The sequence below is a fragment of the Bubalus bubalis genome, chromosome 6, assembly GCF_019923935.1.
Source record: "Bubalus bubalis isolate 160015118507 breed Murrah chromosome 6, NDDB_SH_1, whole genome shotgun sequence".
Classification (NCBI taxonomy): domain Eukaryota; kingdom Metazoa; phylum Chordata; class Mammalia; order Artiodactyla; family Bovidae; genus Bubalus; species Bubalus bubalis.
In genome coordinates this window covers 16,790,161-16,928,240 of record NC_059162.1, presented here as the reverse complement: position 1 = coordinate 16,928,240, position 138,080 = coordinate 16,790,161, and the positions used below count along the sequence as shown (strand labels likewise).

The window sequence follows — 138,080 nt, the reverse complement described above, 5'->3', positions numbered from 1 at the left end:
GACACCCCAGCCCCAGTGTGGGTGAAGCACCCCTCACATCAAATGCACAGCCCACAGTTATGCTCTGGACCCCAACACATAGGCCGTCTTTAACCTCAAAAGCCCTCCTCCTCTTCCTCCTGCAAGGCCCCAGGAGTTGGTCTTCGTGCCTCTCTTCTGCAGCAACTCCATCCCCCTTCATCCTTTGGGTTTGCAGCAATCACTGTTGGTCACCAACCATCTATCGGGCCCCTCCCCATCCTTCCTCTTTTCTGGCAAACTCCACCTGCCATGAGGAAAGTTGAAAATGCCAAAGACATCTCAAAAGTTCCTTTGCTCCTAGAAGTGGCCAACTTCAGATCTGGTTCTGAAGTACTGTGAAGGAGAAAGACTTCTCCTGGAAAATTTAGGAGAAACATTTTCTGCCTTGGTAAGAAAAAGATTTGGTGGGGGAGGGGAAATATCTCCTTCTTATGTTAATTGTTGTTGCTGAGGGAACTATACTTAAGGCTGCTGGAGAGGGGAGCAAAAAGAATTACAAAGAAATTGGCATGGTTGAGCTGCAGAATTACCCAGACCAGGAACCCCTGACATCCAGGTTTCTTGTTATGAGAGAATAGGCTCCACTTGTAATCCAATTGAAATCAGTTTTTCTGGGTTTTTTGTTTGTTTGTTTGTTTGTTTTCAGCCTAAAGGATCCCAACTGGTACAAATTTCCTCTTCCCAAGACTAATCATAGAGACACTCAATCTCCAGCTCCCCTCCTTGTACCTGCCCAGAAATCAGACTTCAGAAATCAGAAGTCCCAACCAGACACTGTCCAGCCACAAGGCCCACTTGGGCTGAACTCCTGCTTCCCATCTATATCACTAAGAGAAAAAGAGGTAGAGCAAATATTAATATCTGGAAACCTGAGCATCTGGAAATCAGATCATCAGATCCCAAAGGGAGGTCAAGAGGATAAGGTAGAGAGAAATGAGGTCCGGTTATCCAGTTGGCTTTTTCACTGATGCAGCTTGGTATGCTATTTCTGCTATCTTCGAAGTAATGTAAAGATATTTCTACTGTCTTCTAGATGTGACCTCCTGGGACTTCCCTGGTGGTCCAGTGGTTAAGCACCCACCTTCCAAAGCAGCTGGCGCAGGTTCAATCCCTGGTTGGGGAACTAAGACACCGCGTTGCAACTAGAAAGCCCATGCCTCACAACTAAGATCCTGTGTGCCACAACTAAGACCCAAAGCAGCCAAGTTATTAAATAAATAAATAAAAATTAATTTTTTTTAAATGTGACTTCCTCCTTCTGTAATTTCCTCTTTCATACTAGATCAGTGCTTTTCACCATATCAGTTCAACTCCTCCCACCTTTGCACTCAAGGCCTCCTTGTATTCAAAGCCCACAGCTCTTCTCTGGTGGGACAGGTCTCACAGTCCCCACTGCACACCCTCCTTCAGGCTGCACCTGCCTCCTTTTCTCACCCACCCATGGGCCTCCACCTGCCAAGCTCAGATCAAGTCTCCCTTGCTGCACAAAGCCTCCCAAACTACAGTAAACCTTCTGACCTCTTCCTTCCACAAAGGCTTGAGATTTTATTTCTTTCAACACATCATTCAGCCTGTAATGTCACAGGCGTAACCATTTAACTGCCATGTACATTACTGCCTGTCACAAAAACCAAGACCCTACTCCCTAAGTCATGGCCCCAGAGGGCAGGCAACATAAAAGGTCACCCTGGCTTGTAGATTCTCCAATTGGTGGGAGCCGGTGGCCTTGGAGTACAGAATGAAGCAGGGCAAAGGCTAATAGAGTTTTGCCAACAGAACACACTGGTCATAGCAAACACCCTCTTCCAACAACACAATAGAAGACTCTACACATGGACATCACCAAATGGTCAACACTGAAATCAGATTGATTATATTCTTTGCAGCCAAAGATGGAGAAGCTCTATACAGTCAGCAAAAACAAGACCAGAAACTGACTGTGGCTCAGACCATGAACTCCTTATTGCCAAATTCAGACTTCAGTTCAAGAAAGTGGGGAAAACCACTAAACCATTCAGGTATGACCTAAATCAAATCCCTTATGACTATACAGTGGAAATGAGAAATAGATTTAAGGGACTAGACCTGATAGACAGAGTGCCTGATGAACTATGGATGGAGGTTCGTGACATTGTACAGGAGACAGGGATCAAGACCATCCCCATGGAAAAGAAATGTAAAAAAGCAAAATGGCTGTCTGAGGAGGCCTTACAAATAGCTGTGAAAACAAGAGAAGCGAAAAGCAAAGGAGAAAAGAAACGATTCCCATTTGAATGCAGAGTTCCAAAGAAAAGCAAGGAGAGATAAGAAAGCCTTCCTCAGCAATCAATGCAAAGAAATAGAGGAAAACAACAGAATAGGAAAGACTAGAGATCTCTTCAAGAAAATTAGAGATACCAAGGGAACATTTCATGCAAAGATGGGCTTGATAAATGAGAGAAATGGTATGGACCTAACAGAAGCAGAAGATATTAAGAAGAGGTGGCAAGAATACACAGAAGAACTGTACAAAAAAGATCTTCATGACCCACATAATCATGATGGTGTGATCACTTACCTAGAGCCAGACATCCTGGAATGTGAAGTCAAGTGGGCCTTAGAAAGCATCACTACAAACAAAGCTAGTGGAGGTGATGGAATTCCAGTTGAGCTATTTCAAATCCTGAAAGATGATGCTATGAAAGTGCTGCACTCAATATGCCAGCAAATTTGGAAAACTCAGCAGTGGCCACAGGACTGGAAAAGGGCAGTTTTCATTCCAATCCCAAAGAAAGGGAATGCCAAAGAATGTTCAACCTACCACACAATTGCACTCATCTCACACGCTAATAAAGTAATGCTCAAAATTCTCCAAGCCAGGCTTCAGAAATACATGAACCATGGAATTCCAGATATTCAAGCTGGTTTTAGAAAAGGCAGAGGAACCAGAGATCAAATTGCCAACATCCACTGGATCATCGAAAAAGCAAGGGAGTTCCAGAAAAACATCTATTTCTGCTTTATTGGCTATGCCAAAGCATTAGACTGTGTGGATCACAAGAAACTGTGGAAAATTCTGAAAGAGATGGGAATACCAGACCACCTGATCTGCCTCTTGAGAAACCTGTATGCAGGTCAGGAAGCAACAGTTAGAACTGGACATGGAACAACAGACTGGTTCCAAATACGAAAAGGAGTTCGTCAAGGCTGTATACTGTCACCCTGCTTATGTTAACTTCTATGCAGAGTACATCATGAGAAACGCTGGGCTGGAGGAAGCACAAGCTGGAATCAAGATTGCTGGGAGAAATATCAATCACCTCAGATATGCAGATGACACCACCCTTATGGCAGAAAGTGAAGAGGAACTAAAAAAGCCTCTTGATGAAAGTGAAAGAAGAGAGTGAAAAAGTTGGCTTAAAGCTCAACATTCAGAAAAAGAAGATCATGGCATCTGGTCCCATCACTTTATGGGAAATAGATGGGGAAACAGTGGAAACAGTGTCAGACTTTATTTTTTGGGGCTCCAAAGTCACTGCAGATGGTGACTGCAGCCATGAAATTAAAAGACACTTGCTCCTTGGAAGGAAAGTTATGACCAACCTAGACAGCATATTCAAAAGCAGAGATATTACTTTGTCAACAAAGGTCCGTCTAGTCAAGGCTATGGTTTTTCCTGTGGTCATGTATGGATGTGAGAGTTGGACTGTGAAGAAAGCTGAGTGCCGAAGAATTGATGCTTTTGAACTGTGGTGTTGGAGAAGACTCTTGAGAGTCCCTTGGACTGCAAGGAGATCCAACCAGTCCATTCTGAAGGAGATCAGCCCTGGGATTTCTTTGGAAGGAATGATGCTGAGGCTGAAACTCCAATACTTTGGCCACCTCATGCGAAGAGTTGACTCATTGGAAAAGACCCTGATGCTGGGAGGGATTGGGGGCAGGAGGAGAAGGGGACGACAGAGGATGAGATGGCTGCATGGCATCACCGACTTGATGCACATGAGTTTGGGTAAACTCCGGGAGTTGGTGATGGACAGGGAGGCCTGGCATGTTGCAATTCATGAGGTCGCAAAGAGTCGGACACGACTGAACGACTGAACTGAACTGAACTGGCTCTGCCTGCCTCAATTCTGACTCCAAGAAGGACAAGTTCACAGTGGCTTTATTTGTGAACAACATGTTCTCCAGAAGCATCCCAACGCAGGTCCAGCCTGCCATCACCAAAGAGCACATCCCATGTCAACAAAGAGGGGCAACTTCTCGTGTTTGCTAGTCACAGGTCTCACAATATCACCCAAAACACCACAAACACCGACTCTGACCATTTCACATTTTTCCAGCACTTATCTCCAAAATATTTTAGGCCTTTATATATTTCTCTCAACCAGAATCTATAAATCAAAATACCTGGCAGTCCAGCAATTAAGACTCCGGGCTTCCACTGCACAGGACTCAAATTCGATCCCTGATCAGGGAATTAAGATCCCACGTGCCATTCAGGACAGCCAAAAAATTAAATTAAAAAAAAAATACAAGAAAGTTGTTCATTAAAAATAAAATTTTTAAAAATAAATAGACTGGGACTTCCTTGGCAGTGTAGGGCAGTGGCTAAGACTGCGGGTTTGCTCCCTGGTTGGGGAGCTAAGATCCCACATGCCTGGCAGCCAAATATCCCAAACATAAAAGCAGAAGAAATATTGTAACAAATTCAGTAAAGACTTTAACATACTAAAACCACCTTAAAATAAATGAATAAATAAGTAAAACATCTAACTTGCTTTTGTTGCCTACATGTGAACAGGGGCCTCCCTGTCCATTGCTACCACCGCCCCTGCCCTGCCTGCCCTGCCTCTGTTTCCCCAGTTCCACATCTGTCCAAAGCCCTCCCCAAGATGCCTGCAAATTACAGGAGTCTTTACATTTTCTCGCTTCTCTCTGCTCTGGAGAGTGTTTTCTGAAATACCTCTATGAGTAACCTGTAACAATGAGTTACATGTGAAATTTAATCTTTTCCTCAATTTCCACCTAAAAACAAAGGAAAGACATACAAAGGACCCACGTCTGCCTCCACCAGCTTCCAGCAAACCACTCCTCACCCTCTTTCCTGCGTGTGTTTGTGTTTGTATACACACACGTGCACACGTGTGCTAAGTCACTTCAGTCGTGTCCGACTCTTTTCAAGCCCCTGGACAGTAGCCCACCAGGCTCCTCTGTCCATGGGATTCTGCAGGCAAGAATCCTGACGTGGGTTGCCACGCCCTCCTGCCCCACCCCTCTCTCTGAGTCCCCTAAATGGGGATGACTTCCCTCCTTTTTCCCCTCGCCCCACTCCTCTTATTAGAGTAACGCTGCTGCCCTCTCCTGGCCATTTCGGCAAAGGCCCTAGGCAGCTCTGCAGTCCGTCCCCTTTGTCCTGCCTGCTTCTCTGAACTGAGAGGGCTGATGTCCCCAATCCTCACATATACCATTCCCCACAGCTACTGCTCCCAGGAGTCAAGGACACATCCTTACCTTCTTGGCATCAGGCTGGAAGGGCAAGGAAGAGACCCACAGGCCTACTTTAACCCACCCAGAGAGAAGCCTTATCCTTACCATTAGACCAGCAATTCGCATTCAGGGGCTGTCTCCTGCTCAGAGCAGGACTTGGGTCTCCCCTCCTTAAATTGGGAGCTTCCTGGGGGTCATTCTATGATTGGGGCTAGCCCCTACTTCTCCTGGCTTCCTCAGGCGGATGAGAGCAAGCTCAAGGAACAGAGCGGCCGCAGGCCAGATATCCAGCCGCAAACCAGGGTAAACATAGCAGCTGAGCTTCCAGATGGTGAGGACAGGCCAGCATCACCTTGCTCTGAACTTTGCTGAGACAAAGAGGATCAAGGTATATTGATTTTTTTTCCCTCAGATATTAATCACATTATTAAAGCCCTATTTTAACTTTTTAAAATATAGGTGCTTGCATGAGCTGGATGAATATATAAAAAAGGAGGAAACACTAGAAAATCAACACACCCTGGGAGTGGATCATGATGTAAGCTCCTCCCTGACCACTGCTGTGGTTCTCACAGCCGTCTCCCGTGAAAGCAAGCAATGAGCTCACCTCTCCCCAGGGCCCAGGGCCTTTATTACCCGCACAGCCGGTGCTTCACCCCTACCTACCTTCCATCACCCCCTCCTGTATCCTTCTACATTCCCCAGACAACATCATGGACTGGCCACACAGGCCACGGCAGACGCAGATACTGGGAATCTTAGAGGGCCCTCAGCAAGAAAAATGAAGGTGTTAGTCACTCAGTCGTGTCCTGCTCTTTGTGACCCCATGGGCTATACATAGCCTGCCAGGCTCCTCTGTCCATGGAATTTTCCAGGCAAGAGGACTGGAGTGGGATGCTATTTCCTTCTCCAGGGGATCTCCCTGACCCAGGGATCGATCCCCTATCTCCTGCATTGGCAAGCAGGTTCTTAGCCACTAGCACCACCTGGGAAGCCCTTTATTTTCCAGAGCTACCTCCTTTTTTATATATTCACCCAACTCATGCAAGCACCTAGATTTTTAAGAGTTAAATGGTTCAGAAAAACTTTTAATAATAAAAAAAAAGAGCATTCCCTGCCACCTGCAGGTCCTCTCTCCAAATACACATCATTTTAACTGTTTCTCTTTTGCTTATTCTGTACTCACTGTTCATCACCATGCCATGCTCGTGGCTTATGCTTCTTTTACTCCAGGCACTGACTTTAGACATTATCTGCTGAATGCCTACAATAAACAATAAAGATTAACTTGCCTTTTTTTTAATTTAAAAAAAAATTTTTTTGTCAGGGACATAACGTGGCACACCCTTGCAGTGGAAGCCTGGAGTCTTAACCACTGACTTGGCAGCGAAGTCTCTAACTTGCCTGTTTTCTACTTCCTAACTCTTCTCCCTGTCTTCCTCCCCAGTGTTGATAAACTATTATTCCAGCTCTTCTCTTGACTACTTGTGCAACTTCTAATAAGAAATGGAGGCCCCCTTTGTTTGTGTTCAGCCAGTGCCTCTTAGGAGAAGGCGATGGCACCCCACTCCAGTACTCTTGCCTGGAAAATCCCATGGATGGAGGGCCTGGTGGGCTGCAGGCAATGGGGTCGCTAAGAGTCGGACACAACTGAGCAACTTCACTTTCACTTTTCACTTTCATGCATTGGAGAAGGAAATGGCAACCCACTCCAGTGTTCTTGCCTGGAGAATCCCAGGGCCGTCTATGGGGTTGCACAGAGTCAGACATGAGTGAAGCGACTTAGCAGCAGCAGCAGTGCCTCTTAACCTGTCCCTCTTTAAAATGAACTTGTCAGCACTTCAGCCTCCCCACCAGTCACCTCCCCGTTCCTTCTCCTCCCACCTTCTGTCTTATAAACTGTTGTGCAAAAGATTCATGTTCTGCTCTGGGACCGTAATTAAACCTTCAGGCTCTGTTTATAGGTTTAGTATAAATAACCGAAACCAAAGCACAGGGCTTACATTGCTATGGCAACATAATTATTGTTTACTCCACAGCCGGAAGTTGCTAAGATGACTGTTTTATCTAATGGTCCAGGGTCACTCTCCTGGTTTCTTACAGGACAGGCCTAGCATCAAAGTTGAATAAAGCCTTCTTTTCTTTCATCCTGTCCATTGCTCAAAATCATGCCACATTCTGGTTGCTTTGTTTCTGAACCATGACTTTCTTATTATTTTCTATTTTATCTCAAGTCACTCATTGCTTTGGATTTTTTGTTGTTGTTGTTGTTTTCCTCTGGTTAAGAAAAGGCAACTATGGGACTTCCAGGGTAGCGAAGTGAAGTAAAAGTCGCTCTGTCCCGTTGTGTCTGACTCTTTGTGACCCCGTGGACTGAAGCCTGCCAGGTTCCCCTGCCCATGGAATTCTCCAGGCCAGAATACTGGAGTGAGTAGCCATTGCCCTCTCCAGGGGATCTTCCCGACCCAGGGATCGAACTGGGGTCTCCTGCATCACAGGCTAGTTCTTTACCAGCTGAACTTGTAGTCGTCCAGTGCTTAAGAATCCACCTGCCAATGCAGGGGACGTGGGTTCTATCCCTGGTCCGGGAAGATGCCACATGCCGCAGGGCAACGAAGTCAGTGTACAACTACCGCTGAGGCCCACGTGCCGAGAGACGGTGCCGTGCAACACGGGAAGCCACAGCAATAAGAAGCCTGCACACCGCAACAAGGAGTTGTCCCCACTCTCTGCAACGAGAGAAAGTCCACGTAGCAGTGAAGATCCAGCACAGCCAGAAAGAAACAGATACGATTTTTAAAAAAAGAAGAAGAAGAAGTTCCAGGGAGCTTGTTCATTTTCTTTAGGGAAATGCTGGGTCCAGACAGCTACTGCTCCGCAAGCAGGTAAAGGAAGAGAGGAGAGGGGTGTGGCTGCTCTGGATGCCCACAGACTTTCAGCCAACTCTAGCAATGCCAGCCCCCAATCATTCCCATCCTCCATGGCCAACTCATCCTGAAGTCTCCCTGGTACTCCAAAATGCACATGAGTTTCCAGTTTCACTCCATTCCCTTCCTGGCATCATATTCTGTCTGAGGCTTCCTTCACTCAACCAACATACCTCCTTCAATTTTCCGTCTGTTGTAAACCTTTGAATCTCTGACTCACTATCTGATGCATCTCACATCACCTTTCCTGCTATGAGCTTCCATCCCCTTTCCAGTGGAATCTCTGGAGAGAGACACAAACACAAATCCTCAACCCATTATTTGGAGCCAAATATCCATTATGATTCATTTACTATGTTCTCTTCCAGGTTTTTTTCTAACCATAAGTTTCCAGTTCATGTTCCACAGCATATTAATTTCACAGGAGATTAAGTTTTCTGCAAAGAAAAGAAAAACATGTAGGCAGATCACTTTGGGAAAAAATTCCCTTTTAGAAATGTACAGTTACACATTAACATAATGTCAGTGTTCAGAATTGCAAGCAATGGGAACTGCCTCAAACTGATTTGAACAGGAAAAGATTTTAGTCAAATGATGGTAGACATTTGACAGGTTCACCGAGAAGACTAGGGAATGAGAGCTTACAGGCTAGCGAAAATGGGCAAGAATAACAAAAGTTACACAAACAGAAGCGTAGACATAACTGTGCCACTGTAGCTTCTGGCAAGGACCTGCGTGGTCACGCTGGGCACTGGGCTGCACAGGCATCATGGCCCTGGCAAAGCTGCTGCCAAGGCCAGGAAGGAGTCTCCATAACCCCTGATTCTTGGGGTACCCGGCCCCCCTCCAAACTTCCAGGCAGGTGCATCTGTGATTGGTGCAGTTGTCAAGGAAGAGAGAAATTAAGTATATAACCGGAATTTTGAGCTTCTACAATGGGAGATGGATTCCACTTCATCAGATGAGATCTTCCCCACACATGAAATGGAAATCCAGGAGCTGGGCAGCCAAAATGAAAAATTACCCACTTCCCATATCCAACAAGGCTCTGAGAAGACTCGCAAAAAATAAATCCTGTCTGATAAGGTTTCACTTAGGCTTTCCCCACCTTGCAGTACCACATCTCCTTTTCTAGAACAATTATTAACATCTCACAGAAAGTAATGCTCTACAGAAAGCAATATGGGAGATGCTGTTACATCTTACATATACTTAAGAATATATGTTACCTCTTACATATACTTAGAGTAATATCAAAATTGGAAACATACTGTACACATAATTTTGTATTATTTAATGTGCAATATTATATAACAATATATACGTTAACAGGGCATGGTTAATATACTTCCCTTGTTTCTGCTTTCTTAATGCTCTCCTTTTTTATACTTTCTTGCTCTTCCTTTGATTACTGCTTTTGTTACATGGGTCACGCTTTATTTCATCATAGTTTCTCCAGTTACTTGGAAAACATGTATTTCACTCTCTATTTTTCCTGTGGATACTTTAAAAAAATTGTTTTTAACTTTCTACAAATATTATTCTAATCCTGAAAGTCAAGAATAAAATTGTATCCCTTCATTTTCCTCATATATTATAAAGAAATGTATACACTTTTGCTTTTTCTAAACCCACTTCCTGTTTAATGTTAATATGGTTTACAATTTAAACTGCAATTGTTGCCAATAAATTATTGTTTACATTGTATTTTTTCTTGAAATAATTATTTTTAAGCTTACTTTTAAAGTTTAGTGGAACAGTAAATTAATAATATATTTGGTTATTATATTGTGGACCTAACTATAAGTTAAGTGTCTTTATTGGTTTATTATTAAGAATTCTAAGCCACTATGCCTCAAGTTCTTCATTTGGATTCATCTTTTGATTGGGGTCATACTTCCAGTAACTTATTGCAAGAAGAGAATATAATCAGTATATTTACTTCCAGAAGAGAATATAATTAGATCACTTTGACCTTGGCAGGTCTGAGAATATTTTTCTGATGCCTTCACAGATGGCCAATAACTTAGTTATAAAATTCTGAGTCAAAAACTTTTTCCCCACAAAACTGAAGATTTTGCTCACTTGTGATCCTTATGAGTAGATTCTAAGAAGTATGAGTCACTTGAATCATTTCTTTCTAGATAACATTTTCCCTCTTATAATCCAATAACTTGTTCCAGAGCATGTCTAGGCATTTCTGCCTTTATAAATTTTGCATGGATTGCAGTAAGTCCTCCTCCTACACATTCTTGTATCTTTTTATCTCAAGGAGATTTTCTTTCTTTGTGTTGTACATAATTACTTCGGCTCTCTTTATTCTGCCCTCTTGCTCAGGAACAATCATCATCACACGGGCTGGTGCTGAGATTAAATATCCAGGTGTGGAATCAGGGCCACCTGGACTCACACAAGCTCTGTGATCTTGGGCATGTTTATTAATCTTCCTAAAGCTGTTTCTTCAATGGTGACAATCCTCAGCAAGGATTAAATATGATGCTTATAAATGGATTAGCATAATGACCTGAGAAGTATCAGGTTGCAAGGTAACCAGGGTTTTGTCTTCTTGTTCAAACTCAAGTAGAAAGAAAGGAAGAACAAGGAAAACACTTTTTTATGATTATAACCTCACGTTTGCTTCATCTTAATTTTGCACTGGATACTTAATCCACCGTGCTTGGAATAATTGTGTTTTTAATTTTTCCCTCTGTTAAGAGTGTTAAGATGTTTTAAGCCTTTTATATAACCCAAATAATTTTATTTATAATGTGAATAATTTCTAATTTATCTGTGTGCAATGAAGATATTCAGGCATTAGTATGAATTTTTAAACAAGTATTCTTTTTAATATTTGTTTATGTATTTATTTGTCTGTGCCAGGTCTTAGTTGAGGCATGTGGGATCTAGTTCCCTGACCAGGGATCAAACTTGGGCCCCCTGCACTGCGAGCTCTGAGTCTTAGCCACTGGACCACATTATGGAAACTCCTAAGGTGAATTATGTTTAATAATATAAAAAGCTAATCCATGTGCTAGATGCTACAGCTCTAGAGTAAGTTTGGGATTTGTTGTTGTTGATTTGTTGTTTGTTCTGTCCCCCTATACCTACCTCACCCATGTTAATGGCCAGGTCTTCCACGAGTGACAACTCACAATCCTATTAGACTACTTAGCAGCTGCTATTACTGTTACAATAATGTCACAGACCACTTCCAGGCTCCTCTTTCTGCTCTCTTACACCTTCTTCCTGCCCTCTGCTTCTTTGGGAATTGCATTCTCAAAGAGTCAAAAACGACTGAGTGACTGAACTGAACTGAACTGATGAGATACCATAAGATTGGGAAGAACAGGAAAGATCTCGGGGCTCTGGCTACCTCCGATGGATAGAGAGAAAAACAGGATTGCAAATATACGCTTAAAATAAAATAAACCTTTCAAGAGACTTGTCCAGTTAATGATAACCCTGTGTAGCCAGGAGCTTCCCTCCTTGCCCATATTAGGAGAGAGAGAAGGGGACTACCCTTTCTAAGAACCGCATTCTGGGACTTCCCTGGTGATCCAGTGGTTAAGACTGTGCTTCCAAGGCTGGGAATGCGGGTTTGATCCCTTGTTGGGGAACTAAGATTCCATGCCAGCGGTCAAGAAAAACAGTACCATTCTTCTAGGTATCCAGGCCCCCACACACATCCATGTGGCTGTTCGAGAATGAGATGGAAGTTTCAGCCAAGTCTTCAGGCCCAGGGCCACCTTCCTGCTGAACCAGCAGATGCTAGCCCTGATCAGCTGCAAGAGGCACCATCTTAGGGCCAGACCTTGTTCTGTAACCTCAGTGACCTCTGTCTGCTCCTGCACTCCAACCCCACCCAGTCATTGCCCTGGCTCCTTGGGGGTTGGGAGGTGCAGGGTTTGAGGTTTGGAGGAGGGGTCTTAGGGAAGGATTACATATGTATCCAAATCTTTATTTTCTTTTTTATCTCTAGCCCAACTCTTTAAAATGCAAGCACCAAAAATGTGACACCGATGTCCTTTCAGGTTCTGCACTAACTTAAAGCCACCAAGTGACTCTGGTCCAGCAGCCTAAGTAGTGGGAGGGCTTGGGGTATCACTCAGTGGAACCAGAAGAGGGAAGACCACCAAGGGCCCCCAGCTCCAGCTCCGACCCCTTGCAGAGAAGACCCTTGAGGACAGTGGTTCTCAAAGTGCAGTCCACCAAACAGCAGAACCAGCAGCTCTCGGGAACCTGCAATAAACGCGAATTCTCAGCCCCACCAGACCTACTGTTAGAAACTCAGATGGTCCTGCGATTTGTGTATTAACAAGCCTTTCGGACGATTCTGATGCATGCTACAGTTTGGGACCCATGGCTCAGATAACAAATGTCTCTCTTGTTTTCACAAGCAGAAGAAACTCTCCTGAGAGAAGACAGAGGAGAGTGCTGCCAGATTTCCTCAGCCCTCGTTCTTCCTCATATTTCATACTTGTTGTCCGTAGAGATTTTGTCTTTCTCTCTACTTCCATGAAGGGTTTCCCAGGTGACATAGTGGTAAAGAATCCATGTCCCAGTGCAGGAGACTCAGATTCAATCCCTGGGTCTGGAAGATTCCCTGGAGGAAGAAATGACAACTCTCTCCAGTGTTCTTGCCAGGAAAATTCCATGGACAGAGGAGTCTGGCAGGCTACAATCCACGGGGTTGCAAAGAGTCAGACATGACTGAGCAACTGAGCGTGCACACACACCTAACCATCATGAATCATTCTATAAGAACATGATGGTATCAGGGGATGCAGCCCAGACCCCTTTTCACCAGAAGCTCTCTTTGCAATCTCATGGCAACTTTGTGGGATGGATCATGTTATCCCCACTTTTCAGCTGAAGAAACTAAGTTTCAAAGAAGTTAACTGCCCTTTGAAAATCCACCTCCCTCCCTTCTGCAATGCCATTCAGCACCAGAACACCTGGGCATGTGTCTCAGCCCCGCCACCAGCCCTGAGCCACGGGCCCCGAACTTCACTTGTCACAGCCTCTGTCTCCTCATCCGTAAGGTAGGAGCACAGCTGACCTGGCCAGCCCATCTGCCTCACAGAGTCATTTGCAGAGCCAACTGGGAGGAGAAGACATTAATACAGTAGTTATCTCTTAATTATCCTCGACTGTATGTGCATGTGGGGAGGGGGGAGGTGGACAAAAGACAGTGGCCCAAGGAGTTTGGGGTTGGGGCGGGGGCAGAACCACCAAGGATATAAGTTGCTGTGATAGAGTATGAATGCAGGGGTTCTGAAGGGACGTCTTATGAGGACTCTTCTGACTGAAAAGAACAAAACTAAAAGTAGCTTCAGAGGGAAAAAAACCTCATATCACTAGAGGATACAGAGAAATGCCAAGACTCAAATGATATCACCTGTTTTCTAGGTGATGGATCCACTGATGCCCTGTCTCTCTTAGAAGATCCCATTCTCCCCTGCCTAGGAGGACTTCCTCCATGAGAAGACAGACGGCTTTTATCACATATGTGTGGCAATCACAGGGAAAGAGAGCTTTCTTCCTCTAGCATCCTTCCCCCAGGAAAGGACCCCGATTGGCCCAGTTTGGGTCCCATGACTTAAAAGACTTGCTCCTTGGAAGAAAAGCCATAACAAACCTAGACAGCGTATTAAAAAGCAGAGACATCACTTTGTCAACAAAGGCCCGTCTAGTCAAGCTATGGTTTTTTCAGTGGTCATGTATGGATGTGAGAGTTGACCACAAAGACTGAGCACCAAGGAATTGATGCTTTTGAACTGTGGTGTTCGAGGGGATCAAACCATTCAATCCTAAAGGGAATCAACCCTGAATATTCACTGGAAGGATTAATGCTAAAGCTGAAGCTGAAGCTCCAATACTTAGGCCACCTGATGGGAAGCCCCAACTCATTGAAAAAAGACCCTGATGCAGGGAAAGATTGAAGGCAGGAGAGAAGGGGTGACAGAGGAGATCATTTGATGGCATCACCAACTCAATGGACATGCATTTGAGCAAGCTCCAGGAGATAGTGAGGGACAGGGAAGCCTGGTGTCCTGCAGTCCACGGGGTGGCAAAGAGTCAGACACACAAAAAAATAATAATAATAAATTTAACAAAAAAGAAGAGTCGGACACAACAGAGCAACTGAACGACAAGGTCACGTGACCGCCCTTCAATAATCTTGTGGCCAGGCTGACATCGTGCACAAGAGCTGGATTTGAGGCTTGAAGAAAAGAGCATTCTGACACCTCATTTGTGTAGTTTGTTTTTATTGCAAAAGACCCCAAAAATTCCATCCCACAAGACATTCCAGAGGATCTCAGGCTGGAAGTTGTTCTCTGAAGTTTTCCAATTCCCCCTCATGTTTTCGACTTTGTCACAATGAAACTGCAGAGTGACAAGATCAAAAGCTGACCTTCAGGAAACTGCATCACCTGGACCTGACCCCTAGTTTCAGGCACAATGTCCTCTTGGCTCTGAGCCCCCTCTTGCTGTATCACTCCTGTAGCAAAGCCACACTGCATCCAGGTCAGCGTGGTCGTCGACCCTCATCCACCACGTGTCTCCTCCGTCCCAGGGCCAGGAGGGACTGAGCACAGCAGGCCAGCCAGGGCCCGCAGCGCCAGGGGACAAGGCTGTCGGACCAGCCAGCCTGCATTCACACACCCACTGCAGCTTGTAGGAGTAAAGCGGTATAACTGGGAGCACAGCCTGAATGAAGTGAGTGGGGAAGGAAAGTTCCTCAGAAGGGGAAGAGAGAGTGGTCAGACCTGCGTGCATGAAAATGAAAGCAGCAAGCACACCAAGAGCCAACTGGCCTCCACGGGCCTTCATGGGGCATCTGACCTTACTGAGCCCTTCTCACCCGTCATGTGGTCCAGTTTGACTCGCCAGCTCTGCGCAGCTGGCTTCCTACACCAGCTCCATGAAGAAGAGTTTCCATTTCCAAGACCAGAGAGGGGAGGCTGTGGAATTTTTTGGCCAGAGAACCCCAAGAGCGCATGAGTCAGCCATGAGGGCCCAGGTCCTGGGGCAGGGAGGAGGGGCTGACCCAGCAGAGAGGAAGGGGGAGGGGAGGACCTGGACTGGGGCTCGGAGGGAACAGGAACCTCTCTCCTGCCCACCAAGGCCACTCTCCAGGGACCCAGCTCAGGGCTGAGTCGGTCAACCCCACACAGGGAGGGAGTGCAGATTGCCTGCAACCAGGCTGAGTGAGTTGGGGAGAGGGGGAGGGTGGCTAGCAAGGTGGGGATTCATCTCTGACTTTCTCCTCCAACAGCTGCCCAATCCAGGAGCTGGAAACTGGCTTCCCCTCTGGACTGAATTCCTCACTTCCTGTCTCTTCTCCTCCTGCTGCTTCCAGCCAAGCCTGAGCCCCAACCCCACCCTTAGCCTGCTGACAAAGCCACCCCTGGCCTCTGAGGAACAATAATCCCAACAAATGTATTACTACCAGAGTGAAGACTCTCCTGCAGGCTTCATCATCTATTAATCTATGTGCTAAGTGGCTCAGTCATGTCCAACTCTTTGCAACCCTATGGACTGTTGCCTGCCAGGCTCCTCTGTCCATGGGACTCTTCAGGCAAGAGTACTGGAGCGGGTTGCCATTTCCTCCTTCAGGGGATCTTCCTGACCCAGGGATTGAACCCACATCTCCTGCATTGGCAGGTAGATTCTTTACCACAGCACCACTTGGGTTCTCGTTAATCTACATCATCTCATTAATCCTAACCCTGTATGGTGGCTTCTATAATTATCCCTATTTAGAGATGAGCCAATTGTAGAGAGAATATGCAGCTGTCCCCAAAACACACAACCAAGAAATGAGAGAGCCAGCGTTCAGGTCCCAGTCTGTTCTGGGGATCCAAGCTGGGCCCCCCTCGCTGCTCTCCTGCCACCTCATGGCTGACCCAGGAAGCTTCCTGGTCATCCCTTTATTCATTCCACAAACCCTAGAGTCAGTGTTGCTAAGAGAGCGCCCTAAAATGGAGCCAAGAGGCCACTGAGGGACTGAGACCTATGCCCGTCTCAGCCCATATGGAAACTGACCTTTTAACCTTTCATTGTCTTCACAAAGACATCCAGAGCATCTGCTCGATGTTCCAAGATACTTATCGGGACACTTACCCTAAAATAACTCACGACAGCCTATCCCTTAAGGACAATACTTCCTTCCTGTGTCAGAGGACAGATTTGTGGCTTTTGTCTTTGTGAACCCCTGACTGTCTCTTCCTCAGAACACTCTTTCTGGTTTACCCCAATCTGTGCCTCCAGACTGCAGGTGTTAAGAGCCCAAATGAAGTTCTTTGTTCTTTGAGGCCTTGATACTGATTGTTGTCGACAAACTTGACGTAACAGGATGTTAAAAAAAACAATGGAACTTTTTCAACTGCCTTCTTTTTGACTGAGGCTGCAGGCTGAGGTCAAAGGGTTAAGTTTCTGCACATTCTAAAGAGAGGCTCTTAACCAACTATGGAGAACTTCCTAGGAAGGAGGTGAAGCAAAAAGGCAATGTCTTTACCTATCCCTCGACTCGGGGGAAGGAAAGGCTGGGGTCAGTCAGAGACAGGAGGGAGGCAGGGTGGTGCGGCAAGGCTATTATCTGTTCCCTCCCGACACCCGAAAGAGGTGGAGGGGAAGGCGCTTCTCCTTCCCCTTAAGCCGAGTGAGAGCCACTCAGGGCACGGGCTGTGTCCTGTGGACACCTGAACCCTCCAGGCGAGAGGCTGGCTGCTCCAACAGCAGGTGTGGAGAGATGCCTGCAAAGGGGTGAGATTGCCCTCCCGCAATTGTGGGACAATTACTGGGGTCCTATGGCCAGACCCTCACCAAAGGGGGCCTGCCTCCAGGATGGAGGGACCCCAAATGAGGGCCTGCGTGGAGACTTCTGCTGGAAGTCAGAGCAGAGTAGAGGTGAGATGCTGTAAAGGATCAATGTAGAGGGGTTCTGACAAACCCATAAAAGTTACCCTCGCCCTGAGAGAGTCAGCATTTGAGCCCCCACCCATGAGGACTCCAAGGCCTTTTGATGCGTGCCCTGGTCACTAAGACCTCTGTGACCCCTTGTCTCTCCTGTCTCTGTCCCCCTAGAAGGGCCAGAGGTGACGTGGTGAGCAGGGAATGAGGGTGAAAGGGCGGGTGAGAGCAGTGAAGAGGCCACCTCCCTACCCCACAACCCCCACCTCCACCCCTCTTCAGCCCCCACCAGGCAGGCCAAGGGCTTTTACTGGGATGAGAGATGGAAGTCTGGACTCAACTTTTCACTTCCTGAAAATTAAGAGCTGCAAGATTTCCTCCACAGATAGAGAAGAATGAGAAATCAGGTTTAACGGAGAGCATTTGGAGGAAATAGAGATTCGTTTTCATCAATACTTCACTGAGTGCGAGCATTCAATAAGCTGGTTATGTTTCGTGAATCACCTGCTCTGCACCCCATACGGTGCTGGGAATGAGGGACACAGCAGTGAATATATCCCAGGTTCCTTGTGGTCCTTCTGGCATTTCCATGAGAGTGGAATTCCAGGTCTATGCCCACCCATAGCTGTGTTTCCCCGCCACCCCTCAGCCATGTTTCTGAAAGGGTAACTCGTGGATACCCTCTGCTTGGTATGTGCAGACTCAGGACCCACGTGTTGAGCCTGATCTTGACTAATCAATTCCTCCCTCCCCCTGCCTCAGAGCTGAACTTGTTCTCCAGCTTCAAGTTGCGTGGCTCCGAGTTCTGTGTAAAAATTCTTGTGCGGTCCCCCATTCCTAGCCCTTTATCCCACATCCTTCCTGAGTGTGGAAGTGTGTCCATCCATCCAACAAAGATGTATGGGACGCTTATTAGGTGGCAGGCTCTGTGCTAAAATAAAGATAAGGATGACACGGTCCCTCACTCCGAGTAGCTCCAAGTGTGAGTATCAGGAGAGGAGATGGAAGGAAGGGGAAATGAAGGAGAAGAGGCTTATAGGCAGGTGTTTCCACTAAGGCATGAAAGTGAAGTCGCTCAGTCGTGTCCGACTCTTTGCGACCCCTTGGACTGTAGCCTACCAAGCTCCTCTGTCCATGGGATTTTCCAGGCAATAGCACTGGAGTGGATTGCCATTTCCTTCTCCAGATCCACTAAGGCGTACCAGGACTAATATAGACAGGTATAAGAGGTGCTATGGGAGTTAAGAGCAGAGACCCAACATGTCACAAAGCAGGTGACACTTGAGCCTGGAGTGGGTTTCCCGAGAGAAAGAAGAAATTGCCTGGACAAATCATGGGATGGACACGGCAAGATCTAGGGACCAGGGCAAGTGTCCAGCGTGTGTGCAGTGCTCCTTTCTACCAGCAGAGGGTACTTATAAGGGCACCAATCCCATCCTGAGGGCTCCACCCCCATGACCTCATCCAAACCCAATTATTTCCCAAAGGCCCCAGCCTCCAAATATCATCATGTTGGGGATTAACATATGAATTTGGAGGAAAGCAACATTCAGTCCATAGCAGAAGTCAATACAGGATTTTAAGCTGCAGAATCAGCTTTATTAGCCAGAAAGACAAATTTGACAGCAATGTGGAAGACAAACCAGGTCTAACTCAATTTTTCCCTATGCTGTAGGACTGCCCATCAGCAGAGCGGTGCGACTCAGCACTAAAGAGGGAGGGTCTGACTTCTGATCGAGACATCTGGCCATCGGGTTCTCCCAGGCAAACTGTTGGCAAAATCTCACCACCCCAGACCTCTCAGGCTTCCCTGTATACAGGACCACGCTGAGTGGAGACTGAATGGCCAGCAGGGGGCACCAGAGGACTGGTGATTGGACTGTCACAAGTCTGGTCAGAGCCTTCCCACCACGTGGTGAAAAGGAAAATCTTCCAGGTACCAGACCCTGGCACAGCCTGATCCCTTGGGTTCCATCATTGCCAGCCTCTCCCACCCCTCACCCCAACCCCACTCTGACCTCAAATAAGAGATCAGAAAAGGAAGGAGGTGGAATTTTTTTTTTCCTCCAAATTCAGGGCAAACATGCATACATACTTTTTTTTTTTTTAAGGCTTTTCTCAGTTTCTTAGGAAGGTTTTTACTTACCAAACTCAGCAACTTCCTGATCAAGTTTTGGGTCATACTTTTGTGTGTTCCTAAACTAATGCTCTGAGCTGTGAGCAAGGACCCTTCTCAGAACATAAAATCACAAGCTAGAGCTGAGTGTGAGCCTCAGAACTAATTACTATCTGGTAATAATTCATACGACTGAAGGGACTTAGCAGCAGCAGGAGCAGCAATAATTCACACTCGAGAGTAACTCACAATTTAAATCTATATTTATTAATATATTTACCATAGATATCTGTAACTGGGAGGAGGAAAGGACCATCTAAATGTCCAAAATTAAGGGACACCAGCAAATGTGGAACACCAACAGGAAGGAACTGTGTCACCAGTAAAATGGAAATGATGTACTTGTAGGAAAATTTGGTAAGAGAGTAGAAATGCTTGTCTCTTCTTTTTGTAGGGGAAGGGGGAGGCACTAAAAGAGTTTAACTCAAATGGCTATCATCAAAAAAAATCCACACATAATAAATGATGGAGAGGGAATGGAGAGAAGGGAGCCCTTCTACACTGTTCATGGAAATGTAAATTGGTACAGCCACTATGGAGAACAGTATGGAGGTTCCTTAAAAAACTAAAAATACAACTACCCTGTGATTCTGCAATTCCACTCCTGGACATATATCCAGAAAAAAACATGATCTTGAAGGATACATGCACCCCACTGTTCATTGCAGCTCTGTTTACCAAAACATGAAAGCAACCTAAATATTCAGCAACAGAGGAATGGGCAAAGAAGACACGGTACAGATATACAATGGTACATTACTCAGCAGCCATTAAAAATAGTGAAATAATGCATATGCAGCAATATGGATAGCTCTAGAGATTATCATGTTGAGTGAAGTCAGACAGAGGAAGAGAACTATCCTATGAGCAGAATCTGGAAAGAAATAATACAAACGAAGTTATTTACAAAGCAGAAATAGACTCAGACTTAAAGAAGGAATTTATGGTTACCAGGGGGTAGGGATAGTTAGGGAACTGGGGGCTGACGTGTATACACTGCTGTATTTAAAATGGATAACCAACAAGAACCTACTGAGCTCTGCTCAGAATTATGTAACAACCTAAATGGGAAAAGAATTTGAAAAAGAATAGATGCATGTAAATGAGTAACTGAATCACTTGGCTGTCCACACGAAACTACCACAGCATTCTTAATCAACTATACTCCAATATAAAATTAAAAGAATTTTTTTCTTAAGTTTTTACTCATTCCTGGAGGCAAATGTAGTCTTCCTTCCCAGAGAGAGTGAGGGCAAGCAGAGGAGTATCCTGCTTGGTTGGGAATTTGATTGTTTGCTCATTTATTTTAAAGAATAAGTGATTATAACGCCTGTTTTATATATTTCTGTATTCTGGTACATTGTGTAATTCTTAGGTACAAAACTATTAGCATTTTGTCAATATGGCAACATTAATTCAATATTTTTTAAAACCTGAAACCCTAACCATTTTCATATTGAGGTGTACCTAAGAATTATAGGTTACATTAAAATTTCAACTCAAACAAAGGTTAACTCTATTAGAAAACATTTTTCTATACTTCCATAATCTGCAAAAGGTGACAGAAAATGGCAATCAACATAGTAAAAAATAATTCTTCTTATCCCTGAGCAAAGGATGATGGACATTTTAGTAGTGGTTGAGAATCTACCTGCCAACGCAGGGGACACGGGTCTGATCCCTGGTCCGGGAAAATTCCACATGCCTTGGGACAGCTAAGTCTGTTTGCCCCAACTACTGAGCTCCGGAGCCCCCTCCTACCTCCCCAAGCCACAGCTACTGAAGCCTGCGTGCCTAGAGGCTGTTCTCCATGACGAGAGAGGCCACGGCCACGAGAAGCCTGCGCATGGCAACAAAGCATGGCGCCCTCCCCCACCACAGCAACCTGAGAGAGCCCACACAAAGCAATGAAAACTCAGTACAGACAAAAAATAAATTTAAAAAAATTTTTTAAGAAATGAGGTCATTAGGAGATGGAGCCAGCTGCCCCTCACCCCTCTCAGTCTAGATGAAGATGACAGAACCTTCAGTAACTGTCAAACTGTCCACAAAGTTACATTCACAGCTCAAGGATGCACCACTGATGATGATTGCTCTTTTAAATTGTGTTCTTTTTTAAATTAAAGTATAACTGGTTTACAATATCATATTAGTTTCAGGTGTATAACATAGTAATTCAATGTTACATATTATAAAACGATTACCACAATTAGTCTAATTATCATCTATCACCATACAGAATTATTACAATAGTCTTGACTGTGTCCCCTATACGTGTATATATCCCCGTGGGGATATAATTTCACATTTACTTTTCACATTTATTTTCACATTATTCCATTCACATTTATTTTACTTATAATTTTCACATTTTATTTCACAACTAGAAGTTTCCACCTCTGAATCTCCCTTACCTATTTCATTCATCCTCCCCTGATCTCCATCCCCTGGCAATCACCAGTTTATTCTGCCAGAGAGGAAGAAAATGTTCCCTGCCCTTTTTGGTTCTTCTGGCTGGTATGAGAATTAAATTGACATGAGGCAGATTAAAGGGAAAACATCAAACAGAAGTTTAATAACATACATACACAGGAAAGTCCAGCCTCGTGGTGTGGCCAAAATTAATTAATTAATTAAAATCTACAAGTATTTACTATAGTTTCTACTGAAACAATTTTTTTCTAAAATCATCCTCATTTCTAAACAAGATAGCCAAATTAAGACTAAAAATAAATTCAGTTTCATTAAACTTGGTCTGATTATTTAACATAAATCCAACAAGAATAGCTATTGACCAATAGGCTCTTTTAAATCAGCGTGTTGAGAACTTTTCATAAGAAATCTCCAGAGTGAACTTTTAAACGCCTCGGAGGTCAGGAAACCATGCCAACAACCTGCCATCAGACTTGCCTGTGATCCCTACAAATTTGGGTGAATTCCTCTCTGTCTGAGGTCCCCCAAATATCCTGAGGTTCTTGTGCCTGCCAGGAAGTGACCATTCTTACTCACCTGGTAAGACTGCTGGGAACCCTGTAGGAAGGTTCCAGACTATTTTTCCAAGGGGCTTTAAGACTCAATAACATCAATCTTAGCTCCTTAAAGCTGTCACATCTAATTCTATGCATGTCTCCTTCAAATATGATATTCCAGTCAAAGTCTTCATAATTGTGTTTCCAATTGTGTCCTATTAGAAGGAGAACAGATTCTTAGCAAATATATTAAGTAATTATATTGCCAGGGCATCCCAAGTGGCGCTAGTGGTAAAGAACCCGCCGGCCAGTGAGGAGGGGAGACATAAGAGACACGGTCCACGGATCCCTGGCTCAGGAAGATCTCCTGGAGAAGGCCATGGCAACCCACTCCAGTATTCTTGCCTAGAGAATCCCATGGACAGAGGAGTCTGCAGGCTACAGTCCATAGGGTCTCACAGAGTTGGACACGACTAAGGCAACTTATCTCACACACACGTATTACTGTGAAAATAAGAACACCCACTAAGAGGTGCCAACTTCTGAAAGGACCAGGGAAAGAGAAAAAAAATAAATGTTTCAACTGTCCTTACAAAGGTATAATTTACCACATAGCTGTTAAGTCATAGTTAGCTTAAAAGGAAAGGTGTCCTTATAACTGGAAAACAAAGATTAAAAAGTCAGTAATATCCCAGCTATGGTTTTTCCAGTCGTCATGTATAGATGTGAGAGTTGGACTATAAAGAAAGCTGAGCACCGAAGAATTGATGCTTTTGAACTCTGGTGTTGGAGAAGACTCTTGAAAGTCCCTTGGACTGCAAGGAGATCCAACTAGTCCATTCTAAAGGAAATCAATCCTGGGTGTTCACTGGAAGGACTGATGCTGAGGCTGAAAATCCAATACCTTGGCCACTGAATGCAAAGAACTGACTCATTGGAAAGGCCCTGATGCTGGGAAAGATTGAGGGCGGAAGGAGAAGGGGACGACAGAGGATGAGATGGTTGGATGGCATCACTGACTCAATGGACATGAGCTGGAGTAAGTTTCCGGAGTTGGTGATGGACAGGTAAGCTGCAGTCCATGGGGTCAAAAAGGGTCGGACACGATTGAGCGACTGAACTGAAACTGAACTGAATATTCCAGACAAAAAGTTATACAAATTAGAATTGTACTCATCAGTTCATTTTAGTCCCATATAATTAATTCTTGTTGATCTCGATCTTTTGTTAGTATTTTTAGTATATTCAGAAAGCCATCAGCGTTTTCATTAGAGTTCTGTAATTTCTTACCTAGTTTCACTGGTATTATCTAAAAGTCATCAGAAACTTGTCTGTTTTTTAAAAAAATGTCCTATCTATGAAGCTTAAAGCATTTCCCTCAAAACATCAGAGTAAGATAACTGTCTTTAAATGCCAAAAGACTTTAAATGCCACATTAAAGATTTGATTACAATGCAATTGAAAAAGATATTTGGTCATTTCTGTGACATACAACATTTGAACATAATAACTAGAAATATAACTGATGACATAACAGGATATATCCAACTTTTAGGAATTTTATACAATTTCTAGCATATTTATGTTAATGACATTTATCCATACAATATAACCTAAGAAGATTTATCATTATTTATTTGATAATGTGTTGCATGTAATTTAACATGATGAATGAGACTAATTAGTTTAATATCTCTTTTGGAGATGTTTCAGGGGCCCTTTGATTGTCGAAGTTAGCTAGTGGTCAAAAGGGCTTTATTTAGCATTTGATGTGGGGAATTTTATCAAAGATTTTTTACACACTTGGTCAAATAGGATCATAAGTCACTGTGAAACAATACTTATCCATTTAACCAAAGTTTCAATAAAAGATTTCAAAGACAAATACAGGAAGTTACAACATATTATTAATACTTAAAAGGTAAAGAAATTTGTACAATTTGTTACCAAAAAAAAAATCAATAGGGAATTCCCTGGTGTTCCAATGGTTAGGACTCAGCACTTTAACTGCCATGGCCCAAGTTCAAAATAGATCAATATTCCAAGAAAATGCTCTCCTGTTATTAGAGAGAGAAAGCCAGATTCTAATTTTGTATCAGCTTACTTCTATATTAAAACTCATTCACTTAATTAAATTCATTTTAATCTTAGCCACCTTGACCATATATAAAACTCTTTTTTCCAAGGTTCCTTTTCCACAAATCTTCTATAATTTAATTCTTTACATTCAGAATTTTGTCCCACTATCCTCTCTCTCTCAACCTCTCTTTAGTATAAAATTACTTTCTTTTCCCTTAACAAGATGCATTTCCATAACTTTATACTTCTAAAATTTCTTTGCATATGAGAATGTTTTCCTTCTTAATTTTAGTAACTTTAATTACATATGTTAATTAGAATTATTAACACTTAGAAACCTTAATTTCTATTTAAAAGTAGGAAGCAACCAATTGAAGACTGTTATACCAGTATTTTTTCTTTGGCAAACTTATACATTTTATAATTTCTAAAAATATACATTTCCTCATAGCATAACTTTTTTTCCAGTGGTACATGACATTTTTCTAATAGACCCAAACATCTTTAGTTTTTCAATAATAAGAAAAAAGTAAGTAAATTCAGGCTTATTTAGCAATTAATGTTTCAGCATTTTATCTTATTTGGAAATAATCTAGGCAACTAATGAATTTCCATCATTTAACTTAGCAGAACTAAAGCGTTAGATGTTCCTGAAAGATCTTGGAAACTATCTTTAGACCGTTAGATAGATTTACATCTTTCTAAGTCAATAAACTGTGGAAAATTCTGAAAGAGATGGGAATACCAGATCACCTGACCTGCCTCTTAAGAAACCTGTATGCAGGTCAGGAAGCAACAGTTAGAACTGGACATGGAACAACAGACTGGTTCCAAATAGGAAAATGAGTGCATCAAGGCTGTATATTGTCACCCTGCTTCTTTAACTTCTATGCAGAGTACATCATGAGAAACGCTGGGCTGGAGGAAGCACAAGCTGGAGTCAAGATTGCCGGGAGAAATATCAATAACCTCAGATATGCAGATGACACCACGCTTATGGCAGAAAGTGAAGAGGAACTAAAAAGCCTCTTGATGAAAGTGAAAGAGGAAAGTGAAAAAGTTGGCTTAAAGCTCAACATTCAGAAAACAAAGATCATGGCATCTGGTCCCATCATTTCATGGCAAATAGATGGGGAAACAGTGGAAACAGTGACAGACTTCATTTTTTTGGGCTCCAAAATCACTGCAGATGGTGACTGCAGCCATGAAATTAAAAGACACTTAACACTTAGAAGGAAAGTTATGACCAACCTAGACAGCATATTCAAAAGCAGAAACATTACTTTGCCAACAAAGGTCCATCTAGTCAAGGCTATGGTTTTTCCAGTAGTCATGTATGGATGTGAGAGTTGAACTCTTAAGAAAGCTGAGCGCAGAGGAATTGATGCTTCTGAACTGTGGTGTTGGAGAAGACTCTTGAGAGTCCCTTGGACTGCAAGGAGATCCAACCAGTCCATTCTGAGGGAGATCAGCCCTGGGATTTCTCTGGAAGGAATGATGCTAAAGCTGAAACTCCAGTACTTTGGCCACCTCATGTGAAGAGTTGACTCATTGGAAAAGACTCTGATGCTGGGAGGGATTGGGGGCAGGAGGAGAAGGGGACGACAGAGGATGAGATGGCTGGATGGCATCACTGACTCGATGGACATGAGTTTGAGTGAACTCCAGGAGTTGGTGATGGACAGGGAGGCCTGGCATGCTGCAATTCATGGGGTCGCAAAGAGTCGGACACGACTGAGGTACTGAACTGAACTGAATATATTATAAAATTTTACATTTAATGCTAATAACTCTAAAGACACTCTTATTTTAATTAAACCAATACCTTTAAACTTGCTTTTATTTACTTACCAATGATTAATCCTATATCATGAGAACTTGAAAACATTTGAGTTAGTTTCTATTATACTTTTGAGCTTTGGAAATATTTAATCTGTAAGTGGTTGCATTTATTTATTTAGGCCATGCCACATGGCTTGCCGGATCTCAGTTGCCTGACCAGAGATTGAACCCGGGCCACAGCACTGAAAGCCCAAGATCCTAACAATTAGGTCACCAGGAAACTCCTGTGACTACTTACTTTTTAGAGTACTTTTTCAAGTTAATTTTGGCGATATGATTCTGAGATAGAAAAATACCATATCTATCATGTACATACCCTCTACCTGCCTAACATTTTTCTGTCTGGTCTAAGAATTAAATTGACTTGAGACAGACTAAAAGGAGAAAATCAAAAGTTTGATAACATGGATACATGGGAGAGACCCAGAAAAACTGAGTAACTCACCAAAATGGCCAGAACACTCATCTTAAATACCATCTTCAGTGAAAGATAAAATAAGATGTTGGAGGTAGTGGTTTTGGACTTCAAAGGGGAAGAAGGTAATTCCCATGGAGATAGAAAAGCAAATGTTTGGTAAACAAATATTTGCTGGGTCATTTAAAGATTAAGAGACACAGAGAGAAATTTTATCAGAGTGTGTTAGGTTCCTCCCTATCTACACACCTAGTCCAGTGTTCCCAGCAGCATTTATTAAAAAGGCTGTCTTTTCCCTTTTGTATATTCCTGCTTCCTTTGTTGTCGATTAACTGACCACAGAAGTGTGAATTTATTTCTGGACTCTATTCTGTTCCATTGATGTATGTGTTAACGCCCTCAAGGTCCATCCATGTAGTCGCAAATGGCAGGGTCTCCTTTCCTCTCATAGCAGAATAATACTCCATTGTGTATATGTATACACCACATCTTTATCCACTGAAATTCACTTAAATAGTTCCCAGATGTTGACTATTGTGGGTAATGCTGCAAAGAACATGGGAGCACAGATGTCTCTGAGAGATTCTAATTTCAAGTCCTCAATAAACCTGTTTAAAAAAAGAGAGAGAGACAGCTAATTTTTCTTGTAATGAAAACAGTCCCTGGGTGAGGTGCTAGCCTCTGGATAGAGGGCACCTATTAGATACAGAAGTCACTGTGCCGAGAGCTTTGAAAACAAATTCATTTATTTTAAAAGTATGAGAAATCTGAATTTGCAAATAATGCATATATAATAATGAATCCATTTTGGTTCACATTTGTCTTTATGCCAATAGAGTAGTAAAAGACGATTTTTATTACGCTCCTATGGGGGAAAGAGTTCACAGAGGCAAAAGTACTTAGAGCTCATGAAGTCAAAAGCAGTCCCGCTTCGAGGTAATTTGTGAGGAAATTGGTCACAGCCCTCAAGCGCTGCAGGGAAAGAACCAGGATTGGCGACCCTACTCCTCAGTCTGAAACTCTACCGCCTCCCCTCAACCCTGAACCCTCCAGAGAGGGCAGAGCCTGGGCAAAAGCTCTGTTAGCTCCCAAAGCACCAAGGGCCTGAATACTGGGACACCCTTAAATAAGGAGAGCAGAGGCGTGTGCTGAAGGAGGGTCTGGAGGCTTAAAGAACTGTGCGAGGAGGAGAGCTCCAGGGAGGGAGCTTCCATATAGGACTCTCCACCTGAGAGCCCTACCGTTGACCTGGAAAGTGAAAGTGTTAGTCGCCCAGTCGTGTCAGACTCTGTGCAACCCCACGGACTCTGCCAGGCTCCTCTGTCCATGGAATTCTCCAGGCAATAATACTGGAGTGGGTTGCCATTCTGTTCTCAGGGGATCTTCCCATCTGAGCCACGAGGGAAGCCTGGAGGCAGGAGAATAGCCTCCTGAGGCTGTGAGTGTAGCCTTCCCAAGGAGAGATGTGAGGGGGTGCCTCCGGACCTTCCCCACCTTTCCCCCTCCCTCTGAACAGGGGCCTGGGGTGCTTTCCCCTGGACTCTGGGAGGACACAGGCAGGGCAAGGGTCTGCTTGGACATCCCATTGAGCAATGACCGGTGGCTGACTAGAGTTTCCCTTTCTCCCCTTCTCCCCTCCGGCTCTCCCACCACACCCTTCCTACAAGAAGCCAGAAGATCCGCAATCAGCCCCACCTCTGACCCTACACACCCCCCACCGCCCCTTACCCAGCTCCTTTTTCAGGCTCCTCTGGGTCTGTCCCTGCTAACCACCTCGGCTAGGTTTATAAATTAATTCCCAAAGTGCCAGGAAGACTGGCATGCTCACTCCAGGAGTGTCATCACAGGCCTCCTAGCCAACCACTGGGTGCCAACCTGGGGCATCCTAGCTTGTCTACAAGTCCATCCTCACCACATATCCAGGAGATCCTACAGGTTCATCTTTGGGTAACTGCCTGCTCTCTTCCTGCCACCCCACCGCACTCCAGGTCAGATCTTCATTGTCCCACTCACAGGGGTCACCAGCTTCCAGGCCTCTTCCACGGGCTCCAGATCTCTTTGAAGTCCAGGCTTTCATCAGATCACCACCTCATTCAAAACCTTCAATACCAATTGCATACCCATAGTTTAGAGGCAGGGCTTTCAAACATTCCTATCCCTGGAAAGTGTTAGTGGCTCAGTCGTGTCTGACTCTTTGTGACCCTATGGACTGTAGCCCTCTGTCCATGGGATTTTCCAAGCAAGAATACTAGCCATTATCTTCCAGAGGATCTTCCCAACCCAAGGATCAAACCCAAGTCTCCTGTATTGCAGGCAAATTCTTTACTGTCTGATCCCACCAGGGGAGCCCTTTATTCCTGGAACCCTTTCTTAAAAGGAAACACTATGGAGGAGGCTGGTCTATGAAAAATACCAAAAATAGGGCTTCCCAGGTGGCTCAGTGGGTAAAGAATCTGCCTGCAATGCAGGAGACACAGGACATGTGGATTCAATCCCTGGGTTGGGAAGATCCCCTAGAGAAGAAAATGGCAACCCACTCCAGTATTCTTGCCTGGAGAATCCCATGGACAGAGGAGCCTGGCGGGCTACAGTCCATATGACTGCAAAGAGTCGGACACGACTGAGCAACTGAGCACACAGCACTGGCTGAAATGGTAAGTGGTCAGAGCTGCACCAAATGAGAATCACCCCACCATGGGCCAGCCCCTAAACCACCTTTGAGAACCCACAAGAGCTCTTGTAGTTCCAAATCCACTAGATCCAACAGACTAGCTAAAACTTTTTAAAATGATACTGCCTAAGGCTGTCCAGGATGCTGAATCGTTTACCACTAGCGGGAAGTGGGAACTGTGACTGTCATTTTGAAAAGTAATATAGTAATAGCTATTTAAATTAAATCTGTATAACCCCTTTAGCCCAGCAATTTAACTCCTGAGATTCAGTACTAAATAAATAAAACCATCAGTTCTTGAAAATGTGTATACAGAGATGTTTATTCATCAATATTATTATTGTTTATAGTGAAAAAAATTGGGGGTAGGAAATGCCCACCACTAGGGAAATAGGAAATAGGAAACAGCAAGCACCACGTGGTGCCTCTGTACTATGGAATAATATACAGCCATTAAAAAGAAGGATTTAGACCTCTACAGGTTGACTTGAAAGGATTTTCATGATATATTGATAAATGGAGAAAAATAAAATGAGAAAAACATATACAGATCATGATGCTATTTTTATAATACAATTATACAAAACATCTCTTATATGTGGGACTGCGTTTATATATAGTAACACAGTCATAAACAAGGTATGGAATAATGCATTCTAGTTTGTTAACATTAGTTGTTTGCGAGAAAATAAAACTTCAGTGAACATCTCAGTTCCCCAGCACAAGCCCTAGTCTCCTGGTGTTGCAGGAAACAGGACCCCTTCCAGGGCCTAAAAGTGGGCTCTTGTCTAACACTCAGAAATGAACTGTCCAAGGAGACACATGTGCTGACAAAGCAAGAGATTTTATTGGGAAGGGGTGCCCAGGCAGAGAGCAGTAGGGCCAGGGAACCCAGAAGGACTGCTCTGCCATGTGGCTCTCAGTCTCGGGCTTTATAGTGTTGGGATTCGTTTGGGGGTTGTCTTTAGCCAATCGTTCTGACTCAGAGTCCTTGCTGGTGGTGCACGCCTTGTTCAGCCAAGACGGATGCCAGCAAGGATTCTGGCAGGTGGTCGGACACGTGGTGTATCCTTCTGGCCTTTCCTGAACTCTTCCGGTTGGTGATGGCTTATTAGTGTTGTGTTCCTTACCAGGACCTACTGTGGAAAGCAACTCATGCGGTGGTCCCTATGGCGCCTGGCTGGGTGGGCTCCAGTCAGCGTGCTTCCCCCAACACTGGGACTCTTCACATACCTTGAGAATTACATTTGCAGGCGTTCTGTACTGAATTGTTTTGCTCCAGAGCTTCCCTGGTGGCCCAGATGGTAAAGAATCTGCCCACAATGCAGGAGACCTGGGTTCGATCCCTGGGCTGGGAAGATCCGCTGCAGTAGGAAATAGCAACCCATTCCAGTATACTTGCCTGGAGAATTCCATGGACAGAGGAGCCTAGCCAGGCTACAGTCCATGGGGTCACAAAGAGTCGGACGCGACTGAGCAACTAACGCTTTCACTTTTCTCTCCCTTGTCTCCCGAGTCAAATGCTTACTGTCTGTGGTAGGTCCCAAGGTTAAGCTCCAAGGAGCTCAAGAAAACAAAGCTATCTATCTAGGTATTTATACTTCAAAAGAGATGAAGACTCAGAATTTAGAGATCTCTAGGATCTAAAAACTGGAGACTCCTGGAGCTATCTTCTTCCTAGAGAAATTTTATTTACATTCCAAAGGGTGGTGTTAGGATTCAGGCCAGTGACATTCCCAAGGAGACCATTCCAGAAGAAGAGAAAAGGTTCCCTTTCCCTCCTTACAAGTAGTGAAAAATCATCTTTCCTTGTCACTAGTCTTTGAATGTCTGGTCCTTGAATGGGACCCAGCCCAGGATAAGATCCAGGCCAAGGCAACTCACTGATTATTTCTATAAATCATTTTGTACACTCTCAATACGTAATGAAACCATTTAAGAGAACAACATGAAAAAGAAATAGCCAAAATATGTCATGATGCGATAAGCACTGATGAACTGGCAAAGAGATTGGAGAGGTCCCAGTTCTGAACTGAAGCTTGCCCAGGGTGGAGGCACTTACTCCTTTACTGGTCTTTTCACTTGTCAAACGAGGTTAATAATTCATACCACCCATGACTCTTCTGAGCACCACAAAAGACAATGGATAAGAAAGTGCCTTGTAAAACTAAAAGCGCTATACAAATGTACAGCGGCTTTATTCTCCACTGTACTGGGTACGCTTGGCAGAGAACAAAGAGTTACAGACTGTGACTCAGTCCTAAAACTCCTTTGACTGGGGCCCGCCCCAGCTTACAGACATGGGCTGTGATGTTGCTGTTTCAGCTTCCTGGGAGTCAGGCTGACTAGGCTGTAGGATTAATGCCTGTTTATACACCGCAAGGGAAAAGGGAGCCTCATCAAGGGCCATGGGGGAACACATGGCCACTTCCACCAGAGGCCTGTATCAGCCTCAGCAAAGGGACAAGGTGTGAAGCCCCCAGATTACATCTGAACATTTCCTTCTGCTCTAAGCCCAGACCCCTGTTCCACAGCGTGAGCTAAAGACTTCACATCCAACCTTACATCAGTTAGAAGCAAATGCAATAAAACATGACCAGTCTGTACCTCCCCTCCACACCCAATCCCCTTCACACCCAGTCTGTGCCTCCCCTCCACACCCAATCCCACCCTCTGAGCAGACCACCCGCCAAATTTCATTGTAAATGCTGCCGCCTCCCACTGCACCCCACAAAAAAAAACTTAAAAACCCTAACTTCAAAGCAAACAGAAGATTTACTATTTGTTTGCGGTTTTATTTTTAAATCTGTGTTCCTGTTCCCCACCACTACTATGGAAAGACAGCTGATAAAGGACACATCTGTTAAGACGCAGGTGAACCGTGCCTGTTTCATGATTTCCTTCGGCCTCACGGCCTGCCCACCCACCGGAGCTCCCTGAAGATGCAGGGCTGAAGGCCTTGTCTGAGTAGCCCCTCCCCCTGCAGTGGGTCTTCACCCGCTGAAATGACCCCTCCTCCCTCTTTGTATGAAGGTCTTCTTGGCCCCGAAATTGAGGGAGGGGAAGGGAAGGGTTCAGATCCTATTTGTCTTTGCAAACCGCCTTCCTTTCTTTGACTTGCTGGTGGCAGGCGTGTCTTAGCTGAAGCTGAATTGCTTTATTTGAGGGCTAAGTTAGGTTTGTGTTTGTTCAATCTCTAAGCCATGCCCGACTCTTTGCAACGTCATGGACTGCAGCACACCAGGCTCCTCTGTCCTCCACTATCTCCCAGACTTTGCTCAAACTCGCCTGTTGAGTTGGTGACACTATCTAACCATCTTATCCTCTGCCACCCCCTTCTCCTTTTGCCTTCAGTCTTTCCCAGCATCATGGTCTTTTTCAAGGAGTCCGCTCTTCGTGTCAGGTGGCCAAAGTACTGAAGCTTCAGCTTCAGCAACTGTCCTTCCAGTGAACATTCAGGGTGGATTTCCTTTAAGACTGACTGGTCTGATCTTGCTGTCCAAAGGTTAGGTGCCAGGAGCCAAAAGATCACCCGGCTGACATTCCCTGAGCACCAAGTGGCGTGTCCTTCTTCACTGGAAGGGCTCCACCACCATCGGCCCCTCCCCAGGGGCTGGAGAAAGCCAACCCCGCCGGTCTGCAGCGTCCTGCTCTCTGCCCACAAGAGGGCGCTTGCTCCACGCCCCAATATGCTGGGCTCTGGGGTTCTGGGAAGGTACCTTTCCAGGTGGTGTTGGGTGCAACCAAGGCCCTGCAGCCTGGGACCTCAGGCCCTGGGTCCCTTCCTGGTTCCCAACTGTGCCAGTCACTATACCCTGCGGGGAAGGAGAGGCCACTAGAGAAGGAAGGACACCAAAAGATAAGGCTTCCAGCCCTCTTGAGACTGTCCACTCATCTCCACCCCAAGGAGGAAGAAGACAATGCTGCATACCTGGGCCCCAGGAAAGAGCAGAGGTAAGAGGAAAAGCAGGATATGGTCTCCCTTTGAGGTCCCAGAGCCTACAGAGGAACTTGCCTGGGCCCACCAGGCCTGGAGGGGACAGACTATGACAACTGCCCCATCACCCTGAGACACAATTTACCCCCTTACCCCACCCTCACCCCCCACGTGAAAGTGAAGTCACTCAGTCGTGTCCGACTCTTTGCAACCCCGTGGACTGTAGCCCACCAGGCTCCTCCGTCCATGGGATTCTCCAGGCAAGAATACTGGAGTGGGTTGCCATTTCCTTCTCCAGGGGATCTTCCTGACCCAGGGATCAAACCCAGATCTCCTGCATTGCAGGCAGATGCTTTACCCTCTGAGCTACCGGGGAAGCCTAATGCAAACAATGAACTCAGGCAATAATTCAGACAGTTACTCACCTTCCCTGATGGGGGCTGAGAATGAGGCTTGGCTCTAATGGAATAACTGGGGTGATTCAGTTTGCTAAGGCTGTAGGGATTGGCTGGATCAATATTGACAGAAAAGCTTGAAGCCGTGGTTGCCCAGCCCTGGGATCCCCACCCAATCCTGGGGACCCCCCAACCCCACCCCTTTCACGAACACCCCATGATTCACATATTTACACAGCTCCCAGCTTCTCAGACCACCACCCCTAGTACAAATTACCCTGCCCCCTGAATGCATGGACAGACTCCTAAAGCGTGCTTCCCAACTTCAACCACCCAGGGCATAGGCAGCAGAACGGAACTCAAGCATCCAGTGTCCTGTCCGTCTGTGGTGGTCTCAACAGAATGACAGAACACTCCCTGACCAGGCGCTGGGCATGTCAGTGGCGCCTTCGCTGCCCCCACTTCACTGTGGTGAGACGTGGGCCAGCCCCGCCCCCCAGCGCTTCTGGCCCTTCCACTCTGGCCATACCCAGAGCAAAACTAAGTCTTCATCATCAGGGACCTTGCTAGGACTATCTCTGCTCCACTCTGGGCTCAACACAGCCTTACTCAAGCACCATTTCCTCCAAGCCCATCCCAGAACCCACTCTACTGGGGACCACTTGTGTGTGTGTGCATGCTAAGTCACTTCAGTTGTGTTCAACTGTTTGCAATTCCATGGACTGTAGCCCACCAGGCTCCTCTGTCCATGGGATTCTCCAGGCAAGAGTACTAGAGTGGGTTGTCATGCCCTCCTCCAGAGGATCTTCCTGACGCAGGGATCAAACCCCCATCTCTCATGTCTCCTGCATTGGCAGGCAGTTCTTTACCACTAGTACCACCTGGGAAGCCTGGGGACCACTTGAGCCTTTCCTTAAGATGGCTTCACCCAGAGTGGACATCTTTTCTAATTCACATAAAAGCCAACTTGTGAGCTCACAGCCACTCTGTTAGGGTACATCCACCATCTTGTGAGCCTTCCCACCAGTTTTCCTGGCCTGGTGAGTCACTGAGTCACTCCCAGAGGTAACTGTGAGAAAACCTTCTGATGGTTGATGCAGCATCAAGCGGAGGAGGAGACAGAAATCACTGGGAAGCCAGGACACAGGGGTAGATTTAACCAAAAGATAATAATAAATTTATTGTACAATTACCACCATTAGACAGGCAGACCAAATAGAGGGCGTCTCCACCTCCCAATTTATTTTCAGTCCTGGAGAAGTTCATTGTAGATCATAGCCAAGGCCCCAGGAAGGTGACATATTCTTGGAAGTTCACCACCTGGTCCTTGTTCTGGTCCAGTTCGTCCATTAGCTCTGCGATTTCCGCATCCTGCATCTTTTAATGTGTCAGAATGGGAAAGCCAGACTCAATGGTGATGAGACCTTGAGTTCTCTGCATTTCCCCCTCCCAGGCAGCCCTCTCTCATACAAGTGTCTCTGTTCTCACTCATCACCAAAGACCCAGTTCCACCTTGGGTTCACTTGGCTTTACCCCTCCTCTGTTCCTCACTCAAGGGGAGGGAATTCCAGGCTGAGAGTAGCCCCAGCCCCACAGAGTGTGAACCAATGGTAAGGCATGTGGTCTAGGGCCCTGGAATGTGGACAGGGTGAGTCAGATGCGCCTGGCACCCCGCCCTCTCCCAGTCCTGCTGCTAAAGAGTGGGAGGTGGGGAGAGGGGGCCTGGGAGGCTCACTCATCTCCCCAAGGCTGAGCTCCTTCTGGACAAGCTCTTTCAGCTCCTTCGTGCTCAGGGTGTTCTTGACACCCTCATGGCCGGAGTACTTGTGGCAGATGGCCACCAGGAGGCTAATGGCCTGATCTGGGGGGTCCCCATAGCTGAAGACTGGGCTCAGAGCTGCAGGCAGCGGGACAGGTCAGCAGCCTGGGCAGCAAGGCTTCTCACTCACCCACACGCCTCAAGACCACTGTCAAGCAACCCCTTCAACTCCCTTTGACTAGGGTGAGGTGAACCTTGGTGGAGAAAGAAGAAAGCCTGGGGCTGGAAGGGGAGGGGGAGGGCAGACTCTAGGGCCAAGAGATGCGTGCCCTGCAGAGAAGGGAACCAGAGCAGAGGTGGTTCGAGGATCCTAAGGAATAAACAGGACCACAGTTGAGAACTCTCCTCTAGGGGTTCCAAGAAAGTTGGGGAGTATGTTGGGAGTGTGGGATGGAGGCTGCACACCCAACACACACACACACACATCCTCACAGGACCACATACCGTGCCACTGACACACCCCACGCCCGGGACACACCCTCCTGCAGCCTCCCAGGCCCGCTGTGGGGAGCTGCCCCATAGGACGCCTTAGCCCGGGGCCAGCCTGACAGGGCCCGCCTCTCCCCGCCACCGGCCTACTCTGAATGCGAGCGGACCAACCCAGGAGCGCCGCCCCAGAAGGACCGGGGCCGCCCTGGTGAGAGAACTCACCGCCGGTTGCAGCGAAAGGAGAAGGGAGAGACTGAGCGGAAGGCTGAGCGGTCGGCCAGCCCGCCTTGTAGTGGCCCGGCCGAGAAGCCGGTCAGCGAAGGCGCCCGCGCCGCGCACGTCCCGCCCCACGCCCCACCCTGCCGGCTCTTTACACAGCACCCCGGCCGAGCTTTGCACGTCCCCTGCCCCGGGGGCTTTTCGGGGCTCCGTGGGGTGGGTGTGAGGGGCTTAAGGAAGACCTGCACTCCCTCCTAATCTCCAAAATTCAGTTTGTCCCCCGTGTCGTGATGTGACAGGGCAAGGGGAGTAGACGGAGAACCGGGCAGGGACTGTGTGTGTGTCTGTGTGTCTGTCTGTCTGTCTTTCTGTGTAGAAGTAAGGGGGTAGCGATGCAGGGAAAACCCTCAATGAAGGATAGAATTGACAGGGCATCTGGAACAGCCATCCCACTAGGGAAAATAAATTCCTGCCACCACCACCCCCTCTCTTCCCGCACCCCACCTCCTCCCTTCCCACACCCCACCCCCCTCTCGAATTCCACTCGGAACCTCTTGGCCTTTAAAGTGCACGCACACCCGGGCGAGCGGAGCCCTGTGTCATCAGTTATTTACCCTCCACTGCAAAGTTTTTCAGATCCTCTCCTAAGGATTTTGATATGGAGAAGTAGGGAGAGCAGAAATCTCTGGACCCCAGAGATGATGGGGCTGGGGCTCATTGCAAAGGGGGAAATGGAGGAGAAGGGGGCTGGCATGGAGGTCAAGGCCAGACTCTTGTTTTCTTAGTGTGTTGGGGGTGGGGACGGGGGGGGGGGGGGGGGGGTGACGGGGGGGGGGGGGATGGCGGGGGGGGGGGGTGAGGGGCAAGCGGAGGGAGAGCCTCCTGTGAGCCAGGGACAAGTCGTTCTGGCCTGCCCACCACTGCCCTCAGGAACCACATCCCAGCTGCCCCCAGTGATAGGGACAGAACAAAGGGGCCAAGTAGTGGGTAAGTTAATCCCACTGGGGGATTATAAGTAGAAAAAGTTTGAGAGACCCCTATGAATTGATGATTACTCAAGAAAGTGTGTTTGCTTAGCCACAAAATCAAGCAGGCTTGCTTAGCAACGAAACCATGCATCAGAACATAAGACATACCCCCAAACAACAAAACAATGATGGCCTGAGCCCCACATCCTGCCCAGTGAGCTCAGTAAGTTAATGATCCCTAGGTTGTGCTCTCTGTACACATAAAAAACAGTGATTTGTGGACCTAACTTGACCATGTAGAGATAAGAAAACTCCCCTGCTCAACCCAGAGGAGGAGCTAATGATGGAAGGATGATGTCTACTCAAGAAAGACAAAGGTCTTCTCCCCCTCCCCACCTTTCCTCTGATTGTAAAATTGTAACCCAGTAAGTTCTTAGGGCCCGGCATCTCTCACTCACCCACTTGTTAGCCTCACAATCGTCCTCTTCCAGTAAATCACTTCTTATCTACCACTTAGCCTCTTGCTGAATTCTTTGCTGTGCTGAGATTTAAAGGGCTATGGTACCAGAGCTCTTTGGAGCTCCTGAAACAGCACCTAAGGATTTCACCCATGTCCTCATTCCCCAAGCCACTTTCCCCCAGCAACTTTCTCTGCATACTTGCAGCATTCCCTCGAGGCAAGCAAAAGCCTGGCCCCACTTCCCTGTTTTGTTTTTTTTTTTTTTTTGGAGGGCAAGACTATGCCTGGATAAGATTAGTCACATCCACTCTGAAAGACTCAGAACCCTAACTCCCAGAGGCTGTCCACTTACTCAAGGAGAAGCTCTGCCTGGCCCCACCCCACCCCCAGCCAAGATGGAAAAGAATTCTACCAAACCAGCCCTGGACACCTGAAATGGAAAACCTTTATTCCTCTGCTGGAGGGGAAGGCTGAAGCAGAGTCTATCTGGGAGGGAGGGGAAGGCGAGGGGCCATGCAGGGTTTGTGAGCAGAGCTGCAGGGGCCAGGGACCAGGTCCCGGTCACTGGTTCTCCTCCAGAAAGAAGTCATTGTAGGCCATGCACAGCGTGGTCAGGAACACCGAGTACTCCTTGAAGTCAATCTCCTGGTCGCTGTTCTTGTCCAAGCTCTTCATCAGGTCATCAATGCTGCTCTCCCTCATCTTCTTCAAGGGCCCAGATAGAGAGACAGGTCAGCCAGTCACTTCTCCCAGCCCTGCCGTGCCCCCCTGGAAAGGTGGCCTCGGGCTGATCCCCAGCTGAGTCAGCAACACGGAGCATCTCAACCCCCAGAGCCTCCCCCCAGGCCACAGCCAGCATGGGATCTGACACCAAACAGAGCCTCCATGCCCTGACTCCTCAACCTGAATAAATGACTAGAGTGCAGGCTACTGCAGGCACCCCTCTTCCTCTCAACAATTTCTACCATTCAAAGAAACAGCTAGATTTTCCTACAACACCTCATAGAAACAGCTTGGTGACTATACTGGCGCTGAGCAGGATCCAAGTCTTGCTCTGTCCCTGTTGGGGATCATTCAGAACGCAAGCAGATCACACATCCCTCCACGAGAGCAGTGGTTAGAGCTGTGTTCCCTAGCTAGGAGAGCCTGCAGGACAGCTGTATGGCACGAGTGCATGGCACCCAGGTCTGCTCTCTGTCTGGTCCCCTGCCCTCCCAGCCCAGCTGTACAAGAGGAGGGAGACAGGGCACTTGGGGGGGAACAGGAAGAAAATACAGGCACATCCTGCCTGCTCCTCTCCACTGCCCTCCACTCCAGCTTTGCCACAGGAGACAGGACGTCGGGACATACAGAGATGGAAACAGCCTCTCTGTGACGCCATGCTTGTCCCCAATCTGGGCTCCTGTTATAGTCAGGCCCTCCCCAGGGCCTCTGTCTCCCTGTAATTAACCCTGCCGGACCCATGGCCCCTCCCTCTGCCCTCATTAACTCCAGGATGCAGAGAAGTAGGCAGGAAGGCCAGAGGGAAGGCCTGGTGACACCCACACCTGCTTTGGTCCCCTGTCCACAGAGACACATTCCCACTTTTCTCTAGGGAGGTCCACTAAGGTTCAGGATGCCACAGGAGAGCCCCCCGCCCCAGGCTGATTTTAAAGGAAAGAGGGAGAGTGATACATGGAGCTGGCCTGGAATTCCAACCTCTCACTAGCTGGAGATTATATAATGCATCTGAGCCTCAATTTTTTTTTAACTGTAACAATAATATGATGACTACCTCACAGGCCTCTCCCTCTTCAGTTGCCTCCCTCCCACCATCTCCATCTGGTAAGAATCAGTTCTGCTTCCTTCCAACCTGTGTTCACAAACTAGCAGAATGGTCCTTTTGGGTCCCATGTCAGCATTGGCTGAAAGCCCCAGCAGTGGTGGATGCACAGAGCAGGGCCAGGTGGGAGCCCTGGACCTCCGAACCCCCTCACCCACCACCCACCCCATTCCTCTCACAGATTCCACAGCTGCAGGAACCCAGCCTCAACCTGGAAGTCTCCTCGATCTCTCTCTCTGAACCCCTCACCCGAGCTGAGGTCCTCCCTGCAAACACTGCTCTCCTCTGTTCCCAGTGATACCTGATTCATCCCTCAGCGCTAGGTCTAGAGTTGTACACGCCCAGGATGTTCACCGTCTTCCTTGGGTCTCCGCCCCTACTTTGGGCCGTCCTGTCCTGGCTGAGACTAGTGTACCTTGCAGACACAGGTGTGTCCCCTCTGGAGGGGCCTCCCCACCTCATGCTGGGGAGCCCCTGACAGTGGCATCCCCTTCTTTTCCCTCCCCTCCCCCACCTGCCCAGGGAGCACTGGGACTCTGGGGTGCAGGGGAGGGACCGGAACCTACCTCACCAAGACACAGCTCCGTCTTGATCAGTTCCTTCAGCTCCTTTCTGCTCAGAGTCAGTTTGCTGCCCTCTCTCCCAGAATATTTATGGAAAGTGGTGACCATAGTGGTCAGTGCCTTCTCCAGAGGGGTCTCCATCACGGTGTGCAGTTCCAGAGGCTGAAGGAAGAGGGAAAGATCACATTCCCCAGGAAGCCGGACCCCATCACTAGCCCCTCTCCAAGCTTCTCCTTCAAGGACCAGTGACTGGAACTCATAAGACCAAAGTCTGGCACGTGGACCCCAATGTCTCAGGATAGGCTGTAGTGAGACCCACAGCAAACTTGGAACAGCCAGAGCCTGACCAGCCCTGGAAGGAGACTGCACACTCTCCTGCTTAGAAGATGTTGAAAAAAAGGTCTAGGTGCAAGTTGACCTCCCCAGAAGAACTGGTGGCAGATGGTGGAGCCAGTGAAGGGTCAGGATTTTCTTCCGGCCTGACCCAGCTTGGGCACTCACTTTCCAGAGGTCATTCTCCTTACCCTAGTCGCCCTCCTTGGCCCAGGAGCCTGAACCGCCCGCTATCAGGGAGTGTCCCATTACAGAAGTGGGGGACAGGGCAAAGAGAGAGTCCGGGGGTTGGAGGAACCTGGGGCTGAAACTGGAAGATAAGATCTCAACAGGAAGCCTGGAGGGGTGACAGGACTTGTCCGGCTGGTCCCCAGGCTCCAGCCCAGAGAACTGTACACACAGACCAGTCATGAGTCAGGGAAGGAAGTGGGCCTCCTCTCCGGGGTCATTGTGAAGGCTGGATGCAGAGACTGGGTCTGATGGGGCCCTCCAGTCCACCAGCACAGCCACACACCCCTCCAAAGGAAGAGGCTCTTGGAGCTCCTGTGACTCAAACTTGGAAACCACTTCCCCCTTAGGCAGGAAGAAGCCAACACCCAAGGAACTTGGGGTTTGCAGGTTAATCTGTGTAGGGTCCTGAGCCAGGAAAGGAGGAAGAAGCTGCTGTCTCCTAACCTCAGCCGGAAGCCCACCTGGCTATTCCTGCCTCCTACCTCCCCAAACCCTCAGGAGACTCCCCACCACCGGGAGATTCCCCACCACCGGGAGACTCAGCCAAGACCACAGTGGAAGGCAGGGGTCTTGGCAGTTGCAGCAGCCTCCTGGCTGGTTCTGATCCCCACCTCCACCTCCAGAGCCACTTCTCGGGAAATTCTCATAGCCATGATGCCAAATACCTGGCCCTCTCCTCCCTGAGCACATGCCCACTCATCGGACCCAGCCTTTCTTGGGGGAGGTCACCAGAGCTTGTCAGCTTCTGGCCTCATCGCCCAGCTTGCCCTACCGTATAAATGAGCAGGGAGATCAGAAGGAAGGACTCACCAAGGAAGGAGAGAGCCAGAGAACTCACGCGGCAGACACAGGCTGCCTGCCACTGCGCTCTGCCTTTATTCCCTTGTTCCAGTCCCCAGGAAACCAGGGGAAAGAAAGGGCCAATAAGAAGGGGCCAGGGACAAAGAGGCCTAGGTCAGAGCCTCCTGGGACATGGCTGCAAAGAAACCCCCTTTTGCAAATCTCACCTCCCTTGTTTCTAAACAGAGGGGATGGGAGCATATGGAGTTTACTATGGTACATACATTTTCAATCCCAGAAGCTTTGTCTTTCCAACCAAAACCCAGAACTCACAGTCTGATGGGACGACAGCCAGGCTCCCTGGAAAGAAGAATCAGGAGGTATGCAGGGTATCCACCCATACCCTAGGCTGCTTTTTTTTTTTTTTTTTATACCACAGCCACCCAAGAGCAGAACAGATGCATCTCAAGATGGGAATCAGCAGGGGAAGATGTTTCCTGCCAAGGGCATGGTCAAGGTCATTAGCGAGTATGGAGACTAAAATTTTAAAGGACTTTTCAATGATGATTCCTTCAACACCTCACTGGTCACCATGGGAAAGAATTGTCAGAGACTCTTGGGGAACTGAGAATCAGGGAGACCAAGGCAGAAATCAGGGAATGGTAGGGCTGGATGATGGGGTAGAGGCTGTGGACTCTGGGGAGCAGGTTCAAGGTGCAGTAATGACCAGGGTGTGGGTCAAGGAGATTTGCCTATATCCCAGGAGAGACTCAGACATTGTTCTGTGATTAGTTGCTCAATCGTGTCTGACTCTTTGCAACCCCATGGACTGTAGCCCACCAGGCTCCTCTGTCCATGAGATTCTCCAGGCAAGAATACTGGAGTGGGTTGCCATGCCCTCCTCCAGGCGATCTTCCCAAACCAGGGATTGAAACCAGGTCTCCCACATTGCACACAGACTCTTTACCATCTGAGCCACCAGAGAAGCCCAAGAATACTGGAGTGAGTTGCCTATCCCTTCTCCAGGGGATCTTCCCAACCCAGGAGCCGTGTCAGGGTCTCCTGCATTGCAGGCAGATTTTTAATCAGCTGAGCTACCAGGGAAGCCCGGACATTGTTCTACCACCAACCAGTTCAAGAATGAGAAGAGAACAGAGTTAGGGGCTTAGCACCTGTGGCTGATGCCGCCTCACCCTAGCCTGTCTAGATGCTCCCTGCTGCCCCCAATTCCACTCCCACCCTCAGCTGCCAAAGGTAAAGAGGCAGCAGGGACTGGTCGCTAAGCAACAGGAGTTTCCAAAGTAGAGAGTGATGCAGAAGGGAGACTCAGGGGAGGGCACTCCAATGGAAGATGGGCAGACCCGGGGCGGGCGATGAGGGGGAGAAGGAAGAAGTGGCAAACTTTTTCCTGGATCAAAATTCTATCTGAGTCTCTGTAGTCACACTCTGAAGGAACATCTGAGTCACCTACCCCACTCCTCTGCAACTTGAGAGAAAAACAACACGATGAGAAAAAAAGGGGAAAGCTTGAAAGATCACGGGAACCAGACCTTCTCTGTCTCTGGACCTGCCTTCTACTCACCTCTTCATTGAAGGTCCCTGTACCACCCAAGCAAGGCCTGAAAATCTAACGCCCACCCATTGCAGGCTGGAGCTGCTGGTCTTTAACCTAAAGAGAAGCACTATCGTGCCTGATATTTTCGGGAGGGGTGGGGAGGAGGGGAGGAGAGTCTCAATTCACTTATCAGATTTTATGCCTAGAATTTTGTCTCCAAAACTCTGGTCGCCTCCCACTATCTCCCTCCCTCCCAGCCCAGTTACTGTCCACTCTTCAGTTCCAAGGTCCTTTGTCCTCCTCTGATGGAACATGACTGTTAACTGGTAACAAATCTCATCCCAGGGCCTCCGGAGAGATAGGCTTAGAGAAGGATGATATTCTCATGCTGTGGCCATCAACCTGCCCTTCCTCCATGTCACCTCCCTGATCTGACCCTGGACAGGAAGGATTCATCTTTCCTGGGGCCGGAAGCCAGGGCACTGGAACAGATGGCAGGCAGGGTCCGAGCTGTAAGTGTCAGGACTGAGCCTTCCTCCCCATTCCACTCTGGCCTCACTACTTCCTCCCCATGACTCAGCCCTTTCCCCACCATCCCAGGGCACCCACACTCCATTCCAGGCCCCAGCCAGGAGCAGATGTGACCTCCGAATCCATCCCAGCCTCAGTCAGAGGTCCTGCCAGAGGCAAGGCTGGGGAGGTGGGATGGGTGAGAACACTGTCTAAGATCCTACAGCTAGGACATTCCAAGCCTCTGGGGTCCCTTTCCCTGCCTTTGACCCCATCCGGAGTCGCCTCTGTCTTCCACACACATGCACAGTCCCCCACATCGGTCTCCCACCCTCACTAGTCGGCTCTCCACTCTCCACAAGACGGCAACTCAGCTCCCAGCATCCTCCATTACCCCCACCCCACTGCCCCCGCAACGCATCCCTCAGGCCCCACCCCCACACCCCCGGAGTTTCTCAGACCATCAGCCTCATAGCTTTCAAGAATCTTTATTGAACTTGTTCAGTATGGTGCTCACGTCTGGAGGAGCCAGGGTGAGGTGATGTGCCCACCGCCAACAGGAAAGACCCCAGCTGGCAGCCCCCCACTACCCACACCTGAGGAGCCTTCACTTTTTCCGGGGTTGCTTATCAGGGAAACCTTCGAAGAACTCATTGCACATCATGGCGATGCAGGACAGGAAGACGCAGTACTCCTGGAAGTCCACCTCGTTGTCCTTGTTGCAGTCCAGGTTGCTCATCAGTTTCTGGAACGCAGCTTCATCCGTCCTTTTCTGCAGGAGGAAGAGGCTACGGGTGGAAACCGGAAGCGAGGTCGGGGTGGGGGAGTGGGGCAGAGCTAGGACTGGGTGAGGCTTGAGCTCCAGATGGGAGCTCAGGAAGCCACAGGCACCCCTTTGGGGCCTGGCTTTGGACCTCCAGCCCTAGGGGCTAAGCTACCCCTCAGATGAAGTCTGAGGACCTGGGTACAACTGCATAACGGAGACCACAGCCTCTTCTACCAAGGTCATTTTAAGAGTCCAATTATACAATGGTCATGAAAGCGTAAAGACTGATACAGACGGCAACTGGGATTGCTCAGGAGAATTCTGTAGGTGTGTGAGTGTCTCCAGAGAACTATATCTTCACCTCCACAACCCAAATAGAAACTCAAAAATGGTTTATGGGGCGGGCGGATGGTGATAAAATAGGAATATGAGATTAACAGATATACACTACTATATATAAAAGAGATAAGCAACAAGGATTTACTGTATAACACAGGGAACTGTATTCAATATTGTGTAATAACTTATAATGGAAAAGAATCTGAAAAAATAGATGTGTATATATAGCTAAATCACTTTGCTGTACACCTGAAATGAACACACTGTAAATCAACGATATTTCAACTAGGAAAAAAAAAAAGAATAAGAAGGCATATAACTTTCACAGAATCTTAAAAAAAAAAAAAAAAAAAAGAGGTTCATTGCTGGAGTGATGGCAAGAGTTTCACCATCGCAGTTCATGATCTCAGCTTTAAACACTGACTTCCTTGGGAAGTTACTTAGCCTCTCTGAGCATCAGTTTCCCTCCAGGGAAGTTGTACAGAGCACCATACCCTATCTGCTCACTCTGCCCTCTTTCTGAGGGTGCTAGGAAGTGAGCAGCAGGTGCTCACCGTGCTTTGGCCACAGGCACCCAGGGTAAGCTCTCTGCCCGGAAATTGCCCATGTCGGCAGCAGATGCCAGCTGTAGGTAATGCTGAACAGAGGACGGGTGCCTCCCAGGCAGTATCACTCACCCCCAAGAAGCTGGGCAGCTCCCGGGTCAGCAGCTCCTTTAGCTCAGACTTGTTGAGCTTGAACTTGTCACCCTCCTTGCCCGAGTACTTGTGGAAGGTGGACACCATCACATCGAGGGCCTTCTCCAGGGGGTATGCCATGGCAGCAGTCAGGAGCTGGGGGCAGGGTCACAGAGACAACCTTATTTTCCCCACCCCACCCCCAGCTATATATTTGTAAATGCCCCCGACTCCCATCCCTCAGGGAGCACATTGGTGATACTGTTCCCATCCAGAAAGGGGTTCAGCTCCTAGCGAGAGAGGGAAATGTATGCTTGGAGCAGCAAAACCCTGCAGGGCCTGGTGCTCAGGCTCCGGGTTCCAGGCAGCCAGCTCCCCAGGAGCACTTCCTCCACCCTCACTTGGTCCCTTCACCCACTCCTGAGCTCAGCCCACAGCAGCCCCACCCCATCCCATTCTTTCCCCCTCCCAGCACTGGGCTGGGCGAGGCTGCTGGAGGCTTGCCCAGGGGCCTAGCGGAAAAAACCAGTGCATAGGGAGGGGCAGGGTGAGGTGGCAGAGGCACGGATGCAGGGGAGGGACGGGGAGGCCACCCTCCCTTGGGCCGGGCTGCTGGTGCAGGACCGAGGCTCCTAGGACATAACCAGCCAGAGCCCACAGGCGCCTTCTGCCTTCACTATGCTTTCCACACCCAAGTGTGCCACCCAGCAGACACCAGCCAACGTGCACACCCACCAGTCACATACAGCAGCAACGCCACACACAAGCCCCGGCATCACAGAACCCCTCAGACAGTTCCCACCAGCCACCTGCACACTTGTTGTTCTTTCCTGAATGCACACACACACCACCCACCCCAGAGCCTCCACATCGGAATCTCACATCTGGACCTGTTTAGCGCCTCTGGCCCCCACCCACCCCCCTTTCTCCTGCCCCCCGCCTCGGCCTGACACCCCTTGCGTGCCAGTCAGGCGACCACAACTCACCAAGAGAGAGGAAGTGCTGGGGAGAGATGATGGGGAGAGAGGAAGAATGGGGAGAACCCAGCAGTCTGACCTATTTATACCCGGGCCAGGCCCTGCCCATGGCAGGGGATGGGGGAGAACAGGACCCAGCCCTCCTATCGTGGGCTGATGTGGTGAACACAGTGGCCCCCCTCCAACCCTCTCCACCCGCCCAGCCTGGAAAGCCAGCTTCCTGCCCCAGCAGGCACAGACGAACATGGGAGAGCCCCAGGGGCACAGGCAGGGGCCTGGAGGGTGGGTGTGCACAGCTGTGCTTGAGTTTTAGGGAGCTGGGGGAAGGGACAGGCTGTGCCTGGGGCATGAGGGACAAGGAGGACGTGTCCCACCAGGCAGTCGGCATAGAGGGGTGGAAGGTGGCAGGTGGGAAACTGCCCTGGGATGTGGCAGCCCGAGAACACAGGGAGGGCCCCTCAGGTTCGGTGCTGGGGATGGCTCATGCTGCCCTGTGCCCCTCCCCAAAGAGCTTCCTACTATGTTGAGTGAGCCCCAGGATGGGAGCTGGGGATCTGGGAGGAGGAACAGGCTAACACCCAAAGGAGGCTTGGGGACCCCCACAGGTACATCCTTGGAGAAAGGCACTGGTTGCAGGAGTGATGGAATGGGGAAGGAGAGGCATGCCTTGGGGCTCAGGGATGGACTGAAGAGACCGAGAGTGGTGGGGTGGCAGAGGGCGTTGAGAGGGGGCTTAGATTTGGGCTGGGTGTCAGGCATGAAGAGGACAGGGAGCAGAGGAAAGTTAGAGGTGATACAGCACAAAATGAGGGGAGGCAGGGATCAGGGGAACCTCCCAGCGTAAGGTATGAGCTCAGGGGTTATGGGAGGGTCAGGAGTCAGGGGTTAAACCCCTCAGGTGGCTGTGACTTCAAGCAGAGGGGTCTGCCTGAAGGTCCCTCTCCTTCCCCCTTCAACAGCAGAGCACCCCTCCCCAGATGATCAGGGAGCAGCACCCTAGTCCAACCCCTAATCCCATTAGTGCTGCGCTCTGGGCTCTCATAGCCCAGGGCGGGGAACAGACCCGCCCTCTCCCCTACGGCCCCACCCTCCTCCCAGAACATCCGGTCTGGGGGATTGAGTTTGACCCCCCTCTCACCTCCTTCACAGCCCAAGGGAGCTTCTTCTTCAGAGACCCGCCGTATACAGACAGACAGAGAGCCCCCCCACCAACTGTCCTCCCATGGACTTTGTCCCCGAGTTGCCCCCATGCCTTCCTGCTGGACATTGGGACCATTTCATTTCCGCAGGGTCTGAAACTGCCCTCAACCTCCTGTCCTCCCGTGGAAAAGTCCAGGGAGGGGTGATGCCCCAGTGCCGTCGTCTCAGAAGAACCAAACGAAGCCAAGTGATGCCAGTTCTTTATTAGAAACAAAAGAGGCCTTTGCCGCCACAATCTGTCTCCCAGACATGCTCTTCTGAGCCTTGACAGCCACCACCGCTGTGGCTGGTGGGGGGAGGCAGCGGCTGGCTGCTCTTCAGATCACTAGCTGTGGTTCTGGGGATGGTCCCCTCGTGTTTCCTGGACTCATGGGTTGACACACCAGGGGCAAACCTGGGAGAGTCTAGAAGGAGGGGCCCCGGGGGCTGGGAAGGGGAGAGCTGCCGTGCCCAGGATGACCTCGGGGCAGAGCCAGAGCGGCTCGGTTACTGGGCGCAGGAGGGCTTCAGGGGGCTGTCCTTGAAGTACTCATGGCAGTAGATACAGAGGCAGGCGAGCAAGCGCATGTACTCCACAAAATCCACCTGGCAATCCTTGTTGGTGTCCAGGACGCTGATGAACTGCTTGTAGTCACACTCCCGGAGCGTCGTCTGTGCGGGGTGGGGCGGGGAAGGATGAGGAGGCAGGCTGAGGAGGGCAGAGCAGCCTGGTGCACACATCCCTCCCCTCGACACCTCCTCCCCGCCATCAGCAACCCACGCCCCTCCGGGGTCAACCTCAGCCTCCCTGTTCTGAGGATTCACCGTGTCAGTTCCCCTCCCAAACCCTCTTTCTCAGCCCTAATTTACGGAACGCCGGCTGCGTGTCAGGCGTTCTTCACAGAGCTCTCCCTCAGTCTTCCCAACTGCCCTGCCAGTCTGGGAGGTGATTTTCTTCCACTTTACAGATGAAGAAACTGAGATTCCGGTTGTGCCCATTTCCCTCCCAGCACCCCTCCCCACAGTCTAACCTCCACCCCCTTGTGCCCCAGACTCTGAGCAGGGTCTCTTCGTAGAATTCAAGCAGTGCTTCCCTTGGGGGCTCAGCCCAGGTGCTCACCGGGGCCCAGGTAGGCAGCTCCTTCTCCAGGAGTTCCTTGAACTTCGCCTGGCAGAGCGGGTTTCCAGAGAACTGTGAATACTCCTGAAAGGTGCACACGAGAGTAGCCAACGCCTGCTCCAGAAGACTGGCCATATTGCCTGTCATGGAACAAAGGTGGGACTCATGGCAGAAGCCAAGTCAACCCCTCTCTCACCGCTGCACTCCAAGTGTCCCAGGGACTGAGCCCAGACATGGATTAACCCCCTACACGCTTCCAACCCCACAAGCTCCTCCTCCTCTGAGCAGCCCTCCTTGACTACACCAGCTCCTCGTTTATTTTCCGACCGCCCCCACCGTCTCCCACCACCACCCCTTGTTCTATTTCTGGACACAGGCCTTAATTGCCCAACATCACTGCAAACCCATCAGGGAGAGCGGCCCACTCATCACCTCACTCTCCCACAGTGGTGGTAGTTCAGTCACCAAGTCATGTTGGACTCTTTTGTGGCCCCATGAACCATAGCCAGCCAGGCTCCTCTGTCCAGGGGATTCTCCAGGTTCTTACTGGAGTAGTTTGCCACTTCCTTCTCCAGAGGATCTTCCTGATCCAGGGATCAAACCCTGGGTCTCCTGCCTTGTAGGGGTTCTTTACCATCTGAGCCACCAGGGAAATCCCCTCTAATTGTCTCCATCTTTTCTCATCTGACACCCAACCATGGCTCAGTCTGGCTCTGCATCACCCTCTGAGACACAGCCCCCTGAACCTAGAATCTTCCTCCCCTACAGGACCCCAGAGCCCCTTCCATAGGAACCTGCACGGAGATCCTTGCTCTGGGCTCCCGGCCTCAGGTCCTTGGCAAAGCTGAGCATCCTTAGAGAGAGTCAGGTCTCAGAGGAACCCCTACAGTCTCACCACCACCCTCTCACCATCCCTTCTGCCCTGAACTCAGGAAAGCTGCATCCAAAGATCCGCTATGCCTCTGACTAGCTGTGCAGGCGAGGATGAGCCATTTAAGGTCTCAGGTGCCTTATCTGTGAAATGGGGTTAATCCCACCTCACAGACCTAATCGGGGACCTGAATCAGATGGTCTCTGGAGACAACCAGCTCCGGTAGGGACCAGTCTGTGATCTACCCCAACTATAGCCATCACCCTGACCCCTGAGGGTCTTGAGACAGAAGGCTCTGCAGACAGGTACCCCGTTCTGTTAGACGGGAAGCCCTCCCCAGAATTGCCCACCCACCCCCATTGCATTGGCCCCTCCCACCGCCCTCCTGGGAGATGCCTCTAGCCTGGGGAAACCCTAAGGCAGCCAGGAAGGCATGTGTTGTTTCCACGTGAGCTGAGTGACTCACTCCTGGTTCCCCCAGGGGACAGGAGTCCTGCAGCATGTGGCAGCCTGGGCCAAGGCTCTCTCCCTCCCTAAAGATTTGTCCTCTGCTGGGCGCTGTGGATGGTCAAGAGTAGGGAGAGACAATGAGGTTAAGTGCTGCCTGGGGTTTAACGCTTTGTGACAGCCCAGGATTGGAGCAGAGTTCCGGGTTCCCAGGAGAGGAAAGGGCCATGATGGCAGGGAATAGGAAAATGCAGAGAGGCTGAACTGCCCTTCTGGGTTCCTGCCAGCCTGCCTGGTGCCACCACTGTGGCTTTTTCAGGAGCTCGGTGCCTGGAGACTAGAGCGAATCCTCTCTTGCCCGCCTCCCTGGCCCATCTCACCCCCCTGGCAGGAATGAAGGGAGTGGGTGAGGGGGGAATTAGCTGCGGGCAACAGCAGTGCCTTAAGCCCACATCCCCATCCCTTGGCCAGACCTCAGCTCTGCAAACCCCCTAAACCCAAGCTCCCCAGCATCCCCTTACCGTGCCATGGAATACCTGAGTCCATCACCAGACTCCCTTCACCTCATTAGTCCCTGCTGTGGTCATCCCTCTGCCCTCAAGCTCAGACTCTGAGCCAGGAGAAAGAACTCGGGCTGACCAACACCCAACCCACGGCAGGACCCAAGCAGCTGGTACTCACCACTGATGTTGGCGTTTCAAGTGGAGGAACCCAGACACAGGACATCCCTATTTGTAGCCTCCCGATGAAGGAAGGGAGTAATTATGGGGCGATCCAAGTAGGTCAAGCTCAGGATGCCCCCCAGGGGCTCCCCTGCCTCCCTCCCTGGCAACCCCTACTACAAACGCCACTCACATACCTAGCCATGCATACATCAAAGGCTGAAGACACCACCACCTCTTCATTTTCCCTCTGGCCTCCCCCAGCATTGGGAACAGGGCATGGCCTCCTGTCCATCTCCTTCCTGCATGGTTAGAGGAGACAGGTCGTTCATCACAGCCACCCCCCATCTCTTCATGCTGAAGAGGCATCCCAGAAGAAGGATGGACACATTTTTGCCTCACCCCAAGAGAATCCCCGTGCCAGAGAGGATCTTGGTGAGCCTCTGGTTCAGCACCCCCATTTATGGTGAGACCACTGAGCCCATCAGACACTCTCCCGGCTAGATCCCCAGACCGACAGTCTTTGTGATGGGGGCATAGCCCTGGTGGCTCAGATGGTCAAGAATCTACTTGCAATGCAGGAGACTGGGGTTCGATCCCTGGATCGGGAAGATCCCCTGGAGTAGGGAATGGCTACCCACTGCAGTATTCTTGGCCTGGAGAATTCCATAGACAGAGGAGCCTGGGGGGGCTACAGTCCATGGGCTCACAAAGAGTCAGCTACAACTGAGCTACTAACATTTTCACTTTCAAAGGGACAAAATAGGTGATTAAATAGGTAATCCCACTAGGGGATGGTAAGTAGAAAAATATGGAAGACTCCTGAATGTTAATGATTACTCAAGAAAGCAGGTCTGTTGTTGTTTAGTCGCTCAGTCGTGTCCGACTCTTTGCAACCCCGTGGACTGCACCCCGCCAGGCTCCTCTGTCCATAGGATTTCCCGGGCAAGGATACTGGAGTGGGTTGCCAATTCCTTCTCCAGGAGATCTTCCTGACCCAGAGATCAAACCCACATCGTTGGCAGGTGTATTTTTTACCACTGAGTCACCAGGGAAGCCTTAAAGCAGGTTTGCTTAACCACGAAACCGAGCAGGCTTCCTTAGCAACAAAACCACACAAGAGAAGCACAAGACATCCCCCAAAACAAGGAAACAGTGGCAGCATGAGACCCACATCCTGCGCAGCGAGCTCAGTCAGCTGAAGATCCCTAGGACATGCTGTCTGTACACATGAATAAAACAATCATTTGTGAACCTAGCTTAACTATGTAGAGACAAGTGCCCTGCTCAACCTGGAGGAGGAGCTAACGATAGAAGCATTGATGTCTACTCAAGAAAGACAAAGAAGTTCTTCTCCCCCTCCCCATTTTCCTCTGATTATAAAACTGTAGCCCAGTAAGGTCTCACGGTGTGGCATCTCTCGTCCTCCCACTTGTAAGTCTCACAAGCGTCCTGTTCCAGTAAATCATTTCTTCACTATATCACTTCACCTCTCCCTGAATTCTTTTCTGTGCTGAGACGTAAAGAACTACGGTACTGGAGCTCTTGGGAGCCCCTGAAACAGCACTTAAGGGTTTCGCTTGGACACATTGGGAGGAAAACTGCTTGCTTCCCTAGGGGATCATCAGCAGAATGCCTTGAGACCTGGGAGGAAGGCGTGCTGCTCCTAGGGGCCCTTCTGGAAGGCTAGGCTGTGTTTTCCTGGTGCCCCCTCACCCCACCCCACCAAGCACAGACTCTCGCCAGGGCAGCCTGGAGCTAGAGCTCTTGTGTCCTGTCCTCCTGGCTCCACATGGCACCAAGGCCGAGCTCCCTGCACTCCCTTGGGGTGGGGGTAGGTTTCCTCTGGTTTGGGGCTTAACAGTATAGCCCTTTGGGGTCCCAGCATTATGTGGGATGTCCCCTTTGCCTCCGCTCCTCAAATGAACCCTTCCTCTTTCCACAAACAAAGCCAAAGGTCACTTTGGCTCAGTTTAGTGATGTCCTCAGGATATGAGGGGCCTGGTACCGGGCTCTCTTCCTGGAATCTGCTTTCACTTAGATTTTGATCTCATTCCTTACAGCCTTGTGAGCTCTTTAATGCTTTGAAAAGCTGTTTTTATTCTCTCCAGCACTTTTTGTTGTTTTTAGCTGGAACCGGCACAGATCACCATATTACCAGAAATGGAAATCCCTTTATATCACTTCTCTTCTCCCGCACCTCATCCCTGGGCCCAAGAGACCCCTCCTCATTTCTCAGAAAGAGAACTCAAGATCCAGAAGAGTATGGAATGGGGAAGAAACCCTAATGCTTATGGGGCAGCCAGAGAGTTCACGACACCTTGGCCTCCCTTGAGTCCCCCTGCACCTGAAGCTCAACCTTGCCATCAGCTCCCTGAAGACTCAGCCCCTTTAGATGAGGGAACCAAGCAGTGGGAGGGCCGGGAAGGGAGGGCTGTGATTATCTCTGTTTTATAGGCAAGGAATTATGGGGAGTAGGGGACAGAAGCAGGGGGCCAGTGTGGACCAGTGATTAACTCAGTTCTGGGTCAAGCACTTGTTCCCACCTGTGCCACCCCAGGAATGCCATGAGCAGCCACCTTCCTTAAGCAGATCACCTCACCTCTCCGGGCCTCATTTTCGTCATCTGTGGATGACCAAGGAAAATAATGGTCACCGTTTCATAGGACTGCTGTGAGGCATAAATGAGTTAGTATGTACACAGCTCATAGACAAATACGCTGGCACCTGCTGAGCGTGTGAATGTTAGCTGAGAGGCAGGTAACTTGCCCAAGTCACACAGCTAATTAGTGACGGAGTAAGAGCCGTTCATGACTCATGTCAGTATTTATTTTATTTTTTTAAGGTATACTTATTTTTGGGCGTGCTGGGTCTTCGTTGCTGCACAATGGGCTTTCTCTAGTTGTGAGGACCGAGGGCTGCTCTTCACTGCAGTGTGAGGGCTTCTCATTGCCGTGGCTTTTCTTGTTGCAGAAAAAGAACAGGCTCTAGGTACACGCGGGCTGGGTTGCTCCATAGCATGTGGAATCTTCCCAGACCAGGGATCAAACCTGTGTCCCCTGCATTGGCAGGTGGATTCCTAGCCACTGCACCACCAAGAAGTCCTCATGTGAATATTTAGAAGCACCTCTCCTAGGCATTGGAGGTACAGCCATAAACAAAACAGACAAAATCCAAGTTCTGTGGAAAGGAGCCTCTAACACAGGCAACAAATGGTAACAAATAAACGTATGAGAGATGGGTAACATAAATGCAAGGGAGAGCAGGAAAGCAGGGCTACAGTGGTGGGCCTGGGGTACTCTATGTGAGTGGTCAGGGAAGAGCCGGGCCACCTGCTCCCCATCTCAGTCCTTATCCCCCAGCCCTTCCTGTTTCTCAGCCTGGCTGCACCTCCCGGGGACTCCTCCCCTTTGTTTGCCCAGACTGAGGCAGGAAGGCACTCACCCTAGGAGGTGACCGCTGAGGGGAGGGTGGGTGGACTGGAGGGTCTGGGAGGAGGTGCTTTGGGACTGGAGGACCGTCATGAGAAGCCCCCTTCACTGAGCCCTCACTCTGAGTTCCGCCACCCTCCTCTCTCCACCTTGAGGTCCTTTACCTTGTTTGGGTCTTGATTTTTTTTTTTTTTTGATCTGGAAGATTCCTGCCCTGAGACTTCAGTGTGAAAGTTCTTCATATCATTTGACGGTCCTGTGGAGCGTGTGAGAGCGGAGGGCCCCGCGTCTAACTCAGCAACCCCACGCGAAATCCCCCACTCAGTGGGGGCGGCAGGAAGAGAAGCAGATGCTCTCTGACCTGGCAGGACTGTCCCTCCTCTCCGTCTCCCCTCCCTCCTCGCCTCGGTCCCCCACTATCACCACCCTCACCTTACAAAGGCCTCTGGGAAACCCCCTGGCCCCCGGAAGGTCCGTGTCCGGTTCTGCATCTCAGGGAGAAATAAGAGGAAATGTCCTGGAGCGTCCGAACATTCCTGTGCTTGTGCCACAAGGACCTGGGCCCAAGGGACAGGGTGGCCCCACCCCCAGTCTCATAGCCCTGTGGGGGTCAGTGAACCTCCTCAAACTGGCTCATCCCCTCTCTCTCATTATCTGAGCCCAGTGTGGAGAGAGTGTGGGAAGGGGTATTTGACTTACCAAGGCTGGAGCCAGGGAGGCCTTTGCTACAGAATTAGGGAATGGGGGTGGGGAGAGAATCTGAACTGGGATAAAAGAGAACCTGTAGAGCTTAGACCTACTACCTCTTTTGAGTGCCTAGTCAATGCCTGACTCTGCCCATTTCCTGGATGGGAGCCCTGAGTTGCTGAGGAGTTCAAATGACCTAAAGGTGGGAGCATGGGGAGCCTCATTTGGGTCGCTCCTATTGAAGGCAGGAGAAGGGGACAACAGAAGATGAGTGGTTGGTTGGCATCACCGACTCGATGGACATGAGTCTGAGCAAGCTCTGGGAACTGGTGATGGACAGACAGGGAAGCCTGGAGCACTGCAGTCCATGGGGTCGCAAAGAGTCAGACACAACTAAGAGACTGAACTGAACTGAACTGTCTCAGAATCCACCTTTGCCTTCTGTCCCTCTTTTCTCGCAGGACAGACCTTGAAGAGCAAAGAGCGGAGTCGCAATGGGACACAATGGAAGGGGAGATATATTTCCCTGAGGTTCTGCTCCCTGCCCTAATTCCAGGAGAAAGTGAGAGAGAATCTGGCCAGCAGGCCCCTGAGCTGCAAGCACCGTTTTCCAGACCCTCCTGCTCTCCGCCTTGGGACGGAGATTTACAGGGAGTGGTGGGATGAGGGAAAATTACTGAGACCAGCTAGGAAACTCATGTGTGTGTTAGTTTGTCAAATACACAGAAAGAAATTTGTCCCATTAGGTGCCTAGCCAGTCCGGGAACAGTTCCAGAGGCAGCCAACCGTGGCCAGTCTCCACCAGCCCAAACAGCCCCAGAATCTGGGACAGAGTGCCAGCAGAAGCCAGGATCCACTGCAAGCAGTCACACTACAGCCATGCGATCACCAACATGTGGACCCACTTCCCCATGTCTTCAGGATCAAGAGACCAAGGGCATCTGGACCCTGCCCAGCCAGGTCCCCTTCATCTCACACAATGCCCAAGGGGAAGGAGAGGAAGGCCCAGGCTGTCGCCTGCATGTCCCTTAAGCAGGAGCCCCTTTCTCACAGACCTGGGGCAAATTCCAGTACCACTCCCTGTATAACTTTTGTTGCTGCTATTCAGTCGCTAAGTCATGCCAGACTCTTTTGCAATCCCAAGGACTGTAGCTCCTCTGTCCATGAGATTTCCCAGGCAAGAATACTGGAGTGGGTAGCCATTCCCTACTCCTGGGAATCTTCCTGACACAGGGATCAAACCCATGTCTCCTGAACTGCAGGCAGATCCTTTACCACTGGGCCACCGGGGAAGCCCGTATTTAACCTCTCCCAGCCCCTATGTCCTCCTCTGTGAAATGTAGAGGGACAGAGCTGCAGGCTGTTCACCGTGGGGGCGGACTCAGGGTGGGGGAACCTGAAGCAGCGGGTAGCACCCGACTCCATGTTCCCACAGAGAACACTGAGCTCCGAGGCCCGGCCAGCAGCCAGAGACAACCTGTCCTGACTTTACAACCGGTGCTAGAAGTGATACAGCCCTCACACAACTGCTGTGAAGAGTCAGTGGGATGTTGCTCGAACAGGCTCAGAGAGCCTGGCCAAAACGAGAGCGCCTTGAATGGCAGACGCTTCCTCCTCTTGATTTCCTTATCTGTAAAAGGGGCCTAATGATAGTTTTCTGGGGGGTTACCATGGGGCTGAAGAAACAGTGTTCCTGAAAGCAGCTTTGGGAACTGCTGTAGAAATGTTAATTACCATTATCATACATCCCTGACCTGTATTCACTGGTTCCTTTCCCTACAGGGTATTATATTAGGAAATAGGCTCCTCTCTTTTCATTGCTCAGCCTGCCCAACCTCGCCCAGCACCAGCCCCAGATGTGCAGTTAAAGCGGAACATGAGAACAATCAGGGTGTCTCACTCCTTATTTGGGGAGAGCTTTTGTCTGAGCTACTCTGTAAGCAGTTCCCAAGCAGCAGAGCTTGCCAGGGAAGTGAGAAAAGTAAGAAAGTAATTCACAAAAATATTGTCTATTACTTGTCTGCTATCCATCCCCCCTTTCCTTTTCGTTAAAACTCTTTTTCACTCCTCGCTTCCACTGCAGGGGGCATGGGTTGGATCCCTGGTGGAGGAACTAAAATCCTGCATGCTTCATGGTTCAGCCAAAAAAAAGGAGCTCTTCAATTCGAGTAGAATTTAGAGAAAATATAGAGCGCCCAGGACAGCCGTAGTACAAGGTCATGTTAGTTGCTCAGTTGTGTCTGACTCTTTGCAACCGCATGGACTATATAACCCACCAGGCTCCCCTGTCTGTAGGATTCTCCAGGCAAGAATACTGCAGTGGGTGTCCATTCCTTTCTTCCAGGGATCTTCCTGACCCAGGGATTGAACCCAGGTCTCCCACACTACAGGCAGATTCTTTACTGTCTGAGCCACCAGGGGAACCCCAGACAGTCTTCCCAGACAACAGATGGCTCTCAAAGTAATAAATGGCCTTGGGGCCAAGATCAAATCCTTGGCCCTGCCAAGGAAAAGGGCCTCAGGGTAAGATAAAGTCAAAGAGGAGAAATTTCATGTGGACTTCAAAAAGATTTAAGGGCAAGTCTCAGATTTCACATACATACTATGTCTTCTATTAATTTTAACAGTGTGTCTTCTTGAGCCTTTCAGACAAGAGGGTTTTTAAGAATCATAAGGATATTTTCTCCCAGCACCCTAACTCTAAGGTGGAAAGGGCCAGTTTCAAAGAGATTTATGAATGTGGCTTTTGTCTAACTGAATTTGTAAGTTGATAGACAGGAAGCCCACAACATTTTTAAAGGAATTTTATCATCTTGCACTGAAAGGAATAAAGACAGCTCACAGCAAAAAGCAGCCTTGGGTCTTTCACTTTCAGCACAGCAACTGGGCCAGCCAGATGACAGGGCAACACTGAGCAATGAAAATACTGTCAACCAGCAAAAAAAGTTTTATTGAGTAAAACTAAAAAAGATAGAGAGTCCTCCTGGGCCAAAGAGACCCATAGCAGGGAGCCACAAGCTCTGCATCAGGACCGCGCTGGGGAGCCCTGGAAGAAATCATTGCACATGATCGTGATGAGGGCCAGGAAGACGGCATACTCCTGGAAGTCCACCTGCTGGTCACTGTTCTCATCCAGATCACCCATCAGCTTCTTCAGGCCCTCCTCATCCACCTTCTCCTGAAAGCAAGAGAGTCAGGCCATCAGCTCTTGGGGCAGAACCCAGCTTTCCCCTCTTCCCTGGGCAGCAGGTAAGTGGTGAGCAGGGAGCACCTGGAGTGATGGGGAGCAGGGAGGTCCTAGGAGCACTAGGGTGCCCTGTGGGTGGGGACACAGGGGAGTGCATGAGCCAGAGCCTCCAGCTCTCCCTGCTGGGGGATCCCAGACCCTCCCTTCAGAGGATCAGCTCTGCTCCCCACAAGGGCCCAGCAAGATGGGCATTACCCACATCCTGCTGATGAGGAAACTCAAGCTTTCTGAAGCCACCACCACGCCTCATCACCAGAAAAATGAATTCCAAAAAGGCAGACTCTTTCCCATCCCAGATAAAATGAAACCAAATTAGAAAAGTATGATCAAAAATATTTTTTTAAGAAAAAAGCACATGCCTCGTATGTTCAAAGTCACTTTGGGATTTGTTCCAGCAGCTAAGACTCCACTGGGATTTGGTCCAATGGCTAAGACTCCACACTCCCAGTGCAGGGGCCCTGGATTCGATCCCTGTCGGGAAACTAGATCCCACATGCCGCAACTAAGACTCCCTCCCATGCGCTCTCAAGGACCTCGTACCCCTGGACTGTACCAAGGCCGCTGCCAGAGCCCAGTGAGCCCCACTGACCAGCCCCGGGAGATGCTCATCTCCGCAGCCCTGGCATCAAGCCCACTGGCCTGTGGAAGGGGGTGGCGAGCCGGAGCTTCCTGCCCATGTACCTCCCTCTGTCCTCACTCCAGTGCAGCCAAATAAATAAATATTTTTTTGGTGGGGCGAAGGGGGAGTGGTGCACTTCTCAGGTGGCACTTGTGGTAAGCAATCCGTGTGCCAGTGCAGGAGACATGAGACACTCAGGTGTGATCCCTGGGTCAGGAAGATGCCCTGGATTAGGAAATGGCAACCCGCTCCAGTATTCTGGCCTGGACAGTTCCATGGGCAGAGGAGCCTGGCAGACTATAGTCCACGCGGTTGCGAAGAGCTGGACACGATTGACCAGCTGAGCGTGTGAACACACGTAAGGGAGGAGCTGATTAAAGGGAGGGCAGGGGGCCAATTGAGAACTGATGGCATTTCTCTCCTAAACATCTCAGGGTGTGTCTTAGCTGAGCTTTTCTCTCCCTAGACACCTTCTTAGTTTGGCAAGTAAATATGAAAACCAAAAGAGAGAGAGGATGGAGGGAGGGAGAGAGAAGGAGATCACAAATGAGAGCTGTGTGATCCTGAGCGAGTCACGTCCCCTCTCTGGGCTCGGACAGCACATCCGTTCTCCGGAAAGCTGCAGGGAGGGGCCGGCAGTAGAGCACCCACTCGCGCACACAAAGGCTTCCCTCTCACTCTGGTGAGGTCATAAAGGGCTTGACCCCACTCTGGTGTCTGCATCCCCAGGCCCGCCCACGCCCAGCCAGCGATGGAGAAGACATTCATCCCGTGCCCCCACACCACACACCAGGACCCTCTCACCCCCGGTCAGCCCCACTCACCCCCACAAAGCTGGGCAGCTCCTTGTGCAGAAGTTCCTTCATCTCCCCCTTACTCAGCTTGAACTTGTCGCCCTCTTGGCCAGAGTACTTGTGGAAGGTGGCGACCATCACAGCCAGCGCCTGCTCCAGGGGACTGGACATCTTGGATCTGAGGCTACAGGGGTGGCAAGTGAGGGAGATGCCTCAGCCCAGCCTGCAGGACCGTCTGCTGCCCTTGTGCCCCAAGCTGCCTCTCCAAGTCCCTCTCAGAATGGGCAGGCAGGGCTGCGTCTCCGCCTCAGCCTGTGGCTCCCTGGCCAGAAGCCATACCTCCATCTCACACTAGGTGGGTGAGGCAGAGGCTAGACCTTCCCCTGTATTTGGAAGGGCCTCATGTCTCCTCCCATCATACTTGGGACCCAGAGCGTCTATGGGGAAAAAAAAAAAGGCAGGGTGGCCAGAGTCCCACTGGGGATCCTTTCTGTCAGCTTCTATCATAGGCCAGTGGCTCTGTGCCAGGGCTGCGGAGACAGGCGTCTCCATGGGCTAGTTAGTGGGGCTCACTGGGCTCTGGCAGCGGCCTTGGCTACAGCCCAGGGGTGCGAGGTTCCCTGAGGAGTGACCTCCCCCCTCAGCCAGAGGGCGTCGTTCTCCCACCTAACTGGAAGCTCCCTTGGGTAGATCGTATCCTCCATCAGACCAGGGCTCTCACCCGGTAGGGAATGTGTCTCCCCTCACGCTGGAGGCACCGGAGCAGGGGTGCTGGCAACTGAACACTCTCCCTAACAGCAAGGATTCTACTGGGACTGGAATTCAAGAAATTAAAAGCCCAGTACCCCAGGATCAGGACAGAATCTGAGACCAAGGACAGAATTTGGAGGTCATCCTTTCCAAGGCCCTGCCTCTCAGAGCGGTCACACCACCCAGGGAGGATTAGGCAGGTCCCAGGGTGAGGCCAGAGGAGCAGGCCCCAGGGGCAAGAAGCACCCTGGGCCCATCCTGCCAGCCCTGCCTTCAGGAGGTGGGAGAAGACGGGACATGGCAGGGCCGTGCCGCTGCTCAGGGCAGGGGCCCAGGCAGGCCCACTCGCTTGAGATCCTTGGCTCTTAGTCCTGCTGGAATCCAGGACTTTTCAAAAACAAACAAACCAACCCAGGATTCTCCTTAAAGCAGCCCCCCTCAACCCTCCCACCACCACACACACTTCATATGCCTGGACCCAAACCCCCAAGAACCAGCAACATTCAGACTGAGAGATGCAAGACAGGCCCCAAGAGCAACCCCTAAACCTCACAGAGCAACTGGGAAAAAGCCTCTATCTGACACTTCACAGGACGTCCCCCCAAATGCAGAGACCCACAGAGGCCCCGGGCCTTCCACCAAGGGAGCCAGAAGGAGACAAAGAGCAACATAAGGGGACATCCCGCAGAAACTAACCCAACACTGTAAATCAGCTCTGCCCCAATACAAGCCCATTAAAAAAAAAAGCCAAAGGGACAAAGGCAGAGACCCACGGGGGTCTTGCCCACCCAGCCCTGCCCAGGACAGATGTACTCACCAGACCAGAGGGCAGAGAGAGACTCAGGAAGGAAAGCAAAGGTCCAGGTGCCCAGAGTTGGAATTTATATGCTAGCCCCACTGGCCCCCAACTTTGCATTTTAAGGAAACCAAACCTGCCCTAACCTGATCCCGTCAAAGGCTGGCCTCCTGCCACCCCCACATACCCCCTCCCAGTCCCTCCTTTCCCGACAATACCGGCTCCTGGGCAGCCAAGGGCAGCCCCTCCCCCGGCCCCGCCCTGGCCACAGCGGGAGCGGGAGTTGTCAACGGGAAAAGGTATTCTGGGCCCTGGGCGAGGGGAGGCAGCCCCTGTTCACGGGGGCCTGGAGATTCAGGCCCAGTCTTGTTCTCATGACAAATGCCTGCGAGTCACAGTTCGTTGGCGTGCCCGAAGCTGCAGGTGCGTGCTGGGACTTCACGGGCCTGTGTGTGTGCTGGGAACCAGGAGGCAGCTGGGGGCTATCAGGAAGAAGAGGGCAGGGGTGACCGCAGGGAAACAAAGTGGCTTTTAATAGCCGGCCCCAGAATAACTGTCCGTGACATACTGAGGCAAGAAGGTGTGCTTTAAAAGACCTGGAAAGGCCCCCTTCGGGTAGGAAGGGGTCTGGCAGGAGACAGGGAGGCAGCGAGAGGTGGAGATGGCTCTGCTGGGGTGAGCAGCAGTCTGTGTGTGTAAGGAAGGCCCAGGAGGGTTGAAGGGAGGAGAAAACGCAAGTCTCCTCCAGCTTGGGAGGTGGGCAGGTGAGGAGGAGGCCCGCACAGCTTCCCAAGCCAGGAGGCCAGGCTGGGGATGAGGTCACAGCCTTGGCCTCTCTCACCCACTCACCCAGAGAAAGGCAAACACTGAGGCCTGTTAGGACCCAGCCCAGGGGAGGGCCTTTCAGAGAAGAGCAGACTTCACGCGGCCTCTTCCCAGGCCCCCCTCGCCTACTGCCTCAGTCCAGCCCAGGCACCGCCCTTCCTGTGTGCCAGCTCCCCTCCCCCCTCCAGATGTCCACCAGCTTCTTTTCCCTCCTCCGGAGCCCCTAGTCCTAGGTGACTCACCCGCGGTTCCAGGCCCAGAGGCCCAGGCAGTGACTCAGCGGCACCGCCCTCCTCCCCCAGGGCTAGGGCAGCCGGAGTCACGGGACAGCAGGCAGAAACCCCAACCCAGCTCCGGCAGACAGGGCACTGGAACAGAGAACCCCTCATCAGGCCCATTCTGGGGAGTTTGGGGTCATGACACCACAGAGAAACTCAGACTGAGGACCCACAGAGGATCAGACATCGAGCCAGGCTGCTGTTTCCCCGGCGGTCACTCGCAGTGGGACTCGGGAGCGGCCTGAGCAGCATAGATGAAATCAGGCCTCAGGGGCCCCAGTGCCCTCTCCTACACCTCTGCAAAGCCACCCAGTGTCCTTCCTCCCCAAGGCACTTGGCCCCCTTGTGCTACTGTTCTTCCCTGTCAAAACCTATTTCAGGTCGAGCTTGGAATAAAAATTGTTCTCCCCGAGGGTAAGGATCAGTGGCGTGCAATGCATTGTTTTGTACAGCACTTCTTCCATCTTAACTGAGGACTTCGGCAGATGGCACTTCTGCTCAGAAACTGCAGTGGCGTCCCCATGGCCCTTGCTGGAAGTGAGGTGCTCGGGCTCTGGCCCCTACCTGCATATCCAACCTCTCCTGTACTTCTCCTAACTGCCTGCTCACTGTGCCTGAGCACCTGGAGTGGCCAGGACTGCCTATGCCCATCCTTCTGCTCAGAATGTGCCCACTCACCACATCCCTGCCTCCCGAAGTCCCACATATCCTTCAAAGCCCAGTTCAGTGCCCCCACCTCACGGAGCTGCCCCAGGGCTAACCAGGGTCTATCTCCACCTGCTCTGTCCCACGGCAAGCACTCCTTTTGTACTCAGAGCATTCTAATCTCGATTGAATCAGTCGTGTGGCTGTCTTCTCTCGCCCTCACTCCCACATGGTGAGCTCACCGGGCAGGGACCGCATGAGCAACGGGTCTTGCCCACACCAGGTGCCATCCCGAGTTTACGGTTGGCACCGTAGGGGGTGGAGTGCTGGGGACAGTATCAGGGGGCCTTCCTACCTCCCGAAATCACATCACTGATGATGCTACCAAATCATAACTTCTCTGCCTGATCCCAGGAGTGGAACTGAGACACTGGCTTGGAAAACAGAGCTTCAGAGAGCTATGAGTCCCTGAGGAGTGACGACAGGAAATATCTTGCTCTGGGGACCCATTGAGGGAAGGAGCACAGCAAAGTCCCCAGAGGGCAGGGATGGAGACAGGAGGCAGACAGAGGAAGAGATGAAGAAGCAGTCAGACAGAAACTGGGAGAAAAAGTCAAAGAAAAACAGAGTCACGGAAAGTGTGAGGGAAAAGGGAAGACCAGAGAGATAAGAGAGAGCACCTCTGATGCTAGGGACAGCAGCTGGACACCTGTCCCAAAACTGAGACCAGGGCTGGGTCCATCAAGGAGCCATATTCCTGAAACTGATGAAAATCACAGTAATTTGCCACTAACTTGCTGTGTAATCTAGAGTAATTCCTTCCCCCTTGCAGAACAGGAAGGTTGGATAGGCTGACCCCTCAAAGTCCAATTCCATTCTATGCTCTCCACTTCTTCATGAAGGCAGAGAAGCCAGGACGCAGGAAGACAGTGGACACATCCTGGCAGTGACTGTGCCCATGCCCAGCTTGGGAAGCGGGGTGTCCTCTTTCCCCTAGGCGTGGTTCCAGGTGCCAAAGTTTTCCCATCAGCAACTCCTGGGTTTTCCCCGTCTTGTTCATGCCCCCTGGTGGTTGAGATGTGACATTGCAGGCTGGTCTCCCTATTCTTTCCCTCCCTCCTGTCTGGGTCGGCCAGCCCTTGCCCAGCCCGGCTCTTGACTCAGGCAGGAGAAGACAATGCTGATTCATCTCCACCAAGCCTTCCCACGCCCACACCTCTCACACCTGCATGACGTATGAAGTGTTTCCAGGACAGTTCCTGCTGAGACGCCCAGGTGGACTTCTGAAATGGAAGTTGGATGCCTGGAAACAGTTTAAAAGCCGTGGGGAGGAGGCAGGAAGAAACTAGGTGGCAAAAGGGAGCTCCGGCTGAACACTGTCAAGCTCTGTCAACCTCCCCACCATCCCTGGGGCAGTTCCAGGGAAAGAGAAATGGTCTCGCTGCTGGGGCCCTATGGCCCTTGCCTTCCCCTGACTTAAGCATGAGACTTGAGGAAGCTGCACCAACCTCTGAAGTCAAAATTTTTCACCACAAGGATCCTCTTTATTATTCCTCTGCCCTCCCCAAATCTGCTTTGAGATATTTTCTCTCAACAAACTGCATGAAATAATTTATCTAGCTATCGCCTGATGGGTCTTCCCCGGTGGCTCAGTGGTAAAGAATCCATCTGCCAAGGCAGGAGACGCAGGGGACAAGGGTTCCATCCCTGAGAAAATGGCAACCCACTCCAGTATTATTGCCTGGGAAACCCCATGGACAGAGGAGCCTGGCGGGCTACAGTCCATGAGGTCACAAAGAGTCAGACACGACTGAGTAGACTGAGCCCAGCACAGCACATCCCCTGAAAGCCTATTCGGCATGAGAGAACCTGCATTATCACACTGGGTTTGGGTCATTTTGGATCTTCCATGTGTAATGGATTTGTCATATCCTTTGCTGGAGGAGTCCAGACTGACATTATGAGCCACCTCCTGAGTGCTGAGTGATGTCCATATATCACCCCATTTAATTAACACAAAAATCCCAGAAAGTTGGTACAGTCTTACCACCACTTTGCAGAGGAGAAAATTGAGGCTCAGAGAAGTTTTCCCAAGTTCACACAATTAATGAGGCATGGCTTAAACACAGGTGGTCACAATGGTAAACCTCCCTGCTGCTGCTGCTGCTGCTAAGTCACTTCAGTCGTGTCCGACTCCGTGCGACCCCACAGACAGCAGCCCACCAGGCTCCCCCGTCCCTGGGATTCTCCAGGCAAGAACACTGGAGTGGGTTGCCATTTCCTTCTCCAGTGCATGAAAGTGAAAAGTGAAAGTGAAGTCACTCAGTCATGTCTGACTCTTAGTGACCCCATGGACTGAAGCCCACCAGGCTCCTCCACCCATGGGATTTTCCATGCAAGAGTGCTGGAGTGGGGTGCCATCGCCTTCTCCCTAGAAGAGCCAGTCATCAAGAATCCCCTAGGGACTTCCCTCATGGTCCATTGGTTAAGACCTCACCTTTCAATGGGGGGATGTGGGTTCAATCCCTGGTCGGGGAGCTAAGATTCTATATGCTTCGTGGCCAAAATGCCAAAACATGAAACCAAAACATTTTTGTAACAAATTCTATATAGACTTTTTTTTTCAAATGGTCCACATCAAAAAAAAAAAAGAATCCCCTAGAATCCTAACCTTCTGATTCCTACACAGACCAACCAGCCATCCCCTCACATTATACCCAACCTTTGAGTCTTATTTCTGGACCTCACCCAGTACCCAGGAGCCCATCTGTCTGCCTGCTGTGTTCTGACATCTTCAATGACCCCTCTTCCTTTCCCTCCAAATGCACTCTGGCTTGAATCTAAAATAAGCTTAAAAAAAAAAACTTCCTCAGATCTGCCACCTCCCTTGACTCTTATTGTTGCAACAAATAATACCTCTATTCACACAGTGACCCAAATCAAAAACTTGGCTGTCTTCCTATCCTCCCCTTACTGCCCTCCAGTTACCCAGGTCAGGCGACCTGACCTTCTAAATACTGCTCAGTTTTGTCTGCACTGCCTGAGACCCCACTGTATCACCTTGCTCCTAGGCTATTGTAAGCACATCCGGACTTTTCCCCCACTTCGAACCATGTCCCCCACTCTGACCCATTCTCAGTTCTGCCACCAGGGTGATCTTCCTAAAATTCAGATCTGACCGTATCACTCTGCAGGTATAAACACTGAGGGATCTCCCTTAACTTTAGGAGAAGGCTACCCAGCATGGCGCACCTTCCTAGGTACCCAGCTGTGCTGAGGCACGTGCCATGCCGTTCCGTGCCTCTGAGCCCTTGCCCAAGCCGTTCATTCTCTCAGGGAGAACCCTCTTCTTGCTTTGTGCCCCTGAATCCCCTATTGTTGCTGTTCAGTCGCTCAGTCATGTCAGACTTTGCGACCCCACGGACTGCAGCATGCCAGGCTTCCCTGTCCTTCACTGTCTCCCAGAGTTTGCTCAAACTCATGTCCATCAGGTCGATGATGCCATCCAACCATCTCATCCTCTGTCGCCCGCTTCTCCTCTTGCCTTCAATCTTTCCCAGCATCAGGGTCTTTTCCAATGAGTCGGCTCTTCACATCAGGTAGCCAAAGTATTGGAACTGCAGCTTCAGCATCAGTCCTTCCAATGAATATTCAGGACTGATTTCCCTTAGGATGGACTGGTTTGATCTCCTTGCAGGCCAAGGGACTCTCAAGAATCTTCTCCAGGACCACAGCTCTAAAGCATCAGTTCTTCGGCAATCAGCCTTCTTTTCAGTCCAGTTCTCACATCCATACATAACTACTGGAAAAATCCTAGCTTTGACTAGAGGGACCTTTGTCGTCAATCTCCTGCTCATCCTTTATTTTTTTTTAGCCACACTGCGAAGTATGTGGAACTTTAGTTCCCTGACCAGGGATCAAACAAGTGCCCCTGAATTGGAAGCTCAGAATCTTAAACACTGGACCGCCAGGGAATTCCCTCCTCAGTTCAGTTCAGTCGCTCAATCGTGTCCCACTCTTTGCGACCCCATGGATTGCAGCACACCAGGCTTCCCCATCCATCACCAACTCCCAGAGCTTCCTCAAACTCATGTCCATCGAGTTGGTGATGCCATCCAACCATCTCATCCTCTGTCATCCCCTTCTCCTCCTGCCTTCAATCTTTCCCAGTATCAGGGTCTTTTCGAATGAGTCAGTTCTTTGCATCAGGTGGCCAAAGTATTGGAGTTTCACTTCAGCATCAGTCCTTCCAATGAATATTCGGGACTGATCTCCTTTAGGATTGACTAGTTGGATCTCCTTGCAATCCAAGGGACTCTCAAGAGTCTTCTCCAACACCACAGTTCAGAAGCATCAATTCTTCGGCACTCAGCTTTCTTTATAGTCCAACTCTCACATCCATACATGACTACTGGAAAAACCATGGTTTTAACTAGATAGACTTATGTTGGCAAAGTAATGTCTCTGCATTTTAATATGCTGTCTAGGTTGGTCATAGCTTTCCTTCCAAGGAGTAAGTGTCTTTTAATTTCATGGCTACAGTCACCATCTGCGGTGATTTTGGAGCCCCCAAAAATAAAGTCAGCCACTGTTTCCACTGTTTTCCCATGTATTTCCCATGAAGTGATGGGACCAAATGTTATGATCCTAGTTTTCTGAATGTTGAGTTTTAAGCCAACTTTTTCACTCTCCTCGTTCACTTTTATCAAGAGGCTCTTTAGTTCTTCTTCACTTTCTGCATAAGGGTGGTATCATCTGCATATCTGAGGTTATCGATATTTCTCCTGGCCATCTTGACTCCAGCTTGTGCTTCTTCCAGCCCAGCATTTCGCATGATGTATTCTGCATATAAATTAAATAAACAGGTGACAATATATAGCCTTGACATACTCCTTTCCAGATTTGGAGCCAGTCTGTTGTTTCATATCCAGTTCTAACTGTTGCTTCTTGACCTGCATACAGATTTCTCAGGGGGCAGGTCAGGTGATCTGCTATTCCTGTTTCTTGAACAATTTTCCACAGTTTGTTGTGATCCACCCAGTCAAAGTCTTTGGCATAGTCAATAAAGCAGATGTAGGTGTTTTTCTGCAACTCTCTTTTGATAATCCAACAGATGTTGGCAATTTGATCTCTGGTTCCTCTGCCTTTTATAAATCCAGCTTGAACATCTGCAAGTTCACAGTTCATGTACTGTTGAACCCTGGCTGGAGAATTTTGAGCATTACTTTGCTAGCGTGTGAGATGAGTGCAATTGTGTGGTAGCTTGAACATTCTTTGGCATTGCCTTTCTTTGGGACTGGAATGAAAACCTTTTCCAGTCCTGTGGCCACTGCTGAGTTTTCCAAATTTGCTGGCATATTGTGTGCAGCATTTTCACAGCATCATCTTTTAAGATTTGAAATAGCCCAACTGGAATTCCATCACCTCCACTAGCTTTGTTTGTAGTGATGCTTCCTAAGGACCACTTGACTTCACACTCCAGGATGTCTGGCTGTGAGTGAGTGATCACACCATCGTGCTTATCTGGGTCATGAAGATCTTTTTTGTACAGTTCTTCCTACTCACCCTTTAAATTTAGCTCAAAGATCAACTCCTCTGTGCAGCATCCCTGGATCTACTCCCCAGCCCCCTCAAATACTAGAACACGTGCGTGTACATGTGTGTTCACGTGTGCACACACACAGAGCCGGGTGTTGGCTTAAGTTAGGTGTCCCTCCTACGTATTTCTGCAGCCCTTTGCCAATTGCCCTGTAACAGCACATTTTACGTGTAGTTGTGGCCATTTATTTATGTGTCTTCCCCAACTAGACCAGGCTGCTGGGACCTGGATGCTGAGTATGGTCATCTCCTAGGATCCCCGGTGTTTGACACGGAGCAAGTGTCCCGTGAATGGCCAGAAGGAGGCACAAGCACAGTCCCTCGTTGCCACCACCCTTTCTCCTTCTTTTGACCCCACATTTCCAAGACTCTAAATCCTCTACCCCCATCCCTGAACCTTCTCAAAGCTGACTTGCAGGAATTCCCTGGTGGTCCACTGTTTAGGACTCAGCACTCTTGCTGCCAGGGGCTTGGGTTTGATCCCTGGTCAGGGAACTAAGATACTATAAGCTGCAAGGCTCAGGCAAATAAACAAATAAAAGCTGACTTTCTACCATCCTACAAATCCAGCTGTCTCCAGTGTCACCAGAAGCCGCCTTCTTACCAACGCCAGTTTGGGGGAGGGGGCAACTTAACAGCCCACTCCTCAGAAGGGCTCTTCAGAGGGAGGGGCCGGTCCACGCCTCCCAGCTCTGCTAGAAGAGGCCACGCTCCTAGCCTGCTGCTCTCTTTCTCCACCAGCCAGCCCTATCCTGTCCTCACCTCCCTGGTGACCACACTACCCCCAGGGGCAGGGGCAGGAGGGCAGCTGCCCTCTGTGATGAGATGGGGAAGGTCAACTCAAGAAGCAGCAGGAGAGGAACTTAAAGGGCTTTGGGCTCCAGTTCTAAATTATATTCTCTGGTCCATTTCCTCAAAACTCAAAAAGGAGTGGGCTGTGAACAACTAGTACCCTCAGAAACCCCAGTACTTAGGTCTCCTCCGTCTTGGCCCTTCTACTGCATGTACACCTTTTATTCCTCATTCCTCAGGGGTCTGGCCAGGAACAAACCACTCTTTGCACCCGCCCACCTCCAGCCGCCCTCACCCTCATTGGTGTCCTCATGAGAGAGGGCTCCCAGGGGCACAGGCGCCTTCCGGGCCATTCCCCCGCACTGCTGGACTTGCCTCTCTGGCCCGCAGCTCCTTACAAGGTCAGAGTACAGGGGCCTGTAAGTTGCTACGGTCCGATGCCTGACTCAGGGGCCTAGATTCTGGCTGTCCTGCTGGCAAGCACTCAGGCCTGGGTGTCAGACAGATCTAGGTCTGAGGTGGGGTTCTGTCATTTGCTAGAAGATGGGGCCACAGATGGAAAATATCACTTGGTGAAACTGGTGCCAACCGGAATCAACACAAAGGGGAGTGATTAACATTCTTCCCAGAAACACTCAGCTTGAGAGATGCATTCTGTTGTGTTCTGATAAATCTAGGAACTTCTGAAATCTCAGAAAGGAGCTAAAAGCAGTTTCAGAAAAAGGAAGATAACTCAGGAAGGTGAGTAGTGATTTTTAAAACCATAGGGTATTGCTCATGAGGAAGTGGTTTAAAGAGAGTTGTTCTAAGAGATCAACGTATAATACTAGGAAATGGTTGTAGCAAAGAAGTTAAGACATTGGTGTTTGAGATTGAATCTTAACTCCACTGTATTCTAGCTCCATTGATCAAAATCTTTCAGCCATAAGAGATGGCAGTTCAAGGCAAGCTCGCTGAACAAAAAAGGGGATATACTATGTTACATAACTGGTAAGGTCACTGTGATAATTTACAGGTCAATGAACCACAGCCCCGGGACCCAGAACTTAAGACCATCCATCTATTTGTCTATCCTTCTCTCATCACTGTCTCTCTGCACGTTGGCTTCACTCTTACTGTAACAAGGTCTCTCTATATATCAAGGAATGTAGCCACAGACTGTTCCAGCTTTGTAAACCCAGGGTTCACATATCCCAGGAAGAGCCTTGATTGGCCCCACTGGGCTCACGTACTCAGCTGTTGACCAATCCCTGTTTCCAGGGACGCAGGGTGTTATAAACGGCCAGCGTGGGTAAGGTTCCCAGCCTACCATCAAGGATCTCTCTCCAAGTGGAGGAAGCAAGTTACCTCAGTCACTACACTCACCTGTGACCTTACAAACATGACTTAACCCCCGCTGGGAATCAGGAGGTTCCTGTCACTCCTGTAACATGAGGACACTATCATCTACCAGAGAGATCAAGTGAGATAACACATGTAGAGTCCCAGCGAGCACTCAGTGAATGTTACTAGATACAACAGTAAAAGCGGAAACCAGGATATACAGTTAGACGCAATGTCGTTGCCCAGATGGGGTCGTCTGACACGTCAGCAACATGAAACCAGGATCAAGCCCCACACATCCACTGAAACTCAAGGACCAGAGTCTACTTCTAGTTTCCCTATCAATATTTATACATTTTTTTGAGCCCTTATCTTGTCTTCTGCTAATCTCAGGGATTTCCCAGGTGGCTCAATGGTAAAGAACCCACCTGTCAATGCCAGAGACACAGAAGACGCAGGTTTGATCCCTGGGTCAGAAAGATCCCCTAGAGAAGGAAATGGCAACCCACTCCTGTATCCTTGCCTGGAGAATCCCCATGGACAGAGGAGCCTGGTGGGAAGAGTCAGACATGACTGAGCATGCACCCACAGTATCAGGTATTAACACTTTTTAATATAAAACTAAGATCATGACATCTGGTCCCATCACTTCATGGGAAATAGATGGGGAAACAGTGGAAACAGTGTCAGACTTGATTTTTCGGGGATCCAAAATCACTGCAGATGGTGATTGCAGCCAAGAAATTAAAAGACACTTACTCCTTGGAAGGAAAGTTATGACCAACCTAGATAGCATATTAAAAAGCAGAGACATTACTTTGTCAACAAAGGTCTGTCTAGTCAAGGCTATGGTTTTTCCAGTGGTCATGTATGGATGTGAGAGTTGGACTGTGAAGAAAGCTGAGCGCCGAAGCATTGATGCTTTTTGAACTGTGGTGTTGGAGAAGACTCTTGAGAGTCCCTTGGACTGCAAGGAGATCCAACCAGTCCATTCTAATAGAGATCAGTCCTGGGTGTTCATTGGAAGGACTAATGCTAAAGCTGAAACTCCAGTACTTTGGCCACCTCATGCGAAGAGTTGACTCATTGGAAAAGACTCTGATGCTGGGAGGGATTGGGGGCAGGAGGAGAAGGGGACGACAGAGGATGAGATGGCTGGATGGCATCACCAACTCGATGGACGTGAGTTTGGGTGAACTCAGGGAGTTGGTGATGGACAGGGAGGCCTGGCATGCTGCAATTCATGGGGTTGCAAAGAGTTGGATATGACTGAGCGACTGAACTGAACTGAACTGAATATAAAAATAATAAAGAAAATCTTAAAATTGAGGAAAGTCTGCTCGTTTTCTTCATTCATTCTCCTAGCTTGGAAATGAACATATTTTGTCCAAATAATTGGTAAAACATCTAGGACCAGCATCACATATAGCAGTTTGGTGACAACCAAGGCTAATCTGGCTCAATGCCTCCTCGAACCCCATGTCATGGATAAGGAAATAGATTCCCTACATGAGGGGAGTCACACACATCATCATCCCAGGTTACTCAGGATGTTAAGATCATCCACCTCTAGTTCTCCTGACTGTTTATTCAGCAACCAACCTCTGGTCTTTATTTGGATTCTCACAGAAACTTCCCTTCTGGTAAGAAATGGAGCTGGTTTCTGGAATGTTTGCGTTCATCACACAGTCATAAGAATTCACAAGAATTAGTCTCTCAGAACAAGCTCATCCTTGAGTTAAGTAATAAAGACTTTTTAAACCTGCCCAGCTTCTGACTTGATAAACATCTGCTTCTAAACCAGAAAGAGGGCAGCAGTCAAGCAGGAGGGGAGAAACTCACAGATACTGAGTGTTTACTCTGTGTAAACATTGTTCCAAGCACTATACCAACATTATCTAATTTAATCCTCCCAATCACCCTGTAATGTGGGGAATGTCTGTGATTAATAGATCAGGAAACAGAAGCTCAGGGGATTAAGCATAGAGCCAGGACTGAAACGCAGGTTGGCCTGCTGCCGAGCACCACTCCTCAATCACCCCCACTCCCTGCCTCTCCTTCACCCGAAGTTTCTTCTCTAGTCACTTCCCTGGTTGCTCTTCTCCCTGTCTCTGCTGGTGGCTGACATTAGTGTTCTACCCTTTTCTCCCTTGCTTGCTTCCCTCCACCTCCTTTCTTTCTCCCCCTCTTTCTCACAGCATCATCATCCTTTCACTTTGGTGGTGGTTTAGTTGCTCAGTCATGTCTGAGTCTTGTGACCCCCATGGACTGTAGCCCACCAGGCTCCTCTGTGCATGGGATTCTCCAGGCAAGAATACTGGAGTGGGTTGCCATTTCCTTCTCCAGGGGATCTTCCCAACCCAGGAATCAAACCCGGTTCTCCTGCATTGCAGGCAGATTCTTTACCAACTTGAAAGAGTGTGAATCTGCATTCAGGCCGCCCCACCCTCCCCTGAGAGTCTCAGGCTCTCACTGCTCCCCTGGTCATCTAATGGGCATCACTCTGCCTTCTTCTGTAGAAACCCCAGACCCAGCCAGGCAGCCTCGCCAGCCCAGGTCCTCACTGAGCTCAGACCAAGTGCTGCCGGGTTTTCCTGGGAACCTCACCTGGCCACCTCTTCCTCTCTGTGCCTGTAGCTACAGCCTCACCCCAGCTGCCCTGGGAGAGCAACCTCCTGACCAGTCTCTTCCTGGACCACAGCCCCTCCCTTCATTCATTCTGATCATAGCTATCCGATCTATCCCTCCCTTACTCAAGAAACTTCTGGATCTCTTCACTGACCATCATATCATTTAAACTCTTCACTGTGTATGAAGAATCTAAAAAGAAATTATATAAATGAACTTATTTACAAAACAGAAGCAGACTCACAGACTTAGAGAACAATCCTGCAGTTAACAGGGAAGAAGGATGGGGGAAGGGATAGTTAGGGAGTTTGGGACCTACATGTACACACTGCTGTATTGAAAACGGATCATCAAAAAAAAAAAAAAGAAAGAAAATGGATCATCAACAAAGACCCACTGTGTAGCATAGGAAAATCTGTTCAATGTTATGTGGCAGCCTCAATAGGAGGGGAGTTTGGGGGAGAATGGATACAAGTATATGTGCGACTGAATTGCTTTGCTATGCACCTAAAACTCTCAAAACATTGTGAATTTGCTATACTCCAATATAAAATAAAAACTTTTTTTAATAAATAAATAAACTCCTCAGTGTGGCTCTCAAGGGTACAGCTCTCCATTTCATTCCTCATTCATACACTCAACAAATGTTAATTAGGTAGTAACATCGCAGCAGGCCCTGGGGATACACTGGTGAAAAAAAAACAGACACATTCCTTACACTGGTGGGGCATGTAATCAAGTGAGGATGACAGCAAGTAAACATAAATTACAAGTTATAGTAAGAGCTATGCATGAAAACCAGTGGATGCAATGAGAGAGAATCATCACCTGGGCAGGGTGGTCAGGAAGGGCCTCCTGAGGGATGAGGAGTTCCCCCAAAGGGAGTGGAGGATGAGCATTCCAGGCATTGACCCAGAGATGGGAGGGAATTTGGAGTGTGAAAGAAGCACATGAAGACCAGTGTGGATGGGGCATGGATGGCGAGGCAGAGAATAGCACAAGCTGGAGCTGCAGAAGTCAGAAGGGGGTCAAGTCATACAGAGCCTTGTAGGCCAGTGTAAGGAGTTACGGATTTTATTCTAATAGGACACCAGGGAAGGATTTTAAGTAATAGGGTGGCATAATCTAACTTCATTCTTAAACATGACTCTGGGGCACTCTCGATGAAAAATGGCAGAGTATACAGCAATACAGACGGACCAGAGATTATTAAACTGAGCGAAGTAAGTCAGACAAAAACAAATATTATATGATATCACTTAATACGTGGAATCTCAAAAAGTGATACAGGGACTTCCTTGGCAGTCCAGTAATTAAGACTCTGAGCTTCCAATGCAGGGCATATGGCTTCAATCCCACGGTTGGTTACTGAAATCCCACATGCCGCGCAGTGAGGCCAAAAAATTAACTAATCAAAAATGTTTAATAAAATTTAAAAATGATGTAAGTGAACTTATTTACAAAACAGAAATAGACTCAGACCTAGAAAACAAACTTATGGTTACCAAAGCGAATGGGGGATAACAAATTAAGAGGTTGGGATTAACACATACGCACTACTTATAGGACATTCCATCCAAAACCAGCAGAATACACTTTTTTCTCAGTGCATACGGAATATTCTCCAGGATAGATCACATATTGGGCCACAAGTCAAGCCTCAGTAAATTCAAGAAAATTGAAATGATATCAAGCATCTTTTCCAAGCACAAGGTTATGAGCTCAGAAATCAATTACAAGGAAAAAAAACTGGAAAAAACGCAAATACGTAGAGGCTAAACAATATGTTAGCAAATACCAATGGACCTCTGAAGAAATCAAACAGGCAATCAAAAAGTAAATAGAGGCAAATGACAACGAAAGCACAGCAATCCAAAACCCACGAGGCCCAGCAAAGGAGTTCTGAGAGAGACGTTTATAGCAATGTAATCCTCCCTCGGGAAACAGAAAAATCTCAGATAAGTGTATACACACCCCTGCATACAGAAGAAGTAAACAACAAGGATCTACTGTATGCACAAAGAACTATACTCAGTGTCTTGTAATAGTCTATACTGATGGTAAAGAATCTGAAAAAGCATGTGTGGAATGTGTGCGTATAACTGAATCACTGCTGACACTTGAAACCAACACAACACTGTGAATTAACTATACTTCAATTTAAAAAAGGAAGAAATAAAAAAGAATCAGACTTCTATTTCCCTCTGATTGAGATGTAGCCTTCGTACTTTTCCTAATTCATAGCTAAGCTCACAAGAAAGCAAATTTTCAGAGGCCCAAAGCAAAGAAGAAACTATAAGGAGTGAGCATGAGTTAACGCTACAGCTGTCCTTGGGAAGGGGTGGTTTCTAGTCTCAGAAACAAAGGGCTTCAGTTTTTAGGGACCAGTTGAGAAGAAATGAGTCTTTTATCTGCAAGTAGCTGGGGATTGGAAAGCCCCTTACACGAAGCAAGACCCTCAAAGGACTGCTTCCTTCATGAAAGAATGGCCTGAAAGGAAAATCTCCCACCAGCAAAATGAGATTACAAGGAAGCTCCTATAGCTTGACCTGGACTCTAGATGGGGAAAAATAGTTTTCCTAGAGAAATTTTAACCTTGGGTCTGCCTTTGTGCAGATTTGGGGTTTTAGTTTACGGGGCTGGCATGGTTCAGAAAATCTGGAAGTAAAAAGTTAGCATAAAATGTGGTGCTAAACGGGTGATGGCCTGGGGTACTCAATAAATGCAAAATTATTTTGAAGGCCCAAACTCTTAAAACAGATCAACCAGGATTTCCCCGGATAAAACTGAGCGTGACATTTGAAAAATTACATAAAATAGGCAGTTTTGCAGGGGAGAAATATATATATATATATATATATAATTCATCAACATGGACTAAGAAGACTGAAACCCTGTAACTATCAAAGAAATTGATCACTAGTATAAATTCACACAACAAAGATAAAAATAAAACAGATCCTGATGATTTTTGCCGAAGTTTACCAAACAGCCAAGAAAAAAAAGTCTTATACAAAACTTATATTTCCAGAAAACAGAAAAAGAGAAAATAGTGCCTAGCTTACTTTATGCGGAGAAGGCACCGGCACCCCACTCCAGTACTCTTGCCTGGAAAATCCCATGGATGGAGGAGTCTAGTAGGCTGCAGTCCATGGGGTCGCTAAGAGTCATGTCATTTTCCCTTTTCCCTTTCATGCATTGGGGAAGGAAATGGCACCCCACTCCAGTGTTCTTGCCTGGAGAATCCCAGGGACGGTGGAGCCTGGTGGGCTGCCATCTGTGGGGTCGCACAGAGTCGGACACGACTGAAGCGACTTAGCAGCAGCAGCACCAGACTTTATGAGGCAGATACGAAATAGTCTCTGAGGTAAAGACTGCTGGTTGTCCCATTACTTACTCTCCTCTTATCTCTTGTAGCAAAAGAACGCTTACTTTTAAGTTCAAGTAAAGGCCACAGTCCCCAGTCCTCCCTGCCACATGACTAAGCTCTGGCCAAGAGAAGTAGATAAAAGTGATGAAACAGAGCAGGAAACTGTGGGGCCTTCCCGGGGCAAACCCCACCCCACCATCCATGCCCTCCACTTGCTGCTTCTTCATAGGAAACGTTTGGTCTCCCAGGCATTCCATGAGTCACAAAAAGCCAGCTCAAGCCTCAAGGATTGAAAGAATGTGAATATATAGTAACAAAAGATAGAAGCTGGGCCAGGAGAACCAGTAACAATTTAAACAACAGGTCAGCCATCTGGCAGTCCCAGAAATCCTAGCTTCTCCTGAAAGACATGGAAACCAGTGTCCAGCACAAATTCCTGAATTGTTTTGTGAATACTAAAACCATCACCAGAAGGAAACAGCTAGCTGCATGACGACCAAACTGTAGCCTTGATATAAGCTGCTCCATCTTGAGCAGTACTGATATCTACAGCTTGTCTAATGTCAGAAATGGGCCTCAAGGAAATGTGAACAAATCAATCCTGGAGCTGTAGATTACAGATGATACTGACCAGGTCACTGTATGGCCGGTTTTGAGATGCTGGTCAGAGCTGACTGTGCTGTTCTGCATGTAACTCCTGCCTGCACAACCCTGAAAGTTCCCGGTTTTTCCCTGTAAAATGCTTTTCCACCTAACTGGCAGCTGAGAGATGGTTTGGGTAACACTCATCCATCTTTCCAGGTTGCCGACTTCCTGAATAAAAGCATCTGTCTTTTCCCATCAACCCTTGTCTCTCAAACATTGACTTCTGAGCTGAACCTGGATTTGGTCCCAACTCCGGCCAGTAACAGTGATATGCGAAACTTTTGTTTGTTTGTTTGTTTGATATATGTAAGTTCTGATTCATGCCCTTAATAGCAGAGAACATGCCATCGTTCCTTCACTGCTGCTTAAAATAAAGATGTGCCATTTGAACCATACAAACCAGAGACAGCTGAGCAGAACCACCAAACCAGCCCTACACCATAAATCTCCAGATAGTACAAGATAAACAAATCAATTTCTGCCTCCTCCTTGCCTCTGCTATTTTTGGTATTCGTTACACAGCCAAATCTGTAGACTAAGTAGATCACCCTAGATGCTAGCACCAGAAATGTACCATATGAGACAGGAAAATTAGAAATCAATCTCAATTATGCTTACAAATGCAGAATCCTAAATAAACTATTAGCAAATGGAATCCAGCATTACAGTTAGGAAAAATGCATCATGATTAAAAGTTGGGTCAATGCCATGAATGCAGAGATGGTTTTAACTGTATTAATGTAAGCTACCTCATTAACAGGTTAAAAATTAAAATTATATGATTATTTCAACAGATGCCAGAATAAATTCAATACTCATTCATAATAAAAACTCTTAGTGATCTAAGAATGGAAAGAAATATCTTAACTAACAAAGAGCATCTATCAAAAACCTACTGCAATTTCATTCTCAATAGTAAATGAATGCTTTAAATTATTCTTATAAAAGTCAAGAACAAGGAAAGGGTTCCCACTGTTACCACCTTGCTGCTGCTGCTCCTGCTGTTAAGTCGCTTCAGTCGAGTCCAACTCTGTGCGACCCCATAGACGGCAGCCCACCAGGCTCCACCGTCCCTGGGATTTTCCAGGCAAGAATACTGGAGTGGGTTGCCATTTCCTCCTCCAGTGCATGAAAGTGAAAAGTGAAAGTGAAGTCGCTCAGTCATGTCCAACTCTTCGCAACCCCATAGACAGCAGCCTACCAGGCTCCTCCATCCATGGGATTTTCCAGGCAAGAGTACTGGAGTGGGGTGCCATTGCCTCACCACCTTACTCAACATTAAATTGAAGATTATGACCATTTTTCTTAAGATCTCAGGATTAGAAAAATGATAATAAGATGATTGCCTCCATGGAAAGACAAGAACTCTTGGCAGCTGACTACAAACAGGGCAACATAAAAGCCCTGTCAAGATAAGAAGCTGATGAAAACAGGTGTGGGCTGACCTAAGGCAGCCAAGCCTCCTCCTCCTGTAAATCCCCAGAGCTGGAGGATGAAAGAGACTGCCGCTTCCCAGAGTTTAAAGTTAAAGTTTGGAGGTATATCCCTCCCCACAGTGCTGCCTAGTAGAGGGGCAGCAAAGAAAATAGTGACCCTAGTTCTCTGGTGTCTTTGGCTGAGGGGCCCAACACCATCAGCAGACACGATGACTGAGAACAAATCCCACCCCAGCCCAGGAAACATATACCTGCAAGCCAAAATAATCAGAACCTTAAGTGATTAACTATTATAATGACATAGAAAAAAGAGCAACCTAAACTGTTTGGAGCAAAAATGTTGAACTTGATGAACCAAGAAGTTAAAATAAGATAAAAATTTCCTCAAAATATAAAGAACAAATGATAGAAATAAAAAATAAGAAGCCATAAAAAAATAACAGAGTAGACTTATTCAATATAAAAGACATATTCATTGACATTAAAAGCACGACAATTGGGGAAAAAATAAAGGATAGACACAGCTGGAGAACAAATGGGTGAACTGGGAGATCAGGCTGAAGAAATCTCCCAGTTCAGTTCAGTTCATTTCAGATGCTCAGTTGTGTCCGACTCTTTGCGACTCCATGAACTGCAGCACGCCAGGCTTCCCTGTCCATCACCAACTCCCAGAGCTTGCTCACACTCATGTTCATTGAGTTGGTAATGCCATCCAACCATCTCATCTTCTGTTGTCCCCTTCTCCGGCTTTCGATCTTTCTCAGCATCAGGGTCTTTTCCAATGAGTCAGTTCTTCACATCAGTTAGCCAAAGTATTGGAGTTTCAGCTTCAGCATCAGTCCTTCAAATGGATATTCAGGACTGATTTCCTTTAGGATTGACTGTTTGGATCTCCTTGCAGTCCAAGGGACTCTCAAGAGTCTTCTCCAACACCACAGTTCAAAAGCATCAATTCTTTGGAGCCCACCCTTCTTTATGGTCCAACTCACATCCATCCATCCATGACTACTGGAAAAACCATAGCTTTGACTATACGGACCTTGGTCAGAAAAGTAATGTCTCTGCTTTTTAATATGGTGTTTAGGTTCGTCACAGCTTTTCTTCCAAGGAGCAAGCGTCTTTTAATTTTATGGCTGTAGTCACCATCTGCAGTGATTTTGGAACCCAAGAAAATAAAGTCTCCCAGAGGGCAGATGAAAAGATTAAAGGGACAGAATATTTCAAAAGATGCTAAATGACGTAAAAACTGTGAGATCAGAATAATAGGATTCCCCAAAGAGCAGAAGAAAAAAAGGGGGCAGATATAGCTGAAGAAATATGGTAATAGATTTCTGAGAATTAGAGAAAGGTTAAAGGTCTCAGATTGAAGGCATTTGCTAAGTGGTAACTGGGGTAACTAAGAGGAGGGAGGGGGGAAACAAATTCAAACTCCTATCAAAATTTAAGAACATCAAATCAGATAAAATTCTAAATATCTTCAAAAGAAATACAAAGGAACAAAAATCAAAGTGACATAAGACTCCTCAACAGAAACACTAAATGCAGGAAGACAAAATAGCAAATTTTTTCCCTAGTTTTCTTTTTTTATTGGAATATAATTGCTTTACAATGTTGTGTTAGCTTCTGCCATACAATGAAGTGAATCAGCTATATGTGTACATATATCCCCTCCCTCTCGGACTTCCTTCCCACCCATCTAGGTCGTCACAGAGTGCCAGGTGACCTTCCTGTGCTTTATAGCAGGTTACCACAATGTTTTAAAATATTTAAAGAAATCTTGCAAAGAGCCAAATTAGTCAATCAAATGTGAGGGTATTAAAAAATATCCTCAGTGCAGTCCAGTGGTTAGAACTCTGTGATTCTACTTCAGGGGAGAGGGAGGAAAGGGGACAACTCCAGGGAACTAAGATCCCACAACCTGTGTAGTGTGGCAAAAAAATAAAATAAAATATGATTATTTTAAAAGGCCAAAGGGCAATGGGGAGAGAGAGAATGAAAGGGTTAGTTGGAGAGCAGAGTCTCCAGCTGCTGCAGGTTATAGTTGCAAAAAGAAAAAGAAAAGGGACCTGGCACAGAATTTTATTGTCAGCCTGAGGGAAAACACTTGAAGGACAAGACAGCTAGCATTTGGTTGGGGACTTAAGCAAAAGAAGAATCAACCTGAATTTTAGGGACTGTCAAGATGATGGGATAAGAGAGAGAGGAAAGGACAAGATTAAAAGAATACGAGGGTGTGAAAACGTACTTTTCCTGTTAAGGGAAATATAAAATGAATGATACACTTAGAAATTATTGCAAGGAGGAACATAGGGTTAAGTTAAAGCAATCACAATGTTTTTTAAATTTAGAAGGTATAACTTTTGAAATATAAGAAGAAAGTTGGCTTTATCCATTGGAAAGCAAGAAAGAAAAGAAAGGAGCGGGGGGAATGACCGAAAAAGCACACTATATGAAAAATCAAAATAAAATGGCAGAATAAGTCTTAATGCTATATAGATATCTGTAATGTGTGTTATCAGCTCAGTCCTGTATGACTCTTTGAGACCCCATGGACTGTAGCCCGCCAGGCTCCCCTGTCCATGGAATTCTCCAGGCAAGAATACTGGAGTGGGTTGCCATGCCCTTCTCCAGGGAATCTCCCCAACCCAGGGATGGAACCTGAGTCTCCTGCATTGCAGGCAGATTCTTTACCATCTGAGCCATCAGGGAAGTTCCAGTGTCTGTGATAAAGATGAACAAAAGAAACATACTTCTTAAAAGATTCTCAGATTGGGTTTAAAATTATTTTCAGCAATATGTTGCATACAAGAGAAACATTTAAAAGAAATGTTTTAAATATTTGCATGTATATATATATAATATATATATATAGCTGAGTCCCTTTGCTGTTCACTTGAAACTACCACAACATTGTTAATTGGCTATATCCCAATACAAAATGTTTTTGTGTTAAAAAAAAAACATTAAATTTAAAATATTTTAAATTAAAAAAAAAAAACAGAATGTGGTGCTGGAGATGATGCTTCAGAGTCCCTTGGACAGCAAGGAGATCAAACCACTCAATCTTAAAGGAAATCAACCCCAAATATTCATTGGAAGGACTGACGCTAAAGCTGAAGTTCCAATACTTTGGTCACCTGATGCGAAGAACTGGAGAAAAACCTTGATGCTGGGATAGATTGAGGGCAGGAGGAGAAGGGGAGGACAGAGGATGAGATGGTTGGATAGCATCACCAACTCAATGGACATGAGTTTGAGCAAACTCTGGGAGATAGTAAAGAACAGGGAAGCCTGCCATGCTGCAGTTCATGGGGTTGCAGAGTCAGACACAACTTAGTAACTGAACAACAACAAAATAATAATAATAATAAAAAACAGGTGAAAATATACCAGGTAAATATAAAGCATAAGAAACATCAGGGGGACTTCTCTGGTGGTCCAATGGCTAGGACTCTGTGCTCCCAACGCAGGGTGCCCAGGTTCCACCCCGTCAGGGAACTAGATCCAACATGCTCCAACTAAGACTGACTGCAGCCAAATAAATAAATAAATACTTGCTGTTGTTGTTTTAAAGAAATATCAGGGAAGTAATTTTGATGTTTGATAAAAGAGAATTCAAGTTGAAAAAATGTAAGAAACAAGAGGAACATAATACAAGAAAATACAAACATCATGAACATACAAACACCAGTAATATAGCCTCAAACTATATAAAGCAACAGCTAACAAAACTTCTGGAAGAAATAAATGAAAATTATGGTTAGAAATTGTAATACACTCTTCTCAGAAACTGATTAAGGAGACAAAAAATAAACAGAAATATAAAAAAGCTGAATGATGTTATTGGTAAATTCATATTATTGGTCTATATGTATATATAAAATTCTACACTCAACAAAAAGAAAATAAACACATGTGGACCCTGTAATATTGAATAAACTCTAGGATGCAAAAGAAGTCTCAATCGGCTCCAAAGAATCATTATTACACAGGTTATAATTATGTTTCCTTATTATAATACAATAAAAAATTTAATTAATAGGTAATAAAATAATTTTAATAGAAAAAAATGAAAAGGGCCCTAGTGTTCATCAATAGTATGGAGAAATAAGTTAGAGCATATTTAAACAATGAAATATGATACAGTAATGAAAACAAATCACTCCATCAATATGGATAAAACAAGAGAGGAAGCTGCAAAAGAATCTCTGCATTACGGTACTGTTTACTTAAAGTGCAAGAACATGCAATACTAAATAACATATTGCTTAGGAATATGTATATGTGTGATCAAAATTATCTTTTTTAACCAAGAGCATCATAAACACATAATTGGGGATGGTGATGTATGAGAGCAAACTTTGCCACCCCAAAATATGTCCCCTTGGCTTGAAGATGCATTTAATTTTAAGAAACATAAGATTCAGGAAGTCTGCTTCCTTTTCCGGTAAGCGGCCTGAGGTGACCCCTAAAAATGGTGTGCTATTCACTTGACCCAGAAAACCCCACAAAATCATGCAAATCAAGAGGTTCAAATCTTCGTGTTCACTTTAAGAACACTCGTGAAACTGCCCAGGCCATAAAGGGTATGCATATCCGAAAAACCACCAAGTATCTGAAGGATGTCACTTTAAAGAAACAATGTGTACCATTCCGTCATTACAACGGTGGAGTTGGTAGGTGTGCGCAGGCCAAACAGTGGGGCTGGACGCAGGGTCGGTGGCCCAAAAAGAGTGCTGAATTTTTACTACACATGCTCAAAAATGCAGAGAGTAATGCTGAACTTAAGGGCTTAGATGTAGATTCTCTGGTCATTGAGCACATCCAAGTGAACAAAGCCCCCAAGATGCGGCGCAGGACTTACAGAGCTCATGGTCGGATCAACCCCTACATGAGCTCTCCCTGCCACACTGAGATGATCCTTACTGAAAAAGAACAGATTGTTCCTAAACCAGAAGAGGAGGTTGCACAGAAGAAAAAGATATCCCAGAAGAAACTGAAGAAACAAAAACTTATGGCCCGGGAATAAATGCCGCAAAAAATAAATGCAAATAAAAGTAAAAAAAAAAAAAAAAGATTCAGGAAGTCTTTCTTTTTTGTTGTTGTTCTTCAGTCACTAGGTCGTGTTCAACTAGAGATCCCATGATCTGCAGCACGCCAGCTCCTCTGTCCTCCACTATCTCCTTTAGTCTGTTCAAAATTCATGTCCATTGAGTCGGTGATGCTATCTAACCATCTCATCCTGTGCCACCCCCTTCTCCTTTTGCCTTCAATGTTTCCCAGCGTCAGGGTCTTTTCCAATGAACCAGCTCTTTGCACCTTTTTACCTCCCACTTAGCTGCCAAAAAATATATGTATTTATTTTTTGGTTGAGCTGGATATTTGTTGCTTTGCGTGGGTTTTGTGGGTTTTCTCTAGTTGCGGCCAGCAGTGGTGGGGGAGAGAGGGGTGCTACTCCTTGCAGCGCCCTGGCTTCTCGTTGCAGTGGCTTTTCCTTTTGCAGAGAACAGGCTTTAGGTGCCTGGGCTTCAGTAGTTTCGGCACAGAGACTCAGTAGTTGTGGCGCATGGGCTTAGTTGCTCCACGGCATGTGGAATCTTCTGGAACCAAGGATCAAATCCATGTCCCCCTGCACTGGCAGATGGATTCTTATCCAGTGCGCCACCAGGGAAGCCCTGCCTAAAGAATTTAGATAAAAGCCAAAACAAAGCTATCACCAAAGATATCTGCAAAGAATCTAGGCTAGGTGTGGTAGGGCAAGATCAGAGTCCACTCCTGTCCCATTGTCATGGCCCAGCAAACATTTATTTACCAAATATTTGCTTTTCCATCTCCGACTGAATTGTCTTCCTTCCCTCTGAAGTTCCAAACCACTGCTCCCTAAATTCCTCTTTTGTCTTTAGTTGAAGATGTTACTCAAAGTGAGGGTTTTGATTCTGGTGAGATACTAATATGCAGTTTTCCTGAGTCTTTTCCACATATACGTATTATTAAACTTCTGTTTGATTTTCTCCTGTTAATTGGTCTCATGTCAGTTTAATTCTTAGACCAGCCAGAAGAACCTAGGAGGGCAGAGGAAAATGTCTTCCTCCCCATCACTGGCTACAGCTGTGGAGAAGGTCAGTGAAATAAAGGATTGCACATGGAGGCCTTCGCCTAGATCTGTAAGTTTTGTTTGTTTTAAGGGACCTAGAGCAAATATTTTTTAATGTTTAAATTCAGAAAAGATTATGATTGGATGCTGTGCTATTTTCTGTACTTTTCTATATACATGAAATATTTCATCATTAAAATAGTAGAAAAAGAATATGAAAGGAGAGAGCGTCCATGAAGGGAAAGTAAGCCATAGACAAGGTAGAAAAAGTTGTTTAGCCTGAGATTTTCCCATGGAACTCGCATCGGCAGCAAATGGAGGAGCCATGTCTACAGGGTACAGAGAGAAAAAATGTAGGACCTGAGAATTTTATGCCCTGCCAAGCAGCAAGTCTCAAGCTGAAAGAACTCAGGAAATGCAGAAGCCAAGAGCCCTTTGAAATCCAATCAACCAAATAATTACTCAAATAAAGGATGCTGAAATGAAGCCAGGCTTAAAGGTCTGTTTGTGAGTGCTGAATTCATAGAACGAAAACTAAACTTGCCTTGGAAATCGTGGTTACAAAACAGAATATAAATATTGTACATGTCAACATTTTAAAATTAACTAATATAACTCTTAGCAATTGGTAGATTGGGAGGGGGGAAATGGAAGTAAGCATAAATATACTGTTTTCCTCATCCTTCTGGTAGGTGATGAGGAGTTGTTTTTTTATCTCTTTTACACATTAATATTTCTCATAATAAAAAATAATTTACCTGAAATTCAATAATTTGTTCATTTTCCCACTGCTGCTTGTCCCTTTTATCTACAAGCAAAACTTAAAATATCTTCTTTTATTATAAATAACATGTACTGTGGTCCCATTTTTATAACTTTTTCTTCTGTAATCTATCAGTCTCTCTAGCTATCTGAACTGATAAGAGAGAGCGCCAAATGGTATTCAACAAATGGTTAATGCTCATTTCTGAACAGTGGGATAGTGATTAATTTTTCTTTCTTCTCTGTACCTTGCTTCTTAATTTATTGTTCTTGTTGCTGCTACTGATGGATATGGGTCATGGGCATTTCTTTAGAAGGAGAAAAGATGACCTTGGCAGTTACTTCAAGAATGAATTGAAGCAGGATTTGTGGGAAGCAGAGAAGACTGGCCCTTGCAGTGACAGGGAGATAGTGATGGCTTTGAAATGATGGGAAGGGTGGTGGTTCAGGGGTTAAGACTCTGTGCTTTCATTGCATGGGGCAGGGGTTTGATCCCTGGTCAAGGAACTAAGATTCTGTATGTCACATGGCCAAAAGAAAATTTTTTTTAATTTTTAATTGAAAAATTAATGAGGTGATGGGAAGGGCATTATGGAGAGAAAGAAGTGAATATTTTGAGATTTATCTTTAAATAAAAGAACTTGTTGATCAATTAGGTATGGGGAGTAAGATGTAAGGAAGAACTCAGGAAGACTTCTGGATTTGACTTGAACATGTGCAGATGGTTCAGTTCAGTTCAGTTCAGTTGCTCAGTCGTGTCTGACTCTTTGCGACCCCATGAATCGCAGCAGGCCAGGCCTCCCTGTCCATCACCATCTCCCCCACCATTAATATGGGAGGTGGGGTTGAGGAAACGGATCACGAGGGAAAACCAAGAGTTTGTTGTTGGGCTTGGTCAGTTTCATGTACTGTGAGTCATCCACATGGAAGTTCACTTATTCAACAAATACTGTGTGTGTGTGCGTGCTCAGTTGTATCCGGCTCCTTGTGACCCCATGGACTATAGCCCTCCAGGCTCCTCTGTCCATGGGATTTCCCAAGCAAGAATACTGGAGAGTGGGACATGGAAGCAATCCAGATGTCCATCAGCAGATGAATGGATAAGAAAGCTGTGGTACATATACACAATGGAGTATTACTCAGCCATTAAAAAGAATACATTTGAATCAGTTCTAATGAGGTGGATGAAACTGGAGCCTATTATATAGAGTGAAGTAAGCCAGAAAGAAAAACATCAATATAGTATAATAACACATGTATATGGAATTTAGTAAGACGGTAACGATAACCCTGTATGCGAGACAGCAAAAGAGACACAGATGTACAGAACACTCTTTTGGACTCTGTGAGAGATGGTAAGGGTGGGATGATTTGGGAGAATGGCATTAAAACATGTATAATATCATATGTGAAATGAATCGCCAGTCCAGGTTCGATGCATGGTACAGGATGCTCGGGGCTGGTGCACTGGGATGACCCAGAGGGATGGTATGGGGAGGGAGGTGGAAGAGGGGTTCAGGAGGGGGAACACGTGTACACCCGTGGAGGATTCATGTTGATGTATAGCAAAACCAATACAATATTGTAAAGTGAAAAAAAAAAATACTGGAGTGGGTTGCCATTTCCTTCTCCAGGGGATCTTCCCAACCCAGGGATTGAACCCAGTCTCTTGCATCTCCTGCATTTGCAGGCAGGTTCTTTACCACTGAGCCACCTGGGAAAACCCAACAAATATTAAGTACTTATTATGTGCTAGGCACTGGGGGACACTGCCATGAACAAGTGAGACAATGAAATCTTCCCTTGAGGTGCTTGCAATGAACAATGAAGAAAAAGTAAAAGCACGTGGAATTTTAGAGGTCATGAGTGCCATGAGGAAAAATAAAGCAGGCAGTGGGAAGAGGGTATACCAGCCTGTGGAGAGGTTCAATTTTAAATAAAGTGATCGGGAAGGTTCTATTGGAAGAGTGACATTGGACCAAAGACCTTAAGTAGATGCGGGAGATGCCACGTGACTATCTGGGGAAGAGAACTGTGCTCTAGTACTGAAAGAAGGGGTTGTGAAAACCTCTCCTTATAGGCAGACTTTCGATTGGTAACTGAACTGGGAGGGTTTGGGGGGACGTTTTGTAGGACTGAACCCCTAACTTGTAGGTCTGATGCTATTTCCTGGCAGATGGAAGTGTCAGAATTGAGCTGAGTTTAGGACACCCTGCTTGGTGACGTGGGGGAAAACTCACACTCTAAAATTGGAATTGGTGTCAGAATTGCAGATGCTCTTTAGACAGAACCTCTTCTCTTCTCATTTCACTCTCTACCCCTTGCAAGCTCATCCATGCCCAAAGCTTAGGTTTCTGTCTATATGTTTCTGCTTCTCAACCTGCCAATCCAGCCCTCTCCTCTGAACTCTGATATGTATATCCAACGACTCCTTTGACATTACTACATAAAACTAAACTTGCTGTATCCACACACCTACTCCCCCAAATCTAGGCCTCCTGCAGTTTTCCCTGTGGCAATAAATGGCACCACCATCCATCTGGTTTCATAAGTCAGAAATACCGGTCTCCTGGACACCTGCCTCTCCCTGGTCCATTATGTCCAATCCATCAAGACCTGATGATTCTACCCTCTAAATCTCTCACAAATGCATCTGCTTCTCACATCTCCCCACCACCCCTCTCCCCACAACTCACTGTTCTTCATCTCTGTTTTATTCTTCTTTACACACCATATGATTTCCTTGTTTGCTTGCTGCTCATGTATCTCCACCTGACTAGACTCCAAGCTCCCCAGAGATAGAATACTGCCCGGCAGGTAATGAGCACTAAACAAGCACATGCTGATTGGGGTAAATGAGCCTGCATGCTCACTCTCTCTACCGGAGGTCAGGAGACAGTCGTAGTTGAGAGCCGAAGCTCCCAAATCAGACTGCCTGGGCCCCACCGCTTATCAGTCGTATGATCTCTGGTAAGTTATGCAACTTCTCTGTGCCTCGGTTTCCTCACCTGTCAAATGGGGATAACAGAAGTACTTACTTCATTGGGTTCTGGGGATTAGGGATTTAATATGTGTGAAACACTCAGAACAGTGCCTGTATAGAGTACGTTTGTTTGTTTAGTTGCTAAGTCATGTCTAATCCAACTCTTTGCAATGCTATGGACTGCAGCCCACCAGGTTCCTCTGTCCACGGGATTTCCCAGAAAGAATAGGGGAATTAGGTGTTATTTCATTCTCTGGGGGATCTTTCTGACCCAGGGATCAAACCCGCATCTCCTGCATTAGGCAGATGGATTCTTAACCACTGAGTCACCCGTTGTTCAGTCATCCAGTTGTGTCTGACTCTTTGTGACCCCATGGACTGCAGCAGGCCAGGCTTCCTTGTCCTTCACTGGAGAAAACCAGAGAGCCACCAGAGAAACCTCGTATAGAGTAAGTACTCAGTAACAGTTAACTATTTGTTGAAGTATCTCTTCACTGGTCTCCCTGCCCCTACTTTACCCCTTCTCTTAATCTTTTCCATGTGGCAAAATAAGTGAAATTTTTCAAAATGCAAATCTGGGCACATCACACACCCAAGTGCGCGCGCGCGCACACACACACACACACACACACACACACACACACACGCTCACATTGCTGAAAGAAACCATTCAGTGGCTGTCAATCCTTAACATGCCCCTGAGGGAACTCTCCAGCCTCATCTTGTAATTGGGCTTTAGCCACACGCACTTTCCCTCAGTAAAAAGGAGCTTCCTGCCACAGAAACTTTGCATATGATGATCTATTTGGGTAGCACTTCTTCCCCTCAACTTTACTTTCACAATCTTCCCCTTGCCTGGATAACTTTTGCTCATCTTTTAAATCTAAAGAGTCACTTCCACAAGGACACTCCCCACTCCCAGACTAAATCAGGTTTCTTTGTTTAAAAATACTATAGGGAATTCCCTATGGTCCAGTGTTTGGAATTCCTATGGTCCAGTGTTTGGAATTCCCTATGGTCCAGTGTTTGGAATTCCCTATGGTCCAGTGTTTAGGACTCCGTGCTTTCACTATCATGACCCAGGTTTGATCCCTGATCCAGGAACTAAGGTCCCACAAGAGGCCTGATGTAGGAAAAAAAAATTTTTTTGCTGTAAATATGATCCCTTGGCAGTTGACCTCAGTTTGTAATCATCCACTTGTTTGTGTGATTGCATGGTTATTTGTTGTCTTCTCTAAACTGAAAGTCCCATAAAATCAGGAAACATATTTTTCCTTCTCTTTTTACTGCACCATCTACTGTGCCTGGCACATACTATATTCATTTTTTTAATTTATTTTTTTGGCCGCACTGCCGGGATGGAACACACGCTCCTTATACTCCTTACAGTGGAAGCTCAAATTCTTAACAACTGGACCAGGGAAGACCCCAAAGTACTATCCTCTGAATGAGTAAATGAATAAACAAATGAATGTGTCCTCAGCAGAAGCAACCACAACCACCACCCAGGGCCTGTAAGGGGCTTAAATGCTTCATAATCACTGGGGCCAAGACACAGACACAGCCTCTGACCTTTGGGCAGTCCACACAGAGTTAGGAATAGCAGAGGCCTGAGCGGCAGGTCCACTGGTCAGATCAGCAATGTGTCTTTAACTAAGTCATGTCACTTCTCTGAGCCTCGATATCTTCATCTATAAAATGTGGATTATGATTCCTGTCTCATAGGGCTGCCAGGAGGACCACAAGAGCCTTGGATGAGAAAAGTTTTTTTAAACTTTTAACACTGGACTTACAGAAAGGACTGCTTTGTTTTCTGAAAGGGACTTTACTAGGAATAGAAATGGAACAGAAAATCAAAATGTATAGGAAATACAAAAGCTGACCCAGGTGGTTTTAGGGTTCTTACCCTAATGTGGGAAGATAAGCCAGGTTCTCGCCTTGTAGAATGACAAGCCTGGAGACAGATGGGTTTGATGGGCACAATTTATTGGGTACCCACCCCCTTAGTCCCAATAGCTTAGATACTAGGGCAGGCCAGTGTGAGACCCCAGACAGAGGGACCCTTCTCAGCTCCACTGTGGGACCCCCACAGGAGCCTGTTTCTGGGCCCCATCCCCCTGCTCTGCTCAGGCCCTGTTCACACCATCTGGCCCCTGACTCCTGGGTGAGGGAGAAAGCCTGGCCCTTTGCTGGCCCCAACAGTCCCCAGGGAGGCCTCCAGCTGAGCTGCCTGACCTCAAAGTGGCTGCTTTTGTTCCTTTGGGGCCTCTCTGGCTCCAGGCCCTGGAGCTCAAGCAGTGACTGTTGGTAAGCTTCTCTGACCTCCACTGAAGCTCAGCGTCATCGCCAGTGCTCTAGGGTTACACTTAGAACCCTCTAGAAATAAGCCGCTAACTGGGGTCACACATCTGCTCATTTCCCACCTGCTGTTCTAAACTCTTGATGGGTAAAGTGTTGGTCTCCAGGCACAAACCAGGGACAGTGAAGGGAGCTCTATTCTGAGTTGCCTCCAGGATCTTTCATGGCATCCTCACACCTTAGGCTTTAAGGAACTACCACATCATGTCCTTGGCAAAAGGCTTGTACACAGAAAACTACAAAAGATTGCTGAAAGAAATTAAGGAAGTGACAAATAAAGGGAAAGACATCCCAGATTCATGGATTGGAAGGCTTAATATAGTTTAATGTTCATACTATCCAAAGTGACCTAGAGATTAAATGAAATCCCTATCAAAATCCCAATGGCATTTTTTTTCAGAAATTGAAAAAAACTATCCTAAAATTCATATGGAATCGCAAAGGACCCCAAGTAGTCAAAACAATCTTGAGAAAGAAGAATAAAGCTGGAGGCCTCACACATCCTGATTTCAAAACACATTACAAAGCTACAGTAATCCAAACAGTATGGACAGGCAAAAAGACAGACATACAGGCCAATGGGCCAGAATGGAGAGCCCAAAACTACACCCTCACATATTTGATTGAATGATTTTCAATAAGGATATCAACACCACACAATGGGAAAGTGATAGTCTCTTAAATGGTATTAGGAAAACTGGATATTCATAGGGAGAAGGCAATGGCACCCCACTCCAGTACTGTTGCCCAGGAAATTCCATGGATGGAGGAGCCTGGTAGGCTGCAGTCCACGGGGTCACTAAGAGTCAGACACGACTGAACCACTTCACTTTCACTTTCCACTTTCATGCACTGGAGAAGGAAATGGCAACCCACTCCAGTGTTCTTGCCTAGAGAATCCCATGGATGGAGAAGCCTGGTAGGCTGCAGTCCATGGGGTCGCACAGAGTCAGACACGACTGAACCGACGCAGCAGCAGCAGCAGGATATTCATATACAAAGGAATGAATCTGGACCCTTACCTTACACCATATACAAAAATTAACTCAAATGGGAACCTAAACATAGACCTGAAACTATAAAACTCATAGAAGAAAACTTAGGGAGACATCCTCATGACATTGTAACAAGCAAATATTCCTTGACATCAAATACTTTGGCCACCTGATGCAAAAAACTGACTCATTGGAAAAGACCCTGATGCTGGGAAAGACTGAAGGCAGGAGGAGAAGGGGATGACAGAGGATGAGATGGTTGAATGGCATTGCCGACTTGATGGACGTGAGTTTGAGCAAGCTCAGGGAGTTGGTGATGGACAGGGAAGTCTGGTGTGCTGCAGTCCACGGGGTCGCAAAGAGTAAGTCAGACATGATGGAGTGACTATGGATGGCATCACTGACTCGATGGACGTGAGTCTGAGTGAACTCCGGGAGTTGGTAATGGACAGGGAGGCCTGGCGTGCTGCGATTCATGGGGTCGCAAAGAGTTGGACACGACTGAGCGACTGAACTGAACTGAACTGATGACACCAAAAAAAAGTAACAAAAAGCAAAAAAAAAAAAAAAAGAAACCAAGTAACAAATAGACAAATGACACCATATTAAACATATAGTTTGACTGCAAGCTCATACTGATGCAGGTCACTTTTAGAAGGTTGAGGATCTGTAAAGGATTCCAATAAAACTGTAAAACTGTTTATGACCGTGCATCTTTTGAAAAACCTTAAACCTTGGGGTACACTTCCTGGAGTTGAAAACCACTGATCCAGACCCCTGCAGGCTAGAACTCCTGCCCTATTTCTCCTGGGGGCATGTGCTGTCTTTCCATGGCAGGGAAGAAACACAGAAGCTGTCATTGTCCCCCACATCAGGTGTAACGCCTAACTCTGCCTCCCACACCCCTCTTTCTTTGCACCCCACTTCCTCATCCCATAAATTTCTCTGTGTACTAGAATCATCTATGGATGAGAATTCAATATCTCAGTCCTACTCATGACTCACATGAGAGTCGTGGCCCCTCTCTCCTGGAATTGCAGTAAGAACTAAATGGGATGCAGTGTGTGCCCAGAAGTTGAATATGAGTTGCGTTTGGGCTATGAGGGCCCAGAGGTAAGGACGTGTGACCTTGGCCCTTCAAGGAGGAGGGAAGAAGTTGCTGACCCATTGCTGACAGCACCTGCAGGGTCCCAGAGTCCTTCTTTCTTCCTCTGCCCTTGGGGTTTCTCATGAGATTCCCCCTTGCTGCTCCCTTGCCTTAGGGCCCCTGGCAAAGATCACCAAAGCATGAGGAGGTTCCAAGGAGTGGAAAGGCTTTAATAAACATGACAAAGGGACTGGGTGAGGGGGAGGAAAACTCCAGATCAAGCCTTTTTCCCATTTCAGTGGCTGAAGAGGAGGGAGGGGGCTCGACCCTGTTCCCAGATGCAGAGGCAGCTGGAGGACAATCCCTGGAAGTCTCCTCTACCCAGCAGAGGGGCTGAGGGGAGGGCGAGAGAGAAGTCCTTGCTGATGCTGCCAGGAACCCCGGAGACCTGAAGCAGCAAGCTGACCTCTGAGGTCAGGAGAAGCCCGGAATCAGGCAGGAACATCAGAAGTCAGAAGGGTAGACGGACTGAACAGGTAGGGAAACTCTTGGGTCCCCATACAGCATTGTCACAGAGGGGCCCCAGGGTCCGCTGGCTCCAGGGACTGAGACCCACAGGGAGGCACCCCCAGACTGAGACACTCACAAAGGGGCCCTGACGTTTCCCCTCACCCTGTTCAGCTATGGTCCGAGGAGGGTCTAGAGGGAGCAGAGAGGATGGGCCTGGGTGGGCAGAGGAGGCTGAGGAGGAAGCCTAGGAAGGGCATTGGGGGAGGGACGGCGGGAGGGCCTCTAGCTGCTGCTCTGCTGCTCCTGCTGACGGATAAGGTTGGCGATAGGGCTAGTGATGCCGCCTATCAAGGTCCAGTACTCGTCAAAGCTGATGCGCCCGTCGTGGTTGGCATCCAGGTTCTGGATAAGCTTGTCAGCAGCCTTCCGGTTCCCCGTGTCCTGGGGGAGAATCAAGGATCAGCAGTGCTGATGTGGCAGCTCTACAGCGGCCCCAGGCAGGACCCCAGGCCTGGGCTGCTGCTGCCCTCGGAAAATGGGAACAGAGCCCTCACTGGCCCAGGCCTGGGCACGCTGAAGACAGAGGCCTGCGTGGAGCTGAGACCCTGGTTTGGGGGGACGGGACTCTGAAAGGACAGAGAAAGCGGTCGGGAAGGACACCCAGAGGGGACAGGGCTTTGGGGGCTGAGGAGGGCCAGGCCCCTGGGTCAGGGGAAGCTCACCGTCAGCATATGGTTGAGCTCTTTCTGAAGCATCTTCCGGAAGCTGCTCTTGCTGATCTTGTTCTTGACCAGGCTGTGCTTGGAGACGTATTTGTAGAAGTTTTCCACCAGGACGACCACCGCCTTCTCCAGCTCCGTGTAGGAGTCCGCCATCTCACTGCCTCACGCCTCACGGGGCCTGGGCGCCAGGATGAGGGGAGGAGAGGGCAGCTCACAGGCCACATCTCTGCCTAGGTCTCCCAGCCCCTGTCCTCCTGCTGGTCCCACCCCCTGGGCCCCAGCCCCCCATGCTGGCCGGCCAGACCCCAGACCTCGGGAGGAGGGAGGGAAAGGAGAACCCAAGAACCCAGGCTGAACATGGAGGTGGGCCTGGAATGAGAACTATGTGTCTCCTCTCATCCAGGTGATCTCCAGCTCAACCGCCTCAGCAGGTTTTCCAGGCCCTTCCCCAGCCCCAGGCACTGGGCTTGTCAGAGCCCCAGAGAGAAGAGAGGATCCGTGGGAAGACAGAGAGTGCCAGCACCCATCCCTCTGCCTTCTCCATACCCAGCCTACCCAGGGTCCCTGCCCCGGGAACAAGTATCAGCTAGAAACTCATAGGATGGGCCACGGGGGCTGGGGAGGGACAGGAGCCATGTCCCCCACCCCCTGGGTGGCCTGAGACCTGGCCCCAGGCAACAAAGCAGGAGGCAGACCTAGGATCTCCGTAATCCTTCAGCTGGGCTCCAGGACAGTACGTTCAGGGTCTCAGGCCATGGCTGTCCTTCTCTGGTTAAACAATATCCTGATCCACCAGGTCAGGCTTTGTGCAGGCCCCCACCTACCCCGGGCTAGCCTAACCTCCCGCATATCCACCTCGAAATATACAGCAGGATCTAAGGACCACCCCCCCACCACATTACCTAAGGAGGAGCCAGGCCTGGTCCTGCCCCAGCTGGAGACAGCTGGAGATGGAGCCTCCGAAGCCAGCCAGAGGCTACACACGTCACCCCCTCGCCCCAGGACAAAAGGCACTCACATTCCAAGCGGATACAGCCAACAGAATAACAGGATATGAGGGGAGCAGGCGGATCTACTCTGTGAGTCACCACCCATGCCCGGAGCCCCCCCAAGTGAACCCTGGCAAATGAGCCTTCCCTCCCACCCCCAAGCCCAAGGATGAGTTGCAGCCGCCTTGCCCGTTGGTCCTGGCTCTGGACAGTGGACACCGTTATCAGGGCATCCCGTGATTCGCTTTGGAAGGGAGGTCCGCTTCCCCAGCCCACCACAGCTCCCACCCCTGCCACCTGCTCTCCCTTCATCCCTCTTCCTGGGCCCTTTACCCTGCCCTCTCCACCTAGCTGAAGCCTGCCCAAACCCCACCTCCTGGGGGAGGTTGCCCTGGCCCTTGCCGTCAGTACCCCCCTCCCCTGACTCCCATAGACTCTCAGCCGCTGTCGGCTGGGCCCACTAGCTAGTATGGCTGCAATCTCTTCTAGGATCTTCTCTCCTCAGACACCAGACATTCCTTGACGCAAGGATGGTGTTTCTTACATGCAGCCACTGCGTTTCCTGAACCAAACAATAGGACATGGAGACTTGGGGACCACTTTTTAAAACCCAAGATATACAACCATCTCTGCATCTCCCCTGGCCCACATGACCTGGTCAATGCCTTGCTCAAGGTAGAGGTTTTATAAATATTTCACCTCCTTCCAGCCCTGACACTAGGCAGCCAAGGTCCCTGACCACCCTTCTAAGATGTCTCTTCTATGAAACTTCTTCTAAAGGAAGGGTGAGATTCAGAAGGACAAAGCCAGGATGCAGGAAGGAAGGAGAGTTGAGAGGGAGAGGGGTCAGGCTGAGGCGACTCTAACCAGGAATTCTCCCCTTCTCTCCCCTGCCTCGTCCACCTGACCATCTGGCCTGTGGCCAGAAGGATGAAATAAGGAACCAGAAATATAGGAAACCCTACTCTTTTTCTAGTGAAAGTGAAAAATGAAAGTGTTAGTCGCTCAGTTGTGCGCAACTCTTTGCAACCCCCGTGGACTGCATATAGCCCTCCAAGCTCCTCTGTCCATGGAATTCTCCAGGTAAGAATACTGGAGTGGGTTGACATTCCCTTCTCCAGGGGATCTATCTTCCTGAGCCAGGTCTCCCGCACTGCAGGCGGATTCTTTTCTCTCTGAGCCACCAGGGAAGTCCTCTTTCTTTATTGTGTGTAATTGTGTGGTTCAATGTTCACACCTTTGTGAGACTTTCATACAAACGCTCTAACATTCACAAATGAAGACAAAAGTGTTTCAGTCCGTGAACCGTCTGCCTTCCTGCCCCCGGATGCGGAATGGGCCACGCCTCTGACCAGTATTCCTGAGGATTCCTGAAGCTGCACTCATGTCAGCAAGAATTTTATCAACTACTCCCAACTAACCTTGGGAGTGGGAGAAAGTTCAGAGAACCCCTGACTTTACTCATCCCAGACCTTGTTCCCCAAATGAGGAATCCTGAGGGAAATAGGAATAGGAAAGGGAGGGACTCCCCTGGTGGTAGGATGGATGAGAATCTGCCCACCAATGACATGGGTTTGATCACTGTTCCAAGAAGACTCCACCTGTAGCAGAACAACAAAGCCCAGGGACACGACTACCGAGCCTGCGCGCTCTAGAGCCTGAGCCGCAACTACTGACGCTCTCGTGCCTGCAGCCTGTGCTCCATAGCAAGAGAAGCCCCCACAATGAAACCTGAACAGCGCAACTAGAGAGTGGTTTGCACTCACCCCAACTAGAGAAAGCCCATGCACATCAACAAAGACCCAGTGCAACCATAAGTAAATAAATAAACAATTAAAATAAAAAAGGAGAGCAAAGGGAAAGAAATGGGTTTGGGGGCAATGTGCCACTGTCCCTCTCCCCCGCTGGTCACCCACTCCCCTCACACCACCTGCCTTCTTGGAGCCCAGTCCTGCCCTTCCTTTTTACCATATCTCATGGCACCCCACTCCAGTACTCTTGCCTGGAAAATCCCATGGGTGGAGGAGCCTGGTAGGCTGCAGTCTATGGGGTTGCAAAGAGTCAGACGCGACTGAGTGACTTCACTTTCACTTTTCACTTTCATGCATTGGAGGAGGAAATGGCAACCCACTCCAGTGTTCTTGCCTGGAGAATCCCAGGGACGAGGGAGCCTGGTGGGCTGCCGTCTCTGGGGTCGCACAGAGTCAGACACGACTGAAGCAACTTAGCAGTAGCAGCAGCAGCCTCTACCTGGCAAGACATAGGTGAGCTCCCAGGAGACATCTCAGCACCTCCTGTCAAGTGCACAGTCACCCAGAGAGGTGGGCTTCAGATCCCAGGCTTCCCAAAATTCCCCACCCCACCTTCTAGTCAACCGGACAACTCCGGAGATAAAAAAATGCTCTTCTTTTTTCTGAAGGAAAGATATCAGAGGCTAATAGTCAGGTGTCATCACCTCCCTCCCCTGGGGGCCAGGAGACAGGCCCTCACTACACCCAAGCCAAGGCCACCTGCCCCTCCTGCCTACCAGGCCAGAGGGTCCCCAGACAAGGGGCTGGGGGGAAGGGAGGTGGTGGGCCTTCCCCTCAGCCCCTCCCTGGGAAGGGCGGGGCAGGAGGTAACAAGTGCGCTGACTTTCCTCTAAGCAGATCCTGTCCTGAGAGTGATGGGGGAGCTGGACTGTATACTACAGCCTTCAGAAAAAGCAGAAATAGAAGGACTCATCCTGCAAAGGACCCTCTCAGCTGGGGCCCCAACCGCCGGCAAAGTTCTTATTGTCTTCACCTTGGCTGATTCATCATTGAGCAACTGAGAGGCCCCCACCCCCACCCCGCCCACCTCAGCCCAGCTTGCTGACTTCTCCAAAAGCTCAAATTGCCTTGACACCACCTTCCTGGGTCTCAGTCACTCCAGCTCCACCCTGTCCCCCCCAGGCACTGGGCCCCACCCCTCCAAGGGCCTCTTCTTCACCCCCTCATCTGTTTAACTCCCCAGTCCCCTTCCACATGGAGCCCACACCCTCTAAAACCCACCTTTTCTTCCCCACTCCACACATACTTCTTGAGTCTTAAATTGTTCCCAAGTATTGGGATATGTCCCTGGACTCCTATCCCTCCTAGTCATCTCCCCTCTAGAGCCTAGTCCACCCTCAAGCTTAAATTTGGTATTCTCTGCATCCCTTCCATTGACCTCACTCCTGTATCCACCATTCATTTGCTTACTCATTCATTCATTGACTCATTCATTCACTCATTCATTTCTTTCTTAATTCACTCATTTGCCCCAGCTGTCTGCAAAGCACAGGAAGGCAAAATTTACCACCAGGCTGTTAATGCTTTGCTCTATATGCAAGGCTGTTCCAAACTACTTCTCCAGCCTCTACAACTCCACCCTCTGTCCCCCCTCCTCTAGCTCTTTTCCCAGTCCCAGAATATCTCAAATAGGTGTCCCTGCCTCACCCCTCCTCACCCTCACAGAACTCACAGCACCTAATACACAAATATACATAATCATAATAAGCAAGGAATTCTGCCATTTCTGATCCTCTCTGCTTGGGTGACCCATCTACTTTCCAAACGCTTCTGCTTTGAGAGTGTGTAGCTGGAGGAAGAAACCTGTTTATCTGAATTTTTTTTCCAGACAAGTTACGCTGGAGGAGCTTGCTGTGGACACACACATACCGCTGCACTTGGCCTCACCAACACCCAGCCGGCGCCTCTCTAGCCGAAGGGGAAAGTGTGAGCCCTGCTCCCCAGCACTCCGGGGCTCCATCTCCCAGCATCCCTGCCCCCACCGCCACCCTCCTGGGCAGGGCAGGGCAGGGGAATTCTCCATAGGGCCGGTGGCTCCACCGAGCAAAGCAAGTCAAGCCAGAACCTGCCTGGGTCCTGAAGTAGAGGAGAAGCTGCCCAGTTTCCCAGCCCCTCTCCTAGAACTCAGGCTCCAGGGGGCCTCACCCTGGTTTCTCCTGGTCTCAGAGCACTGGGACCTGCTGGAGTCAGAGCTACAGAGAGGCCACCCAGGAGCTGCTTCCCCTCGTCAGGCTGCTCTCAGACCCCCTGGGCCCTTGCTGGCTCCTCCTGGACTTCATCACCTGTTCCAGAACACAGGCCTCAGAGCCCAGCGAGGCCTGTGTCCAGGGTCTGGCTATTCCCCAACCCCCACCAACACACATCTGCCCTGAACTCTGAGTGAAAATCAGAGCAAAGCTTCTCAACACTTTACCCGGTGGCCCAACCTGGGGAGAGGATCCCAGGCAGCTGCTGGGCTGGGGAAGGGGGTCCAACCACTGCATCCACTCCTCTGAAGCCCTCTCCAGCCCCCGACCCCACTAGAAAGCTCCATTCCCAAACTGGGTTTGGGGGAAAGTTAACAATTAATGAAACCTTCCTGCTCAGTCTCTGCAGGGCCCCTCTCCTCAGGCCCCCTTCACCGCCCCTTGTCCCGGCCTCCCAAGCCTGCGGGGCCCCTCCGGCAGCCCCAGACCTCCCAGGATGGGCCTGAGGTGCTCACCTGCCTTCTCGGTCCACTTCCTCTCCTGCGGGGCTCTGGGGCCTGGGCTCTGGCACTGCCAAGCAGCTCCCCACGCTCAGCCCAGCCAGGACTCCTCCCCGCTGCACTCCCAGATTCTGTCCCACTCCCTCCCGGCCCTGCCCGGCGGAGCTGGCTCGGTGGGGAGGTAGTCACTGAACTCCCTCTCGACTGGGCCCTGGGGTTGGGCCCTTGTTAAAGGGATACACACCTTTTTTAACATCCTTCCGCCCCCACCCAAGAGGGAGTGGTAGAGGTAGCACTCCCCCAACCCCACCCTCCTCGTCCCCCAGGCTCTGAGCAGAATTTACAACTTCGAGAAAGGAAGGGAAGGACAGTCACCTGCCCTACTCACCTGGGGTCACTGGGAGCCCAGTTTCAGCGGCCCCTAACAGACATGTTCAGTTAGCATTCCAGGCCAGCCTGGCTGGCCACAGAAAATATGACTGTTTGGGATTTCAAGAGTAATGCCCATTTCTGTCGGCTCCAGTCAGAAGGATCCAGAGATGTGGCTCCTGTCTTCCCCATTCAGTGCACCCATCCCTAAGACCTCATGTGCAACAGAGAATTCTTCTGAAAACGACCCCTCCATCCCTTTTTCTGAAATACCATAGGAAACTGGCCAGGGATGTCCCAGAGGCAAAAGCTGACTCCAGGAGGGCCCCATCCCCCCCCCCCGCGCCCCCCCTTCCAGTGACTTCAGCTCCCTGGGCTCTCACTCTGCGTCAGCCTCTCTGTTGAGTAGTCACATCACATGTCCTATCCCATTTTTACAGATGAGGAAACTGATACTCTGAGATGATGCCCATAGTAAGTGGCAGAGCTGAGATTCAACCCCAGGTCGGTCAGGGTCAGCCCGTTTCGCAGCCTCACGGCTCCCTCGCTGCTAGTCATGCAGGCCCCAGCACACCTGGGTTCATGTCCTTCTCCCCACATGTGCATACATGCCCCGCTCTCCTGCCAGAAGGCCAGGCCACTGGCAAAGTACAGCTTGATCCTCAGAAAGGACCAGGTCTCCCACCTTTTAGGCCTGATGCCCTCCTCAACCCAAATTCACAGGAGAGTGTGAGTCCCCCCAGTCACTTCCGCTGCCAACCACTGCACCTCCACATGAACCCTGCCACCCAATGACTCTGCTATTCACCCGCACTCACCCCAACTCCTTCTTACCCATGGACCCTTGGGATGGGAGGTAGACCAATCAAGACAACATCTTTCATTTTTTCCATTTTTTTATTAATCAAATGATACAAAACAACCATCATCCTGTAAATGCCCAAGCGCCCAGCTGGTCCTCTCACTCCCAAGTCCCCGTCCTCAGCCTCTCCCCAAGCCTGCTCTTTCTCCCTTCCCCTTTCCTAAGCCAGGGAGACAGGGTCCTGAGAGGAGGCTGAAGCAGAACTAGGGACAGGGAGGGAAAGCACTGGACAGTTTGGGTTGGGGAAGAGATTAGGAGGGGTAGTTTCATAGAGACCCTTCTTAGTACCAAATGTCCATCCCTATTGCCATACCCTCCAAATCATTTCCCACAGCTCAGCTCCTCTCTGCCCTTCCCCACTACTAAATGATGTGGCCCTTACACCATCCTCAACCCTCCAGCAGCCTTCCACATATGTCCCTGGCCCCAACGACTCCCCAAGCCTCCCCTTGGTGGGGACCCCTGGACTCATAAGCTCCACAGGGATGAAGTGCACAGAGGCCCCAGAAGGGCCATTATGAACCTGAACCCTGCAGAGATGAGCCAGATGGGGCTGGGGAATAGTTTTGGGGTGATGGAGAGAGGTGTTTAAGGTCCCCTTTCCCCAGCATCCCACCCGACCCATCCAGAATTCCAGGGGAAGGTTTTCAGCTCCCCTGGACAGCATTCTCCAGCTTCACACTCTTGGCTGCTTCTCCAATCAGCTCCCAGAAGCTCCCGAACTCCAGTTTAGAGTCGTTACAGTTGCCCAAGTTGGCAATTTTCTCTTCCAGCCCACAGTTGCTCTGCAAGGAGGGAAGACACCACAGCTCAGACAAGCAGTACCTTCCAACCTTCCCACCACACCCTGCCCAGGGGCAGGAAGCAGGACCTGAGCCTGCCTGGCATTGACAGAGGAAGGGCTAGGGGTTTGCCAGTGCCAGGGGCTGTGGCAGCGTGGGTGGGGTCTTGGAGCACTTGCTTGGGAAGTCAGGGTACTGCCTGGGGCGGGGTTCACTCTCTCAGTACCGGCATGAGGTGGGGCAGCTGCTGGGTGACCAGGTCCCGGAGCTCGGAGGGAGTCAGTGTCTCCTTCCCACCCTCCACCGAATACTGGTGGAAATTCTTGATCAGGGTCTCAATGGCCCTCTCCACATCACTGAGTTCCTGGGCATCCTGAGGACAAGGGACATCACCCATGTTAGGGAGGCCTCACCCACCCTATGACAGCCTGCTTCCCCAGGAGCCCGACAGAGCCAACAGAGTAAGACAGCTGACAGGCCCATGGGCCCTCGCCCACCCCAAAGCCCAGCATCCAGCACCCTTTGCCTCCACTGTCCTCTGCCCTCAGCCACGGGTTGGGCAAGGCTTCCTCCCCGCCTCCCCCAGCCTCCAGGCAGGGCAGGTCCTAGCATGAGGCCCAAGCATCCTCTTCAGGGGGGCCCATCTTCATCACCCTGTGTGGGCACCAGAGAGGAGGTTCGGGTCTCACAGGCAGGGTCTGGAGTGCAGAGCAAGGCCAAGGTGAGGGGACAGAAGTCAGTGGGGGACACAGACCCTCAGGGTGAAGGAGAGGAGCGGAAACAGAAAGATCAGGAATGAATGGGCCCACCTCAGCGTTGGCTGACCGACACTGTCCCATGATGCTCGACGCGCTTGGCCCTGTGGTGAGAGTTTTGTCGTCCTACAGCAGGCCCCAGAGGAGCTGATGGCTCATGATCTGCTCAGAGGAGAGGGGCAGCTGAGCTAAGGGGAGAACTCAGCATTTCTTGCTCAACTATCCCCTTTGGCTGCACCCCAGATATTCTGTGCCTCATCCAGGGGGTCAGAGCCAACACCACATAAGCCCTTCCCTGCCTGGGCTCCAGGAGCTAAGGTCACAGCCCCAGGCCTACTATCTAGAGGCCTCTCCTCAGCCCCCCACTCCTGTTCTGTACACACACACACACAGACACACACACACACACACACACACACACCAGCCTCCAGGGCCTGGTCCCCCAAACCTTCCCCAGCCAGACTATGCTAGGATAGGCTAAGCATGCCCTCTGAACCTGGTTCAGTCCATTTGGGTGAAAAGTCCTGGGTCTCCTTACCCGCTGGCAGCCTCTGAGACAGGACTGAAGAAGCCAGCTCACCTGAGCTCAGCTCTTATACCTGGGCGGAGAGAGGGGAGGCAGGGGGCTGGGCCTCCCAGCTCTAGCTGGGCCACCCAGCTCCAGCTGCCGCCTGGACTGTGAGCCTGCAGTAGGGGCTCCACCTCCTAGGGCCCCACCTCCATTGGCCACAGTTCCGGGAGCCCGCCCCGTCCTGGCCAAGAGGAGGGAATCGTGGAGAAGCTGGGTCTGGGATCCCCCTGGCCGCAGACCAGCAGGCAGAGTCCAGGGAAGAAAGGGGAGGAGAGGCTGCTGAGGGAGAGAGGGAAGACTTGGAAACACAGTGTCGTGAAGCCTGGGAGGAAAGGCCTGGAGGAAAAGTAAGACAGAGAAGCAGAGGGGCTCTGAGAGGCTCTGAGTCAACTACCAGGAAAGGAGAAGAGGCCGGTCAGGGCGAGTTTTGTGGCCTAGAGGGAATGAAGGACACGTGGCTTGAAAGATGTCCCCAGGGACCTCTCTGTCCTTTAAAGTGTCACACACACACACACTCCTTTCCCCTCAAGGCCAATTTAGATAGTGACACTCAAGCCTGCTGAGGTCCCAGACCCCAGCCTTCCCCAGTCCTGAGGGAAGAGACTTGGGTCAGGAGAAAAGAGCCAGAGAAGGGCAGCCTGGAGGAGGGAGCCGACTGAGGGTTGTCTGGGACTTCCTTTCAGTTCCCGGAGCAGCTAGCACGCAGGCTATCTGTCAGCTAACAATCTCTCCAAACTGGTTGGGCTAGCTGCTCCTCCCTCCCTCAGAATTCCGCATCTTCCCTGACCAGAGGCTGCATTGCAACCCCCTTCCTCCAAACACACAATCCAGCACCCACGACAACATCCAGGGAGCCTGGACAGGAGTTTGAGTTGGGGGGATTCAACCCAACCCCAGGGGCCCTCCTCAGCCCATGGGGAGGAAGAAGGCAGGGGAGTCAGTGTGATCAGGTGAAGCTCAGAGCTAGAGTCTCTAGGCTCCTTTCCTAAATTCTGAGGTCTAGGCATATCTCTCAGTGTCCCTCCCTCGTCTCTCTCCTTCCAGGGTTCCTCTGTACTTTTGCCCTCAATTGGGCTTCCCTGGTAGCTCAGGTGGTAAAGAATCTGCCTACAGAGCAGGAGCTGCTGCTATTGCTAAGTCGCTTCAGTCGTGTCCGACTCTGTGCGACCCCAGAGACGGCAGCCCACCAGGCTCCCTCGTCCCTGGGATTCTCCAGGCAAGAACACTGGAGTGGGTTGCCATTGCCTTCTCCAATGCATGAAAGCGAAAAGTGAAAGTGAAGTCGCTCAGTCGTGTCCGACCCTTAGCGACCCCATGGACTGCAGCCTACCAGGCTCCTCCTCCGTGGGACTTGCCAGGCAAGAGTACTGGAGTGGGGTGCCATTGCCTTCTTGGAGTGTGGTGCCATTTCCTTCTCGACAATGCAGGAGACCCTGGTTCAATTCCTGGGTTAGGAAGATCCCCTGGAGAAGGGATAGGCTACCCACTCCAATGTTCATGGGCTTCCTTGGTGGCTCAGACAGTAAAGACTCTGACTGCAATGCGGGAGACCTGGGTTCGATTCCTGGGTTGGGAAGATCCCCTGGAAGAGGGCATGGCAACCCACTCCAGTATTCTTGCCTGGAGAATCTCATGGACAGAGGAGCCTTGGCGGGTACAGTCCATGGGGTCGCAAAGAGTTGGACATGACTGAGTGACTAAGCACACAGGGGTGTCTGTGTCTCAATGAGAGGACCCTTCCGGAAGTGTCTTATTCTTTTTTTTTTTTTTCTTTTTGGCCGCACTCCGAGGTATGTGGGACCTTAGTTCCACAACCAGGGGTTGAACCCACATCTCCTGCATTGGAAGGTGGATTCTTAACCCCTGGACCACCAGGGAAGTCCCCAAAGTGTCTTATTCTGAGAATTCTTCTGAAAGGGTCTCAATCTGGGGACCCCTCTGAGGGTATTTCAATCGCAGTGTTTCTCCAAGAGTGCCTCAGCCCGAGGTCTCTAATATCTCAGTCTGGGCGTCCCTCTTAGGATATCTGTCTTGGGGGAGCCACTCTGGAATGTCTCAAATGGACCCTCAGAGCCCCAGCCTGGGGTTCCCTCTGAGGTTTCTCTGTCCAGGGGTACTTACAGGGCAAATCTCAATCTAGGACCCTTTTATGACGTGTGATGAGGAGACTGTCTTAGACTAAACGTTCCTCTGGACTCAGAGGCCTCAAATGATAGCCTCCTGACAGTAAGGCGGTGCCAGGCCCTGGAAGGCAGCACCTGCTGAGTTGCCCCACCCCTGCTCCCTCTGGTGGCGGATAGTGTAAACCGCATGCCTCTCCAGCCAAGAAGGATGAGAACAGGGTCCAGTGTACCCACTGAGACACTATCTCAGTTCATCACAGAGGCTCTGGAATTTCAACCCAGTTTCATCTATTCTTTTTTTTTTTTATTTTGCTGCACCGGGTCTTAGTCGTGGTACGCGGGATCTTCGACCTTCACCTTGCAGGATCTTTAGTTACAGCATATGGGAGCTAGTTCCCCGACCAGAGACAAAACCCAGCTTCTCCACATTGGAAACGCGGAGTCTTGGCCACTCCACCGGGGAAGTTCCAGTTCCACCTATTCTTGTCTTTGTGACTTAACGTCTCCAAAATCTGTTTCCTCATCTTTGATACAGGACTTAAAAATAGTACTTCCCTCAACAGCCTGTGAGAATTAACTAATACAAGAAAATGCTCAGCACCATTCCTTGCACAGACCAAGCCCTCAACACATGTTCACTGCTATCACTACCATCCAAGGACACAAACCCTAGGAATAAGAAAGTGAAAGCCAAGACCAAGCCCCAGAGCAGCTGGCGGGATATAAGTCCCCTCACATGTCCCAGAGAGCTCAGTCTACCTTTCATATATTCACTCATCAACCGTGTATTACTGAGCACCTACCCATTCAAGACCTGATGCTGCAGAATATTTGAAGACGAATTATGTTGGTGCTCATAATTTTGGGACTTGCCCTCAGGTGGGGGCAGAGCTTTCCCACCCCCCTGGTCTCAAGAGAAGAAATCAGGATGGGTCTGGAATAAGCAACATCTGTGTTTCAAGGAGAAAGCTTTATTTGCGGGAAGTGGGGTTCAACCCAGCCATGCCATGCCCGCCCCCATCCCAGCCAGCTGGCTTCACTTCTTCCGGATCTCCAGGGCCTTCTCTTTCCTAATCTCCTTTGCCAGCTCCCCAATCAGCCTCCAGTACTCGCTGAACTTGAGCTCTGAGTCCTGATTCACATCCAAGCTCTTCATCTTCTCATCTAAGGAGCCCACATCCTGGGGAGACACCACAGCAAACAGTAGAGTTAGAAATGACTGGACACAGGGAGACAGGGAAGAATTGCCAGTCACTATTCCCTTCCCTCAAAGAGCACTAGGGCTACCCCCACACCTTCTGGACGAAGCTGCAGCCCCAACATGGCACTGCTCTGGTGCCCGACTCCAGGGGAAAGCAAAGGGTGGAAGTGGGGAACCTGGTTATAGTGTGTGCTGTGGTCTAAACACACCCACCATGGGGGATTGTGAACCATAAACGTGATGTCACTGAACGCAGAGTCGGGAAGAGATGCACAGATGGGCCTTCAACTGCAGGTACCAAGAGGCTTCAGCACATCATTGCACCAGCCCTGGGATAATCCCAAGGACACTTGGGGAGCCCTTGTAGCCATGGACTCCCTCTGACCACCCTGAGTCTTCTCAGGCCACCCTCCTCCTTCACAGAAAGTTGGAGGCGTTCACAGCACTTTGCTGCCTGCTCGCATAACCCTCATGCCTTCTCATTCTTCCAGCCGGGTCACTAGCCTGGTAGATCAGGGGAATGGCAAGGACACAAGGTATCTGGTTTTCTAGGGGGTCCTTGGCAAAGTCTCTCCCAGCAGACCTGTGAAATCTAAGGATATTCTAAGTCGGACCACCGTGATCAGAGGATTTGTTGCCAGATGGATAACCACAACAGAAAAGTTGACTGTTGAACAACAGATCCATGTCAAAGCAGACAAGGATGCCTCAGGCACAGCGCATGCCCAACATTTGAATCAACGTTTGGATGAAGGCTAAGGCGGCTTTCCAGATCTATAGATGGCACGAAACTAATTCATAGAAGAGCTCAACAGACGTTTTTAAAGGCCACAGTCACACTTAACTGTAAAATACTATAAGCATTGCCAGTGGAAAGCAATTGCAAGTGTTACATGGGGAGGGAGAGGGGAAACATCCAATTAGTCAAGAGAAAGAAATAAAAAGTAAAATTGTTAACAAAGAGGATGTAAATTCACCCCTTGTTCTATTAGCAATTAGATAACTGTATACCTAGGAAAAACCAAAAAGAGCAATAAAAGCTAACATTTCAGCAAGTGTAAGCATTTAATAGTGCTGACTGGTTCCAAGCATTATGCTGAACATATTACATGCTTTACATCATTCAGTCTTCATAATCTGCTAGAATGAAAGGCTCCAGGAACACAGGGCCCTTGTCCATCTTGTCCACCACCGTGATACCAGTGCCTGGGAAAGTGTTTGGCACAGAGTGGAGGCTTGGTCACTACTATAACCCAAAGCCTAGGACAATGTCAGAACAGAACATAGTAGGCACTCAATAAATACTGACTGAATAAATGCAAGGCCACTCCAACAAGAACGGTATGAGTCCAGTTCACAGGTGAGAAATCAAGGCTCAGAAAGATTAAAGTACTCACCACAGATGACAAACTAGACCCTGTATTTGAACCTAGGTTGTCTAGCTCGGAGCTTATGCTTGTAGCTACAATTCTGTATTTCTTTCCCCCCAAAAAAACTATCAGAAATGATAAAGTATCTGGTGACAATATTAATACTCAAAAACAAATACCATTTTGGAAATATAATATGAAAGAGTCCACTTAGAATAGTAAAACTATAAAATAAAGCACTCAGGAAAAATATAGAACTATATTTTAAGCTTTTGTGAAGAAAACTGAAGTGAAGGCTATGGAAGAAAACATGGATAGGACTGAGGTCAGGAGGAGAAGCGGGAAACAGAGGATGAGATGGTTGGATGGCATCACTGAGTCAATGGACATGAGTTTGAGCTCCAGGAGACAGTGAAGCGCAGGGAGGCCTGGCATGCCGCAGTCTGTAGAGTCACCAAGAGTCGGACAAGACTGAGCGACCGGCCAACACCACCTAAGAGCGAGACACCACTCTAAGTGCTGAAAATAAAGCAGTGAGCAGATTCCTCCCCTTTATGAAAATCAGAATGCTTCCTCCAATGGAAAGGAAGGAAATTACGTGTTACTTCTTGGTAACATAAAATTATATAATGGAAGAACTTCCCCGGTGGTCCAACAGCTAAGACTCCACACTCGCGATGCAGGAGGCCTGGATTCAATCCCTGGTCAGAGAACGAGATCCCACATGCTGCAACTCAGACTTGGCACCGTCAAATAAGTAAATAAATATCTTAAAAATAAATAAAATTAAATTATGTAATGGAGGCTGTTGTGAAGAAACTGTCCTGAAAGAAAACAGCTCTAGGGTAAAGGGGACAGAGGGCTATCCAGGTGGTACAGTGGTAAAGAATCCACCTGCCAATGCAGGAGACGCAAGAGACGCAGGTTGGATCTCTGGGTTGGGAAGATCCCCCGGAGCAGGAAATGGCAACCTGCTCCAGTAGTTTTGCCTGGGAAATCCCATGGACAGAGGAGCCTGGCGGGCTACAGTCCATGGGGTCGCAAAGAGTCAGACACGACTGAGCGACTAAGCACACATCAGTCCTGATGTCTTAGGCTTCCCTGGTATCTCAGCAGTAAAGAATCCACCTGCAATGCAGAAGATGTGGAGATGAGAGTTCAATCCCTGGGTCGAGAAGACTCCCCTGGAGAAGGAAATGGCAACCCACTCCAGTGTTATTGCCTAGAAAATCCCATGGACAAAGGAACCTGGCAGGATACAGTCCATGAGGTCACCAAAGAGTCAACACGACTGAGCGACTCAACAATAACAAAGGTACAGGGCACAGGAGGTGATTTCTGTGCTCGGTGGCGAAGGAGGGCCACGCCGAGGACGTGCCATCTGAGTCAAATGAGGAGTAAGTCTAGCAGACCCCCGGGGGATGTGCATTCTGAACCAGGAGAGGAAAAGCAGGGACGGCAAGTATAAATAACTCTCCCTGCTTTTGAGGAGTTTTACTACAAAGGGGAGCAGAGGTGTAAGGCATAGCTGGAGGGAATTACAGGGTCAAGTTCGCAGACTGATCAGAACAATCTAGTAGAGAGGGAAGTTTTAAGATTTTTTTTATGTGGGCCATTTTAAAAGGCTTTATTAAATTTGTTACAGTATTGCTTCTGCTTTACGTTTTGATTTTTTGGCCACAAGGTATATGGGATCTTAGCTCCCTGACAAGGGATCGAACCCGTGTCCCCTGCATTGAAAGGGGACGTCTTAACCACTGGACCACCAGCGAAGTCCCTACAGAGGGAAGTTTTGATGATGCAAGAGAAGAGAGGAAGAATTGGGAGAGTTACGTCTTTCAGAAGGTGAGAAGGGATGGGATTTAGCGCCACCAGCAGAGGGACCAGCCTTAAAAGCAGAGAGAGATCATCCCCGTAACATGAAGGCAGGCAGGAAATGCGCTGATCAGTTAGTAAATTTGGGGGAGGAAGCACATAGAAGTTTCCTGATGGCTTTTATTTTCTCAGTGAGAAAAATTCTCAGTGACAAGGAGACTATGAGAAGAGGTCCTGGAGTTGAGGAGAAAGGAAAAGTTGTGAAATAATCATGTGAAAGGGCTGGTAAATGAATCAAGTAGGGGAATGGAGAATGACCAGGCATTGCCAACAGTCATAGATTTAAAGGAAGACAAGTCAACGTGGAAGTATATTTTTCTCCAGCCAAATTCAGCCGCAGAATGGTGGGTTTCACCAGCAAGCTAATGGAGCTGAAATGTCGGAGTTAACCCGGGTTGAGATTTTGCCAAATAACTAGGACAGAAACAAAGAGAATCAAGGGGAGTTGAGCAAGTGATTATAGTGGTGAGCCTTAGAACCCAGCAGAGTAAGAAGGGAAATGAGGTCTTGAGGGATGGTGATGGAAGATGGAAAAGTGTTAATTAAGGTCAAGAGACTGAAGGTCCCAGTGGAGTCAGGATGGTGGAGTGGAGGAATGGAGTGGATGGAATGGCAGGAGGTGGTCGATGAAGAGAAGCCTGAAACTGAGATTGTGGAGACGATGCACTGGTAATGACAAGATCTAAAGATCTTGAACAGGGCAGTGGGGCAGAGAGGCAAGAATGCTGAGATGCAGGAAGACAGAATCTTTGAAAGTAAGGAATTCAAGAAATCGAAAGGCCCAGGTGTGGAATGAGTTGTCTTGTGGATTCTGACAGTGGCAATGACGAGAAGAAAAACCATAAGCCAGAAGCTGAAGAGCTATAAGGTGTACAATTAAAATGGCAGGCATATGTATGAGCTTCCAAGGAGCTGAGTGTCTCATGATGAAGATGGAATTTCCTGGCAGTGCAGTGCTTAGGGCTCTGTGCTCTCACTGCCAAGGGCCTGGGTTTGACCCCTGGTCAGGGGAACTAAAAAAAAAATCCCACAAGATGCCACAGGTGCAGCCAAAAAAAAAGAAGAAGAGATGGGGAGAGCAGGGACGGGAGAGGGAGAGTGGGGGAGGAGAAGGAGAAGAAACTATCATTTGGAAGTTGCAATGAAAAGCAAAGAGGTCACTACCTGCATTTCCAGGCCCAGAAGGAATTAGATTTGGAAGAAAAACCAGTCATTATTTGACAGGGCTACAGGGAATGCTGTATTTTCAGGGGAGAGCCTGACGTTTCCTGTGAGAAGAGGAAGGGAGAAGTTTAAGGATGTAGGAGATATTCCAGATGATAGACTATGCATTTCAGAGACTAGTTTGTAGGGATTTTTTTTTTTTTAATCCATACTCACACACTTTCGTGTGCCTGTGAATTTTCAGAAAGGATGTAAATGAAACTGAACAGCCTGGGATGATGTGCCAACTCAATGCAGATGAAACGTAAATCCCTACCCCATCCTGTAAGTAGGAGAGGAAGAATGATGGCGTCAGTTGCATTACAGAAGGGATTCCCAGAGAGCACGGAGAATAACCACAAACCACTTACAGGAACCTCCTGCTTTGAGATTCTGCGACTCTGTGAGTTTGGCTGTGTTTTTATTTTTAACAAACCCTTCCCCACAGCTGAGCCTTGGTTTCTATACATGTGAAGTGAGGACTTTGGACCATATTTTCTCTTGGCCTCCTTTCAGCTCTGATGGCCTATGAATCTTCCGGAAACCAGCTCTGGGTCCAGTCCTGTGCTGGGAAAATGAAACCAGAGAGGCACAGACAGACCCAACAAGAACCCAACAGCATCGTCTGGCAGGAGCACAAAGCCCTTTGCAGCAACACACGTGCATTCATAGAATTACCTAGTCACACACACACCAGGCAAGAACAGCCAGAACCATTTACACACGCAGTTGCCACACCCTTCTTCTCAGTCCACCTGTGATCACCTTATGCTCAGCAATATCTCCTCACGGACCCAGTGTCCTTCAGTCCCTGGTTCCCAAAACCGCATGCCTAGAGACCCCCACCCACCTTGAGCAGGTGAGGCAACTGCTGAGTGACCAGTTCCTTAAACTCATTGACGCTGAGGCTGCCTTTTCTGCCTTCCCGCCCTGCGAAGGTGAAGAAGGTGGTGACCACTGTCTCAATGGCCGCCTCCAGCTCAGTGAGTGGCTCGGCTGCCATCAGGACCCTGCCGCTGGGGCTGATGTCCTCACGGGGCTGGCCTGCCGGAGGGGGAAGGAGAGGAGGGGAGCGTCAGGACAGGCCAGAGGCCCCTGCCCTGGTGCTGCCACCTCAAGTCTCTGCCTGAGGAAGCCTCACAGGGAAGAAGAGAAGGGGCAGGGATGAGGGGATGGAGCTTGGGGCAAGGGACCAGGCAACGGTACCTCAGCGTAAGGAGACAGGAATGTTCACTTCCAGGAACCCCTTCCTCTCTAGGTCTCACAGTCTGGGGATCCTTTTGCTGTATCCGTGTCTCAGGGACCCCTGTGCGTTGGTCCCTCAGTCTGGAGACCCCTCCGTCTGGGAGGAGGCTTTCGGACTGGGGTCTTTCTTTGGACTCCTCTCAGTCTCGTGTGGCCCCTCTGTGGGGTTTAGTCCCAAGGACCCTTTCTTGGAGTTTCACCAGCCTCAAAGGGTCACGGGGTTGTTTGTCTCCAAAGCTTGTTTGTGCAAGGACCTGGGTCTCCACCCGCCTGCACTGCACCCGCCCCCACACACACACACTGGCCACTCTTCCCAGCAGAGAAGCCAGGGTCTGGCAGATGCCCAGCTGTGGTCAGGGCTGGCTCGGTCTGGACAGAACCCGCCTCTCTGTCGCCCCACTCGCATCTCCCCTCGAGGGCAGCTGGGAAGAGTGTGGAGCTCAAGACCCCACAGCCCTCCCCACCCTCGTCTCCCAGAAACAGCAGTCTGGGCTGGGTACTGGCACTCACAGCGGGAGGCAGTGGTGGAGGGGGACTGGGGGGGTGACGGCTGGGGCCATGCCCACTCATCCTCCCTTTTCCAGCCCACCCCCTCCCCTCTGCGAGGACTGTTGCTGCATTTCCCAAAGCCATTTCCTGAATCCCAGTCTAAGCCAGGTCCAGGGGAGGGACTTGGGAGCCCAGGGCGGAAAAAAATGCTCCCCAGGCTCCCTCCGGGGTTAAAGGGAAAGACTCACCGGGGCAAGGAGATGGGGTGCAGCAAGCAGGAGCCCCAGAGCTGTGGTTTATAAACGTCCAGGAAGGAGGAGAGAGCCCCTCCCAAGCCCGGAGGTGTCAAATTTCCGTCGTAGATTGTGGAGAGGAGACCTGTCCAATCACACATGAGGCATCCCACCCCTGCTCCAGCAATCAGGCCAGGAACCCTGGTCCCCACAACCCAGCCCACCTGCCTCCCCTTGGTGAGGGAGGGGACTCCCTGGAGCTGCGTGGCCAGATCCCACTCATCAGGCATCCTGGGATCCCATCGCTCCCAATACAGGGAGCCTGCTGGCCCACCATACCCCCTTTTCTAATGAGGTGTATGTATATTTCCATTGCAGAGAAGGCAATGGCACCCCACTCCAGTACTCTTCCCTGGAAAATCCCATGGATGGAGGAGCCTGGTGGGCTGCAGTCCATGGGGTCACTGGGAGTTGGACACGACTGAGCGACTTCACTTTCACTTTTCACTTTCCTGCATTGGAGAAGGCAATGGCAACCCACTCCAGTGTTCTTGCCTGGAGAATCCCAGGGACGGGGGAGCCTGGTGGGCTGCCATCTATGGGGTCACACAAAGTCAGACACGACTGAAGCGACTTAGCAGCAGCAGCAGCCTATTGCCATTGGGAGAAGGCACTGCATATTGGAAAAACCAACTGGGGGAGCTCAGCACTGAGAGGTCCCATCTAAGAAACACCACAGAGGGCCCCTCAAAATGAGACCCCACTAAGGACCCTGCAGCCCAAGTCCTCCACAGAGGATCCATTCTGTGACCCGACAAACAGAGGGGGACCCGGGCTGAGTGCCCCACACAGAGGAGACCCTGGATTGAAATCCCTCAGTGGGGTTGTCAGGCTGAAACCCCTCAGGGAGACTCCCAAGACTAAATTATTCACCGAGGAGTCCCCTCCAAGATGAGCCCCCTCAGTCAGGTGCACACACCTCCTCTCTGCCCGGCTGCACACCCATTATTACTGGGAGGGGAGGGTGGAGCATGGGCGGAAGAGTCCAGAAGGCCTCTCAGTGTTCCTTCTTCCCAGGACCTTTCCCACCTCCCTTCTTCCTGGGCCCTGCCATTTGGGGCCCCCGCGTGGGGGTGGCATCCAAGGCTGGAGAAGAGGACACAGGGCAGCCTGTTTCAGCCCAGGAGACAGAGGGCGCCTCTGTCCACTCCTGGCCCCTCGCCCCACTGGGTGTCTGTCTGTGAAGGGGTGGAGCCGGTGCGGAGGGGGCGTCACGGGGGAAGGACAGCTGAAGACAGGTCTTCCCGCACAGCTCCAGGAGCCACATTTGCAGCCTCGTCTGCCTGTCCAGAACCTGCTCCCAGGCTGACAGTGAGTATCCTGCCCCATCTGCCCTTCTCCCTGCCCTGGCCAGCCTGGGGAAGAGGGGGCTTCAGCAGGGCTCCAGGAGACTGAGGCGGATAGCACTGCAGTGCCCTGAGGGTCTGAGAGGAGTTTGGGATTTGGGGGAGACATTGTTTGGAAGGTGCTGGGGGGAGGGAAGTGAAGGTCAGAGGGAAATCTGGGAGCTCGGCGGATGAGGAAGCCAGTGGGAATCCCAGACACTGAGCTTCCAGGAGACCCGGCCCTCCTACCACAGAGCCCTCAAGAGCCCCCACAAAGCTCCCTCCATCTCCCAGGTGCTGGGGAGGAGACCCAGCTCTTGCCTTGCTTCCAGTGGTGTAAGAATAAGAAAGCAGATGGAACTGCTCCTTCTGCACACCCACCCACCAGCAGCCTTTGTGTATCTGCCACCCCACCCAGCCTTGCCCAGGTTCCCTCCCAGAGCATGGACCATGTGATACCAGGAAGAGGGGGCACTAGGGAACTCTACCCACTCCCACCCTCCCTTCATATGACCTCCCTTTCTCCTCCTCCTCTTTCTTGTCCCATACCTCGGCTCCTCTTTCCTCTTGTTCTTTCCCTTTGTTTTTCTGTCTACCCCCTCCCTGCCAAGGTCCTTTCAGAATGGCCCCTACGCAAAATCCCAGGCTGCTCGAGGTCTCCAGGCAACCTCTAGGTGCCCTTCCTGGATGGGGCTGGTAACTGAGCCACAAGCACCCCTCCCTCTTCCTCCATATCCCCTCTATCAGCCCCGGCTTGGGTTCCATCTCCCCCAGGTCTCTGTGACAACCGCTTCTCATGTCCGGAGTTCAGGTGACACATACAAGGGCTCCATTGAAGAGCTAGGATGTCATCTGATCAGGGCCCATTGTCTGACCCCTCAGGCCTGGGGAAGGATGGGGATACCTGATCTGAGATACCTGAGTTACCCCCGGAGGCTGTGGAGGGGCCAACTGTCCCAAGGCCAAGGGAAAGAGGCCCCCTGGCTTGGTAGTCCCCTCTCTTCAACAGACCCCTCCATTTTTCCCCTCCTCTCTCCCAGCCCCTTGGATTTAGAAGACCTCATGCATTCAGCCTTTATCTCCCCAAACACATACCAGCCCCATCCTCCCTGCTGCCATTATCCCAATATCACCCAAGTTGGCCTGGGGACAGGAGCGGCCAACAGCAGAGACAAGATCCCGCAAGTATCTTCTCCCCTTCCTTGGGAGCCCTGGCTCCAGGGAAAAGGCTCAGATATTCCTCTTTCCCTTCCCACTACTCCCCAGTAGAAGGGCTGATTCTGCAGAGAAGTAAGAGGAACCAAACTAGAGGTAATGGAGGGAAGCCAAAGTGACATGTTCAGGCTCCCTCCCCATCAATCTTGGACCACCCACTCGGACTGCCACCCTCTCCACCAAGCTGACCAAGGGCTCCAGGCTGACTCCTTGTTTATGGTGGGCCACAGAGTCAAGGTTATAGAGGGGAGCCCAGCCCACCATCCCCAATAGCAGAGCTTGGCCGTGCTAGGCAGGCAATCCAAGGGTAAAAATAGAGCCAGAGGAAGCCAGACTGGGTCCTGTGACCACCCCCGCCTGCCTGCCCCACCCACCTCAGTGTGTGTCCGGGCAGCCAGGAGCCAAGCAGAGTCCACTCCAGGCCTCTAAAGTGAGCCCAGCTCCAGCTGCTCCACCTCCATGCCCAAAGCCCTGACTCTTTCTGGCTAGAGTATGGATTGAAGGGCTCAGAGAATGAGTCTAGAAGTTCTGTTTGTGTAAAATCTCAGGAAAGATGAATTGTGGTGGGGATCCGATCTCATGGCTCTTTGAGCTGTGGGACCCTACCCCAACCCCAGGTACCCTAAGCATGGTCCAAGCTCACTTCCATGATGGGACGTGGGTAGGTGAGCTTCGAGATGGGCTCTGAGCTGGAGACGGCGATGGAGACTCTCATCAATGTGTTCCACGCCCACTCGGGCAAAGAGGGAGACAAGTACAAGCTGAGCAAGAAGGAGCTGAAAGAGCTGCTGCAGACGGAGCTCTCCGGCTTCCTGGATGTGAGCACAGGGTGGGGGTACAGGGTGGAGTTGGGGAGGGATGGGGGAACAAAGTACGCTCCTCTCTGCCATCTCCCCACCCCAGCTCAGCCCAACCATCCGTCTCTTCCCCCTCCCCCTGCCCCCCACTCCTCTGGGTTCAAGTCAAAATGCCCTGATTTACTGATCACCTGTTAAGGGCTAGGCGATGTGTAGACGCATCAATAACAAAACACACAGTCTAGAAGGAAAAGACTGACATTTGAAAGCATACCTTGATCACCAGGAAGCACCCAGGGCCTTAACAGAGGTGTCAGAAAGGATTGTGGGAGAATATTAACCTAACTGCAGTGGGAGAACCTCTCCAAAGAGGTGGCACTCAAGCCCCTGGAAGATTATTAGAGTAAGTAAAGACATTTTAGGAGGAGGTACAGTATCTGAAGTTTTGCCAGGTGGCTCAGCCTCAGAATCCGCTCCAATGCAGGAGCCACGGGAGACACCCCTGGGTCAGGAAGATCCCCTGGAGGAGGGCACAGGAACCCACTCTAGTATTCTTGCCTGGAGAATCCCATGGACACAGCAGCCTGACAGGCTACAGTCCACAGGGTCACAAAAAGTTGGACACGACTGAAGCAACTTCACACGCACAATATCTGAACAAGAGGATGGGAGAAAGAGGATGGAACATGTTCAGTAGTTTTGATTGAACTGAAGGATGCAGAAAATAAACCAGTAGAAAGTGTATCAGCTTTTAGATTTTATGAGACCTGGGTTCAAATTCTGATGCTATTACTTTCTAGCTGTGTGAGTTTGGGCATGCTCTTTAACCACTCACTGTCAATTTGTTTCTTCTCTAGAATGGGAATAATGAAACCCACTTCATTCTAATTGTGCTAGAATTAAATGAGAATGCTTGTAAAGCTCCTAGTGCAGAACTTGTCACATTGTAGGCACTCAACATATGGTAATTGTTTTTATTATTCTGCCTTGTTAGGGAGCTAATTCTGTAGGCAACCGGAAGCCACAAATGTTTTGTTGGTTTTGAGGAGGGAAACAAGAGTCCCATAATTATAAGTAGTTTTCCTCTTGCTCATCTCTGCCTTTTTCTCCCCAATCAATCACCCCTCCCCCCATGCCCCTGATTCAGTGCTATTCATCTCCCTGTATACCTGTCTCTCCATCTCCTCTCTCCACAGGCCCAGAAGGATGCAGACGCTGTGGACAAGGTGATGAAGGAGCTGGATGAGAATGGAGATGGAGAGGTGGACTTCCAGGAGTATGTGGTGCTGGTGGCTGCCCTCACGGTGGCCTGCAACAACTTCTTCTGGGAGAACAGTTGAGGAGACGGCCCCTTGGCAGCGCCCGTCCCCTCCACCCTGCCATGCCTGCTCCTTCACCCTGCTTCCCCTCACCTTACTTTTCCCTCCCCACCAGCAAGGGCGCAAGAATAGTGGGCTAGGCCTGCAACTCCTCTTTCATTAAAGGCTTCTGTCTCACCAGCCGCCCGTTGCTGTCTGTCTCCTTTGGTAACAGCATAGAGTAGGTGGACAGTATAGAGTAGGTGGGGAAATGAAGGCTGCTCACTCACAACTTGCCTTATTTGAGGAGAGATCTTTTTGGAGAGAGGTCAAGGGACCATTGCATCTTCCTATTTAAGGAATGCTGAAGGCCCAGGAAGGCTGGGATTCAAGGTTCCAGCTAGAAGTGGAGGATGTATGAAGCTAATACGTGTACCAGCGTCTCAGCTATAAAGGCAGAATTTCCCTTCAACCTTCAAAGTATTTACTGAAGACCTACCATGTGCTAGACATCGTATGGGAGCTGGGGACACAGCAGTGAGCCTAACAACACACAACCCTCAACGTCACGTAGGTAAAGCCCAGTAAGGATACCAAAACATTAAACTCACAAATATATGCTAAGAAGGAAAATGAAAGGATCTGATGCGCTTATATTGGGGGCAAGGGTGAAGATGTGTTCATTCACTCATTCTTCAAACATTTGAGCCCTTTATTGTGTGTCAAGGCATAATAAAAATCCCGTATAGGTCTGCATCAAAATCCACATGAACGGAAAACGGCGAAAGTGGACACGGAAACGGGAGGGGAGACGCAAAGGCCCCACAAAATAAGGATTTAACAATATTCTGGCCAAGCTGGGGAGGGAAGTGAAGAGGGAAATACGGACGGACGGTGGTGAGTGGCGCAGAACCCAGTAGAGGTGTGCTCTGAGCACTGGCCACCGCCCCCGGCCTCCGTTGGGGCTTTTGCTATAAATCTACAATTCTCTGACCCGGGCCCGGGGTGAATAAGGGGAGTGCAACTACCCGAGTGCAAACTCCTCGAGCCCAGTGGTCCGCAAGAAAGATCGAGGTACATCCGCCTAAAGAATTTTAGTTGTTGTGTCTTAGTTTCAGGGGCAGAAGGACGCGCGAGAAAATACGGACCACCCTTTCACAGAGATCAAATCAGCCCCAGAGACGCAAATCACTTAATCATCCACAGCCCCTTAAAACCCTAGAGCAAAACCATTTGGCCACGCCCTTCCCTGGGCGGGGCGCTGCGTGTCATATGGACGAGGCCTTTGCTAAAGTCCCGCCTTCTCCCTAGGGCTCCGCCCTAATCCCCGCACAGGCGTGGCACAAGTTCTCCCGCCCCTCTAGGGGTGCGGCGGATCTGACGTCTGACGTAGCTGCGTCGACGCCATTTTAGCCGGTCCCATTCCGCCCTGGGCGTGGCGGCCATTTTGTTTTCCACACCGAGCGGGAGTTGACGGCAGCGGCGTAGTGAAAGGAAGGAAAGAGCAGGCCGGGTGAGCAGGCGGACCGGCCGACCGGACAACCAGCCAGCAGCAACGAACTAACTTAACAATCTATCGCTTAACACATCTAACCAACCGCCCACCAAGTTAACCCGAGCCCCTCCACCGTCAACTCAGGTTCGGCCGGCCTCCGGCCCGCCTGCCGCAGCCGTGGTGGCAGCCCCGGGAGGAGCACTGGCGTCCGTTTCCTTCGGTACGTGTCTGTGGTGAGGAGGGCAGGAGTTTGGGGGCACCGAGGGGCCCGGCAGACGCGGAACAGGAGCTGGTGGGATGTGGAAGCAAATAGGGAGTCGGAGGCCCCGAAGGGGGCGGAGCCCAGGAGAGGGAGGCGGGGGAGACCCCGAACTGAAAAACTCGTCGCGGGATTGATGGAACAGGTCAAGTCGGAATTTGATAGGGATGAAAAAGGAACGTTGGCGAGTTGAGCTACGTCGGCGGTCCTGACAGAGGTTTGAGACGAAAGGAGGATTACACGACTTGAAGGAACGTTGGAAAGTAATGGCGGCTTTAGGGTTAAATTTCGTGGCGCGCTCTCTGGGAGCGCCCTCCCAGGGGAATGCTCGTGTAGGAAATCTTTCCTATTCCCTTCCTCCCCCAGGTCGCCAGGCCCTTGCTAATGGCCCTAACTTGATTGCGAAATTGGTATACCTGTGTCATCTCTCTAGATCAGTAGTTCTCAGTTTTAGCTGCACGTGAGAAGCAGCGAGGTAGACGTATTTTCCCTTGCTATAAATGGCTCATCCCCAGACTTCACCATCAGAGATTGTGCTTGAAATGGTGTGGGCCCAGGCTTCTGAGTGCTTTTTGTTTTGTTTTTTTTAAAGCTCCTTGCTGCCAAGGTTGAGAAGGACCGCTGTTGGTAAAAAAAAAAAAAACAGACTCTTAACAACACTTGCTTTGGGTCTGCCATTTTGGAGGCTTAGGCAGATATTTTTTGTCCTGCGGCCTTGAAACTTAAAGTGTGTGTGTTCAGTCGTGTCCTACTCTTGGCGACCCCATAGACTGTAGCCCTCCAGGCTCCTCTGTCCATGGAATTTTTCAGGCAAGAATACTGGAGAGGGTTGCCATTTTCCTACTCCAGGAGATTTTCCGTACTCTGGGATAGAACCCATGTCTCCTGCATTGGTAGGCGAATTCTGTACTACTGCGCCATCTGGGAAGCCCTAGGAGTTTATTAGTTTGAAGTAACTAGCTTCTGTTTCAGTACGTGAAATGAGTTTTGGTGTGATTGTTGATAGTCATCGATACAAGCCTTTTCATTCATTTTGGGGTCTTTGGGTCTTGTTGAAATGAGATAGTCGCCATTCTGGTTTGCTCATTCTGATCGTTGTCCTTTGTAGATTCTCGGGATTTGAAGATGGCTGCACAGTCCGCGCCGAAAGTTGTGCTAAAAAGCACCACCAAGATGTCTCTAAATGAGCGGTGAGGCAGCCAACAGCAACTTCAGCTCGTTCATAAGAAAACATTACTTAAATTGGCGCTGGGGTCCAATGCACAAAAGTCTGTTTTAAACTAAATACCAACAGAAGGCTACAGACCTCTGTTCTTAGTTGCATCGTATGTGGTACACAGAACAAATTGGGCGGTTGTTTCAAAACCCCTTATCAGTAGATTTTTATATTATGCTATCTGAAATATTTATCTGGTGGGATGTATTTTAAAAAGACTCCTCACACCCTCCCTTTTCTTCACATATTTTTACGTTGATACAGGGGTGGTGCAGCTCGGTAGCATGACCCTGGCTGCAGTAGGCTTGCTGCCCAGTCCAAGGCCAGCAGTGTTGTGTCTGGCCTGTAAGAGGCAGGTAGCAAGCTAAGAATATGTCCAAAGGCCCTTGAATGTCATTCTTGGGCCTTGTAAGAGGCACTTGCTTTGCTCCATTTCACTTTCTTTCCACTCTGCTTTAGTTTGTTTTTGTTTTCAATTCTTTTACAGTTGAGTGTTCTCTTTCATCCCATTAAACTTAACTTGACAGGAGTAATAGAAGAGTGTCTTCACAAGCTCTTAGATGATTGAACTAACCTTTTCAGAAGTTATCCTTTGGAGTCAGGAAAAATATATCATTGGATACTAAAAAAAGTTATAGTATTTAAAGGCACTTTCTGTCTGAGAGCTTTGTTCATTGAGTGCCTTTGACTAGTGACTTTATTAAGCTGGTATTAGCCACTAAATGATTTACTTATGTTTGTCTTTTCTGAAGCATATTTACTTCTCTTTATCTCTTAGGGTGTGTTACTCTGATTCTCCATATTTGCATATTACAAGTGACCAAATACATGAGAAAATGTGATATGCTCTTATAATTTATGTGGGTATATCATTTTCATGGGCTTTGAAGGTGCTCTTGTCCTTCCGTATATTTGCCCGTAAAATAGCACCCTAAGGTCTCCTGAGGTTTTGGCTTGCTTTGTCCGTCTTTGAAACTACATCTTCTGTCTCTTGTCATCATATCTGCTTATTGCGTGTTTTTCATGCTTTCCACCTCTAAAAGCCGTTACCTGAGCCCTTGTTATCACTTTTGATTGAATGTGCTACACTTAGCTGCATTTCTGAGTTTCTGATTCTTGCAAGTTTGTGGAAGCAGAGGAGTCTTGAACCCACATCAGCATTGATCTAAGTGTACCACTTTAAGTTCGTGGGATCTGGAGCTCCTGGTCTAGCAAGCCATGAAAATGCCAATAAATGTTTTGTAATAAAGCTTTTATTTAAACATCCATTTTGTTCGACCTTGAAGCTTTACTAATATGCTGAAGAACAAACAGCCGATGCCAGTGAATATTCGGGCTTCGATGCAGCAACAGCAGCAGCTAGCCAGTGCCAGAAACAGAAGACTGGCCCAGCAGATGGAGAATAGACCCTCTGTCCAGGCAGCATTAAAACTTAAGCAGGTGAGAGCATGGGTCATAATGCTCCAGAAGCAGCTGATCTCTGTCAGGCAGTCCACTGAGGCTGTCAGGACATGATGGGTAATTATGAGGTGGCTCAGGGCAAAAGCTGAACTTCTCTGGAAGGGAGAGAAGCTCAGAGGATTCCCATTTGGGCAGGTACCAATAAGTAACTTTTTGTTGTTTTTCTCTTTTAGGGAGTTTGCCATCAATGTGGCCTGTTTCTATGTTATCAATGAGTATTAATCTCTTGTTTTCTGATCCTTTGCCCGTAAGAATAAATTGACTGGCTTTTCCACAAAGAATTTTTAGTTTCTGTTTTAGATGATCTTCAAAAGTCCTATATTCCCCATTAAATTATTTACAAATTAGGGAAATGACTTTATTCTTGCTTCCCTAGTACAGGGAATCTGAAAGGCCTCTTAGTCAAAGGTTTTCAGTGCTAAACAGTGGAAAGAGTAGGGTGACCCTCATCTCCACAGCACCTAAAGTCTTGTCAGTAAAATAGAACTACAGCACTGAGTAATTTAAGAGTTAGTGGGTTCACTTTCAAATTTCCATTAAGAAATAATCTTGCTCAGATCTGAAATAAAACCTGCTCTTTATTATTCATAGACTTTTTATGCAAGTCCGGACAGTGGCTGTGGAAGGATATGTCCAAGCTGTGGCTGGGCGTCTGGAGGGCGGTGCCATGCAACTGTAAGGACTTTAACTGGAAGCATTGCATGGCTGTGCATAAAATCAGCAGTTAAATATAACTCCCACCCCCACCCTGAACCATTGGGCTCATTGACCAAAAATAAACAAGGCCTTCTGCTTCAGCTACCTTAAGCCTTGGAGTGGCTGCATTCATCCCTGACTCAGGAAAGCAATAAAAGGCACCACTGTTTTCTAAGAGTAAATATTAAAAATTGTTGAAGACAAGTCTGACATTCCCAAGGACATTTTAACAAGCTTTAAATATAATCTGTGCAGAAAGTAGCCTCTAGAGCAGTGGTGTCCCATAGAACTTTCTGTGATGATGGAAATGCTCTATCTATATCTGTGCTCTCCAGTACAGTAGCCATTAGCCACGTGACTGTTGAGTACTGAAAATATGACTAGTGTGATTGAGGGGCTTAAATTTTTTATTTTACTTTTTAAGTTTTTTTGCGTGTAATAGCCACGTGTGGCTAGTGGATACCTTAGCCTATAGCAAGCACAGCTCTAGAGTGGAAACTGGATGGCACAGCTGACATTCTTGAGCTTCTTGTTAAGGTAGAGAATAGGGTTGATGGCAAGGCAGGACTGGGAAGGGAGAAGAACTTCTAAGTACTATGTAGTCTCCCCTTAAAGCACAGATCTTGAGAGGATATACTTGGAATGACCAAGCACAACAGACTTGTAGAATGAAGTCTTGACCTCGTGTCATTCAGAGCCTATCCCTCTGATAAGCAGTTTGTAATCTCATGCTAATAATAATAATTCACAGCATATGGTTGCAGAGAAAATCATTTGTAGTAACTTGTATGTGAAGCCTGAGGATACATAATTTATTTTCATTCATATTGACTTGGTGTTTTTAGGAGGGCAGGTTTGCTAGGTCTTTGCTGTTCAAGGCGACACAGTCATCCATTCCTTTGAAGGAATTTAATTGTCTGAGATCTCGTTTTCATGGTTTCTCTTTGAGGGACAGATATATTGAAAAATCTGTATGGTATATCCTTGTTCTCACATGTGACCTTGAGCTTTATGATTATAGCTCAATTCTAATGCCAGTTTGGCTGGTTTTTTATGGACATATATTTGAGTTATATGTTTATTATAAATTAAAGGTCATTATACTGACTTAATGGAGCTGTTTGCAAAGGTAGACATGGAATTATCACTATTGAAAATATGTAAGGAAAGGAGATTTGACTTTTTTGTGTTTATTTACATCTTAAGGTAAAAAGTGGACCGTCTGGAGATAGATACTCAGAGGAAAAATGGACACACTGGCCTCTTTGACTGAGAAATCAAACTTGTTCTTATGTCACAAGAATTCAAATGAACTTATAATTTAAATTTTGCCCAGAGTGTGATGAACTTCCTATGGTGTTTGAGTAAGCCTTTGAAGAGAGTGGTAGTCCTTGGGCAGGTATGAATCAAGTCATATCATTGTCAACTGGTGGTTCAAAATCAGAATCCACGATTTGAAATCTAGTGTTCTTACTAAAACTTGCATTCCAAGTAGTGATATATGACTTCTGTAGCCAAACTAGTGAGATAATTTGTGGTAATGCCAATTTCATGGAACCATACTCAAGCTTCTTAGAAGCTCTGGATCAAAATTCTACTTCTCTTACACTGTGTTCTGAGGCAAAGGCTTGCTTCTGGTTTGGGATCCTTGACAGCAAGTGCAGGTTTATTTCCCACCACACAGACATCTCGCTTCTTTTTCTCTGCACTTTTAGTTGCTAAATCCCATTGGATTGCTTTTTTGATCTCAATTCCTTAACACCTTTTCTTCCAGAAGAGCTTAAAGCAGCGCCTGGGTAAGAGTAACATCCAGGCACGGTTAGGCCGACCCATAGGGGCCTTGGCCAGGGGAGCAATCGGAGGAAGAGGCCTGCCCATTATCCAGAGAGGCTTGCCCAGAGGAGGACTTCGTGGGGGACGTGCCACAAGAACCCTGCTTAGGGGCGGGATGCCGCTCCGAGGTCAGTGCTGTGTACCTGGCAGTTGTTCGGGACCCACCCCCTTCCCTTTTCTCTTGGGCTGCTATGGACACATTTGTTTAACATCTTTAAGCCTGAATTTGTATTAATATAATTAATAACTTTTGAAATCACGTATTTTTAATAGTGCTGCATGTCTTTTATCGATACCATTCCTTTTCTGATAATGTGCAATGGTGAGAGGCTATGACCTGCGTAAGAACAGGTAATTCATGTCATCTCCATTCCATCTTAAAACACCCTGCTGCTGCTTGAATCAGAGCACGTTCAAGTTCTAGAAATAAGTCAAATTAAGAAATTTCTGGGTCTTTTGGCCTATATCTTAACTAATCATCTGTTCCTGGTTCTATTCTAGTGAAACACTGTTACACCTGGAAAAAAAGGACAAGTTGACCCATAGCTCTTAAATATATGTAACATTTTGGGCACTGTTATACTGTTCCCTGTATAGTTCTTGTCCCCTGCAAAAATATACTAAGAGCAGGAATCATATCATTTATTTTTAAATCTATCATGATGCTAGGCACCTATCTGTGATTATTCAATATATACTTATTAACGTGTATACTTACTAATTTATTTAACTGCCAGCTTCTTCCAAAAATGGATTTGTGGTCAGACTTGTTTAATTGGTTGAATAAAGAGCAGCTTAATCTGTTCATACTCAGTGTGCAGCTTGCCCCACCCAACCTAAAAATTAACTGAATTAACTCTCATTTAACCCTCACCGCCTGCCTTTGGTTAGAATCTACTTTGTCTCTCTTGGATTTACCTGCATATACATTGTATGCCTCCTCTCCAAGGTCAAAACCTGCTCCGAGGTGGACGAGCCGTAGCTCCCCGAATGGGCTTAAGAAGAGGTGGTGTTCGAGGTCGTGGAGGTCCTGGGAGAGGGGGCCTAGGGCGTGGAGCTATGGGTCGTGGCGGAATCGGTGGTAGAGGTTAGTCAGCTACCAACTTCAGAGACTAGCTTCCCCTTATTTCTCTCCCTTCAAAACTCAGAGCCACCTTTCTGCACAGCTTCAAGTCATAGGCAGGCTTATTTGTTTGTCTTGTTTGTTTTATGAAACTGGCTTATATTCTAAATACACATGCTGGTAGTGTGAAAGTCTGTCATGGGTTTTCCAAGAACAGTGAGGTATGTGTTACAGAGCCAGATTATATGCAGTCTTCTTTCAGGCTCTTGTAAATTTAAAGTGTATTATTAAAATGACAAGATGGTCAGTTAAGGGTTTTATCTTTTTTGTCCCTACCCCACCACCACACAATCCACCTCGTAGCTCAAAACCCCACTTTGAGTCTAATAATAGAGAAGAGGGGGATGAACAAAAGTAAAGCAGAGTTAAAAAGATGGTAGACTTGGAGCTAGGTATTGACTCAGTTTGTGTCTCTGCAAAACCAGAGATTTTTCCATCAAAGTAGAAAAAGCAAGATGGTATTGTGTCAGTTAATTAACTGACTCTTGTTGATAATCTTACCTTCAGACTTAGTGATACTTGTCTTGTGACTTCATGGCCCAGATTGGAAAAGAATTTTTAATGGTGTTGCTGTTATTAATACCAAATCTCATGGGAGTTTTCTGGCTTAGAGCTTAGTGGAAAACTCCCAACAACACCTGTCCAGGAAAAAAATACATACATTCTTGTAGCCCCTGTGTATATTTGCTTTGGTCCTTTTAAAGTGTGTGGTGGGTCTTCCATAATTTATGACCTTGAAGTAGCCAGGGGATAATAACTGTTGAGAAAGGACATTTGATAACTTGAGGGCTTATTTTCTTCTCTCGCATTATATGTTGCTTGGCTTATTGAGTTAAGTGCAAGCTAGTTTGGGTTTCAGGATGAAATAGCATGTTCAAATTATCTTGACTTGGTTTCTGAGAGAGACATCACAAGGATTTTGTGGGGAGGAGTCTAAAGTAGCTTTTCAGAAAGCTGGGTATGTTTTGTTAAGTGAATTGAAACCACCTCTCAGATAACCGTAATTGTTACAATGTGAATAGAATCAGGAGATAGAAATGGCTGGAACTACTCCAAGTGTTTTTTCCCAACTCCCTTAATTGTTCCTATGTCAGAATAACTCCTCAGTCTCCTGACATAGGATCAGCCAGCTCCTTAGGTTTGATAAATTTGAGGAGAGATGAGCTAATTTTTCTGAAGGATCGCCAATAAAGTTTAATTTGAAAACTGTCTAGCTTCACATCCCTGTTTCTCTGTGCCCTTGTTACTTCCTCCCTATCTTACTAAATGGAGTTATCTGTAATGTATTTGCATTTTAATTATAAACTTAGAGTGAGTCTCAAATTTTTTAGTTTCTCCATTTGGGGAGAGATTAAGAAATTTTTAATTATCAGTTATTTTCCCTTTGATAGAATTTAAAAAATTAGCATTTAGAGATGAGCATGTAATAAGGGATTCATTATGTGTGCTTTCCATGTGTTGCTTTCTACCCAGTGTGTTTCCTGTTTTTCCAGATTTCTCCTCTTTGCCCTGCCCTTCAGCCTTTCTCAGCTAGGCCCCGCTGCTCTGAGGGGCATTTACCATAGTACCCATTAAACATACTTGTAACTGTTTTCTTTTTTTCCTTTGGGCCAGGTCGGGGTATGATAGGTCGGGGAAGAGGGGGCTTTGGAGGCAGAGGCCGAGGCCGTGGACGAGGGAGAGGTGCCCTTGCTCGCCCTGTACTGACCAAGGAGCAGCTGGACAACCAGTTGGATGCGTACATGTCGAAAACAAAAGGACACCTGGATGCTGAGTTGGATGCCTACATGGCTCAGACAGATCCCGAAACCAATGACTGAAGCCTGCCCACCCTCTGGAAGACTCTTGTTCAAGTCACACATCTGTAAATAACCTTAGGATAAAAGATGAGAAGAAAGCTGGCTGATACTGAAAGGACCTATCATAATAGGCTCTGGACTGACTTGCCACCAGTTTGTGCATCTAGTGTGTTCCTTTTACTTTTTGATACTATGTTGTATGAAACCCTTTTTTTCCCCTCTGACTGGGGTTCGGTTTTGTTTTGTTATTTGGGGGGGAGGGGTTTCCTTCACCCAGACTTTTCTTTGAACATGAATGTGTTGGCCTTGTGGCTAGTACACCCTCTTCCCCCATCTGCCTCCCCTCATCTGTCATATGCTTTGACAGTCGAACATTTCCTCTGTTCATTTTGGTGCCCCCGTGAAAAAGTCCCAAAAAGAGCCCACCAGCGTTCCACCTTAATGTCTAAGTTTCTGAGAGAGAATTCTGTTTTACATTATTTTTAACAGCCTCTAAAGTGTTCAGAAAATCTGGAGCTCATAAATGCATTCTGCCACATTGATGTTTTAGTAAATTGGGAACATTGACATAGCTACAGGGCTACCAAACACGTTACACGTGCTAGCAGCTCTGATTTAATTAAAGTTATTACCGTGTACGTTTGTACCACTTAACCATTGTGCTGGGTTGGATATGTGCACTTTCTACCCAGGAATGAGATTTATAAACTTGCCCTCTGGTTTTGCATCATGCTCTAAGGGATGTTTTGGGGTTGGCTTAACATCCTACAAAAGAGGAGAAAGCCTTTTGGTTTGGCAGATGCCTCAGAAGGGAAAGGGCTGAAAATTGATGACAGATACCTGGTGGGAGGGGTGAGAAGATAACCTTGCTAAAGTGCTGTTGTCCTTCTGTTTACCCCAGACCAATCTTGGGCTTCTCCATTTGTTGACCCTCTTCTTAACTCCCCACGAAGGTTAAAGTTCAACCATAGTCTGTCAACTATTCAGTTTCAGTAGAATCTTTTGTTTCTGGCTCATGATAACAAGAAGTTGTTCTCTCAAATCCAGCCAGGACTTTCTCTTTATTTGTTGGGCTATTTGAAATGCTATGGCCACTGTAACAATATTTCAACTCTACCCCTGTAGAGTTGTGAGTCCTTCATGGTTGTATTATAATTCAGGGTGGGGAGGGTGTGAGTTTGGGGCAGAAAGTGAACAATTTTCCCTCTTTTGAATAATCCCCAAGGCAAGATTAACCATATAAAGTAAAGTACTAACTCACTTGGTGCATAGAAAGCTCAAAGGCATTAAAGTCTCAGAAGGCAATACCTGGTACTCCCAGGACTAGTTTCCCTTTTCCCCAGTGCTGTTTAAGGGAAAAGAAGAAACTAACCACCTCCAATCAAACCAGTTACATTGAGCTACTTAGAACCCTAAACTGTGTGTGGTTGCAGACTGGGAAGGAAATTTTGGTTGGGAAGACCTGAATTTGAATCCCTTCTATATGACCTTGCCTATTTAACCTCTAGGTAGGGAAGCAAGTAGTCTAGTGGTAGACGGGAGAGTTTGGAAAGACCATATGGGGTTGGGAGAGTCATGTTGACATAACCAACCTGACCCAGTTTTGAAGTTCCTGTATTACAACTAAATGGAACGTGGGACTGGAGGTCTTCAGCCCAGACATACATTGATAACCTTACATTGTAAAGAGTAAAAGATATGTTTGTGTGGGCGAGGCTAATCTTAAAGATAGCTCCTTAGATCTCTGACTCCAGTAGACCGCCAAGACTTTTGTTGCAGGGGTACTGATTGGCAGTGGCAGGCTACACCTTGAGATCTTCACTTCCAGGGCTTCCTGGACATGCTTGGGAGAAAGGGCAGGAGCTGCAAGGTGAGTGGGTCCCTTTACCCTCTTCAACCACACAGTTCGGTATGACCCTATCTCTGAGATCCCTTACCACTGTCCTTCCCAAATACTTTGAACTTAGCAGATGACTAACATGCATGTGTTCTTCAGGATATTTTTAAGTTGGTATTTTTGGTACCATCTGTAAGCCACTGACATCTGTAAGAAAAGGGGTGAAAGAGGCACTGGGGCATCCTGGGGGTGAGGGGTTGCTCTGTGGGTCGCAGTAAAGCTGGGCAATGAGGCAACCACTGCAGCTTAAGCCCCCTTCTCCTCTTCCTCTGTATCCCTCTAACCACTCCCCCTTTTTTCTCCTCCTACCTTGAATGTCCAGTGTGAGTAAAGGAGCTTCCCTGCCAGTCGTGGGCCCTGCAATCCCACCTATTGCTCACTGCAGTTCCAGATCTCCTTGAGACCTATTCCCACTTCTGCCAAACTCCGTCTTAATGAGTGCCTAGGTGGAGTAGAGTGTGATAGTCAGCCTAGCTCCTGGGTCAGCCTTTTACTCATTCATCCACCATCTGCCAAGGACTTACAGGCACGAACACATCATTTGTTAGGCACTGAGTACAGAGAAGAGACTGATGATGGATCATTAAACTCAAGAGAAAGTTTTACAGAGAAGGGGGAAGAATATTTGAAGGAGAAAACAAAAAAAAAAGGTACAGAGATCTCAGATGTATTACTCCAGGAAAGGCATTCAGCAGTCCTTCACAGTAAGATGGGAGACACAACTGACCAGATTGAGTAGCCTGGAGCATAGTTGTCTTGCTGAATACCTTTGGCTTTGTGATTTGGGTGATGGGAAGTAATTTAAGCAGGAGAGTGCCATGGGGTGATTTACACAGAGTGGTGGAATATGAAAATGGGCTAAAGGGAGGAAGACCATGGAGTCTAGGAAACTGATGGGTTAGTAAAAAAAAAAAAAAAAAAAAATGCTGGTCTGAACCTGGACCAGCCACATCCTCAGCAGTTATCTGATGTCTGGGATTCCTGTCACAGAGGAGTCAGGGGTGACCTGAGCAACCACTGAGGAGAAGGAATGAGACATACTCCTCTTCCTGGCCTGCTCTTGCTGTCTCCCTAGTTCCCTCATGTGACCCCATGCCTGCGCTAAAGCCAATGGAAGCGCTGCTGCCCAAGCCAACCTTCACCACAGGTACCCACTCCCCTTGGCCTCATACCCTGGAAAGAACTAAGCATCCAGGCAAGAGGGGCTGGCAGAGGACAGGGCTCCAGCCCCCATCAGCCCAAGTGGCAGTCCCTTTCTCCCGTCCCCAGGACCCTGGAGCCTCATCAGGTGTACTGAAACTGAGCAGTGGCCTGTGGGGCTCCCAGGCATGGAGGCATTTCTGCCCATTTCATAGGCAAGACTCCATGACCTCCCTTGCATTCCAAAGGGCATATTTGGACAGTTGTTAATAATGAAGGGAGGAACAGCCATGAAATCGCCTGAGTCATAATTAAAGTTGAGGGGAGAGGGGCTTCCCAGGTGGCTCAGTGGTAAAGGATCCACCTGCCAATGCAGGAGACATGAGTTCAATCCCTGGGTCAGGAAGATCTGGAGGAGGACACAGCAACCGACTCCAGTATTCTTGCCGGGATAATCCAGTGGATAGAAAGAGCCTAGCAGGCTACAGTCCATGGGGTCACAAAAGAGACTGAGCCTTACTGAGCACACACACGATTAAAGGGACCAGAAAAGCTCAAGATTAGTAGACCAGCCACCTGAGAGTACAAGCCCTACACACACACTGATCTTGTCAGGGACCTTACCTTTGAACCAGTTATTAAACCCCTCATTAAGTTCTCTGGAGGGGAGACACAGAAGCCCACTGGTCCCCTTTGCCTGGCAAAGCAAGAAAGCTATTGTTTTCTGCTTCACCCAAGACACTGGGATTTGATTCACTGGCACCGGTGTACAGAGAGGCCGAGCTTTGGGCAACAGTACTCACCCATCAGTAGTGACCAGCACCCAGACCAGCACTGTAAGTGGGGCAGGACTGGTGGGAGGCTCCTAGAAGGAGGCACAGGGCCCAGAGAGGCTGGGACCTGGGAGGAGACCTTGTCTGGCCTGGCCTAGCCTCTGTGTCCCCGCTCCTATCCATCCCACTTCAACCCCAGGCCTCCCTGGGCAATGTGAAGAAGGCCAAGGGCACCGAATCTTCCAGTTCCCTAGGGACCTTTAAGAACCCACCACCTGCTCCCTCTCGTTCCCCCCAAACACTCACATATAGACACAGGTGTCACAATAGGGGTATATCATCTTTCTAATCCTGGACCTTCTCCGGGCAACACCTCTAGCTTCTTAATTAGGAAATCTCCACATCTCCAAACTCGTGTTCTGCTTTTAATTTTTAGTTGGTAGCGCCAAGGGGAGAGGTGTTCCAGGGGCCGCTGGATGGCCTACACTCTTGCCTAAAGGGGCTTTCTGACCTCACCATACCCATTCTAGTGACTCACCCAGGCAGGATGATCCCCACCCACCCCCCCACCCCCCAAGGGTAGAGTCTGAGGCCCAGGATGGCTCTGGGACCTGTGACGGTGGCAGCAATCTACCACCAACCACCAGACAGGGCCTCTTACTGTGTGAGCAGACCAGTAGACCTGGGGTATCTATGGCACCATGAAACCTCTTTAAAGGATTCTCTTGATTCCCCCTTTAGTCTTGGTTTGATTTCTTTACCTTTTAGTGTAAGGTGACTATCAGTTTAAGATTTAAACACATCTATGTGTTACCAAGTCCAAAGTCACTCTGCTCGCCAGACAACAGGCCAATGAACCCAAGAGACAAGGTGTTGAGGCAAGGAATATTACTTCAATCAGAAAGTCGGCTGACCAAGAAAATGGTAGATTAATGTCTCAAAATGACCATCTTGTCAGGGTCTGGATGCCAGGCTTTTATAGAACCAAAGATGGAAGTTGTGAGGAGTTAAAGTCAAAAGGCAGACTAGAGAGGGAGAGGCCCTGAGGAAGTAAAGTAAGAAAGTCTTCAACCTTGCAAAAGATCTAGAATGGCCAGGCTTTAGAAGGGGTGTGTTAATCTCTCCTTTTTGTAGCCATTCACAGGTGAGCAGGGTCAGAGTATCTCTCTATGAGCTGAACAAAGTCCCTTTAGAACACTCAGGCAGAGGAGCAGGATCCTCTGAGGCATGACACTCTGTGTGACTATAACCACAGAAACAAAAAGCAAGTCAAAGAAATAGTTCCAACATAGAGTCAGAACTGATTCTTTGAAACATGTGGTACGGGGTGCTGCAGAGAGAAAGCCAATTCTGACTCCAAGTTGGGAAGTGCTTCTTTGACTTGGTTTTCATTGCTTTTGTTGTTACAATCATACATAATAGCTTGCCTCAAAGGACCCTGCCCCTCTGCCTGAGTGTACTAAAGGGCCTTTGTTCAGCTCCTAGAGAGAGAATTTGACCTTCAGTTCAGTCACTCAGTCATGTCCAATTCCTTGCGACCCCATGGACTGCAGCACGACAGGCCTCACTGTCCATCACCAACTCCAAGAACTTGCTCAAACTCATGTCCATCGAGTTAGTGATGCCATCCAACCATCTCATGCTCTGTCATCCCCTTCTCCTGCCTTCAATCTTATCCCAACATCAGAGTATTTTCCAATGAGTCAGTTCTTCACAACAGGTGGCCAAAGTATTGGAGTTTCAGCTTCAGCATCAGTCCTTCCAATGAATATTCAGGACTGATTTCCTTTAGGATTGACTGGTTGGGTCTCCTTGCTGTCCAATGGACTCTCAAGTATAGTCCAAATCTCACATCCATACATGACTACTGGAAAAACCATAGCTTTGACTAGATGGACCTTTGTCAGCAAAGTGATGTCTCTGCTTTTTAATATGCTGTCTAGGTTGGTCATAGCTTTTCTTCCAAGGACCAAGCGTCTTTTAATTTCATGGCTGTGTTGTAGCCATCCGTTCCAGGAAACAAACTCACTCAGAAGGACAATGCAGATAGCGGAGTGCAGTTTATTACACCGGCGGGCCCAAGGCAGAGTCTCCTCTTAGCCAAGGACCCCGACCAGTTTTTGTGAAAACCTTACATACCCTAAGTGTACTTGCTCAAACCCACCTCCCCAAATTCCTTGAAACTAGTCTGGACAAGGTAAAAGAGAGATATGATCAAAGTTAACCCATGATTCATGTGTCACAAGACTAGAGAAACAGTGGACATTTATCAATAGGCCTGTGGTCATATCCCAATAAACATAATGGAATTTACTACTTTGTTCTGTTACAGAGATAATTAGCATATTCTTTTAGGCAATGGAGAGTCCAAGTACAAGTCCTGAGGCTCTTTTATCGGGGGAGAGGGGGGGTCTGGTTTTCCATTGGTACGCCATTTCTATAGACACCGGGCACAAAGTTCAGAGTCCACTGGGAGGGTGACCGTGCATGTAGCCTAATGTTCGCAGCCTGGCCTAAGATGGAGTCCAGCTCTGTCTGTTTCCTCCTTCATTCCCCCCTCTTGATTCTCTTAACTCATATTATGAGCATCACTCATAGGGATATATTGCACCCTGGCTCTCCGACTGCCAATTTGGGAGAATGACATCAACCTTCAGGTTACAAAGTTCATAATACATTGTAAAATACAGGGTCCACAAAGCAGAACTATCAAGGCAACTATAACAATGATAAATATAGTTTTCCACCAATCGCCCTTCACCCAAGATAGGACCGAAGTCCAGAAAGGAATGTTTTCATTTGACATTGCTTTTACCTGGGTTTTCATGTCATCTAAAGCAGTTGATACATTGCCAGATAAGTCAGGAATGTATACACAACATTCAACCTTAATTATAGCACAGGTCCCTCCTTGAGCAGATGTGAGTATGTCCAAAGCCATTCTATTTTGAATTACCGCTTTTCTTATTTGGATTTGCTCTTCATTTAAGGTTTAGATGGCTTTTGTTCTATCTAGGAGGGCCTGTTTTGTGAACTTAGTCAAGGCCTCTACTTTAATCATAATATCTGTTGTCCCTATAGAGGGTAGGAATAAGGCAGCAATATACTTATACCATTGAAACACAGATCTTGTCCACCTAGCATATAAATAAGGTAGATTTACCGGGCCTTGTTGTAGGTTAGGCTTTTGTTACACTGGCGTTTATATTAAATGTAACCCTATGACCCGATTGACTGTAGGTCTGGATTACACCCAGACAGCAGGGAGAGATTATGATTGTGTCCCAGAAAAGAGCAGAGTGGCATAAAATCTCTTTGGCGGAGCAGTGACAGCCACCAGGGAAGTCCATCCGTCACAGACAGAGGCATAGCCCCACACACCCAATAGTTGGAGGTATTGTGGAAGTCCACGTTGGAATGTGCACGTTGATGAGACCAAGAAGCAGGAGTTGATTGTGTGGCTTCATCCTCAAGGGGCTCGTCCGGGATCTTCTTTTCCTTCTTCTTAAGGATGGTCTTAGTCTCTCGAGGGTCAGCGGGGTCCCTCTATGCAGTCCACTCAGCGTTTTTTGGGTCTGCGTGGTATGTTCTCTTCACCCTCGTATGATGGATCCAAGGGACAATACCTGCAACTTTAACTGCAGTAGGGGTAGCTAGAACAACATAAGGGCCCTTTCACCAAGGGGCTAGTAAATCAAGTTTCCAATCTTTGACCCATACTTGGTCACCAAGCGTAAACTCATGAATCTGTTCCCCAAGGGGGAACGGCACCCTTTCTTGTACAAACTTAGTTACCCAATTTATTACCTTACCCAGTTCCATCTGCTGTGAAATCCTATCCCCCCCTTACCTGAGGCAAATTTGTTGACACCTGTTTTATTATGGCAGGGGGCCTCCCATACACAATTTCATATGGAGAATAGCCTTGGGACTGTGGGGTCATCCTGAGTCTGAGCAGAGCCATCGGAAGCAAGTCCACCCAGGAGCAGTCAGTCTCTATGATCCATTTGGAGAGTCTCTTTAATGTCCGGTTGGTTCATTCCACCCTCTCAGAACTCTGGGCCTATATGAAGTGTGCAGTTTCCATTTGATATTTAAAGTTTTGCTTACTTGTTTACTAAATCGGCTACAAAAGCCGGGCCATTGTCTGATCCAATGTTGGTAGGAAATCCAAATCTGAGAACTATTTCCCTAAGCAGGCACCGGGCTACTTCTGATGCTTTTTCAGTCCAGGTAGGAAAGCTTCTACCCATCCCGAGAATGTATATAACCAGCAGGTAATGGTAGTGTCAATGACGTTTCATTTCAGTGAAGTCCACTCCCAGGTGTTCAAAGGGTAGCGTACCTTTCAGCTGAATACTCGGAGGTTTTTGTCTGAACACCGAGAGGCAGCGATAACCTGTGGGCAGGCAGCATGGCCTAGGTGGGTCGCTTGGTGTGTATGGCTTACCAGAGTGTGTGCCAGCTCCTCCGGTACCAATAATTTGCCACTTGGCAATTCCCACCATCCCTTTTCAGTCTTGATGGCCCCTTCCGCTTTGGCTAACCTGACAGCCGTTGTCCTCGTTTTATCAGGCTAGTGCCATCAGTATATAGGACCCAACTAGAGTCTGGAACCTTGTGTCCTTCTTTAAAACAACCCCCAGATACCTGACCTCCTCCTTGCAGATCTGGGCCTTCTTCTTCAACACCCGGTAACCTGCTTCCATCAGCAGCTGGAGCAGTGCTTTTATCCCTTTCCAGCATTTTTCCTTGGTCTCAGCAGCCAGCAGCAGGTCATTCACATACTGTAGGAGCCAACATCCATACTCTTTCGGATGGAATGGGTCCAGGTCAGAAGCCAAGGCTTCTCCAAAGATGGCTGGGGAGTTCTTAAACCCTTGTGGGGGAATCCAGATGAGCTGTTGCTTGGTGCCCCCGACTGGATCTTCCCATTCAAAGGCAAAGATGGGCTGTGACGCTGGGGCAAGGCATACGCAGAAGAAGGCATCCTTGAGGTCTAGGCGAGTATAAACTTTAGTCCTCGGCAGGAGGAGGCTAAGTAAGGTATAGGGGTTTGGAACAGTGAGGTGTAAAGTCACAGTAGCCTGGTTGACTAGCCTGAGATCCTGTACAGGCCTATAGTCCTGTCCTTCTTCCTTTTTGACTGGCAGGATCGGCATATTCCAAGCTGACTGGCACTCTACTAGAATGCCCGCTTGTTTCAATCTATTGATGCAGGGCAGTATGCCAGCCCAGGCCTCTATCGGTAGTGGGTACTGGTGCTTTCTAACCAGAATGGTGCCTGGTTTGAGTTCTATTATCATTGGGGCTTGATGTTTAGCCAGCCTCGGGGGAGGGGGAGTTGTCTTCTGCCCAGACCTCAGGGAATAATTGAGTTAGCTCTCTCTCATGCTCTTCCAGCTCACCTGATTCTTCCTTTGGAGGCTCATGCAACCTCCACTCATCTTAAGGGGGTACTGAGAGAGAGCAAATAAGTCATAGTGCGCATCCAGAAGGTGGGCCTCTCCTCAGGGGAGAAAGTCACCTGTGCTCCTAGTTTGGAGAGCAAGTCTCTTCCCAACAGGGGTACTGGGCCCTCAGGAATGTAGAGGAATTCCTGAATCACTTGGTGCCCCCCCCATCTGACATTTTCTGGGCTGGCAAAACGATTTAATCATGTCTTCTCCCGACACCCCAGTTACAGCGGTAGTCCTTTTGGACAGTGGTGCCACAGGTTTTGTTACTACCGACATTTCTGCTCCTGTATCCACCATGAAGTCAATGTTTTGGTCCCCCACTTTTAAGGTTACCATGGGCTCTCAGCAGCAGCCCTATTTAATTTCCAAGTCGGCAAGCCCCACAACTGCCGGAGCTTCCTCTTCCTTCCTTGCCTTAGGGCATTCATTCTTCCAGTGGCCAAAAAGCACACTGGTTTGGCTGTAAGGGGCCGGGGCCTCCTTTGGGACCAGTTGAAGGACTGTCCTGTTCCTGGGGCACATGAGTTTTTCTGGAGGGCCCGAGATAGACTTTCCCAGAGCAGCAGTTAGCATTGCAAATCTCTTGTCTGTTCTCTTCCGTTCCCTCCGGCTCTCGGGCAGAGCGCAGTCTCTGCTTAATTCCAAGGTCTCCCTCCTCTTCCTGACAGTACTCACCGGGAGAGGCGGGTATAGCTTGGGCAGTTCGGCTGGAGCCGGATCCTGGAAGCGTTGGCCAGAGGCTTCTGCCATGGGGAATGGAGCCCGCCCGAACTCCGGGAGAGCTGGCAGAGGAGCAGCGGCTGCTGCAGGAACTTCACCTGGCCCTGGACTGGGCATTAAGGCAGCCTCCGGTCCTGGTGGAGCATTGAGCCAGTGGGCGCGTCGTCATCCAGTATGGGGGAGAGGCAGGTCATCCTCATGCAAATCCCGCCAGATCCCAGAGGGAGAAGGGGGATCCGCATGTCTTCACCTGCCGGTCAGCAAGGCCGAACCAGAACACCACGTGGTCCAAGACTGTTTCTCCCTTAAAGTCCGTTCTGCCTTGGTGGGCTTGATCAGGTGTGGATGAAAACATAGATGGGTTAGATATCCCACGTCCCAGGCCATCTCCGGAAAAGCCAATTCATACTCATTTATGTATCCCCCTCCTTCTAGCCTGAAAATTCCGAGGGGGTCAAAAATTTCACAGCAGACGGGACAGCTCCTGGGGGAGGGCAGAATATGAGCATACAAGGACCAGTTTCCTATCCTAAAAATCCCCTGGCGATCGCTGGTAATAATTTTCCCTGAGATGGCGTGGACACATCTAAATGTCCTTCGCAAATTCCCTTCCTAAGCCCTAGTGCGCTCGTGTCGACCTGTATACCAAGCAATCGCCGCCTGCCTATTCCAGGCTCCTGTGGGTCTGCGCCCCTTCTAGTCCCTCTCAGGGGGGTGATCAGGCCCCCTCCACCCTTCCGGGTGGGTTCCTTCTCACCTGAGCGCTCAGTTCCCCTGCTGCCGTCCACTACCTGCCAACGTGAAAGGTCCAGGCGTTGAGAAGCAGAATCCTTCCAGAAGGGCGAGGCATCTTACCCCCTCTAGAAGATTCAAGCGGCAAGGCCTCGGAGTAGTCCCAAATGGGACTTGTCTCCTCAAAGTGAGGAGTTACCTGACCCATGCACCAAATGTTGTAGCTACGCGTTCCGGCAAACAAACTCACTCAGAAGGACAATGCAGATAGTGGAGTGCAGTTTATTACACCTTCCGGGCCC

The 138,080-nt window shown here is 48.6% G+C and overlaps 11 protein-coding genes and 1 long non-coding RNA gene across 32 annotated transcripts; 3 read left to right on the top strand and 9 right to left on the bottom strand.

Moving 5' to 3' along the window:
- Positions 1-34,964: 34,964 nt before the first annotated feature.
- On the bottom strand, positions 34,965-35,730 carry S100A6 (S100 calcium binding protein A6; the record flags this gene model as incomplete). Its single annotated transcript, XM_025287396.2, is given in 3 exon segments — positions 34,965-35,104; positions 35,107-35,196; positions 35,556-35,730. Coding segments are annotated over 3 exon segments (309 nt in total), but the record flags the coding sequence as incomplete, so codon positions are not given.
- A 2,406-nt stretch (positions 35,731-38,136) lies between these two features.
- On the bottom strand, positions 38,137-41,882 carry S100A5 (S100 calcium binding protein A5). 7 transcript variants are annotated; one of them, XM_044944341.2, is made up of 3 exons: positions 41,772-41,882; positions 40,098-40,256; positions 38,137-38,414 (listed from the first exon to the last, which is right to left on the bottom strand). In XM_044944341.2, the coding sequence occupies exons 2-3, from the start codon at positions 40,233-40,235 to the stop codon at positions 38,271-38,273; spliced, it is 282 nt and encodes a 93-aa protein (XP_044800276.1). In that variant the 5' UTR covers positions 40,236-40,256; positions 41,772-41,882; the 3' UTR covers positions 38,137-38,270. The 7 variants fall into 7 exon arrangements, with proteins under 7 accessions (XP_044800276.1, XP_006042711.1, XP_006042713.1 ...); XM_006042649.3 differs by having other exon boundaries at positions 41,723-41,851; XM_006042651.3 differs by lacking the exon at positions 41,772-41,882 and adding an exon at positions 41,469-41,678 and having other exon boundaries at positions 38,137-38,411.
- Positions 41,883-43,975: 2,093 nt separating this feature from the next.
- S100A4 (S100 calcium binding protein A4) lies at positions 43,976-46,428 on the bottom strand. The gene is made up of 3 exons (XM_025287810.2): positions 46,272-46,428; positions 45,286-45,441; positions 43,976-44,275 (listed from the first exon to the last, which is right to left on the bottom strand). Exons 2-3 carry the CDS (start codon positions 45,424-45,426, stop codon positions 44,111-44,113), a joined length of 306 nt encoding a protein of 101 aa, XP_025143595.1. The 5' UTR covers positions 45,427-45,441; positions 46,272-46,428; the 3' UTR covers positions 43,976-44,110.
- A 1,222-nt stretch (positions 46,429-47,650) lies between these two features.
- S100A3 (S100 calcium binding protein A3) lies at positions 47,651-50,634 on the bottom strand. Of its 2 annotated transcripts, XM_025287812.3 has the most exons (4): positions 50,561-50,593; positions 49,356-49,414; positions 48,562-48,701; positions 47,651-48,113 (listed from the first exon to the last, which is right to left on the bottom strand). In XM_025287812.3, exons 2-4 carry the CDS (start codon positions 49,411-49,413, stop codon positions 47,949-47,951), a joined length of 363 nt encoding a protein of 120 aa, XP_025143597.1. In that variant the 5' UTR covers position 49,414; positions 50,561-50,593; the 3' UTR covers positions 47,651-47,948. The 2 variants fall into 2 exon arrangements, with proteins under 2 accessions (XP_025143597.1, XP_044800275.1); XM_044944340.1 differs by lacking the exon at positions 49,356-49,414 and having other exon boundaries at positions 50,561-50,634.
- A 6,949-nt stretch (positions 50,635-57,583) lies between these two features.
- On the bottom strand, positions 57,584-61,045 carry S100A2 (S100 calcium binding protein A2). Of its 2 annotated transcripts, none has more exons than XM_006041052.4 (3): positions 60,887-61,045; positions 59,350-59,503; positions 57,584-57,837 (listed from the first exon to the last, which is right to left on the bottom strand). In XM_006041052.4, the coding sequence occupies exons 2-3, from the start codon at positions 59,488-59,490 to the stop codon at positions 57,685-57,687; spliced, it is 294 nt and encodes a 97-aa protein (XP_006041114.1). In that variant the 5' UTR covers positions 59,491-59,503; positions 60,887-61,045; the 3' UTR covers positions 57,584-57,684. The 2 variants fall into 2 exon arrangements, with proteins under 2 accessions (XP_006041114.1, XP_044800273.1); XM_044944338.2 differs by lacking the exon at positions 60,887-61,045 and adding an exon at positions 59,986-60,038.
- Positions 61,046-61,083: 38 nt separating this feature from the next.
- LOC123465888 lies at positions 61,084-64,371 on the bottom strand. Its single transcript, XR_006641181.1, has 3 exons — positions 62,647-64,371; positions 61,933-62,058; positions 61,084-61,347 (listed from the first exon to the last, which is right to left on the bottom strand). It is a non-coding gene; the product is annotated as an uncharacterized LOC123465888 (long non-coding RNA).
- An 18,490-nt stretch (positions 64,372-82,861) lies between these two features.
- LOC112585551 (60S ribosomal protein L17-like) lies at positions 82,862-83,480 on the top strand. Its single transcript, XM_044944337.1, has one exon. The coding sequence runs from the start codon at positions 82,880-82,882 to the stop codon at positions 83,432-83,434; it is 555 nt and encodes a 184-aa protein (XP_044800272.1). The 5' UTR covers positions 82,862-82,879; the 3' UTR covers positions 83,435-83,480.
- Positions 83,481-92,889: 9,409 nt separating this feature from the next.
- On the bottom strand, positions 92,890-100,002 carry S100A16 (S100 calcium binding protein A16). Of its 3 annotated transcripts, none has more exons than XM_044944339.2 (3): positions 99,791-100,002; positions 93,917-94,094; positions 92,890-93,635 (listed from the first exon to the last, which is right to left on the bottom strand). In XM_044944339.2, exons 2-3 carry the CDS (start codon positions 94,067-94,069, stop codon positions 93,477-93,479), a joined length of 312 nt encoding a protein of 103 aa, XP_044800274.1. In that variant the 5' UTR covers positions 94,070-94,094; positions 99,791-100,002; the 3' UTR covers positions 92,890-93,476. The 3 variants fall into 3 exon arrangements, with proteins under 3 accessions (XP_044800274.1, XP_006041110.1, XP_006041111.1); XM_006041048.4 differs by lacking the exon at positions 99,791-100,002 and adding an exon at positions 99,418-99,593; XM_006041049.4 differs by lacking the exon at positions 99,791-100,002 and adding an exon at positions 94,819-94,968.
- Positions 100,003-100,649: 647 nt separating this feature from the next.
- S100A14 (S100 calcium binding protein A14) lies at positions 100,650-102,870 on the bottom strand. The gene is made up of 4 exons (XM_006041046.4): positions 102,709-102,870; positions 102,225-102,332; positions 101,642-101,788; positions 100,650-101,418 (listed from the first exon to the last, which is right to left on the bottom strand). The coding sequence occupies exons 2-4, from the start codon at positions 102,252-102,254 to the stop codon at positions 101,281-101,283; spliced, it is 315 nt and encodes a 104-aa protein (XP_006041108.1). The 5' UTR covers positions 102,255-102,332; positions 102,709-102,870; the 3' UTR covers positions 100,650-101,280.
- Positions 102,871-105,815: 2,945 nt separating this feature from the next.
- On the bottom strand, positions 105,816-112,645 carry S100A13 (S100 calcium binding protein A13). 2 transcript variants are annotated; one of them, XM_006041045.3, is made up of 3 exons: positions 112,496-112,645; positions 111,364-111,557; positions 105,816-106,044 (listed from the first exon to the last, which is right to left on the bottom strand). In XM_006041045.3, exons 2-3 carry the CDS (start codon positions 111,514-111,516, stop codon positions 105,901-105,903), a joined length of 297 nt encoding a protein of 98 aa, XP_006041107.1. In that variant the 5' UTR covers positions 111,517-111,557; positions 112,496-112,645; the 3' UTR covers positions 105,816-105,900. The 2 variants fall into 2 exon arrangements, with proteins under 2 accessions (XP_006041107.1, XP_006041106.1); XM_006041044.3 differs by lacking the exon at positions 112,496-112,645 and adding an exon at positions 111,720-112,392.
- Positions 112,646-113,697: 1,052 nt separating this feature from the next.
- S100A1 (S100 calcium binding protein A1) lies at positions 113,698-117,376 on the top strand. Of its 3 annotated transcripts, none has more exons than XM_006041043.3 (3): positions 113,698-113,851; positions 115,746-115,898; positions 117,074-117,376. In XM_006041043.3, the coding sequence occupies exons 2-3, from the start codon at positions 115,758-115,760 to the stop codon at positions 117,215-117,217; spliced, it is 285 nt and encodes a 94-aa protein (XP_006041105.2). In that variant the 5' UTR covers positions 113,698-113,851; positions 115,746-115,757; the 3' UTR covers positions 117,218-117,376. The 3 variants fall into 3 exon arrangements, with proteins under 3 accessions (XP_006041105.2, XP_025143591.1, XP_025143592.1); XM_025287806.2 differs by having other exon boundaries at positions 113,710-113,851; positions 115,698-115,898; XM_025287807.2 differs by having other exon boundaries at positions 113,713-113,851; positions 115,735-115,898.
- A 1,222-nt stretch (positions 117,377-118,598) lies between these two features.
- Positions 118,599-128,103, top strand: LOC102408329 (chromatin target of PRMT1). 8 transcript variants are annotated; one of them, XM_025287802.3, is made up of 7 exons: positions 118,602-118,890; positions 120,038-120,119; positions 121,432-121,585; positions 122,198-122,281; positions 124,080-124,263; positions 125,085-125,222; positions 126,873-128,103. In XM_025287802.3, exons 2-7 carry the CDS (start codon positions 120,055-120,057, stop codon positions 127,076-127,078), a joined length of 831 nt encoding a protein of 276 aa, XP_025143587.1. In that variant the 5' UTR covers positions 118,602-118,890; positions 120,038-120,054; the 3' UTR covers positions 127,079-128,103. The 8 variants fall into 8 exon arrangements, 7 of the variants coding, with proteins under 7 accessions (XP_025143588.1, XP_025143589.1, XP_025143587.1 ...); XM_025287801.3 differs by having other exon boundaries at positions 124,077-124,263; XM_044944335.2 differs by lacking the exon at positions 118,602-118,890 and adding an exon at positions 119,000-119,192 and having other exon boundaries at positions 124,077-124,263.
- Positions 128,104-138,080: the final 9,977 nt, after the last annotated feature.

Excerpts from the sequence above, each read along its gene's own strand:
- S100A5 (XM_044944341.2), bottom strand. The coding sequence starts at position 40,235 with ATGGAGACCCCTCTGGAGAAGGCACTGACCACTATGGTCACCACTTTC. Across the intron at positions 38,415-40,097 it reads CGGAGCTGTGTCTTGGTGAG|AAGATGAGGGAGAGCAGCAT; the intron begins GTAGGTTCCGGT and ends GGGCCCTTGAAG.
- S100A4 (XM_025287810.2), bottom strand. The coding sequence starts at position 45,426 with ATGGCATACCCCCTGGAGAAGGCCCTCGATGTGATGGTGTCCACCTTC. Across the intron at positions 44,276-45,285 it reads AGCTGCCCAGCTTCTTGGGG|AAAAGGACGGATGAAGCTGC; the intron begins GTGAGTGATACT and ends TTCCTCCTGCAG.
- S100A3 (XM_025287812.3), bottom strand. The coding sequence starts at position 49,413 with ATGCTCAGCTTTGCCAAGGACCTGAGGCCGGGAGCCCAGAGCAAGGAT. Across the intron at positions 48,702-49,355 it reads GAGCAAGGATCTCCGTGCAG|GCAATATGGCCAGTCTTCTG; the intron begins GTTCCTATGGAA and ends GTTCCATGACAG. Across the intron at positions 48,114-48,561 it reads AGCTGCCTACCTGGGCCCCG|ACGACGCTCCGGGAGTGTGA; the intron begins GTGAGCACCTGG and ends CACCCCGCACAG.
- S100A2 (XM_044944338.2), bottom strand. The coding sequence starts at position 60,023 with ATGGAGGATACGATCTACCCAAGGGAGCTTCCAGTTAG. Across the intron at positions 59,504-59,985 it reads CCAAGGGAGCTTCCAGTTAG|CCTCAGATCCAAGATGTCCA; the intron begins GTGGGAGAACGA and ends CCACCCCTGTAG. Across the intron at positions 57,838-59,349 it reads AGCTGCCCAGCTTTGTGGGG|GAGAAGGTGGATGAGGAGGG; the intron begins GTGAGTGGGGCT and ends TCTTGCTTTCAG.
- LOC112585551 (XM_044944337.1), top strand. The coding sequence starts at position 82,880 with ATGGTGTGCTATTCACTTGACCCAGAAAACCCCACAAAATCATGCAAA.
- S100A16 (XM_044944339.2), bottom strand. The coding sequence starts at position 94,069 with ATGGCGGACTCCTACACGGAGCTGGAGAAGGCGGTGGTCGTCCTGGTG. Across the intron at positions 93,636-93,916 it reads AGCTCAACCATATGCTGACG|GACACGGGGAACCGGAAGGC; the intron begins GTGAGCTTCCCC and ends ATTCTCCCCCAG.
- S100A14 (XM_006041046.4), bottom strand. The coding sequence starts at position 102,254 with ATGGGACAGTGTCGGTCAGCCAACGCTGAG. Across the intron at positions 101,789-102,224 it reads GTCGGTCAGCCAACGCTGAG|GATGCCCAGGAACTCAGTGA; the intron begins GTGGGCCCATTC and ends CCTTGTCCTCAG. Across the intron at positions 101,419-101,641 it reads AGCTGCCCCACCTCATGCCG|AGCAACTGTGGGCTGGAAGA; the intron begins GTACTGAGAGAG and ends CCCTCCTTGCAG.
- S100A13 (XM_006041045.3), bottom strand. The coding sequence starts at position 111,516 with ATGGCAGCCGAGCCACTCACTGAGCTGGAGGCGGCCATTGAGACAGTG. Across the intron at positions 106,045-111,363 it reads AGTTGCCTCACCTGCTCAAG|GATGTGGGCTCCTTAGATGA; the intron begins GTGGGTGGGGGT and ends GTGTCTCCCCAG.
- S100A1 (XM_006041043.3), top strand. The coding sequence starts at position 115,758 with ATGGGCTCTGAGCTGGAGACGGCGATGGAGACTCTCATCAATGTGTTC. Across the intron at positions 115,899-117,073 it reads AGCTCTCCGGCTTCCTGGAT|GCCCAGAAGGATGCAGACGC; the intron begins GTGAGCACAGGG and ends CTCTCTCCACAG.
- LOC102408329 (XM_025287801.3), top strand. The coding sequence starts at position 120,055 with ATGGCTGCACAGTCCGCGCCGAAAGTTGTGCTAAAAAGCACCACCAAG. Across the intron at positions 121,586-122,197 it reads CAGCATTAAAACTTAAGCAG|ACTTTTTATGCAAGTCCGGA; the intron begins GTGAGAGCATGG and ends TATTATTCATAG. Across the intron at positions 124,264-125,084 it reads GGGCGGGATGCCGCTCCGAG|GTCAAAACCTGCTCCGAGGT; the intron begins GTCAGTGCTGTG and ends CTCCTCTCCAAG.